The sequence below is a fragment of the Odontesthes bonariensis genome, chromosome 15 (assembly GCF_027942865.1).
Source record: "Odontesthes bonariensis isolate fOdoBon6 chromosome 15, fOdoBon6.hap1, whole genome shotgun sequence".
NCBI lineage: Eukaryota > Metazoa > Chordata > Actinopteri > Atheriniformes > Atherinopsidae > Odontesthes > Odontesthes bonariensis.
In genome coordinates, this window is record NC_134520.1 from 15,561,324 (window position 1) to 15,679,065 (window position 117,742).

At 42.1% G+C, this 117,742-nt stretch overlaps 7 protein-coding genes and 1 long non-coding RNA gene across 9 annotated transcripts; 2 read left to right on the top strand and 6 right to left on the bottom strand.

Moving 5' to 3' along the window:
• Positions 1-5,604: 5,604 nt before the first annotated feature.
• On the bottom strand, positions 5,605-7,442 carry org (oogenesis-related gene). 2 transcript variants are annotated; one of them, XM_075484326.1, is made up of 6 exons: positions 7,160-7,442; positions 6,962-7,033; positions 6,668-6,887; positions 6,054-6,211; positions 5,760-5,864; positions 5,605-5,689 (listed from the first exon to the last, which is right to left on the bottom strand). In XM_075484326.1, the coding sequence occupies exons 1-6, from the start codon at positions 7,226-7,228 to the stop codon at positions 5,642-5,644; spliced, it is 672 nt and encodes a 223-aa protein (XP_075340441.1). In that variant the 5' UTR covers positions 7,229-7,442; the 3' UTR covers positions 5,605-5,641. The 2 variants fall into 2 exon arrangements, with proteins under 2 accessions (XP_075340441.1, XP_075340442.1); XM_075484327.1 differs by having other exon boundaries at positions 6,958-7,033; positions 7,160-7,246.
• Positions 7,443-11,763: 4,321 nt separating this feature from the next.
• Positions 11,764-16,392, top strand: LOC142400343 (inactive tyrosine-protein kinase PEAK1). Its single transcript, XM_075485171.1, has 4 exons — positions 11,764-13,155; positions 13,455-13,588; positions 14,320-14,879; positions 15,199-16,392. The coding sequence occupies exons 1-4, from the start codon at positions 13,091-13,093 to the stop codon at positions 16,294-16,296; spliced, it is 1,857 nt and encodes a 618-aa protein (XP_075341286.1). The 5' UTR covers positions 11,764-13,090; the 3' UTR covers positions 16,297-16,392.
• Positions 16,393-17,586: 1,194 nt separating this feature from the next.
• oaz1a (ornithine decarboxylase antizyme 1a) lies at positions 17,587-30,288 on the bottom strand. The gene is given in 6 exon segments (XM_075485172.1): positions 17,587-18,202; positions 19,359-19,444; positions 19,698-19,873; positions 20,033-20,119; positions 20,121-20,187; positions 30,096-30,288. Coding segments are annotated over 6 exon segments (666 nt in total). The 5' UTR covers positions 30,215-30,288; the 3' UTR covers positions 17,587-18,071.
• A 1,515-nt stretch (positions 30,289-31,803) lies between these two features.
• Positions 31,804-34,778, top strand: LOC142400347 (uncharacterized). The gene is made up of 5 exons (XR_012772926.1): positions 31,804-31,934; positions 32,665-32,740; positions 32,816-32,950; positions 33,178-33,254; positions 34,233-34,778. It is a non-coding gene; the product is annotated as an uncharacterized LOC142400347 (long non-coding RNA).
• amh (anti-Mullerian hormone) lies at positions 34,481-39,132 on the bottom strand. Its single transcript, XM_075485175.1, has 7 exons — positions 37,022-39,132; positions 36,657-36,902; positions 36,398-36,570; positions 36,084-36,195; positions 35,911-36,010; positions 35,418-35,827; positions 34,481-35,286 (listed from the first exon to the last, which is right to left on the bottom strand). Exons 1-7 carry the CDS (start codon positions 37,119-37,121, stop codon positions 34,880-34,882), a joined length of 1,548 nt encoding a protein of 515 aa, XP_075341290.1. The 5' UTR covers positions 37,122-39,132; the 3' UTR covers positions 34,481-34,879.
• A 154-nt stretch (positions 39,133-39,286) lies between these two features.
• Positions 39,287-64,902, bottom strand: dot1l (DOT1-like histone H3K79 methyltransferase). Its single transcript, XM_075485173.1, has 28 exons — positions 64,532-64,902; positions 59,890-59,933; positions 59,705-59,779; positions 58,348-58,411; positions 57,889-58,117; positions 57,600-57,694; positions 56,528-56,590; positions 56,353-56,408; positions 55,753-55,832; positions 54,485-54,553; positions 54,292-54,398; positions 53,663-53,704; positions 53,470-53,565; positions 52,438-52,657; positions 52,215-52,328; positions 51,730-51,821; positions 51,446-51,547; positions 50,253-50,390; positions 49,915-50,040; positions 49,185-49,621; positions 48,983-49,079; positions 47,697-47,843; positions 47,500-47,542; positions 46,702-47,324; positions 46,191-46,396; positions 45,927-46,000; positions 45,175-45,852; positions 39,287-43,508 (listed from the first exon to the last, which is right to left on the bottom strand). Exons 1-28 carry the CDS (start codon positions 64,610-64,612, stop codon positions 43,501-43,503), a joined length of 4,206 nt encoding a protein of 1,401 aa, XP_075341288.1. The 5' UTR covers positions 64,613-64,902; the 3' UTR covers positions 39,287-43,500.
• A 7,116-nt stretch (positions 64,903-72,018) lies between these two features.
• Positions 72,019-103,998, bottom strand: ell (elongation factor RNA polymerase II). Its single transcript, XM_075485176.1, has 12 exons — positions 103,839-103,998; positions 89,861-89,905; positions 82,678-82,799; positions 81,220-81,383; positions 79,766-80,016; positions 79,470-79,594; positions 76,207-76,282; positions 73,908-74,514; positions 73,508-73,574; positions 72,767-72,938; positions 72,628-72,672; positions 72,019-72,519 (listed from the first exon to the last, which is right to left on the bottom strand). Exons 1-12 carry the CDS (start codon positions 103,971-103,973, stop codon positions 72,415-72,417), a joined length of 1,914 nt encoding a protein of 637 aa, XP_075341291.1. The 5' UTR covers positions 103,974-103,998; the 3' UTR covers positions 72,019-72,414.
• An 827-nt stretch (positions 103,999-104,825) lies between these two features.
• On the bottom strand, positions 104,826-114,946 carry fkbp8 (FKBP prolyl isomerase 8). The gene is made up of 9 exons (XM_075485177.1): positions 114,840-114,946; positions 114,011-114,279; positions 113,430-113,599; positions 113,188-113,276; positions 109,905-110,125; positions 109,517-109,689; positions 109,367-109,444; positions 106,427-106,564; positions 104,826-106,219 (listed from the first exon to the last, which is right to left on the bottom strand). Exons 2-9 carry the CDS (start codon positions 114,267-114,269, stop codon positions 106,133-106,135), a joined length of 1,215 nt encoding a protein of 404 aa, XP_075341292.1. The 5' UTR covers positions 114,270-114,279; positions 114,840-114,946; the 3' UTR covers positions 104,826-106,132.
• Positions 114,947-117,742: the final 2,796 nt, after the last annotated feature.

Sequence of the window (117,742 nt, forward strand, 5' to 3'; positions counted from 1 at the left end):
GGTTGTTATTTGATAGACAAACCTTGCCGGCGTCTTTGGAAACTCAAAAATCAAGCCATAAGTGAGGGTCAAAATCATTTGTGTGCACAATACGTGAACAGGTGGGTGCACTGTGGGCAGTGTCAGAGGAATTAGCTGCATCTCATCACCACATGAAGAATACAAATTCTCCTCGTCTGTTTCTCATAAACCAGAGAAATCATGGCTATGGTTGACTGGCTGCAGTGTGCCCAGTTCACAGAGGGACAGCAGTCACACTGCAGATAGCACATGCAAGAGGGTCTTCATTGCCAGCAACACAAAATTAGGTGGTCTATTATTCAGCAGCTTGGTCTCTCACACTGAAACTATAAGAGTGAACTTCAGCTTAAATTGTTTCTTTTGAAAGGCACCTGAGCACAGTTGTTGTCATTGATGGCTTGGACTTCAAACCTGCTGAAGAAGGAATAATTTGAGGCTAAGATGACATGCAGAGGCACAACCTCCGTGGCAGCGGAGGACAGGACAAGGTGGAAGGTGCCAAAGTCTTTATCCCAGAGATATCCCCACTGTCAGTACAGTGCGAGGAGCTGACACAGCTCATTTTAAACAGAGATAGCTTTGACTTTGAGAGACTTTCTTACCCTCAACACGGTTTATTGCATTAACACTTTTAGCAATATGTCCTATTTCAGTTTATGTTATTTGCTTGTACGTAGTGAACAAAAATAACAAAGATGCTGTGGGAATTGTCCAGAAATACACAACTTTGTGAAATAAAGCCTCTGCTCTCTAGAGTAGGTCAATATCATTCAACATATTTGACATTTTCTGCATTTGGCTGATGTTCTCAAGCAAAGCAGCTTAAAGCGCCGCTCACTATTCATGATGAAGAAGCCAACGGTGAACGTGAATCATCCGAGTTGATTCATCTGCTTTTAGGGAAGTAGCTGCTTCAAGAGTTGTGCGCTTGGATAATAAGCTGCAAGAGAGAGCATAGTGTTTCCATTAAGAAGTAGGTTTGATCCCATTTGTTTATTTTTATGTGACAGGCTTGAATCCAGAGCCAAGAATATCATTATCCAGATAGGTGAAGCATAAAACCCAGCAAATCTATGGAGGTAGAACATTTTTTCAACATTACATCGTTAGTCGCATAGCTTCTGTCTCAGTGAGCAGTGCAATAAAGAGTTTTCCAGAGCATTTACTGAACTAGGAGTGCATGCTTAACATGACTGCATTTAGAAATTGAAGTCATCAGGATGACAATTTATGCAAAAAGGTGCTCCTGTTGCGTTTCGTCTCCATCAACTAAACAGCAGGCTTCTGATCACTTTTCCACTAGAGCAACTCCGGGTTAAATGTCAGCTTTAATTATTGCGCAGCTGATTCTGAAAACCAGCAGTTAGTGCACAAATTATCATATTTAAGATTCCAACTTGGGATCTTTGCAGCAAACAGCTTGAGAGTCTGATCTGCCCAGCTCACATCCGGTGAACAGAAAGCGATTGGACTCCTCCACCCGGTGTGAACAGATTGAATGAAAGACAGTCAAAGGTCAGAGAGCTCAGAAGAGGAATCCTCCTGCACCGCAGCTCCTGCTCGTGAATTAGGTTTTTTAAAAGCCGTAAAACTGGGCTCCTGGACCGATGCCATCTTTTTATGTTCACATGTCATGGCTTCACCAGTCATTGCAAATCTCCCTGGCCGAGCTCAGAATAGCATCCTCGATGTGTGAAAGCTGGCATGAGCAGGGGCTAACATCACCCATAGTACACGAGTTGAGGGCCCTGCACAGTTTGCTGGTTGTCTTGGCAATGTAACTCCCCCCTCCTCCCTTCCTTCTTCCCCACATTACAGGTGAGGACAATCACAACACAGATGGTAGCAAAGCCTCTAAATCCATCTGGATTGATCAAAAAGGATACTCATCCAGATGAGATAGTGATGTAATGCTGCCCAGTAACTATTTTATTTATTTTTTTAACTTTGAGCATAAGCCTGCCTGTAATAGTTCAGGGCTCCAGATTATTACATGAAATCATTTGAAAAGGATAAAGGCACCATCGAGGAAATGAAAAACGCTGCCATGTCATGTTATCTTTACAGCAAATTTACTTCATTCTGTCTTTGCTCCAAAATCTTGACTTGCTCGAAGGACAGTGCCCTGAAGCAGCAGCTGCTCGTCCGCCAATGAGCTTTCAAATCCCCAAACAGAGCGTACATCAACATCATTTGCACAAGATCTGCAGTTCCCCTCAACTCCGAAACTTCTTGAGAGCCGTCACTGTCTACAGCATCAAAGTGTGTGACTAACAGAAGCCTGCGTCTGTCTGCTACATTTTTCATGCCTCTCTTCCTGCTCTACTTCTCTGAAGGTGATGGATGCTCTTGAAATCTACGGGGACAGTTGGTTATTAGGCTGGAGGTAAAGTGAATCAGGCTGCAGGACTGTGTCGATGTGGTGCATAAGGGCAGTGAGGGGCCTTTCAGTGGAAAAAGTAAGAGGCAGGAGAGTGAGTTTGAGCCGTTCTGTTGGCCCACAAAGCAGAGTGACATTGTATTACAGAAGATAACAGCCTGCAGGTCAGACTGGGGGCCTGGGGAGCAGCCGGCACCTGCCGCCATTCATTTGAGGTGACAATGAGCCCGTGTCACTGAGTCCTTGTCACGGCTTTGCAGTTTGCCTCTGGGTGTGTGGGCGTGTGCGTCAGGGAGGTTTTATAACCATCTGTGCTGCATCAACACCAGAGCTGCTCTCACAGATCAGGTAATCACTTGGAAAAAAAACCCAGACAAAACCTCTGGCATTATGTGAAAGTGCTTTCTGCCTGGGATATAACCACACTGCATCTAAACTAATCACCTCTACAGATTCCTCAGCGAGCAGCCATCCATTACAGAACAAAATCAGTGCCTCATTCTGTACACGAGGCAAAGTTCCAAAGCATATTTGGAAATATCATTGTCCCCTTCAGCTTGTGTTGTTTTCAGCATGTAGTTGAAAGGCAAAGATAGAGCTTCCCACTTTAAAAACTGGTCTCCAGCTGGCTACAAACACAAAAGACAGGGGTCGATCGTCTCTGCTGAGCGGGCCACCCTTCAAACGTTCAGACAGCCATGAGAACCCCCAGAGACCATCAGTTCCTCTTCTGTATCCAACTTTCGCTGCTGCTGCCCTTCCCCTCAAACACACATTTTCTGTCTCGCAGATCAAGCGTTTAATTCATACCAGCGTGCTCCGAGTAAGGCTGCCTTTGCACCCGAGCAGCTGGAGGTGAAACATATCTCTCTAAGGGAAGTGAAAGAAAAAAAAAAAAAAAAAAGGAAGTGACAAAGATGTCAAAGCAAGCTCGAGTGTTTTCAGGAATTAATTGGAGGCAGTTGGATGTTGATGTTAACAACAAAATTACCACTCATCTTTGCAGGATTTTCAACCAAGAGTAGCATCAGAGGGATCACTGATGTACACGGACAAATTAGTGCAGACCACTGCAGAACAACAGCTGTGCAAACAAATTTAATGAAACCAAAACTATTTGTTTGTCGAGGGCCGGAAGTGTTGTTTTTCATGTTCCTGGCACAGTTTTTGGGAGGCTTGCAATTAAACAGAAGCATCAACTAAAAACGGCAAGTATTTAGCCTTATTTGCATCTCTGTACCACTACTTGCTGAGATGATCAGACCCCTGCTAAAGCCGACACTTATTCATTTGCCCTTGAAGCATTCATCCAAGCTGCGACTTATTCACAGCTGAAGCAAACAGGAAGTTATGCAGATTATTGACCAAAAAAAAAAAACATTAAAAAAAAATCACAAGTACTGTTCACATGCTACAATATGAGACATCAAAATCTGAATTAAGTCTCAATAGCAGATTCAACAAAGGTATCAAGACACTCATTTATCTAATCGATCATATTAATGTACATTTATAAAGATGCTTCACATAGTTCAATGTAGATCTCATAAAACAGATAGGCAGTATGGGTCACAGGTCCTTTAAGTGCTCTGGGGAAATTGTAAATAATTCTACAACTGTCCAAAATCAAGCTACTAAAAAAAGAAAGTGATTTTCCTCAAAGCTTCAGAAAAGTTGCAAATTGAGACTTGTGGTACAGCCACATAGCCTTAAAGAGAGCATTTCGGTGATTTAACATTGCAAGAACAGTCTAATATCACAGTAATAAAAGAAAAGGCAGATGTCCTGATTTGTTGGATTTTTGTATGGGTCAAGCGTTTAAAACTTGAGATTTAAATAGATCTACCGGTCAGTGAAACCCCACATTTCTAATACTGAAAGGCTTTTTAAAACACAGCTCTTCAGCAGACCTTTAAAAAAAATAAAGGGCAGTTTCACCAGGCTGAGCTCTCTCTGACTAATAAACTGACCTTTTCTGCAGAATACAGAGAGTTTCCCTTTAAAGTTTCTCTTGACAGCTCAACAGTGTGACTTTAATGAATGCTTCTTCCAGCCTCGTTTGAATTCAAGCACATACATAAACATACTTAAAAAAGGGAAGTTGAGAAAAAGAAACACTCAAGGAAACTAAAGAAAGCAACACTGGCTCATCTGTAACACTTATCAGTCCTGCTCAATGCGTGGTGAACAAGTACTGGCTCAGTCATTATCAAGAGGCTCTCAACAGTAGCCTGCCACCCACTTCCATAAATACAGCTCACAATCAGTGGTAAAACACACAGACTATAAAAGCTAAAGGGATGCAGAAGGTACGATTCTGTGGGCAGCAGCAAATGTCGGCTTCTTCTGATGTCAGGAGGGCCACACGGCAGCAGCCCCCCCTGCAGTGAAGTACCAATAAGTGTTTTAATAGCACCTATTTTCTGCTTGGAAGAACCAAGAGTCACACGCAAAAAGTGAAAAATAGCTCTGGTTTAACCACTGTTACAAAGGAAATGTATAGTTTTATACCATCCATGTCACAGGTCTTCCATTAAATTCATGACGGTTTCCAGTAAATAGAGATGGGTTAGAGAAAGGCTGTAGTTTGTTTTTCCTCTTGGTGGTGGCAGAGCCAGAGAAATGTTAAATATCTAGGGCAGCATTTCTGGTTTATGGCGAGAACAAAGTCCATAGAATGAACCCCATTTCAGACAGTTCATAAGGATTTCAACAAGATTAGTGAAGCAAGGAGTTTCAACTCCATTCACGTTAAAGCTTATCTAGTCCGATTAGCAGCTTCTTCACAGCCAATGATAAAGAGTGTGTACAGATAAGAGTTCCAACAGTAACTTGTGCAGTTTTGTAAAGAAGGCAAATACTGCTGTGCATTATTGATGCGGAGCTTAGTCAATATTTCACTTTATGTACAGTCAGTGAAACAGTTTCCTTCAAATGCAAGTCACAGCTGAAATGGCCTCATCTCACTTTGTCCAAGTTGTATGGACTACAGATCTTTATCTGAAACAAGCTGGGAAATTCTGCAAACACTGTAAATAAACATTTCATAAAGAGCCGATGTTGCTGCTGGATGAGCTGCATTTGAAGTCTCCACTGTCATCCGCTTGTTTGAAAGAAGATTACTGCCATCTAGTGGCAAATCACGATATATCCAAGGCATAAATTGTAAAGTTTTATTCAATTACCAAATACAAACATACAAAGTCACTAAACACTTAAACATACTGTCAATATGACACATTAAACAGCAGGACCACAGCCTTCAACCAGTGTGAACGGAGCAGCATCCTGCAGACAAAGGAGTCGAGTTAATGCCACGTTCGTCATCATGCTTCAATGAGGCCACCAGTCATCTCACCGTGTTCACGTCTTCAATGACGATGCCTTTCCCTGGAACCTCGAGGTCACTTTCTGTGCTGTTGTGCGAGTCATATTCTTCACTCGCAGTTTCTGCACTACTGGGCTGTCAAATGAAGAGCAGAGAGATTCCTGAGGCTTCCGCTGGAGCAGTCAGATTTTACGGCACGCTAAACATGTCTAGTGTTTATTTCTGAACGTTTGTCAAATGATCACTTTAATGTAAAGGTGCTCCGACAGTCAGTACACCGATGCCAGGCACCACCAACATCTCACTTAAAAGCGTGGCACCAACCTCGTAGTCAGGATCTTCCTCTGGGCCTTCGTCCTCTGCGAGCTCCTGAGAAAGTGCCTCCACCCAAGTCTGATGCTCCTCTTCCTCATCCTTGTCTAGGTCGTCCTGTTTTCGCTTACTGCCCTTTCCGCATGGTTTAGTGGGAGAAACTCTGATTTCTGTTGAAGGAGTTCAAGCAGTAGACGAGTTATGATCCTCCACAGTCAGAGGGCCAACAATGACCCACTTCTACCAGACAGACACTTTGCATTGGATATCATGTTAGAGGCACATGTACTTTTGTCAATATTAGTTGCAAGGTTAAAAACCTTAAAGATCAGCAAATACGTCAACGGGCAGCAGACAAAACAACCCGATATACATAATACAGATGTACTCCCAAAGTTTTATTCAAGGGTGTATTGAAGTAGACTGTATGGGAGCCACATTTACACTAAACACAAGCAAGATCAGAGAAATCAAAACTGAGACCCCAAGCAATGCTTGCAAAAGTACAGCTTTTATAAAAAGGACTCAAGTCTGGGGAATAAAAAGTTTAAGGGGGCAGGGTTTTTTGTTTTGTTTTTTTAAACTGTAAAAGCCAACAGAGAATGAGAGCAGCCCTGTTAGAATACCTGGTGACAGGGAGAGCCCGATGCTGCTGGACACCGGGTAACCCAGGGCGCTCTGCACCCAGCGGGGCAGGATGGACAGCAGCAGCCGGGTGACCCGGCGGAGGCGCTTGCGGCCGGTGAGGCTGTGTCGTGCCGGGCTGGAAACAGCAGGGCTGGGGACGACTCTCTCCTTAGGCTCTCGGAAGCCAAGCACCAACCAGAACCCGCGATAGGCCCGTACCTGCAAATGTGAGCCATGTTAAGCCCGTCTCTCTTACGGTGGTGAACTTCATGCTAGCTGGCTTACTTACGTACCACGATGCTAAAAGGCCAGAGGAGGCCGCGCAGCATGGAGCGAAGCACACCATCTCTCCTCACAACTCTGACCTGCAGGCGGAGACACAAACCGTGAGAACTACAGGAACAAACCGGCCTTTTCGCTCCGTAAGCCAAAGCTTTAAGTAGCTGGGTGGACTGGGATGCTACATAGAAAAGTTGTCCGCCCATCGTTACCTCGGTGTTTTCGTCCTGCTCCTGCTCCAGCTCCTGCTCCACTACATCCGTGTGGGCTTCACAAGTCATTCTGCTGCGGGTTAAACTGGACTGTCTGTGATGAGGAAGAGAAGCAATGTTACTACGGTAGGTCGCCGTTTACGTGAGTGAAATGTACCCTGAAGATGCAACACTGTAGCCAATCAGCAGAGACGAACACACCTGGCGCAATCAACGTCAGCCAATGAACACCGCCTGCTAATTAACTTACAGCAAGCGAACATGGCAGGTGTGTGGAGTCCAGGAAGATTCTGCTGAAGATTCTATAAAGCACTATGCATGCTGGATATTTAGTCATGATCATTTATAAAAGTGTTGCTGTAACGATTATCATTTAAAGCCAGGCAGCATTGGCGAGGGTCCCAATACACTCCTTACAGCAGCATTCATTCACACAGAGGCATGAAAAAAGACATTTAGGGTTGAAAAAAGAAATGAACATTGTAAACATCAATACAAAATCTCTGGATATACCTCAGGAGATTATCATATGCAACACAGGCCAAAATCTCATTGAAACGCCTTTTTTTTTCAGGAAGAATGGGCTAAATTCCCCAGATAGGAACTAAAAGACTGACTCTTGATTGCTGGTCAAGTGTTATCAAGCTGTGCTGCTTACCAAAGAGAGCTTTGGCTTTGGTTCATATTACCTTTTCCTTGTTATCCACTACTCACTTAGAAATAAGCGAACAGATCCTGATTTCCAGTGTTAAACCAACACCACAACAGAAAGTCTTTAGAAACATCTGATCTCTTTAACTCCTTTGAGGCAGCTTTGTCCTGCTTATGTGACGCCGAACCTACTGCACATGAAAAATCATAATAAAAACATTTGATCATATGAAATCAAATTGATTTCATCTGGTTTAAAGGGATAGTTCGCCTCTTTTGACATGAAGCTGTATGACATCCCATACTAGCAATATTATTTATGACCATTTTCTTACCTCCTGCTGCGTCCTGTGAGCCGAGTTCCGGGCCTCGTTTTGGCTTGGCGCTATTTTCTCTCTACCTTCGTATCACTGCGGGCTGTGTAGACCGTGCAGACCGAAGTGCAGACCGAGCAGTCCCCTGCTTCCGAGCAGTAAACACCGTATCGGCAGGTGGCAGCGTGCAGTGATATGAAGGGAGAGAAAATAGCGCCAAGCGATTGTGAGGTCTGACTTTTTCTGGATGAACGATTTTGTGATGCAAATGTATTACTCTTTTGAACGCATATTGTTTTGAGAAGCAAAACGCTTTATTTTTGTGGCCCCAGCCAACTAGCCGGACTACCTTCGTCAACGCCAAAACGAGGCTGGAACTCGGCTCACAGGACGCAGCGGGGGTTAAGAAAATGTTCATAAATAACATTGCTAGTATGGGATGTCATACAGCTTCATGTCAAAAGAGGCGAACTATCCCTTTAACATCAAGCCTACAAATCTGTCATGTTGCCAGAGACCCTGAGAGGCATGGAGACGCTGCTGTTGCGTCGGCTTCTCTTTTGCATATGAAGAGCTTTGCGAGAGAAGCTCTTCATTATACATTCTTATTAGAAAAGCTCCCTAGTTGGTAACCATTTCCGGCTGCACCTTCCGTCACATTTCTATCTCCTTGGATGCATCTGGAGGAGGACAAAACAAACACTTCATACAAAAGTATAAAAGCTGCTTCTCACCGGTCCTCTTGCCCAACTGCAGCCGAGCCTGTGTGCAAAGACAGTGGAAGACATATAAAAATGGATAAGTATGCAATCACCAGAACGATAAGCATCGGGGCAATCTCCAGTGGAACCAAAGCTTCAGAAGACTTCTCCACCGCCCGCAGGCACAGCAGTGCAGGGATCCGAGCACTGTTGTGGGCTACCAGCAGTGCAAAGTCCTTCGGGTGTTCTACTGACTCCCAGACAAGCCGCGAGAACATTTTTCCGAACATTCTGACCCCTGACAGCATCCCACAGTTCACTATACCAAGCCTGTCTGTGCAGACCAGCTTAAGATCACTGGACAAGGAGACAGAAGACAACGATACAGAGCCAGAAGGAGCCTTGAGGAGTGCTGGAAGACAACCTAAGTCATCAGTCTCTCCAGCTTGCTCCGCTGTCTCATCATCTTTATCATCCTCCTGCTCCAGCTTGATTCTGTTAAACCGCAAAGCCGAACGAAGCTTTTCAGACCCTTTAACCAAGAGGAGGTCTCTGCTTCAGAGGGAGGCGCACTATCCCCGCTCCTGCAAAAAAAAACAACTTTGTCTGGATCCCGCAAGTACAGCCGCCCTCTCCCTGCCACACCTCACCAAAGTCACTACCCCGTACGGCTTTGTCACCTTAAGCCAAAGCCCCCAGATGGCGAGCGAGGAGGCACTGCTCTGCCAAACCGGGCGACACCGCGGAAACAGCAAAGAGACTTCAAGCTGTCTTGGTAAAGCTCCAGAAACGAACACAGAAGGCATCGGAAGCAACTGCTCTCACCTGTCAGGAGCCAACAAGAGGCTTTCCAAAGACTCTACAGACTCACAGTCTAAGGGGAGATTAGTGAAGGGAGAGTCCCAGGCTCCCATCAATGGCTCAGCCTCAGTTTCATCCTCCTCTACACCAAGACACCCAGAGAAGCTCAAACGCCGCTTCTATCACATTATAAAGAAACACTTCATATAAAAGCTGTTAGAGCTGAATCTGTGAGACTTGCAATAATGTAACTCCTTTAAATGATGCATTCACTCATCTAAAAGCTGTGTAAAATGTAGTGAATGTCCTTGTGAGATAAACTAGTTTGTTTCTGATGTGTGTCACTGTGTTTAAGCTGTGAAAACTGGCGTAAAATGTAATTCAATGTTGTGTGAATCACGTTTGAGTCTTGTACAATTATATTTCATGGTCTTAAAAGCCCGTCCCTCTCAGGCGTTCTGCTTCTGTACACCTTGTTGTTTCGTGCATGTTTATGGCCACCACAGTAAGCATGAGTGGTGTGTCCAGAGAAACCAGATATGCTCTTTAGCATATGAAGAGGTGCTGTGAGAGGCCCCTTAACGCTGGTCGCCTGATGCATCCTTGTAGCTGTCGTCCTTACCTCGACCCACGCACTGAAATTTAGAGGGTAAACAGGATTGTGACGCAGTGTTTGGCCCTAGGCAGAGGCTTATTGCTTGAACACAAGAATGGATCCATCTAAATTTATAATCACTCACTGTGTGGTTTGTTCGTTTGCATGACGTAAGTAATTCCTCATTAATGCTTTAAGGCCAATAAGGGCTTTCAGCTTCGACTGAATTCAGACTCTCGAGCACCTCTCAAACAGCAAGAACACGCTAACTGAATGAATGGAAGAAAATTTTGTTTGTAATTATGAGAGCACACACAGTTCCAGAAAAAAAAGGGCAATCATAATGTAACAGAACAGCTGAGATGCTCCACATTATTATAACAAATGGCTGCCTTACAGTTCTTTAGAATTTATAACCATGTGAAAAGTACACGCTATTCTAATGTTTTACTAGGTCATAAACTGGGTAAATATAAACTAAGATGAGCAACAACACATGACATATTACACCACATCATTATTTATGGAACAAAATGCAGAAATACTATGTGAAAAATGAATTAGACCTCATCGTTTCATAGTTTGCAGAACCACTTTTTTTATTTCCTGTGTGACTTTAGCAGTCTCTCTTGTTGTGGAAGAGTCGCCCACTCTTCTTTACAAAGTTGCTTCAGTTCATTGAAGTTTGCAGCATTCTAAAGCCCCCCCCCAAAAAAAAGCCCAAACTTGCATGGAGCTAGAATAAAGACTTGTGTCACTGTGTTTGAATGTGTGATAACAAGTACGAGTTCAAATCAAATTTCCATGTTCCGAAAGATATGGGGAGATAGGAATCAATTCTACAACTACAAAACACGCTTTTCACTTGCCTTCCTGAGTAACCAATGACGATGCTCGGTTTAACTCACCAATCAGATTTATGTCATTTCTAACCAATCCTCACCGATCACCTCTTTATTATTACAGAGGTGCTCACACTTGCTAATGATGAATTAAAAAGTGCTTTTGATTAGCAGCTCCAACAAAAGCAGTTGGGGTGAACTTAGTTTGTTTTTCTTTGTACACTGCTTTTACATTTCAGCTTAGGTTTTGATCAATAAATAATGACAAGGTGCAATCTGTCACATGTTTGTCTGAGGTTGTATTGACCAAATTTTAAGTCCTGGAAGGGAAGAAAAGCCTTTTTCTGTGTGTTGCTCGAAAAATGTAAAATCTACGGATCAAAACAGAGCACTTTGTTTTTTCACATTATAGTCATTTAACTGAAGGACAAAGCATAATCTGTCCTCCAGTCGAACCCATGAATCCAAAGGAAATCAGACATTTAGGTTTTCTGATGCAAGAATGTCACTACATTCGCTGTGGGAACAAGAATAGGCCATACTCTGAGGAGTACATGTTCAGCAGGGATGTTGCAGTGTCACACGTGTTGTGTAAAGTCTGTGACTCATTGTGATCCTCTGATGTGTGCGTCCCCCTTCTCTGTTTCTGTTCTCAGATGGCAGTGAAAATTCTGCGGAAGTTTATCTGTTTTTTTTGTTGGTTTTTTTTACATAAGAAAACAGAAATGATTCAACACTTCAGTGCAGCTAGATCCCTGCACTGAGGTGCAAATTGTCTTTGAGAACCCTCGTAGTTTCATAATCAACAACATCACGTTGGCACAGCCGTAGCTAGATTTTCAATGAAATTGCGAATGCTGTTGTTTGAATGCAACCGATCACTACGAGAGGAGCAACAGCCCTTTAAACGGGAGGATATGTGAGTCACGGATGTGTCTTGAATGGGGGGAGCACTTCAGCAGCTCAAGAATACACTCCAAGTGGCACGATAGCTCACATAATGGCTGCATTCATATATTAGACTGTCACGTACCAGACTGTGCGTGTGGGAGTTTTTATGCGACATCACACAGGTGTCAGCACATCTATCAGGAAACCCAAACTTGGTCACAAAACTCACTTATTTACAGTCTTGTGGCTTTTTCACCTATAGCAACATCTATAGATGTCATTAGTACACAAAACATACTAGCTGCAATGCTAGTTGCAATTGATATACAAGATGCTTTGTATAGTGTTCACACAGATCCTCTACACTTACAGAAGCAATTCATCTTTGCCAGCAGAGTGGCATTGTGGGGGAACTTTCTCTCTGGGCTGTTATAAGGCTGATATTAGTGCTTTCGGGGGAAATGGCTCAGAAACAAATCAGTCAGTCAGTGGGAAAACACTCAAGAAGCTTTTGGACTCGACAACAGGCAGAAACTGACTCTCCCGTCTTTTTGTTCTCATCACACACAACAATTCTAAATGGCTTTTTGAGAAGCTGGACAGTTGTCCTCCTATGGCGGCAAATCATTCACGAACAGTCGGTGGGTCTTACACTCGTCTTTATCTCCTTGAATATTGTTAACTTTGCCATGAACCAAAAACTCCCCAAAGCGAGAACTTCATAGCGAGGATGCTAGAGTAGATGAAGTGCACCTGAGAGGAAGAGGCTCAAAATGAGGGGGCTCTGCTGTAACTGCTCTTCCTCATTCTGTCAACTTGTGGTTGGCTCATACAGCAGTTTTGCCCTCAGAACAGACACAACTTTGTTCCGGTGGCAACCTCAAGCTCAGACAGAAAACGATCAGAGAAAGAAACCCGAAAAGAGCTACCCTGAGAAAACTCACGACACAAATCATAGTAAGAGGCAGGGAAAATGTGACAGAGGGTGTGACTGAGATAGACGGGGAAGTGTTTGAGCGAGACACAGAATTAGAATTAGACGTCTAAGCTTAGCATATGCAGTGTGCTCAGTGACGGGAGGGGAGGTGTGAAAAGATGGAGGAGCAGGTTGGGTGTTGAAGCTTTGAAGAGTCCTGATGGCGTCTGGTTCTGGGAGCAGAGCAGAGGAACAGGCACCGGCACTGCCTGTCAAACAGCGCAGGTAAGGCAAACAAACAAAACACTCAGAAATGTTTGAGGAAAGGGCTCTTATTTGCTTTGCATTAGATCATAAAATTCTTTGAAAACATGTTAGGAAAGTGTTGATTCTACAAGTTATTCCACATGTGAATTGAGTATCCTTCAGTGCATGCTGACAGATGTAAGATGCACCACGGAGAAGACGGTCTTCCCCAAAGATTTTGCAGGCACGCACGTTATGCTGGAGAGTGACAGCAGTTTGCTCGTGCTCTGAACATATGTTCATGGTTCAAGGGTCTGCAATTCTGTGCATTCTCTCAGGAGCTCCAGCGTGGAGTCTGACAGTTTTACCTTCAACCCTGCTGGACTTCAGCTTCAAAACTACGCAAACAACGAAGTTTTCTCTGAACCCACTGATTGTCACGCAGCCCAGTGCCCCATTCACCAGCACTACGGTAGGTTTACAGAGGGATGCAGTCCAGGTGTGGGATAATGGCTCAGTGGCAAATCAGTTAGATGACCTGCTAATTTAAGCTGCTGTTCAGAATGATGGGGAAGAAAACAACACGGCATACTACAGCTTGCGGGTCATGCTTCTCAGTTCTTCACTTCATGAGAATCAAAGAGAGGAAGTAAGCCCCTGAAACTTTACTTTCAGTGAGGTGTATGTGATCCTCAAACAGAGCACAATGACTTAGTATATTCAGTCGGACAAACCGCTGTGATGTGGAAGTTAACACATCGGGTTACTCAACAACTCAATTTCCAAAAACGATGCGAATGCTTTGTAATACGTAAATAGAAATAGAAAGCAATTGTTTGTAAATCATCCAAACCTTATTTTCGGTTTAAGATGAGTGCAAAAACAAAATGCTGAAAAGTGGTGAACTGCAGGGCTGCCAGTTTGGCACCTTTAGGACTCTTAAAACGGAGCCGTGCTGACACAAATAAGTGCAGAATGTGGTTTGCCATGATATTGCTATATGTTGCATGGTAGAGTTTGAACTTGTATTTATGGATAAAATGTAAAACTGTTTTCTTTTTTACTTTCTTTTTTTTAGCATCACCTGTTTTTTCATGTCTTTTGTCCCTGTCACAATGTTTTTGGAAACTTTGTGCTGGAGATATTCTATCTGCATTGTTGCTGTTCAGGTCTCACAGAAATCCCTCTCGCTCTGCTCCTCAGATCCTTTCAGACACCAAGTGAGATTTTTCTCCGATGGCCCGCCGCCACCTGTGCCGAGAAAGAGGTCGACTCGCGTCCTTTCCCTCCCCGTCGACAATATGTCTTGCCCCTCTGCCCTGTCTCCCCTCTCTCCTCTGCGAGGATGCCCTCAGAACTTTGACAACCCCCTGTACATGATGGCACCCATACCTGATACTTGTTTCAGTGAGGAGACAGAGGATGCTGCACCAGCCAGAGGGAGTCCTGCCCTCTCACCGTCCTTCTCCCAGCTGTCCTTCGACACCCCAGATCAACATCTGCCCTCACTCTTTGGTTGCTTCGCTGACAAGCGCATTGTTTCTCAGGTGATCCAGCATCGCCACCTACTCTTTCTTAGAAGCATGGCGCAGAGGGTGGAGGCCCGAAGCCTGCTACGGGGAGAGGGCAAAGAGAGGGTTATCAGCTCATATCAGCCCCAGGATTTCCTGCTGTGTGAGGGCAGCGAGCCAAAGCAGATTGGAGACAAGATTTACTACAGCCTGCGCAGCCCAAAGTTCCCAGGGAGGGTGCTTGGTTTAAGAGTAATACCACATCTCTTTTCTTCTTTCTGCACAGTTTAAAGCATGTTCTGAACACGATGCATTCCGATTTGATCTGTTGCACAGATATCACTTACAGCTACGTTGCAGAAGAGTGTGGCATGCGCATTGCACAGCACACTCGGTAACACAAACATGATCTGTATCAACATTTAAAAATGTTCCACTTACTTGTGGTACTAAACACTTCCTTTTAACTGTCATGTTATACGACAGCTGCAACTTGGCATCACTAATAGTGCAGGCAAGTTTACTGGGAATAGTTTTATGAGTTTTTCTTTTCCTTTCTGTTTCTGCGCAGGTACACAAACAGTCAACTGAAGCTTCCTCGGCGTCCACCAAACACCAGCCATCGCATGTCAACTTAAACGATGTCATTGCCCACTTTGAAACGACCGACATGCTGAAAAACAATACCAACACTCCTGACTCCTGTCCTTCAGAGTCAGACTGCACTCCCTGCAAACCACCAGCTGGAAGCAGCACTGAGAAGGCCACGGATTCCCCTGACACCGGTGTTCACACAGTTCAGTCTTTGCTCCAGGCAGGACACTGCGTGAGCATCGAGCGGGACCTGCCACAAGCCACCCTGGAGGACTTTGTTCTGGATAGCCGCTCGCTGCCGAGCAAAGAGTGCTCAGATTATGACAGACAGGTGTGTGTTCTGTTGCTGCAGATCTTAATGGGCTCACACCATCTGTACAACAACAGCGCCGTTGCAGCTGAGCTGAGGCCCCGGGAGATCCTTCTTGTATGGCCCAGCTTGGAGAAGGACAAGGGGGGAAGCACGCAGGGAGGAGATGCTTGTGAGGCGTGGAGAGGTTCCAGGAACAGCTGGCAGGAGGGGGAAATGGAGTGGGGAAAGATTAAGGAAAAAGCGAGGATCCAGGCGTTATGGAAGACTCATGGTTCTCCATGTGTAGTGCTAACATCGCAGTCTTCCACTCTTTCAGCGCCTCAGCTTCTGACCTCCGTTAAAGTCCAGATCGGAGCCTTAATTCAGTTCTGCCTGCCCCCACAAGAGAGCCCAAGATCTCTGAGTTCAGTTCCAACTCAGTCTGAGTCCTCATACCGGAGGGGCCTTCTTCATCTGTCCTCTTTGATTCAGAGTGAGAGCGCGTCGCAGATGCCAGACATGGTGGCCGTGCTTCAGGTGCTCCTCTGGGGCCCACAAGTCCCCCTCTTCAATCACAGAAGCTCTTTAACCACTGCCGTGCATAACTGGCTGACAATCAAACGAGCCCTGCTGGTGATGAAGCTGGCAGAGAGGGGACTGGTTCAGGATCAGTCTGTTCTGGATTGGGAGGACTTCCTGTGTCTGCAATATCTGTCATTTACAGACTCTGAAAAAGTCGTTAGTGTAGCCACTCAGCTGTGGAACACACTGAATGCTGATTGAAGCTTACTGTCAGGATGACTTTGAAGTATAACCTTTTCAATCCTTAAGAGCTATTATGTTGTAACATCAGTCTAATAAAATGATTCACTTCTTAAAAGCCCTAAAAAGTATCGCCTCCATCAGCTTTCTAATATAAGTGAACAAACTTTCCATAAGTTTTAACGTGTTGGCTCTTTTATACACACCTTAGTTTCACTCTGCACCTCTCAATGTGTCTGAAGCTAGAAAATGACAATCTAACATTTCAGAGTGCCAGTTAAGATTTTCAATTTGAATTAGGAACAGTAGGCCTTTCAGTCTTTCAGAGTAGGCCTTATACGCAGTGAAAGGAGGGATGGACAGTCATCCAACTTATTTCATACAACTAGAACAAACTGCTCAACTGTGAAACCAGAACGCTTTACCTCTGGGACTGAAGGGGTGCACCATTTTACAAACATCTTGTTCAGATGAAACCAGGACAGTTGACCTCACCGAGCTAACCGAGACCTTCACACTTTAAAGGGGAACTGCAGTATTTTCAACATTAAGTCTCTTTTCTGAGTCGTCTGCAATGTTTTAGAACCCCCCTCACCGCTTTTTTGATGTTTACTGCTGTCTCCGGTATTTGCCTCATTTTGATTCATCTCAACCTGCTTCAGAACGGCTAGTCATGTGCATGTCTTAAAAGGTCCATAAAAGCACCATAAACGTCCGTTTTCAAAATCATCAACTCACCGGAGTGGTTACTGGTGTGCACTGGTAATCCATCTCAAATTTCGTTGCGAAAAGTTGCTTCTGTCGTGTTTTATTTGGCAGCTCGTTCACGCTCGCACTATTTTCTTAGCCACCTCGCAGCCGTGGATAAACTTCCGCTCAGCAGTTGAATCTGACTTGCTATACTCCACACCACTTGATGGCGGCGTAATATCAACGAACATCCAGTCTTCCATAGAACTCAATGGGATTTACAAAATGTCAAATAAAAGACGACAGAAGCAACTTTTCGCAACGAAATTTGATATGGATTACCAGTGCACAACAGTAACCACTCCGGTGAGTTGATGATTTTGAAAACGGACGTTTAATGTGCTTTTACGGACCTTTTTGGGCATGCACATGACTAGCCGTTCTGAAGCAGGTTGAGAAGAATCAAAATTAGGCAAATACCAGAGACAGCAGTAAACATCAAAAAAGCGATGAGGGGGGTTCTAAAACATTGCAGACGACTCAGAAGAGGCTTAATGTTGAAAATACCGCAGTTCTCATTTAAGGCTGAGCACGTTTATGATTCACAAGAATGGACGCCACTCACTAAGGAGACCACTTTTATTTAGTACAGTTACAACATGCAGATTTCTATTGGGTGGATCCAAACAAAAAAAATCATGCACACGTTTAAAAAAAAAAAAGAAAAAGATATCAACAGGAGAATCGACTGATAATTACTATGAAAACATATCTACTTACATGAGTAGGATTTCAGTTTTATCTTAAATATACTGCAGCGATGATCAGGATTGAGGGAAAGTGAACAAGAAGTCAACACATCATAGAGAGTAATACAGTGGTGAGTTGCCCAGATATTGTGTGGGTGCTTGCTTTACATTCCTGGTTTATTAACATCTAACTGTGGTGCAACTCGCATTGAAACACAGCACGTGGTAGGTGGAAGGAGAAAAACATGACAGGAAACCTCAACCACACTGAATGAGAATATATTCATTTCCAAATTTTTTTAAAGATGCATGGATCAAAATAAGAACAACAAACGTTTGTAACTGCTCAATGTTATTTTAATCGTCGTCAGAAGAGTCTCGCTCGATGCTGTAAGCCATGAAGAAAGCGTCAGGGCGGGAGGGGACGAGGGGATGACCCGGTCTAACAATCTCAAAGCCCAGGAAGCTGAACGTACGCAGCAGGGATGCTGAGGAGAGACAACATGGGAAGAGACGCTCATTAGTACGAATTTATGATCTTAATACAGACACTACACCCCAAAATATGCCCAAAACTACCCATCTCTACACTTAAAACATCTGTAAAATGACCCTGGAGCAAGTCTACACGCACTATATGACAGATTTGAGTATGCTGGTAATATAACTCAACCCGAAAAACACACAGAATTAATTAACATACTGCAGTATGGTAAACACACTTGTATGATAGAGGTACCGTAACTGGCACCTTTCAATCATGTCAATATGAATGAGAAACAAAAGCTTCTTCGTAAAGTGCAGTCGTAAAGTGGCTTGATCATACCGCGTATAAATGCTTATCCAGAACTAGAGTTTGGCTGAACTCTGTATACTTGGTGAGTAAACATGCTCATCGCTTCATAATCAAACAACTGAACAGATTTCTCCATGCACAGTCAGCACTGGTTTGCAGTAAAATACACCGAATCTGATAAAGTAAACCTCAGTGAAGAATAAATTAAAGTCCAAACTACGAGACGAGCTTGTAAACCTGAACAATTAATACAGATAAGTTGAACGACGTAGCCCATTTACCAGCTACAATAGGTATGCATACTACATAACTATACAGACACCATTACATTAGCCAATGGAACTTGATGTTTAAGAAGATGCAGTGAATAAAGGAAGTATTACTACAGAATGTGGCCAGAGTAGCAACAAAAAGTAGAGCTCGACCGACCAATAAGTCAGCTCATATTCTACCCACTTATACACCCATCTGTCTATGTATTTTACACATCTGTGCAGATTCTGACTCTGCAGTCTGACCAAAAAACAGAATGTTTGGGATAAACCATGGCTCATGCTAACCTATATAATTTTTGTTAGTTCACGGCCTAATTTTATTGTTGACAGCAACAAAAAAAAAAAAAAAAAAAGTCTGGTTTCACTCAAACCATGCTGGTGGTAGAGTTGAGTGGCTATGTGGAACACTGCGCCCCAGTTCCAACTCAAAACTAAAGCATGTCATTTAGTGAACTGTGCAGACGCTAGACTGCACGTGGGAATATATCTTTTAGAAAGTACATCGAACGTGTGAGTGAAGCCCATATCGTCAACCATGAGATGTTTGTGAAAACCGGGCCAGAAGAGTCTCACCTCTGTCATCACGGCTCTTGTGAAAGCAGATGAACACGTGATCGGCCTGCAGCTGCTCTTCCGCAAATTCCAGCAAAAGTGCAAAACTGAAAAGAAACCAGTGAAAAACGGTAATGTTTCATCAGAAATTTGTTAATGATTTTGGTGGTCAATCATTAATCACAAAGCTCCAAGTGTGTCTGTACGAAAAAAACAAGTTTATTTTGGTACACCTCATATCAAGCACATGTTAAGGCAGCAGAAGGGTTAGTTTTGACTTTCCCAAAATCATTTCATAAGATAAAACATATCGAAATGTCTTCTTTTAAGTCTGCTGACAAAAAGGTTTCTTCCACTGACCTGTCTTTGCTTCCCTCGGGCAACGCTCCAGGAGGGATTTCTACATAAAGGTTGCCCCCTTTCAGCGCAGCCCTCCAGACGCAAAGTTTTCCTTCAGAACGGCGGGGCTCAAAGAGCAAGAAGCGCACTCTGCTGTTAGCAGGGGGGGGCTCCTCAAGAACCAACAAATGAGCATCCTATGGACACGAGAGGAAAAATGAGAACAATACGCTTTACGAGCAGACTGCACATCAAACCCGGGGGTAAAACACACATATATATATATATATATATATATATATATATATATACACACACACACACACACACACACATGCACAAGTTGCTCAACGTACAGAATAAAATAGCTTAGCTGAAAGATTGCGATCCCGCTGGTCATTCCCTCGCCCACCTGGGATCTTCAGGGGTGGGAGAGGGGCATCAGGAGCACCACAGAGGCCCCGGACACGGGTTACTGCAACAGCGGGAGCACCTCCTGGGACTGGAGATACTGGAGAAGGAAACAAACGCACACAAAGATGGAGCCATCATAAGTGGTGTATTTGCCAGAGGTTCTGCTACTAAAGACAAACCAAACCCCCCGCCCCCATATAAACAGCAGGTTTATTATACATTACACAATGAAGTGATTTATGACCGTTAATCATTCACTGGAGCTCAGTGAATCTAAACACAAAATAGAAGGACGGGGGAACACAGTTCAATCAATAACTACTCTACGGGACAAACGTTCATATGTGTCGACTCATGTGGAACACCCGACAGGAAGCCTTTTACGGTTGATGTTAGACGACCACATCCTCGATGACTTAATAAAAAAAAGTTCTAAAATTGGTGCGTCTCGACATTTCTTTTTTACTATCCACAAACTCTGGAGGCAAATTTTGTTTTTTAAGCCGAAGATGATCTTTGTGTTGGGAGTAAAAGAGATTTCGATCGTATCAGACGTCACAAAACCTATGTTCGTGCATTGTTGTTACTTTACTTTGTGCTGGTTGCTCGGTTCCTTCAGAAAGCCCCTCCGGAGGAGTTAATGTGAGCATTACAGTGTTTCCCCAGACAAGCAGGTCATATTTATAACAAAAGCTGTATGGGGACGATTGGCCTTGTGACTTTCCAATGTTGAAAATAACTGAAAGGACCTTAGAATTACATTGCAAGCGACGGACTGAATAGTCTGTATTTTCTAATCTTTCAGATTCACATCCTTGTTCGCTGGGTTAGGATTAGAGGGTTGAACAGAGTAGTGAGTGGCACTAAACATTCGGCCACAAAATCTATTTGGTCAAATTGGCTGTGGCTAAATTCGGATCATGATCATGGCAGCAATGCGCTTATATAAAGGTCCTCCGTGCCGGTGCTTGAAGCAGACAGGAGTACGACACCAAAGATAAGTCTTTCAGAGAGAAGAAATGTAAAGCTTGTTCATCAGGATGGCTACATATTTTTACTATGTGCTAATACCAGAAAAAGGAGTTGCCAACAGGGCCTGGTGTGTGCGCATTAAAAGGAAATGTAACATACGTGTCTCCCTAAGCATGTCACTGCGATTTTCAAAATGCAGACAAACGCCATTCATGTGCAATCTGAATTCAGACCTCTTTACAAAGCTCTGGTGTCTGTTCCTGCGCAGCTGCGTGCGTTTTACACTGTGGAACCAGACCGTTTTCTGAGCTCCTACTGAGAGCGCAGCCCCATTAACAGCGCCGCTGAAATACAAAAAGGCTCTCTTGCGCAAATGCCACTGCCCTGCCACAAGTAGAGCAGATGTGTGAAAACCAAATGAGAATCTGTGTCATTCTCATAACTAACTGTGTCAATAAGATTTTTTATTTATATATATATATATATATATATATATATATATATAGGAGAGGAAAAAAAAAGGCAACGTGCCATCTTTTAAATAAACGCTCGGTGCTTGCTCTGCCACCTTAACGCATTCATACAAGCGCGGATGTTGAACAGGCTGCATCCGGATTTTCTTGATAGAAATAGCTGTTCTGGTCACATGAGCGATGAGTCTTTTCAGCTCCTGCTTACGCAAGAGAAACCTCGAAGTGTACGAATATCACAAAGGAACACCGTTACGCAAGTATTATTAGGGGAATATTTCTGCAAGGAACCAGTCAAAAGTTAGGACACAGTCACCCACTAAACAGCAAGGCCGAGCGCATTTTGTGGCCGCGGCCACGACCAGCCATGACTTTCCGAGGCCGCGGCCACGACTCGCCATGACTCTCTGGCCGTGGCCACGACCGGCCATGACTCTCTGGCCGCGGCCACGACTCGCCATGACTCTCTGGCCGCGGCCACGACCGGCCATGACTCTCTGGCCGCGGCCACGACCGGCCACGACTCTCTGGCCGCGGCCACGACCGGCCACGACTCTCTGGCCGCGGCCACGACCGGCCACGACCGGCCACGACTCTCTGGCCGCGGCCACGACCGGCCACGACTCTCTGGCCGCGGCCACGACCGGCCACGACTCTCTGGCCGCGGCCACGACCGGCCATGACTCGCCATGACTCTCTGGCCGCGGCCACGACTCGCCATGACTCTCTGGCCGCGGCCACGACCGGCCATGACTCTCTGGCCGCGGCCACGACCGGCCATGACTCTCTGGCCGCGGCCACGACCGGCCATGACTCTCTGGCCGCGGCCACGACCGGCCACGACTCTCTGGCCGCGGCCACGACCGGCCATGACTCGCCATGACTCTCTGGCCGCGGCCACGACTCGCCATGACTCTCTGGCCGCGGCCACGACCGGCCATGACTCTCTGGCCGCGGCCACGACCGGCCATGACTCTCTGGCCGCGGCCACGACCGGCCATGACTCTCTGGCCGCGGCCACGACCGGCCATGACTCTCTGGCCGCGGCCACGACCGGCCATGACTCTCTGGCCGCGGCCACGACCGGCCATGACTCTCTGGCCGCGGCCACGACCGGCCATGACTCTCTGGCCGCGGCCATGACTTTCTGAGGCCGCGGCCATGACCAGCCATGACTCTCTGGCCGCGGCCATGACTCTCTGGCCGCGGCCATGACTCTCTGGCCGCGGCCATGACTCTCTGGCCGCGGCCACGACCAGCCATGACTCTCTGGCCGCGGCCACGACCCGCCATGACTCTCTGGCCGCGGCCACGACCCGCCATGACTCTCTGGCCGCGGCCACGACCAGCCATGACTCTCTGGCCGCGGCCACGACCAGCCATGACTCTCTGGCCGCGGCCATGACCAGCCATGACTTTCTGAGGCCGCGGCCATGACCAGCCATGACTCTCTGGCCGCGGCCATGACTCTCTGGCCGCGGCCATGACTCTCTGGCCGCGGCCATGACTCTCTGGCCGCGGCCATGACTCTCTGGCCGCGGCCATGACTCTCTGGCCGCGGCCATGACTCTCTGGCCGCGGCCATGACCAGCCATGACTTTCCGAGGCCGCGGCCATGACCAGCCATGACTTTCCGAGGCCGCGGCCATGACCAGCCATGACTCTCTGGCCGCGGCCACGACCAGCCATGACTTTCCGAGGCCGCGGCCACGACCAGCCATGACTTTCCGAGGCCGCGGCCATTACTAAGGGAGCAGCCATTAATGACGCTGAGACAGACGTTGCGAACAGGAGTCAGGGGATTACCTTTCACAGGTAGGATTCAACATTATTATTGGTTGTATTTTGTCAATAGAATATTATTGTACTGTATTTGTGTCGAAATCGTAGCCAGCAAACGTTGAACTAGGATATATTTATAGCCGTGTTATGCCGAGAAGTGCACCCCCTGCTGGTCGTACTTTAAAGCGAGTCTGTGATGGAATGATATAACTACATCATAATTTGTTTACCTGATTGAATTAACGGATGCAAATCTCAACAACAGGGCAGGGTGAAATACTTATCCCTGTGTGTGTGTGTATTTTTATATATTTTAATATTATGCTTCTTCATTTTAGCCAGAAAAGGGCAGGACTACATGTTCTTCCAGAAAAGCTGAAGAGAGCCTGTCTGTGGCCACTCAGGATGACCCAGAAGCTTCAACCTCAAACTCACTAACTCAGCCTAATGATGTGAATATTTCTTTTTTAAACATCATAAAAATTACCGTTCTAAATATGTTAAATAGCTACTTCTCAATATTTATACTGGTGGATGTTGTGGACAATGCTCTGGACTACATTGCAGGGTTTGTAGTCCGCCAGATTCTGCAAAAGCTGTCCTGTGGTGTGTGCCATGCAAGCTTGGTCAGAGATGCTGTACCTTCATCATTTCATGATAGCTACCACTTTCTAGCCCTGAAAAACAACGGTGTACTAGTGATTCCATCATGTGGCACAGTGAAGGTGCTGAGAGCTGCAGAGTGGGTGATTCGCCAAGCTTCAGCAAAGCTGTAAAGACGACGACAGTCACGTACATCGTCCTGGAGGAGAACGGAGGATGTTTTTCAGCTTGGGGAACACATTGAGGAGACAAAGTTTGGCATCAACAACCATTATTCCAACTTGTTGTCATTGTTTGTGTCTGTTTCTGAAAATAAGGCTCCACCACATTGGCAAACTGACCTCTCTTGACCTGCATAAAAGGGAGCACGAGACAGAAGCTCTGCAAAACACTCCTCTTTCAGGGCTTTTAGCTCATTTTGTTTTGCTTTAGGTTGATACCATTCAAAATATTAAAACTTGTGTATATACAACTACCTTCTTGTACAGTGTTTTTTATATTTTATTGTAGTATTTCTATTTTTCTAGACTTAACTCAGAGAGATCCCTGAACAAGAAATGCATGTGTCTTGACTGCGGTTCATGCACAATTGGCAATTTAAAAAACATTGCACCTTGAACCTTGATGCTATGGTCATAACAAAGTTATGAAGCCAAAAAAGCAAAAATCAAAGATATTTTCTTACATTGTTTTGGCCTTGTGAAATACTTTATTACAGATTTGATAAAGCTGCTACATAAAAATCTTAACAGCTGGATAGTGTCTTTATTCCTCTTCAATTTTACAAAGCTTGTAGTACATGATTGGAAAATTCGTTTGGTCAACAGCTTGAATGATCTTCAAGCAGTGTGTATACATACGTACTCATTCATTCGTAGGGCACCATAGGCAATCGTCAAATAAATGCACATACAATACAAACATCCTCTACCTTACACTAGAAATATATATACACATACATATGTATATAACAAAGCTGGATTCTCATTATTCCACCCGTTCCAAAGTACAAAATTACGACAAGGCTCGAGCTGCCAAAACAGCGGCAGCTGACAACGAGCATCGGTGTCTTATAAATATAGCTTACTGACAGTCTATCACACACTGTCATTCTGCTGTTAATGTACAGTACCTGTAGGTGGTGTTCTGGCCCTAGACCTCCTGGCTTATCTGGGTCTGAAAAATAATTAATTAATTAATTCAAATACATAAAGGTTTTGACACCTTTACTATAGGTAAAACAGTAGCAGTTGCCATGGCAACTCAATGGCAGCTGTGTGAACACCTGGAGATGTAACCGGCAAGTGCCAAAATACCTCGAAAACATGCAGGGCAGTGGTACTTGAGGACCGGGATTGAGAAACACTAGCACTTGCTGTCATCCTGAGTGGTCACAGACAGGCTCTCTTCATCTTTTCTGGAAGAACATGTAGTCCTGCCCTTTTCTGGCTAAAATGAAGAAGCATAATATTAAAATATATAAAAATACACACACACACACACTCAGACACACAGGGATAAGCATTTCACCCTGCCCTGTTATTGATAATATTTCAATTTATGAATGCTAATAGCCTTATGATGATACACTTACTCTTTGTAGGTGAACCTGTAAGCCCAAGATGGAGGGAATAACACCAACTCTCAGTCGGACAATCTGTGGGGTGGGTATGAGACATGAGGTAAATACTTTTGTTAGGTTGAAAGAATTACATGTGAATAATACAGGCATAATAAACGTCATTAATAAACCTGAAATATGATGGTCAATGTTATAACAGTAATATTTGCATTATTTCAAAAGTAGCATTCTTGTGTTAGTTGTAATCTAAGCCTGTGTTATGGAATATATGATTTATGAAGTTTCCGTTGGCCTAATAGCCGTGTGAACAGAGGTGTTATGCCGAGAAGTGCATTCCCATTCACGGAGCGCGCGTAAACCGTTTCAGGTGTGGATTATTACATTTATCCAAAAAAAATAATATTGAGCTGACAATGGTGTTTCTTTCGTGCATCTTTTTTTCACATCTCTTCATGTAAATTAATAATAATACGTGTACAATTATGATAATCCGAAAATTGTACAGTTTAGAGTATTCCTATTCCTAACTATTGTTATATCATTGGACATATATTCAAAAGTAAGGGCCGTGACTAATACTTTTGTAGTCAACAAGAAAGACGGTTGGATACATTTTCTATTAACAATCTCAACTCATTATAGCCCAGATGAAATTATATAAAAATTAACCTGAAACTATGAAATTTGGTTATTTTAATTTTATATACAAATTTGAACTTGTTGAGATTCGCATCCGTTAATTTAATCAGGTAAACAAATTATGATGTATATCATATCATTCCATCACAGACTCGCTTTAAAGTACGACCAGCAGGGGGTGCACCGGCATAACACCGGCTATAAACATATCCTAGTTTAACGTTTGCTGGCTATGATTTCGGCAGACACAAATACAGTACAATAATATTCTATTGACAAAATACAACCAATAATAATGTTGAATCCTACCTGTGAAAGGTAATCCCCTGACTCCTGTTTGCAACGTCTGTCTCAGCGTCATTAATGGCTGCTCCCTCAGTAATGGCCGCGGCCAGAAAGTCATGGCTGGTCGTGGCCGGCTGGCCGCGGCCAGGAGAGTCATGGCCGGTCGTGGCCGCGGCCTCGGAAAGTCATGGCCGGTCGTGGCCGCGGCCTCGGAAAGTCATGGCCGCGGCCACAAAATGCGCTAGCCCTCTCTCCCACTAAAAGCGAATGGGCAGCTGTGCCCACACTCTTTACTGGTACCGTGTATATCAGGGGTGGGCAATTAATTTCTTCAGGGGGCCGCATGAAAAATCTGAAATGTGTTGGAGGGCCGAACCAGCAATGACTCAAATTTAATATTGACTTATGTTTTCTCATTATATTTCTTTTTATAATAAAATATTTAAATCAGATTATTTTGGTAATAAATAAGAATATTTAAATATTTATAAACATGAACAAATTGTGGTTTAGGTTGAAGTGAGTTGAAGTGGCATGTGAGTGAGAATATTATCTCTGATTTGGCTCGACAGAAGCTGCAACTTCCTACTGAAGGCCTTGACTGCACTGTACATTTCATACACAAAAAGTCCCTTGCTTTGCAGTTTAACATTTAGTTCATCCATCTGAGCAGTCACATCAACAGTAAAAGCGAGATCTGCCAGCCAGTCTGCCTCTGAAAGCTGAGGGATGGCATGTCCCTTCCTCACACAGAACTCCTGAATCTCCTCTCTCAGGTCCCAGAAGCTTTTCAGCACTTTTCCCAGACTCAGCCACCTGACGGCTGTGTGGTAGCTTAGGTCACGGTGGGCAGTCTCAATTTCTTCTAAAAGTGAAACGAACTGTCTATGATTCAGTGCCCTTGATCTGATAAAGTTAACAGTTTTAAGTTACAACATCAACAACGTGATTCACTTGTAACACTGACTTGCATAACACTTCCTGATGTATATACAATGAAAAAAAGTTAATTTCTGCCACTTTGTCCTGGATTCGCTTTAATAGACCAACTTTTTTTCCTGTGAGATTTGGACACCCATCTGTTGTCACGCCCACCAGTTTGTCCCATTTCAGCCCCAAGCTTCCGAGACATGCATTTACCTCAGCTAAGAGATCACTCCCTGTTGTTGTCCCTTTCATTGACCGCATGTCTGCCAGCTCCTCCGTGATTCTGAAGTCTGCATTGATCCCGCGCATGAAGATGAGCAGCTGGGCAGTGCCCCGTATACCACAGCTCTCATCCAAAGCCAGGGAAAAGTACTCAAAGTCATTCACGCTGTCTTTCAGTTGTAGCACCAGTTTTTTCGCGATGTCCTCAATCCTCCTCGTTACGGTGCGGCGGGAGAGGGAGACGTTCTCAAAAGCGTCTTTTTTCTCGGGACATATTAGCGCAGACGAGTCCACCAAACACTCCTTAATGAACTCTCCATCAGAGAAGGGTTTGCTCTTTCTAGCAATCTTGTGCGAAATAACAAAACTTGTCTTGACTGCAGCACCTCTGGATGTCAAACGTTTTGTAAAAACTGTTTGTTGAGATTGCAAATTGGCGAGCAACAGAGACGACTCAGCTGCGCGCTCTTTTTCTGAAAAGTTATTGTATTTCTCCCCGTGTTTAGTCACGTAGTGACGGTGGATATTATACTGCTTTATAACACAGCCACTGACACACCACAAACTAAACACACAGCTTTACCTTTTACTTCTGTAAACAAATATTTCGCTGTCCATGCCTTGTTGAAAACGCGGCATTCTGAATCCACTTTTCTTTTTTTACCGTGAGAAGACATTTTGTGTGGATCAGGGATTTGGATGCTAGCATCACCTGTCACTTGTCACTGTCACTTATGCGTGCATTCATAAACAATGCGTCAGGCCCTTTCAAAATAAAAGACAGCTGCATCGCATGCACACCAAAATCCGTTTTTATTTTTGACTGGAGGGGGCAGGGGAGCGCGGGCCGGACAGGGACGGGCAAAGGGCCGTATCTGGCCCGCGGGCCGTAAAATGCCCAGGTCTGGTGTATATGATGCTTTACATGGAGCAAAAGCCGTTGCATCCGCATCACATCTCACAGGAGTACAGAATCTGCAGCAGTAAGCCAATCCTCCCCCACACAAGGGGAGTCATGGTATTTTTGTAAACATGAACAAATAAATAGGACCAAGTATCTTATTTGTCTCATTTGTTCACTTCGTACCTCTATTCCTCTTAGACGCATGACAGCTCCTTAGACTTTTTACACAATGTCTTTATTGCTGGAATGCTACATAAATTCAACTACTTAACTCAGATATGCCGAAGACGACGAGGGGTGAACCTGTAATCATAAATCATTACTATGTACCTATTTGAAAAGGAATAGTCTCTGTATAGCATGTGTAATCACTGCTCACCAGGCTGCCAATACCACCACCTTCGCAGTGCAGTGGAAATTTCCTCTCGGAGCTTCACAACACAACAGGACTGGACAGACCGCCCCGATTAAATCGTGTCAAGACATGACTGAGTAACAATGCCCTTAAGCTAATAGCTCGCAAATGTATTCACATCTCGAGTTAAATCAAAAGCCATAAAACCAAACGGAGCACACGTTCAACGTTTAAATCAAGAGATGAACTAGCAAACGGGCCATGACGTACGTGACAAAGGTTACTTTCAGTAATTATTAACGAGATTGCCCGATTAGCCAGCTACAAACCAAGCGGGCTTATATAATACCTTTAGAGAAGGTACTCGACGTGCTCGCTAGCACCTTTAGCTAAAATGCTCAATAAAATGCTTAAAACATTTTATATATTTTTTTTTTTCAAAAACAAGGCTGAAATGATCGATTCAGCCATCGTGTAAACGACGTTTATTAGCAACAAGCTAACTTTACTAAATCATATAAAAAATTTAAAAAAAGATGATACCTAAATACTCACAAGAATACAGGTAAACCTTATAATAAATACAAAAAAACAGTAAGGGGATGTTAACCACAATTGACAGGTGAAAAAGACCAATCGTTTTCACTTCAAAGACGATAACATGACAACATCAGTGACATAACGTTACAGTGCTAGCTGTTAGCTAAAGTTGACATCAATATGAAATTAAACCAAATAAATTTAGAAAAAAAAAAATCCACAAATTGAGGAAAATCCGTTGTTCAACCTTTTTACACAAAGCCTTTGTATTCTGCATTTTATTTATTTATTCATTCTAAGTAAGTTAACGCCTAAAGGCTAGCTAGGATCTGCTAGCAAGGACCTCAGCATTTAGCTAACGCATTTCTATGGCGTTTCGTGTACTGGCCTAAGGGTTAGCATTAGCCTAGCTAACAGGGGCATTAATATCAACAGCAGCTAACCGACTGGTCTATTTGCTGGAACAATGTACACCAAAGATTTGCAATTTCGACACAGTGATATACGTTCATGTGTGCAAATTCGCAAAGCGAGCTAGTAAGAAGCAGAAAAGTGGCTGACATCGTGTTTCTACAAACGTTAACTGGTTAAATATTGCGGTTATGTAAACAACACACAGAAATTGTACCAGCCATTCCAGGAAATACACTGTACACATTTGTCAGGCCGCGGATTTTAAACTTTATGCATCAAGTTTTACTTATAACAGCCGACAACGACATACCTGTCACTTTCAGGTTTATTACTGGACTGCTCAATAATAGGCATCTCGGTTAAGTTTCTCTCTTTTTCTCTAACAAAACAATGACTATTCAAAATCGTCTGTAGGTTAGATTTAACCATCCGGCCAGCGTCCGCACCAGCTGCTCTCTCTGTCCTCTCCTCGTCTCCCGATGCCAGGCTGAGAGCTGCGGTATTTGTCAGGGGAGTGGCCTGCTCATAGTGACGTTTACGACTGCATGACGCAGTCACCGAATCCTTGAATTTTACTGTTTTTCTATACTATGTATATCTACATGTGTGCGTGCATAATAACAACCTTGAATTAAAAACCTGTGAAACCTGTGGCTTTGCTATTCCTGAAGACATTGAGCAAGAACATTATGATATGAAATACACTGTTGTCTGCCTGAAGAAAGACAATCACATTTTATGGACCTGAACATGTAATCCATACATCAAGGTCATCAATTTACATTCTAGACTTAAAATAAAACATTCTGTTCAGGGTTGATATGGGGAAGGCGGCAAGAGCTGAAATCAGGACAGGAGTGGGATCTCTGTGAGTGAAGTTGTGGTCAGTGACACAGCGAGAGCATCCCACAGTGTATTCCTACACATTTCAAACCTCAGAACTTCAGTACATCTCTGAATCGTGCCACCTGTGGAAGTTCTCTGATTATTCTGCCGTAGTGGGCCGTATCATAGACAAGCTGGATGACAGGAAACTTTGTGGTGTGGTCCCTTAGGAGTCATGTACTCCCAAATGCCACAAAGGACAAAGGCTGACATAATCAGTCTTGGTACAACACTGAAACAGCACACAACTGAAACATAAACAAAGCATTAAAAACGTGTATCTAAGTAATGCTGCTCCTGGATTGTAAGAAATAGGTGATTTCAGGAAGACAAGAGTGGCCGGAGCCTATGAACACAAGCGTGTGTGGGGATTTCGTAGCTGTGTGGAAACTACATGTATGGGAAGCAACACTGATGATGCGTGCAAGAAAGATAGAAGCAAAGCTGAGGTCCTTCAATGTCACTGCCGGAGATGCCTTGGTGCATGATCAATAAACTCATTCACAAGGCCGGAAGCATCACTGGTCGGAAACTGGAGACTTCCGAGTCGCTGAGGAACAAGATGTTCTCTCGCTTGGACAATCCATCGCTGCCACTGCGTGACACAGCAGAGCGATGGTGAAGCTCCTTCCCCAGCAGACACATTCAGCATCTTGGTGATAAAGAACACTTTAGGGAATCATTACTTCCGTTCACCAGTTCACTGCTATGTGTCAGGTGACTGCACAACTCTGGGTCACATCACTGTTCAAACTCTTAACATGAGGAAAGCGTAGGCTATGCACATTTGATCTTTTTTTCTTTTTCTTTAATGGCCCTGTGCATCCTGTCTGCTACATTTTCACGCACATTATTATTCTATATTTCTTTATTGTTGTTATGCTGCTGCTTTGGATCACTGGATCACCCCCCTGACAACAGGTGTCCAGTTTAGCCTCTGTTATCATTGTTAAAAATGGAATTATTATTATTATTATTATTATTATTATAATCATTATTATCATCATCTCCTCCAGTTTGTCTTGTTTTTCTGATGCCTGGATATAGGCTATAACTCCCAACTGCTGGGAATCATCTGCAGCATTAGTAGACAACTCTTTCCTTTTTTTCCAATACCGTTCATCTGTTCCTGTCAATCAAGGAGCTCGGGAACATGTTCCAGGCTGTGTGGGACACTGTCCGCGGTGTCCACAGAGGAGGAATCAAACAGCAACACATTTTACCAACCAGATCTGTGTGAGGTACAACCGAGGGAGCAAATCAGGCAAGTGCATTTTCCTTTTGCAAAGACTGATATGAAGCTTGGCTTCGAGTTTCTTAGTCAAAGAGCTGCGAGTGTCTATTTAAATCTGCCCCGTTAGTCCCTGACATGGAACCACTGGGCTCACAAGAATGCACCTGCACTTTGCAAATTAAACATGACAAAAAGTGAACGCTTCATTCATGCCACACACTGTAACGGATTGCTGTATATTTACGGTGGATTTACAACAGTATCCGACTGTATTTTACAATTATTGTAAAATACAATCGGATACTTTGTACTGTTGTATTTTACAATGATTGTAAAATACTGTTGAATATTCATCCCTCACATGTAAATTAACAGTTAAATCAGTCATTTAACAATACCAGTAGATAACTTTTAAATTAACAGCATAAAACAGTATTTGTAATGAATTGATGTCCAAATCCAAAACACGTTATTATACTGTTAAAAAAATGACGGTAGATGCGCTGTAAAATGACTAAAACACAGCTATCCTACCGTCATGTACTGTAATCCAAAAAACAGTATTATACTGTTTGATTAATAACAGTAGTTGCACTGTAAAATAACTACAACACCTACCATTATTCTACGGTCATATACTGTAATCCAAAAAATGGTAATATACTGTTAAAATAAATAACAGTAGTTGCTCTGTAAAATAATGGAAAAATACTGGCGTCCCTGCTGCCAGTATTTTACAAGGAAATTCTTTACTGTGCAGCGTCACTTTGGACCCGGATTTCATCTCAAACCTCAGAATTCAGGAGCCAGAGCTGGAACAACTGCAAACATCATAAGTAAGACTAAACCTTCCCCCTAACGACCATATAAGTGTGAGCACTTGTCTCTGACTTGTTTGTGTCTCTCTGTAGTGTCCTACGACCGGATTCTGTCCATTGAACATTTGAGCGATGTTCCAAATCCGTGGAAAGGATTTAGTATGAATCGTTGCTTGGTGCTGGCCCTGGTCATACTACTGGTGAGCTCAGGAGTCCATGAAGTGCACGGTGAGCCCTCGCCATCATTTTCAGTCGCTTAATCAACAGCGACCAAAGCCTCATGAAGTCATGGGAGTTTGTTCTGACTTATTGCAGAAATACTTCCTGCTCTTTTGCTTCTATCTGTGCTTTTTTTTTGCGTGTGTTATTTGATTACCTCGCACCACAGCTGATTTACAGTCAAATTTAAGTCAACAAGGCTTCGGGTTTACTTTTCATCTGATTTTGTTTTCCAGATGCTCTGGATTATTTTGTTGAGGAGACAGGTATCAGGTCCTTCTATGGAAGCCTGCAGGCCGGTTCATTACCTCAGGTATGGTCTGTCTTTTCAACACAGTTCATCTTCACCATAAGATAATTCTGGAAAAGTCTTGCCAAAATATGGACACAGGAAGATCCTAAAAAAAAAAATCCACAGAAACATCATGGAATCTAGAGTGTATTCGTACTTAGTTTTGTTTGTAATTGGCTGGTTTAAACAACAGTACATACAACTCCACTTCCAAAAGGATCGGGATGCTGTGCAAAGTGTGAATGAAATTAGACTGCGATGGCTTGCAAAAAATCATAAGCCATTGTTTCATTCACAATAGAACCATAGAGAAGAGATCAAATATTGAAAGTCGGACATTTTACTATTTCATTGAAAGTGTTGTTGATGGCAGCAACATGTCAAAAAAAGGTTGAAACAGGGCCATTTTCACCAGTGTTGGCCTCCCTCCCTCCGCAACATATTCCTCCAGCTGTTTGTTTTTTTCCCAGCAGTTACTTTCCCGCTCTTTTTTGGTTACCCTTGAACCAACTCGTTTTTCAGACTCATTTGGTCCCGTCATATTCAAGATGATCTTTTAATGAAACAGAAAAACGTCTTACTTTCAACAATGAGTTGTCCATGTTCTGTTGTGCATAAGACTCTGGTTTATGACATTTGTGGATCATCACAATGTGTTTTTGTTTACATTTCACACAGCGCCCCAGCCTTTCATACATAAGGGTTGTAATTAGATTTTTATACTTAAAAACTGGAGTCATTATACTTGAAAACAGATTTCTTTAGACATATGAAGATATCTAGTTTCTTTGTTTGGACTATTTTTTTGGATGATTTATCTCTAGTATAATTACCACTGTATGTCCTTTTGGGTACAAAGAATGTTTGTTTACCAAACATTGAGCAAGTCCTTCTTTTTTGCTATATATTCTCTTTATCTTTCTCAGTTCACAGTGTGTACTTTTGTGGCCTTTACTGTGTGAATTGGACAGCTCGTGGCTGCATGTTTTCTGCCTCCAGATTTCCATGTGGGACACTTTCATGTGGTGGTGGGGGACCGAAGAACTTGGAGCAATAAGAAGAAGAAAAAAGCCGATCGTCAACAAAGCAATCCTGAAGCCAAAAGCTAAAGAGTAACACGGGAAATGCACACGGAAGGTCATCACCTGTTCAAACAGCAGATTCCTGTATGAAGAACACAGACGTTATTATGTATACTTTTCATTTAATCTATAAAGATTGAGAATGCTACATTCAATCAGCTAAAATTTTTCACCATCATTTAATGAATCATACAGAAGACGCTAAGATTTAAATATCTTAGTACACATGATTTGGAAAATTAACAACTAAACTCACTGTAAAATTATCTGACATTGCCATTAGAAATAATCATCTTATATAGTGTGGTCTTAAAACTCTGTTAACATACATTGTACGTGAGCCATATATTGATTGTAATCCCATAACATATTTCAGAACAGATAACACTGTATAAAGTGAAAGCACCTCTGTGTTAACTTGCATGTACTATAACCGTACTGCATAAAACAAACACACAACAAACATTAAGTGACACTTTTTTTTCCCACTAAACATGTGACAGTCAGCGAGGGTTACGGCAAACAAGCAAAATATCTAAAGTGTTCTCCGAGGGGCGAACGGCTTTAGCGACATCCACACTCTTTCACTATCATATCTGGCTTGATGGAGAGAAAAGACTCTTCCGCGTTCCAGTCCACGACCTCCAGGGGGTCGTAGGCCACCGGCACACAGCAGGGGGCCCGCTCGTTCGCATTGCCGCTCTCGACGTGCGAGTTGAGCAGGACGGCGTGGTTGTTGCCGTTGGTCAGTGGGAAAGCACACGAGCCTTGGCAGTTGTTGATGTTGGCCGTCTGTGGGCCCAAAAGAAGCTTTTCGAAGGACACGGTGAGACTCCTCAAGCCACATATGTTGCTCCCCGATGGACTGTCGAGGCCGGCTCTGGTGGGCCGCAGCTTTCTCTGCATGTTATATGCATGGGCCACAGTCTGCAGGGCCTTCAGCAGGAGAAATGCACAGTACTGACTCTCACCTGTTCAAAGCAGAAGAGAAAAGAGGAGCATGAGTTGAAAAGAGATTTATTATGTCTGTGTGTTAACAAAAAGGTCAGATACAAGTCTACAGTGGTCCGTGCCTTACGAAACGGTTATCTCGCCACATCACCTGCTGCTGTTTCCTTCCTTTGAAAAGCACTGAGTTCTTTGAGCCTCCCTAGCCTCTCTGTGGCTCTGGGATCCACGTTTGCCTCACTTATAAACTCCAATATCTGCATCTCACTCTGCTCCAGCCTCTGCCCGAGCTCCTCTAACAGTGCGGGAGACAGGGCCAACTGTCCGTGTTGCACCGGAGATTTTGAGCCCCAGCTAGTGAAGGAGAAGATAGTAGGGGCAGAGGAGTTGATGATGCCTGCCAGCATTGTCTCGCTGGAGGATAAGCCGAGTGCCAGGGGAGGCAGGGACTGTAAGGAATCCATTGGGAGCAGAGGGAGCTTGATGTGGTCCTGAGGCAGGACGTTTTCCAGGAACCGCCTCAGCTCACAGAGGAAGGAGGTCTGTGAAGAACCCTGCGCAGGTCTGGAACAGAGCGTGAGACATGTCACTGAGCACCACTGTGACAACACTTATTTCCAAAGGAGGGATGTGAGAGCAAAAGCAACCTTGTTTCAGGTCCAGTTTCCCCTGAGAAAAGCAGAAGTGGTGTTATGGGGATGTTACTTCCTGATTTTCCACCAATAAGGACGTCTTTAAGGTTTTGCCCTGCAATGAGACGAAGCGTGACGAGGGTGCACACGACATATGACCATGAAAGCAAATGAAAATCACATCTCACTCATATTGGGGGATTTCGCCTCAATAGAAATCGTCCATTTCTGCTCATCACTGTCCCCTGATGGCTTTCCTGTCAGCAGTATGTGTTGGGTTCCTTGTGAAAGGCACACAGACTGGAACAGACAACAGGGAAACTTCTGGTTAGCAGGTGACAGCATTTAAAATCTACAAGTTCGATGCCTTTCGATTTTCTCTTTGGAAGTGTCTCCAACACTGTTTTCCTTAAGCAATGAAATATCGCAAAGCAATTGTCCCATTCTCACATCCGATTTAACAGCATAGTCCATGCAGTGTTCCCGCCTGGCCTTTCGTCACCTGTGTGTGAGGCTGCAGAGTCTGACCAGTGAGCGCGACATCCAGGTCACCGCCTGTGAGGGGACTTTCAAAGGTGAAGAGCAGCACCGGGTTTAGCTTGAGCAAAGGGGACCGAGGGAGGTCAAAGGTTACCGCGATGGCTCCTCGCTCATCGTCCTGCTCCGACACCAGCACTGATGGAGAAAACAAGATGCAATGCGTGATAAAAAAAAAAAAACATTTCAGCAAAAACGACATCGCAGCCAGAAAGAACTACTACCTGCAGCCGGATGCAAAACTTCCAGACCGGCTCTCCTGTTCCGCCTCAGTGCTTCAGCGAGCCGCGACAACAACAAGCGTGATGAGTTATCTGAGGCCCTGCAGACTCCAAACAGAGACAGACTGCTGTCTGCGAGGTCACCATCGTTTCCGGCTGCTTCGCGCAGTGCAGCAACTACGTCATCCACAAAGCAGGGTGCGTTACGAGGTGGCGAGGAAGCTGCGTTTGCTGATGGGAAGGCGTGCTCTGAATTGAAAAAAGTTTAGTATTTAGTTTTGTTTTTTTTGCTCAAAACTACATGAAAACCAACAGAATAAGGCAACGATGCTGCACAAGATTGCATTAATCAACTGACACCGCCTGACCTGATGCTGCGGGGATGGGAGGTGGGCTCAGCTGCTGCCCATGCTGGACCTGCACTGTCACCCCGAGCCAGCTAGAGAATATCACCAGCACGGCCAACATGCTTCACTGTCTGCTCGAAACGCCTGTGTGATCCGACCTCTCTCAGTCGCTTGTTTTGTACGTGTCAAGGTCCGAAGGGTGGGAGTTCCATCCTCCCACCTTCCCCTCTCACTAGCTGAGGGGCAGGTCGCCAAGATAGGAGAATGATGTGTCCCAGGAGGGAAGATGGATGGAGTTTTTTTAGTCCTTTGTAACTGTAAAGCAAACATGTGCATTATTTAGGCTAAATATGGGGAAAGGCCCAGTGGCGGAACAATTGCGGACAGGGCCCAGGGGCAAAACATCCCGACCGGGCCCCCTCGTTCCGGTGCACGCGCACGTACACCCATGCTCATTAAAGCATGTCCATCTCATCCATCGAGTGACGAGAAAAGAAGGCTATTTTCTGACGCCAACCCTCCCCATTAATCCAGGCTTGGGACCGGCACCTGTTTGAGCTGACTGCATCCAAGTGGCTGGGTTAGGCTAAACTATATACATTATTTGCAAAGATTGCAACAAAACATTTCGGAATGTTTAAACATAGAACATTGCGATGCAAGCAAACTGGGAACTATATACACGTGTTTTTTTTTTTGGTTGAGTGGGTGAGGGCCCTGGGCCCAGGGGCAGTTGCCCCCCCGCCTATAGCTCCGCCCCTGGAAAGGCCCTGGTGGGTTTCAGTAACATAATGCGTGAAAAACACAAGGCAGAGTGAAGACCCTGAGGAAGATCAAACCCATGTTGCATTAATAAAAAAAACACACGCTAGAACTTCAAAGCACTGTCGCTTACAGGTAGAGATGCCCCAGCTTAACGGTCTATTTGGGAAAAAAATCCAGAAAACAAAGTGATGATATTCTACTTGAAGATGATGCCTTCAGCAACTGCAAAAATTACATTTAAAGCTCGCAGCCGAGCATCAAATTCCTTTCGATGAAGAACCTCTTTCCTTATCAGAACTCTGTTACAAATTAAGACGCCGAATTCACAACCAGTGGCCATATTTCTCTTCCGTGGGCTCTCATTCGTCTTTAACATGTAACCTTGTCAGATACAAGGCCAAAAAAACATAATAAGGCCATTCATGTTGGTCAGGAAGAAACTGTGGAAGCTTGAGAAATGAAGTAGCATTTGGATGAATCAAAAAGGACGATAAGAGCTGGTTGCAACAGTATCGTTCAGGTTACGAGACATCCTTCGTCCTAACAGAAAAAAACAAATTCCTTTAAAAACTCTGTGACTCCCTTTGCATTTCTCACAGTCTTGTTTTGCAGACAGTCAAGGTCTCTGAGCTGTCGAGCGGCTGTGTATCCCAGGCGATGAAGCCAAACCCTCATTCTTGGACATCACAGGTCTTTTTAGTGAGGAAAGAGCAGGAGCTGTCCATTACTTTTCTACATTATCTTCATGCTTATGGCTCGCAAATACGAGCACAATCCCCCCCAAGAAAAAGTTAAAGAAAAAAAGCAGTTATTCGAGCATCTGGTAAACCAGTGTGAACGCTGTCCAGGATTCTCACTGCTCATGAGAATCAGTTCTTCTTTGTCATTTTTTTGGTTATCATGATGCACCAAATGATTTCAGTTGGTAAAAGGTCTGAAGATGCTTTTTATGATTTTTTTTTAATAAATGTTATACTCAATCAGGTTACTGACCTGTTGCCAGTCACCGTAACTAAGCGCAACACGTTGGTCCAGTCGTTTGGTTTAAGAACCTCTTGTTTTTCATGAACTAGCAAAATGTCTCCCTTTTAAAATGTGATATTTTCTATTGTGAATGAAATATTGGCTTGTGAGATTTGCAGATCATTGCATTTGGTTTCCATTTTACACAGCTTCCTGACTTTTTTGGAACTGGGTTTGTATTTCATCACTGAACTAAATTTGAATGAAATATACTGTACATCTAAAGGCCTGTTAAGTGTCTCACGAGCCTCCATTTTAAACTTTAAAACGTTTGTAATCTTATCTCTGAGATATTACAATAATTCACCAATAACTCAATTTACACCTGCACGGCGGAGACATTTTTTGGGTGGTTTAAATAAATCAGATTATGATCATTTTGACCACGCAGGAGTCTGTTCCCGACATCGTAACACAGGAAATGATACATTTCCCTCTTCTTCCACTGTCTCAAAACAGAACAGACACAGTCAAGCGCATGACAAATGAATTCAATAATACACAAAACATTTTTTTTTATTAATAATCATAAAACACAGAAATAAACATTAATTCCATTTGTTTCATTATAAATTCTTAGGATAAAAGCACCAACATCAAACAGTAACATTGTTTTCCATGAAAAATCCAGGGCCTTTTGGAAAGTAGGTTTGCCATTATTGCGCGTCATACCTGCCCTGGCTTCACCAATCAGAGATCACTATACACAGAACGCAGGCCATCGCTGTCCTTCCCCGTCAGTCCCGTCACCCGCAAACCAGACTTAAGTTAAAGGGATCCTGACAAGGGACAGTGAGCCTCCTTCTTAGTGACACAAATCGAGAAAGAGGCATTTGTGAGATGAGGAAGATGCTGAAAGTCGTTGCCATTTCACAGCTTCTTGAGATCGCGCCCACTCGTAAAGCTGGACTTTCCTGAAGGGGCTGGATGTATGTGCCAGTAGAAGTCGGTTTGTAAAGGCCGCTGACAAATTTGCTGTGAAATATTCTTGCTGAGGGGGGTGGTTCCTGGTCCTGAGTTCAATTTAGGGGACATTTATTTAGGGGACTAAATAAATGTGGGTTTAGCATCGTTTCAAGCACTCTGAGTGGTTCCTGAGTTAAGACCTTTGGCAGGATTTAAAGTAAACAGCCATGACTGCAAAGCTCTCACAGATTATCTACCAATAATGTACCTGGATGCAGCGTTCTGGAAAGCTGCATAGAACCTTTAAATTCAATTCACACTCCAAAAGGACCCTTCGGACACCTACAAAACTGGTTGAAATGTGTAATGAGCGCATTCACCTTTTCCACAAACTACTTTTACTTGCACATACACCGCACTAAACCTCCTCCCCACCCCCTCCAACAGAAAAGACAAAGCTCCAAGGGTTAGACTGGACCACCAGAAAAGCCACCGGGCGAGCTCGTGTTGGATTTCATCAAACCATAAAACCCCGCAGCACAACAGGAGAAGAGTAGTATTTATCAATAGCTGCAATTTCCTTGTTTTAAGTGAAGGAGAGCACCGTGCTGTTTGTCTGAAAAGTAGTATTAAAAACCGGCAGGAGTCCGAGGACACGATATAAAGCAAAACATGGGACTGCAATTGTATTGAACACCAAGAATAAGAAAATCAAAACAGCATCAACAATAATTACAAAATACCTCTCAGTGCTGGTAACAAGTGGACTAGTCTCTAATCACGTTCTAAAATTATTTTTCTTCTTTTCACTTGAACAGTCGCAGCTGGAAAAAAAAACAACCCAAAAACAGTTTTTCTTTTCTTTTTTTTTTCTTTCTTTCTTTTTTAAACAATAAAGCTTTGATTATTTGTCTATTCTTCCCTTGGATATGCATTGGTAGGGAAAGGGGGGGAGGGGAGCACACAACTGAGCTTAAGTGTATTTCCGCTATCAAGAGTGAAAGAAAGCTCGACTGCTCTCACACACGAACACGAAGACAAAGTGTTTCACGTCAGCATCTCTGCGGCATTTACACGCAACGAGGTACGGGGAAGACGCTTCTGTACGCATCAGGAGAGACTTAGTTTGTAAAGACTGAAACTGACATTGTCTGGAGACATGAGCACCATTTTTTTTTTTCCTGCAGAATTTGGATTAGTAGAAAAAAAATAAATAAATAAAAAACTGGTGAAACCCCTGATAAAAAGTTTTAACAGTTCTGGTGCTGGAATCTAGTTTGTGTTCAAGCCACAGCACCTGTGTGTGTGTGTGTGTGTGTGTGTGTGTGTGTGTGTGTGTGTGTGTGTGTGTGTGTGTTTAATAGCTTCAGAGTTTCTAGTTCTGGTTCGAGTACATCACAAGGGTCCAGGTGCTGCCGTGCTGTTATCGATTAAGGTCCTGTGGTGGCAATGCTTTGCTCTGCTTCGAGCCTCCTGTTTAACAGGCTGAATTTAAGATGCAAGCAACCAAACACCCCTTATCGCATATTCTATATAATATCCATATATATTTTCATATACTCATATAGACTGTGTATAGATACATATTTTCATATAACTTTGTTTTTATGATGAAAACGTATGACAACAACAAAACAAACAAACGTATGTACAAAGACAGTGTGTCCTGTTCACTAAGAGATACGCAGCTTTACTTCTGAGAGCAAAGCGGACTGACGTCAGCTGTAAAACATCGAGAGAGGCCCCCCAACACCTATTTCCCCAAGACTCTGAGCATCTGAGCCAGCTCCCGGAGAGCGCGTCTTTGAAAGGGGGCGTCTACAGTCGTACAAGAGGCAAAGAGCGAGACGTAGCATCTTAAATACGAGAAAGAAACAAAACAAACCAAAAAAAAAAATAAATGGCTTTACAAATGTCCCTGTGTACAGCACCAAGTATTCAAATTGATTTTTGATGTTGTCGTTACAGAATAAATAAGATCAGGCACAGTCCAAACTTAGCACCAGGTTTTCAGACTGCGAGTCAAGTACACACGCGCACACTATTTGCATTCTGCCATGTCAACACAACTCAGGATTTCAAAACAAAAGAAAAAAAAGAGGTGAAAAACAAATACCAAGGCAAACGGAGAGACCGACAGCATAAATATAATCATCTAAATTATCCACAACTATACAGTCAGAGAATGAATCACATTCACAGTACAAAACGTCGTTTACAAAAAAACAAAACAAAATTACACACTTATAAAGCAAGCAAACAGGTGTGAAAAGAGTCCAGTAGTTTCTTGTGGTTATGGTTAAGTTACGTTTTGTTTTCCCAGTGTGTGAGGGTGTGACACTGTGTGTGTGTGTGTGTGTGTGTTTGTATCAACTAAATGCAGCAAGATCCACATTTGCGTAAACCTGCATTTCTCAACGGAAACGGTAAATAGGACTTAATTCAGCTCAGGACGAGATTAAAAATCCGACTGGAAGAATGTTTCACATAGTAGTGTGATTTACCAAAGAAAGCCGTAATAAATACAGAAACTAGTTGAATCCTGTTTTGTCAGACACCTGTTTTCAGCCATTCGGTAAACTTGAACAACAATGTAGCCGCAGCTCGTTGATAACACGGGTCTAACAACAGAGCAGCTGACAACGTCACATAGCACCATCTCATTAAGTGAGTTTCATCTGGTCTTATTTTCTGAGATTAAAACTTTATCAACACCGCTAAGTAACGCTGACACCCCTGGAAATGTTACTTCAGACATGAATGTTAAAAAAAAAAAAGATTGCTAAGTGTTGAAAACTGTTCTGTCACATTTTTCATCCTTTGATTCAGTAGAATACTTTCACTGTTATGTTACGGACCCGATACTGTCAGAAAAACACTAAACCACAATCAATTCAAGCATTAGATCAGAGGGTAAACATAACTGGTGTTGTTCCAACTGGTGGCTGAGAAGTTAAGTTTAGATATGTTTTTTTTTTAAATTTCATTTAATGCACAATCACAGCAAATCATGAACATGACAAGGGGTGTCAACTAACCACGCAGGACTTCCGTTACCCGAGTAACTGCATCTTACTATCCAGTGTGAAGTTAAGAGCAAATGTTCCTCATCTTGTTTCAAAGTCAAATATCCTGCAACAAGTGTTGAATTTCACCGAGGGAAGAAAGCAGATAAGAGAGCACGCATGCAGAAAGGCAAAGCTGCATGGCATCTGAGCAGAGTTCAATGAGCTGGCTGTGTGTTATTTGTGTGCTGCAGTATTCACTCACACACTGATGAGGCAAAAACATTGGTGGGAGGGGGTGGGAGTGGCGCCTGATGGCATACAGCTCAGAAAGATGGACTGCGTGCTTCAGTCTGTTTATTGATACATTGTACATTGTTTTCTTTTTAGCCCAGTGATAGTCGTCATTATCGGGATGAAAACAAGACAATGAAACGCTCGTATTCTAGAGCACCTTAAAGTTAAAACATACACAATAATTAAGTTCATTAGGAGCCGATTTTCAGATTGTAAAATTTCCAAACCAATATTCAATACACACACATAAACATAACCAGTACCTATGAATTCTGCTCAAGGTGAACATAGTGGTGATTAGTGTGAGTGTGCGCATATGCGTGCGTGTGCGTGCGTGCGTTCGTGTGTGTGTGTGTGTGTGTGTGCGTTAAATATCCGAGTACAGAGGCCGGTCTTGGGGCGGTTTGGTAGTGCAGACGGTTTGAAGCACCAGTGAAATCAGGAGAGTGCCTTGGTCCACACCTGGACATTTGCATAGTTTATTTAACGTTGAGGTAGTTTTCTTCAGTTACCTGAAACAATCGAAGCAGAAACAGACACTGTCAGAGGTTCTGTAGCTTACAGATTAAACACAGCAACAACCAAGTCAGCAGAAACGGCACAACATTGTCACGGTTCAAAATCTCAACTTTTCATCCAGCCAGGATGCTTTTATAATCGTCTTACCTTGTTCAATCAGAACAACAGCTTGCAGAAGCACAGGGAAAATGGGTATCCTGTGTGTCTCACTTCCCATCTCCCTGTATCCACCCTCTGATTGCCCTTCGCCTTTCCCTCTCCATCCTCCCCCCTTCCCCTCACACCCAAACTCTATCTAGGTCGGGAGCCAGGGAGTTGGGAGGTGGTGTAGGTACCATGCATGCCCTGAGTCCTCCACATGCTCCCGCCACCACCCGAACTGCTTGCTGGTGGTGGAGGGGGCAGCCGAGGTGAGTAATGCACTGCAAATGGACGAGACGAGGAGCTGGTTGACAGAGAGGAAGAGGAGAGGGAGGCAGAAGCAGCAGCAGCAGCAGCGGTAGAGACAGAAGCCGAAGACGTGGACGAGATGGAGTATAAGAGGGATGACTGTGCTCTCTGGTGGTGAAAAGAAGATTGAGACAGACGCAAAGAGTGAAGGGGGTCTGATCGAGAAGATGTCGGTACGTCAGAGTGTGTGGATGTAGAGGAAGATGGCACGCTGTGCAGGGGTGGTGGAGGGGGCAGGGACAGCGTCTGAGGAGAGGGGCTATGCAGGACCGACTGGGTGCGGCTCTGCTGGGCCTGGGACAGTGAGAGGGAGAGAGGTGAGGACACGGAGGTCAAGCGCGTGGAAGCTGGCTGAGGAGTGGTGTGCTGTTGGGTTTGGGAGGAGGCAGAGGGAGAGGAGGAGAGACTGAGCAGAGAGCTGAGGCCTCCAGAGGTGGGCAGCGTTGCCCCAAACTGATGGGAGGACACTGAAGGAACCACGTGGTGAAATATACCTGCAAATCATACAGCAGAAATGGAGGAAGGGGGGAGGGCGCAAGAGTGGAGACAGAGGAAGAGAGAGCAGATAACAGCAGCAAAGAGAGCAAGATGAGAGGGACAAAGAGAAAAGCAAGGACTGAGCCAGGTTGTGCACAGCGCCAAGCGAGTATGAGACAAGCACACAGAAAGCAGACAGAGTCAGTCCACTGTTAACTGGAGGAGGAATTTAAACCTATGTGGCCAATTCAGTGCTGCTTTAAACAAGAAGTTTATCAGAATATAACTGGGTATTTTTGCTTAAAAGTGAAATGACTCTGACACACATCTCTAACAGATACACCCGGAGAAAATGACAAAAAAAAACAGAATGGGACAAAGCTGTCACAAAACTACATCAATCCACGGTCACCCATTGATTTTAAAGCCAAAACTCTCACATTTTTAAGAAATTCTCTTTCAACTCTAGTATTTTCCAAGGGTGTTTCTGACTGCATCACTCAAGCAGCCAAATCCATGTCAGAAGCAAGGCGGCACAGAGAGTTTGTCATTCAGACAAACTGTCAGAGTGGCAGACAGAAAGACGGAAGCACTGGGCCTCCACTTACCTGGCTTATTCCCTCATGCTTATTGTATTCTTTATCATGACCCCAGCGTGAGACTAAAACCTCATTCTGACTGCTCATTAATCTTGAGAGAAACCTTAATTATCAGTCAATCAGTGATGCTCACCTCCGGCTGCTCCCCCAGCCAGCCCAGCACTGGAGAAACTTCCCAGAACAGAGTGTCCGTTGACAAGCCTGGAGGGTCCGCTCACAGTGGAAACACCTGTCTGGGCTCCAAACAAGGACTGTAGGACTGAGGTCCCTCCAAGTGGGAACTGAGAGCCCAGGTACTGTCCCACAGAAGACCCAGAGGTTGAGGAAACTGCTACAGGATTGCCTCCCACCTTCCCACTCAGAATGCCCCCTCCGTTGGTGGCGGCAGCAGAAATAAACAGATTTTGGCTGGCCAAGCCGCTGTTGGTCTTCAGTTCCCATTCACGAGAACTCTTCTGCTTCTGAAGGGCTTGGCGTTGGTCTGAACCGATCCCTGCCTGGACGCAAACGCTGCTGCCTCCACACCGAGTCCCTGCATCCTGACTGAGGAAAGGGTTGGGGGCCATGTAGCTGGATGACTCCCCATCACTCCCTTTCCTCCCTTGCTGCTTGTGGTCCGAATCGGAGTCGGTGCCCCGGCTCGACCCTCCCATGCCGAATGGAGAACCCCCCTGTCGCCCGTCGGAGTTGGGTTGCTTGGGATCGGAAATGGGTGAAAAGGTAGATTTCCACTTGCTGGTAGAGGATAAAGATGACGAGGAGGAAGCCTCACTACCTGTGCTGTTACCACTGCTGCTACCAGATTTCCTGCCTATAGGAAAGGAAAATGAGGGCAGTTGTTGTGAAGAAGGAGCAGTGCAGATTCCAACAGTTTTCTTTCCTTACCTCGTTCACCATCCCCGAGTCGACCAGGTCCATCTCTGCTCTCCAAGGATATTGTGGCTATTTTTCTCTCGATTCTATAAAGATAGAATAATGGTAAGCAACAGAAAAGACATGAGGCCTATCAAATCAGTAACTGAGCCGATACATATAAAAACACAAGGTGGCACATTTTTTTAGGTTTAAACATCTGATTCTTATTTGGAAAAGTAAGACCGGTAAAAATAGTCAGCAGCTGTACTGGAGACCAGTTGACATAAACGTTACCGAGAACTTGAGCTGTCAGCAGGATATCCTGAGTCGTCATCATCAGAGCTCGGTGCTGTTGAATATCGACCAGTGCCATTGAGCTCCAGAGGACGCTCTCTCTTCAAAATGGGGGGCTGGTCCATATCAGGACCATTGGGGCTGCGGCTTGATTGTTCTGGCGAGGAGATGGCAGAGATCTCCAGAGGCTGGTTAATGGTGTTTACCTGTGAAGAGAAAAAGGACGACACCAGTCAATTCAAATATAATGTTGACCTAAAAAGCAGAAAATGTTCATCGTTAATAATCCTAATTAAACCTAAAAAGCAAACTGAGTATTGTGTTTTCTTTCTAGATCGATCCCATTGCAGATTTGAAACTGTACTTTTTAATTTGCACTGTAACCATATTTGGAAGTTTTTCAGTTAAATTTCTGGGTTTGGCTGCACTCTTTTCACTCAGCTGACAGAGAGCTTGTGATTTCACTTCACTGCTGTTGTACAAGGCAAATAAATGAGTCTCAATGACTCACCATGGAGTTGATGTTGAGTGGTGATCCTGAAGAGTGGTTGCTGTAGCTGAGCCCAGGGAAAGACCTCCTCTTTGGGGATCCGTTGGCCATGATAGGCCCTGCAGAACTGCGTTTTCTTCTCCCTCTCTTGCGTCCCTCTTGAGAGCCCAGGCTGTGGGAGGAGTGCGATGATGACGCATGTGTGGGTGTGTGTGTGTGCTGTGGGCCAGGGGATTGGTGGTGGTGATTTCCATGGTTACTGTGGTACTGCTTGGCTGAGTTGCCAGTGTGATGATGGAGGCGTGATCCTCCGGCCATGCTGCCTCCACTGCCTGACGAGGAGGAAGACGAGGATGAGGAGGACGAGGAAGAAAAGAACATCCTCCTCCGTAGTTCACTGTCCTGTGGTTCGGTGTCCGATTCCGCTCCGTGGTGGTCCGGTCCATCTTCTGGAAGAATCCTCGGAGGTCCATCAGCATACTGGAGTACCCCCCCAGTGCTGAGTGAAGGGCTCTGGATGGTACCTCCTCGGCCAATTGGTCCCGTCAAAGGGGTGTTGCTGTGGGGAGGAGGTGATGAAGAAGCACCGTTATGGTCCTCAGGGTGGGGACCTCCATTCATGAGCCCTGAGCTAGATGAATATCCTAAAAATACAGAACAGTTCGGAGTCAGGTAGAGCACAGAGGGACCAAACAAAGATCCCACATAAAAGATTTGTTGCACTCACTAGAATCACATAAGCAGCCGTGGATTGTTTTGGGGTAATAATAGTGAATATCATGCGAGTTCTGAGTGACGTTGTTGTGGGCTAAGTCTTACCATTGATCTGACCTGACTGAGACACGGGGCTTGGAGTACTCCTCTGAAATCATGAAGGTGGAGAATATGTAAGTTACAGAAGAATTAAAATAACACAACGTACACGTCTTATTGTGTGCCAGTTAACAATAATTTATTAAGAGAAGGCTACTGATGTAGAGGTACTGCAATGCTGAAAATGTCATGAGCAAACTCACAAGTCTCTCAGCACGACTGGGCAACACCACGCTGGCCAGTGGGATGCTAACTGGTAATTTACTTGGGTGGACAGTGCTCAGAGGGATGCTGATTGGAAGGCTTGTGATGTTGTCCCCCTGAACAGATGGACTTCTCTCCTTCCCACTCTGTTCAAACAGGAGAAGGGCAAACAATCCATTTCAATTCAGTTTCATTCATGACAACTAAAGCAAAAGAAACAAGGATTCAAAATTCTGCTCTGGATTCTACAGCAAGCCACTGAAGACAGGATAATCTGGGAGAAATATTAAAGTGCCAACCATCCTCTATCGAACTACAATGCTTTCCTATTGGTCTCAACTAGGTCCAGGTGTAATGAGCCAAAATCCATATCGTAGTATTGCTCAGCTGAGTGCTGATGATCGATAGAAACACCGGTATTATATACAAACGAGGCAAAATATTCAGTTTTATCTTAATGCCACAGTAATCCTGTTGACATTCCTTTAAACCATCCAGCCATGGTTTGCCCAACATATTACTTCATGTGAGGCTCGTTGCTTAAAAAAAAACAAAAAAAACAACGGCTAGCTATAAACTGTAAGCCCGTGCAGCTCAGCTTGTTGTCGACAAATAACGCGCCTCCGTGAGGAGGAGAAATACACACAGGTAACTTTACAAGGGAAACAGATGGCAGGAGATTATCTCAGTATAAAGAAGAGTTGTCTGATTTCATACATCGCTTCAAACAATAACGTTATAAATTAAAAAGTCAGAGTACTGTGAGCGCTCGGATTTTGAAGAAGGTGGTTAAGGAGAGTCCCACCAGCTTCTGTAGTGTCAGCAAATTGTCGTACTGCTGTCTAAATATTTCCACACAGCTATTCTTTCTTTTCTATTTTTCCTCATTGCTTCATTTTGCTCCGTGTAGGCGGTGCCTACATGTCACTAAAACTTGAGGTTGGATACAAGTTCGTAAGTAGGTAAAACACCTGGATGAAGTGTATCCTCTTTATGCCTTGAAAGCTCTAATATGGAAGTGTTCAATAATGACACAATTTCCGTGACCAGTACAGTTGTGACTGCATCTAGAGGACGTGATGAAACAATCTGAATTGAACTCATATCTTTAGAAGAGAAGCAGTCTAATCATGTCTTACAGATTCTTCTAAAGCTCCTGTACATCTGATACATAAAACATCCACGAACAATGAAACAGCCAAATATTCCAAACAATGTAGAAACCCTTGAGCTTGCAGACAAATAAACAGCAAACATACAAATACACACACAAAAAGAAATGTACCCTCTCTGAGCTTTTAGGATTATTCTGAGCATCGGATGCAGTCGGAGAGGGGCAGTTTTGTTTGGCTCCAAGTGGAGAGTTAACACTCCCAAGTTCCCTAAAAACACAAACAGGTAAACACAGCGTCATTTAAATATCTTTCTGATCCCTTAGAAACAATTCCGAAAACTGGTGTTAGGGAAAGCATTTAGGAGCAACAAACCTGTGTGTGGCCATCCCTGGACTTCGTAGGTGAGCGGAGGCGGTGGGATCTTGATTAAGGTGCCTTCTCAAGACAATCTTGGCAGGGGAGAAGCGTGTGTAGTCAGGAAGTGCATGAGAGGCGCTTTGCTGCCGCTGTCGTGGATCAGGGATGGCAGGCACAATCTCATGGTCTGGAGAGATGGGCAGATAGCGAGAAAGCTCCCCCTTTGTGTTAGCCCGGTCAAAACCAGGTGAGCTGGTGCCATTGATAGAAAGTTCTGGGCTAACACCATTGACAATTGGTGCTGAGGACAGACCGAGTTTAGAGGAGTCCAAGTCAGTGGAGGTGCGTGACTCCAGGGTCTTTCTATATGGGGAACCCTCACGGGGGCTGTAAGATTTGAGCTGAAGCAGCTCCTGTTGCCTTTGACTTTTTTCAAGCTCCACAATGCTGATCTGCAAATAAACACCAGGGGGAGTAATTACTCAGGATAACAGGGAGACTATATTTCAAATAATTCAAATGATTAAAAAAAATGTTGGTATTATAGCTTATCAGCTCCTCCAACAACAACAGTTGAGGTGAAAAAGCTATTTATTTACTGAGGAGCTAGTGCAAAAATAAAAGAGGGGTGACAAGACAGAAGCAAAAGCTAGAGAATTAAGTACAGGGAGTGTTGTAGAGAAGGAACGTAAACACTGTAACACTTGAAAATGAATGGAACAAACTGAAGAGATAGAATTTATACCTGCAACTCCAGGCAGTGTTTCTGTTTTTCAGAGATCTGTCTACGAAGGGCTTGTTTCTCCTTCAACAAACTCTCCAGGCATAAAGAGCCCCAGTCTAACTTCAGCTCCTCGCATCGAGACTTCAACTGAAAGACAGCAGGCACACTCACTATCTATTGTTTGTCTTCTCACTGGCAAAATAGAGACAGTAGAGTCAGTACAAACATCTTTAATAAGACGAGCCAGTGACTTTAATCACCGTGACACAAACATAAAACAGCAGTAATGTAAGGTTTGAACCTCTGGGGAAGATGCTGTAATAACAGGTTGGAAGTTACAACAGACTAAAAGGTCTCACCAGTAGCAGGCTGTGGTCTCTCAGCAAAGCCATGTCTCTCTCAAGCGCCTTAGTCTGCTCTTTCAGCTGACGATTGTGGGCTGATATCTCCTTCTGGGCCTGAAGAAGGTCTTCAACAGTCAGGGCTTTCACTCCAAGCTGTTCACACACACAGACAAACCACACAAACAGGTATAAGCAGGGTTTTTCATTAGTTTCAAGCCGATAACAGCTCAACACTTTAATAAAAAATAGTATATGACATGATGATACCCTGATTACAGTTTCAGCTCAGTCTGTGTCTGATCACACCTGCCATGAATAACCAGTGCGGTCACAAGTGTAACAGAATTAAACATTTCATCTACATGATTGTCCTGCTAAACCTCAAAGAAAACTGGGAAAAACACACAGGCAACATAAAAGCTGATTTTTGTCATCTTCCTAAAACTGCGTTGATCTGCAATTGGGATTTAAATGTAATAGATTTAAGATGAACAGGTGGCTCATAAACAAAGCTGTATTCAGACACTTGTTACTACACATGCTTTGTATGCATGATGTTAAAATGGTCACATAAGACAAGGAAACAACGTAAAGATTGATATATTTCTGGATATCAAAACAGTATGGTTTAGAGTAACAATGTTGACTGAGTCATGTGGAAGCAAGCCCGCCGCTCCCAGCATCGTGCTAATTAAAAATCACATTAGCTATCGTTAGCCAACTAAAGACTTGATGTTAGCTTCCACCCATGTTCAGACTTCAGTGTTATGTTGCATGTAATGGATGCTAACCAGCTAGCTACTTTACTTTGTGCAGGTGTGGATAACTGAATGCAAGTCAACATGGTCACTGTGCTATTTTTCACTAATCAGCGCATAAGACTAGCAATCCTCATACTTATACTTATCATACTGTATTTCAGAGTGTTTATGTGGTGTTTGTGATGTGTATGATTATTCCAGGATTGTCTAGATGTGTAGTGAGGAGAATAATGCCACAGGTGATACTCTCACAAACAAAATAAGTTGATGATGCGGTAGAATATAAAATGGCTCTTGGTAATATCAACTCTGAAGAAATATCTGATAAGACAGATGCGACATGACAAAATGGATCATTGCCTAAAGTTGGATCGTTGATCAACATCGACATTTATGTGAGGTTCCTCGGCCAAGTTCACAGGAAGTCAATAAACCGTCACTTTGTACCTCATCCAGTTTGGTCTGAAAGAGACCTTTGATCTTGTCCTTGTGAGACTGACAGACCGAATGGAGCTGCTCCGCCTGCCCTGACAAGTCCCTGTGTTTTTGCTGGAGACAGAGAGAAGGGGAGGAAGATAAAAAAAAAAAAAAAGAAGAAGAAAGAAATGAAGTACAGATACTGACACTAAAAGCAAGCATAGTGAAGATTAAATTTCTATGCAGCTTAAATGTGCATAAAATCGTGCACTGTGCCTGTCTCCACAGGCATCGCAGACTTAGTTGTTAATCACCTTTTCTTGCTCTAAAAGTTGCTGCAGGTTGGAGCGATACTGAGGAGTCTTCATGTAGGCCATAAACTGGAGGTACTGGACTTTGATGTTATCTGGAAATTGTGAGTTGGGCAAAAAAAAAAAAAAAAGAGGAAACAAGCTGTTAGTTTGTTTGGGGGGGAGGGACACACACATTCACACGACATCAAGGCCAACAAAGTGGATTCTTAATCTAAAAATCCTCTGAGCATCTAACATGACCTGCGATCATCACAGCTCTTATAACAGTGACATTTTTTTTTATAGAGAGAATGTTGACCAGCACAAAAAATTCAATATTTAAACAAGTTACCACTTTCTGTATGAAGTAACACACAGTGAAAATGTGGCCATAATGTTTCACTGAAATCAGCTGAGTCGACCCGATAAGTCATCTGCATTCTGTGTACAGTTTTAGAAATATCACATGTAGAAAAAAACAATAATCTTTGTCATCGTCAGCTTACCGAGCAGTTGTTGCAGAGCAGGAGGAGTTGGGCTCAGCAGCAGTTGACTAGATGTATAGTGCTGGACCTTGGGAGGTAGCTGGTAGAAGGGACTCTGAGGTGGCCGGTATGAATCTATAACACAAGAAAATAATTAGCCTGGTGACATTTCATTCTTCATTAAAGCTTTTCCAAACAAATCTGAGAAAGAAAAAAAATAGGATAGCATTGCGTGTTCTCTAACCCTGAGGTGGTGCCGCAGAAAGGGTCTTGGCGTGCAGCAAATCCAATGCGCTCTGATTCTTCTTGTTCTTCTCAGAAGCTTGGGTAACTTTCTTGGGTCGACCACGTTTCTTGTTGTTTAGCTTGCGACCTTTGGACAAGAGCCGGGCTCTTCGGGGTTTGGCAGAGGGCTTGACCACTGTCACCAAGCTAGGACGCTCCTCCTCACCACAGGAGTCCTGCTGTAATACATGTAGGCAAAAAACACACAAGCATATTCATATAAAAAGCACAGAGGCATTGTCTTGCTATTTTGACGAGTAACAATAAGGAATGAAGTGTTTAGGGGCAAATGACACGCATTTAATTTAGAAAGGTTAATTTAGAATTACCAAAGGTCCTTGGAACAACGGTCCACATAAGGTCATGTAAAGCCTGGTTTATAGTCGGTAACGCAAGACGCAAAGCAAGACGCAAGAAGAAACGCAAGCCCTTGCGCTGTTGCAAGCCCCCCATTGCGAGCTTGCGTGTGTCACCTCAATTTTCTAAACTTCACGCAAGAAAAGACGCAAGCCTACTACTTGAAAACGACATACTCATCGATCAGACAGTATGCAGAGCGTTTACACACAGTGCACTTCACTCCTGCCCGAGCCCAAATCAGCCAGCCTGAAAAGCTGATTTCGCTTAAGCTATAAACTCTGTAAATATATAACTTTAGCAACATTTGAAACATTTTCAGGCGAGAAAGTAGTCGTTTAGACCCCCAAGGTGTTGAAAATCTGACAAAATACCGGCTATTTACAAGAAGAAGAAGCATGAATCACTCGAAGAGGTCCTGGCGGTGAATTTCCTTTCATCATAGTAGGCTTGTCATTGAAAAAACCCGCTACTCCACCTACTGTCCTGGCGGTGAATCGCCACGCAGCACACGCAAGCGCCGACAAAGCTAAATGAAGTATAAACGTCTCGAGCCATTAACATACGCGCAAGAAGAAAGCGCAAGGGCAGTTAAAAGAAGTATAACTCAGCCTTAAGTTAAACTCTCACATACCTTGTTTTGCTCCTTGGGTTTTGTTGGAGTGGTGTTATTGCTTTTACTGTCCTTTGTATCCTTCTGTTGACGTCGCCTAGCTGCCTCTTGCTCCTCCTAATGTAAGATGAACCAATAACATGGTTTAGTACGGAAAATACAGTAAATAGAGTAACAACGTCAATACTCTCTATTCCAGGAGAGGGTGACTTACCCTGAGTTTAGGATTTTTGAGACTAGCGAAGTAGTTTTCAAGCTGAAAAACAAGACAAGGTAAAGGGGCACGTTGGATTCATATTGACAGAACTTCTACAGTGTTTTGATTCCAGCGATTGCAAAGTATCATAGTAATTAAAATCCCTGTAAAGAACTACAGGCATGCCATATACACACAATGTGTTTTATGTGGCAACAGTAATCATGTCTGATATGAAGTGACAGTGGTAAGTCAAAAAAGAGAAATATCAACACAATGAAACTGTCGTCAGCTTTTTCCTGGCAGCCTGCCAGCTTCATCACAGATTTAACTATTTAGCAGAAGGAGATACATCAGGGTTCTCCAACGGTCTTGCTACTGCTTGTGAAAGCCTCTGTCTCCTCAGCCTGCTTTCTCTCAGGACTAACTACTCATTAAGACAATACAAGCTCTCATCATCATCACAGCATACAACTTACACTTAGTCCAGTGTTTGTCTTCAGTGTATAATTTATTTGTACTGATTTAGTAATCGTAGTGGTTACAATTTCCTCTGCAAGAATTTATAGCGTCTGCAGTTTTGTTTTTAAAGTGTCCTCACTTCAAAAGTTACACCAATAATAACAAAGAAAAAGTTTGGCTCTTACTATGGTGCGGTCTATGGTATGCAAGTAGTAAGAAACCGGCTTTCCAGTCCAGGATACCGAGCCCCTCAATGGAGAAAGCTCCACCACGCGCATTATTGTGCCAATATCTGTAGTGCAGAAATGAATGTCAGACAGCATAAAAGAAACGTTAGTTGTGAAAAAATCTGCTTTTTTTAATCATTTTGGTGCTTACCACTCAAGTTTCGACTGTTGATTCTAAAATTTAAAGGTGCAAAAGGTTTGGAGGACACAATTTTTCCTCCTTGTGAAAAAACAGACAGAAAGAACGCATTATTTTTTAGAGAGTACAGTGTTAAAAACAAGAGCAACAACACTACATGAAGAAAAATAAATCACTTCCCCTACTAGATATTATGACCCTCACACACGTTTTATTTAGTAGTTTGTTATGATTCGAATTTAAAAGGAATCAAGTAGCTTGGGGAAAATCAAAAATCAAGTTAAAGAAATGACCCGTCTGAATTTCTTTCAGTTGGTTGCTGAAATCTACAACTGTGTAAAAAGACGGGATCTGACATGACTTTACACAAGCATTGCTTTGTTTACATTTTTTCCCTTACTGAATAATAAGGTAAAAGAGTCTCTACACTGCACAGTTGTGTCATCTTATGCGTTACATGCGTACGACAGAATTGATGCAGGCTAATTGGAGACCTTAGCAGAAGCAAGTCCAAGTGAGAAGCCGGAGCACTTTGTGAGCTGACCAGAACCTGGCTCATTGTGGAAGCCACTAGCTCCGGAGTGCCAGCACTTCCAGAGCCAGCGGCTTCCACAGCTTCCGATCGGCGGACACAGCTCACCGTGCGACTCGGCTTGTCACTTGGCCTGGCTTCTGCTGTATGCCGCTAATCCCAAATTGGAGAACTGGACTACATTTGGGAGGGCTGGGCCTGCTAGTAGCTCTTAGCCCAAATTGTTGAAAGCATAGAAAATTAACACAATATCATTATGACACTTCCAAGCGCAAACAACATCGTGTAATTCCTTCCAATTTCTTGAGAATTGCTCTTTGCTCAAAGACGTATTGCTTTTTTATTTACTGGGCCTCATTGAACATGCAATCATAACACATTGGGTTCATAAATGTACGTGTGAATTATGCCAATATTCTAATTGGTCATTGCTTAGCAGAGACGGGGAAGGCCGATGTCAGCTGCTGGCGGGTGGGTTTGTGGCAGGACTAGATTTGCATAACATCTCTTTAATTTTATGAGGAGCAGGAAGTAAAGTCCCCCCCGGGGTCATTTTTGTTTAACACAAGTTTTCTTCCTGGCATTAACTTTAACATATATAGTTTGGAAGTACATTGATGAGTTTTAGAGGATTCATAACTACCAGAGCAGGACTTTAATATACTGAGTCTCTCAAGAACAAACTGGCAAGTGATGGTACAAGTAGTGATTACAGCAATAATTCAAGGTTTAGCCAGAAATTACGAACCTTCCTTCATATTAGCAAAGCGCTCCTTCAGCTGGTGATCTACCTCTGGACCAAAGGCAAAGTTATTCACAAAAATAATACTGGAAAACAGACAAAGGAAGACACACTTTAGAACTATGTTAGATTTACAGAGAAAGTTCATTCACAAGGTTTCAGAAAACATTCTTTAAGCAAGATATGATACAAACAATAGTGAGAACAACAATGTTTAGTCTCTGGTAATTCTTTCATGTTTATGCAGCATAACCCCCCCCCCAAACCCAATCAACTGTCTTTGTATAAATCAGTAAAGAAAATTTCGTTTTTACAGCTCTTAAAAAAAACAAAAAACAATCATGTTCAAACAGATCATACACGGAGCAAAAGGGCATTAGTGTGAATATATATATATATATATATATATATACTTTTACATTGAAATTTATTGCAGAGCTGGATTTTTCCTCAGGCAAATGGAGTGGATGAGACTGTGTTAGTGTAAAAGGTGCCTCTGGTTTTTCTAGTTCCCTCAGTGCATCTCTTCATCTTATAAACAGTCCTACTACAATAAATAGAACAGCGTCTTCGAGATAGTCACTATGGCCCGGTTTCAACCCCCACCTTGTGTTGGCAATCCTTTCTTTCCATTCCTCAGACAGGAAATCTCCTCTCTCCAGCTGGGAAAAAAACACGGTTGTAAAAATCCTAAATACTTACAGAATTACAGAAAAAACATATTAGGTGTGTACAGTAAGAAGCATTACTTGGTGGAAGTGTCGCACAGGGGTCAACTTACTGTGTACTCCCCGTGTTTCTTCCCATACCATTTCATCCATTTTTTAAACTCTTTATCCATGCTCTGAAAGAGGAAAAAATGTGAATCTTTATGTCAAAACAAATAACAACAACTCAGGAGAATTAATGCAGTCTTTAGCATGGTATGTCTGTACCTTTTACAGCCGTATCTTTACAACATTACGTAACCATTCGTGCCAACAACTAAAACACTAGTATAAGCCGAGTCACGGATCATGTATTTGAGGATCGATCAAAGCCATGAAATTTAAGCACTTTGAATTGCCCTGTGTATGAATTGTGCTCTATAAATAAAATTGCCTTGCCTTGCCTTACAAAGGCACGAGGAAGAAAAATGGACTTGATACATAAATACAAATAGCCACCCACCAAATCTGTGTGATGAAACAGCAGCGCAGCCATCAACAGTAGCATTTGACAAATTTAGCCACGTTTCCATCAACATTTAAGTTGCGCATGAGAAAAAGTTGGTGGAAATGGCAAAATTTTAAGATTTAAAAAAAAAAAAAGAAGTAAAATACTGCCTAGTTTACCCAAAAAAAGGTCTGATGCCCACTTGTGCTGCTTTTTGCTGCCCTTCTTCCAAAAGAAATAATTTTTTTAAAAAAGGTCCGCATCAGGGCAGAAACGACTTTTGAATCAGTTTCAACATGTTGTCACATGACAGACTACATTAACTATATACGATACAGCATTTTCTGCTTTTAGAGCATAAACAAAACTAATTTTACCTGAAATTAAAGAATAACTCAAATGTACCCAAGTAGAACTAATTCCAACTAAAGAACTAAAGAATTTTCTCGAATTTCTCTTGTATAATGCCAAAAGTACTTTTCTTCTGGTGTAAAAGTGTTTTTAAAACATCCGCTCCTCTGATATCATTATTGCACATGAGCCTATACGGTCACCATCTGATGATGTGCGTCTCTAAAAAGTAGACGAGGGGCAAACGGATGTGCTGACATTAAAGATGATTTTTGACGCAGCCCTGCTCCCTGCAGGAGTTTTTTCCTGGAATATCTTTGAGCCCCTGTGAGATACAGTGCAGTTACCTCTGCATAGGTAGCTGGAATGTCTGCTTTCTCCACGCCATAGTAGTGTTTACAGTTGGTTGCTGCTGCAACCTGCAGCACCACCTGCCCCACTCCTGCAAAAAACAAACAATTTCTGACCTTTATCAAACAGTCAAACAGATAAACCATCAGGTTTGCCATCTACGCAAACATCTAGGCCAATGTTCACAACGTTGTGTCACGTATAACTTTTTTTGAGTAGGAGAAATCATGTTAAAAGAGTTACTGGACTAACACCAAGACCCCCCTGAAAAAAAGGTAAACCAACCACTTCCAAGGTCTACAAAAGTGTCCTCTTCCATCATTTCCATCTCATCAATGATCTGAGCCACAAGGTCGAAAGAAGTCTCTCCATAAACCTCAGGGGAAAAGGGTTCATAGTTGTTCAGCTTCTCTGGGTCAGTCACTGAGTGGTTGTACACTTGCTGCAGGATGTGTCGCAGCAGCCCATTGGAAGGACGCTTGTTTAGCTTCATGGGCTGGGTGGTCCCTTTCCACTGTAATGGGATTTCCAATTAGTATTTCTTTAAAAATAAACTGAGGCCTAATAGAGTAGACTGGCCAATAAAAGAATGCAAAATGGCAAAAAAAGTGATGATACAAAGACAGAGTTGTGTTGTTTTGGTGTTAATTCTGGTGCAGTAGTCTCCACTTAATGTTTGTGACCAATGTGTTCACTTACACCTCACCTTCAGAAAGCTTAAAAACTTCCGACATATGGACTCACCAGTTGGTGGATGCTGTCAATGGCCCTGTTGTACTTGTCACAAAGTCTCTGCATACTCTCAAAACTGTTAAAATACAACACAAACAATTAGAAAAAGAGAAAGATTCCAAATCATGGATACTGTCCAAGCCTACTGGTAACTATGAAGGCCCAAGCATATGATGAATACCCTTTTCATATTCAAAGCATTCAGTGTCACTCCCTTGTTAACAAAGTGTAACACTGCAGAAGTGAAACTGGGGAATCCAAAACAAAACTTTATTGAAAAGAGTAATTGTTCCTTAACAACACTGAATATGATGTTTTGTGTTGTGATGACACTGAAAACAGCATGTGTGTCCGACTGGGACATGCTACTGTTGATTCTGTGATATTGCTGAGTTTACAATAGGACAATACAAGATGTGCTTATATGATCAATGACTTATTGAGTTAAAATAGTTCTGGTATTGTGTGTATATGTTGATATGCTAACCAGCCATGTGTTGATTACTCTAGATAGAATGTTGTTGTTGCCACTGGCCTAAAAACGACAGATTGTAAGTTGAGGCGTAAGCTGTGACCATGATACCAATTCATAAAAAAACACCTTGATCAGGACCCTTACATACACTCGCCGACCACTTTATAAGGTACACCTTGCTAGTAAAAGGTTGGACCCCCTTTTGGCTTCAGAACTGGCATACTTTCAACAAATTGTTGGAAACAATCCTCAGAGATTTTGGTCCATATTGACATGATAGCATCACGAAGTTTCTGCAGATTTGTCAGCTGCACATCTATGATGCGAATCTCAACCACATCCCAAAGGTGCTCTATTGGATTGAGATCTGGTGACTGTGGAGGCCATTGGAGTACAGGGAACTCATTGTCATGTTCAAGAAACCAGTTTGAGATTATATGAGCTTTGTGACATGGTGCATTATCCTCAACTCAACTCAACTCAAACTTTATTTATAGAGCACATTTAAAAAACAACCGAGGTTGACCAAAGTGCTGTACAGGATAAAAGCTGCATTAAAGGTAAAAGTGAATAATGCAACCGTTCCAAGCAGTTAAAATCAATAGACTAAAACACAGTGCAATAAAATAGAATAAGATAAGTTCAAATAAAATACTTTAAAATAAATAAAATAAAGATATAAAACAAATCAAGGTTATCAGCCAAGAGTCTACTTAAATATGATTAAAAGCCAGGGAGGAAAAAGTGGGTTTTTAAGGAGGATTTTTATATATATATATATATATATATATATATATATATATATATATATATATATATACACACACACACACACACACACACACACACACACACACACACACACACACACACACGACACAACCCAACACTCACCTCTTGGTGTCATAGTCAATGAGTACGTAGTTTTCCATTGCCAGTTTGAGGTCTGGGATTTCCTCACACACCCACCTACAAAAAACACATGCCTAAAATCATTACTAAGTCATTCAACTGACGCAGTCATGTGAATGTGGGAGTATAAAAAGGCGGCTGGGTCAGAGGGAGGAAGGTTAACTTACCGAATGGTCTCGATGATTTCATGAGCAGCATCATGGTGTTTATCCTTAGAAGAAGGGAGGCACAAGACATGATTAAACATTTAGCACGATTCATAAAACAGTAGGGCTGTAAAGTCCTAGTCGACTGGTCGACTTATTGGTCGATACGTTCTGGGTTGACCAAAATTCTGAAATTCTGTTAATTTTGTACGGTCTATGGTTAATTTCATCAGGAGGAAAGTACCAAGTGCTAATGGGGGTGTTTTCAGAGCACCCCTGTTTCACAGATAACAGCCTGTCTTCAGAGAACACTCCCCTTGTTTTCATTATTTTGGATTGGCCCAACCCACTAGAGACGGGTAGATTGAAGAACGTCTACGTTATTCAACGTCAGGTGGTTTGCTGAATATTTATTTTTAGCATTTCATTTACAGTGAGTCCTCCTCTACCATCAATGTCAAAGACATCGGCAGTGTGGCAGAATTTTACCAAAACAAATGGCGGGAAAAAAGTCAAGTGCAAAATTTGCAAACAACAGTTTGCATATTACAGCTTGACTACAAACATGGCGTATCATCTAAAAATGGTAATATTTAAATATTATAGGCTATTAATTTCATATTAAACATATTTCAACATTTTAGTCTAATAATCGTTTATTCGTTTTATAACTGCATACGCACCCGCCCGCAACAACGGCAGCATCCCTTAGATACACCCAGACCACCCATTTTTCAGAAATTAACTTCATTTCGTTTGCACTTGTTAGATCATTTTCCCTGAATTGCCTTTTGTGTTTAATTGCCTTCTTGTGGTGATATCAGTATATTTTCGGGAATCATGGGCTATTATATTGCGCAGATGCACGTGATGCAAAACGCTGTCAGAGCCGTCAGTCGAGTTTGCCGTCAGACACGGGTTGCTGTCCCCCCCCACTTCGTGTGCTACGTCCACAACAAGTACTATGTCTGATTCATCCTCTAATTGCACGAACATCTGACAGCCTGCACGACCTCTTGAGCACAAGTGTGACTCAATGCTAAGATTACAAAAACTCTGTGTGTTCAAGGAGCTCATTTACAAAGATAGTTCTACACTTTTTTTCTTCATCAAACTGTCTACAGAGAGCATAAAATGCTCCTCACACTTTAAACACAGCCTTGAGCGTGTCTTTCCTTTATTTTGCAGTACATGCATTCCAACATATTTTGTACTGGACTTTCTCAAACAGACTGACCAACAGCTCAATTTCATGCCTGAATGCCTCTGGTGTATACTCACAGGGAGCACTAGAGCTGCTGCTGTCAGTTCAATTGAATGTCCAAATCATCTCTCAGAGTCACTTTCAGTTAACACAGTTAGGATCAGCTATACCCTCTTGAACAAAACTTAATAAATATGTTTTTTTTGTTTTTAAAACGAGGAATCTATAGCTGGTTATCTTAATGGGAGCCGAACTGCACTCTGGGAATAACAGGGCTCAGGTTTCAGCCAGAGCACAGCTAGCCTGAGCATGATGCCCGAGCTGACCCACTGACCCACTTTCTGTCTCCTGTTCAGCACACTGCCAAGGAGAGGCTGGTTGAGATCAAGAAAAGGAGTAAAAGTGGAAAAAAAGAATAAATCAAAAGGTAAAAGAAAAAGAGTAAAAACAAAAAAAAGTGCAAGTGATAAAAACCACAAACTGTGGAGTGAGCAAAGGGGGCCAGAAAGAGGAGGGAAAGCCTGCTATTTATCAGCTTATTGAGGCCTTGGCACAGCAGCCACAGCTAACAGCTCACAGCCTTGAGCTCCTGGTTTCGCGCTCAATACTGCCCGCCACTACTATGCAGACTTCCGCCAAAGCTAAAACGTACCTCATGCGCACAGAATTCAAATTTGCATGGTGACACAGGAAATCTTCTACTTCTTTCAGCAGTCTTCCACTTACAGCCACATTATCACCCTGTGTGCTAACCTGTGCTTCTAATAAGCTGCACGAGCTACAAATCTTCATGAAAATGCACAAGCTTGACACATTTTGCACACAGAGTCTCACAAAATGCAGAAGCTATACGAGGTATGCAGGCGCAGGAAAGAGACTATGCAAGCAAGAGAGTGAGAAGTAGTGGGGGGAGGTCACCTGCTCACACAAAGACGGCACACAGCAACACCAGCACAGGGCTGCTGCTAAAAATAAACACCGTCTGACAGCGAGAGTCAGACAAAAAGAACAGAAAACCCTCCTTTCTCCGCACTGTAGGTCTGACTGACGCAATGTACAACTCCACCTCTTTAAACCACCTCTTCAGTCAATCTCTCATGACACTAGTTTAACACATTGTGTGTGTAGGAGCTTTACACCACACGTTGCTCTGCTCTGTGTACCTAAGCAGCCCACAAGAAGAAATGACTAAGACAGCCGTTCACTCATTTACTACTCTTGAGTTATCAAATACAGCTAATTCATTTGGTGGCAAACAAACAGTACATCAGTATCTAAAACAAGATAGTCGTGTCAGCTCCTCTATTCTGTACTCAGTGCAGTAGATCACAAGCTTATAACACCAAGGAACTTTGACTTGAAAGCGATGGCTGCCTGACTTGAAATCGCATACTGATTTCAGTAGGCAGCTAAGCAGCAAACCAAATACTGTATATTCGACGGAACTTAAATAGCCGTGTCTTTTTTTTTTTCTTGCGTGGCTTGTTAGTGCCCACACCCACAACCAGATGGACAAAGAACTGCACCACACCAGAGGTGGACTTCATATGGAAGCACTTACAGATATACAGATGTGAGGTTTTAGGGAAAGACAGTGAAAATCTAAAATGAAACAAAGGGTGAAAAAGATCAATAATCCAAGGAAAGCACATTTTTGCTTGCTTTAAACAGCATACCTCACACCCCAACAGTCTGTACGCCACAAGCATACCAACACACAGAGCATGTGTCCGTGCTCTGTGGAAGTGGAAAATGAACCTATGTCTTTTCTTACAAGCAAGCAGTTCAACAAGAGTAAAACTGGAGCATAAACCAAGACTAGAAAAAAATACTTTGAGCTTGAATGAAGGCACATGTATCTGAATTCTAATAATATAGCACAGCTGAGCAGGAAAAGTCTCATATCTTCCTCCCTACAGAGTTGACCATATGGACAAGAGTGAAGGGAAAAAAAATATGATGTCTTTCCTCTTTGAAAGCAAGAGGAGAGCAGCATGTGGACAGGCTCTATATTTGAGAACTCTACATGCATCAGCTGTTTCTAATTCAATACATGACAGCTTGTCCCGCAGCCACTCTGCAGGTCAAGAATGTATTGAATTCCTGACATTCTTCTTCTCTTGCTTATCCTTAAGCTAAAAAAAAAACTGTAGGAGTCAATGATTCAAGGTGGGGGGGGGGACTGTAAGTGACTCAGTGACATATTGTGATATATAAACAGACTGGATGAAAGAACTGAAAGAACAAGATCAACGAGACATGCGACTTTGTGAGTAGAGAGGTGAACAATGACGAGAGAGAACTCAGACATTCTGAGAAATGCAGCGTCTTTCAGTCAGCAGTCTCACCAAAATTACTAAAAATGAGAAACATAGTTTAAGCTAACTATACCCAACTAAAGCGACCACAGAACTTGCAACCACCTTCCTTTCCGTTTCGATTGGATGAGTCAACTGTTATCAGCCACTGACATGCAGGCATTTACATGGACATCGGCCTACAGCTAAGATAAAACAACTCTCTTTCTAAGCAAGCATTACTAGAACTGCATAAGTATGGCCAGACTGGGTATCGAGGAATGCAACACTGCCAATTCAAAGAGATCTTACATACATACAGATGGGTGACAAATGAAAGGAGAGTAAACCCAACATTAAGCACCTTGGCACTGAATATACCATAGTTTGTAACTCTGTTGAAGGGAACGAACTACGTTCATGTTTTGATGATGATGGTCGGAGGTGTTCTAACACATCAGTTCACAATCACCCACAGCTGCTCTGTCCAGTGACATCCTATTTCCTCCCAACATACCAGAGTTACCAGATCCCCAACCGAAAGGTAAATGGTTTAGCTTTCTGAAATATCTCACTCTTCTCAACATCTTGCATGCAGCCTATAAGCTGCTGTGTTCCTTGTAGGATTGTTTAGAAATGCCACATGGTGGATCAGAGCTCAGAGAGACCAATACTAACATCCCCATGGAGGAACACGAAGTACTAACTACACACCTTGATTAAAAACACAGATTTCGGTAGACTGAAGTCGCGTTGTTTAGAAAGGTAGTTTTAGTAACCGTTTCAGTCGTTCTCATTTAAAACATTGTCGTATTATTGTTATTACAGTGTGCCGATGTCAGTATTACTACTACTACTACTGCTGCTGCTGCTGCTGCTACTCTTATCAAATTAACCTGAACGTGTTTAACGGGTCTATATTTTGGTAAATATCTGTAATAGCATGAGGGTGAAATAATCTAAATATCTGGTAAGTCATAGTTGTGGGCTTATACACTGTGGCTGTCACCCGTCAGACCGGTGTGACCCAAGTCCCCGGACGAGTGTGCCGTTGCTGCTTCTGCTAGCCAGCGTTAGCCAAAAGCTAACCTAGCTAACAAAGACAAAAACAAAAGACTAAACCTAAATCTGTCAAAATTTAGTTTTGAAGTTTAACACTCACGTATACTGGTAATGGCCACGGATAGCCAGCGGGTTCTGCTCCAACCGGCGATTTGAGCTTGAGCTCCAGCTTTTCTCCCATCCTACACCTCAAGGCGGCTTGGCTGTGATAGATAGCTAGCTAGTAACTGCTTTCTGTTAGCCAGCTGGTCGGTTAGCGAGCGACTCACAACGTGAACATTTTGTAAGAAAAAAAATCTTGAAACTTATAAAATTTAAAAAAAAAACTCGACGCTTGTTATGTGATAAATACACACACAACACGGTCAAGTCTGTACAAATATCTGACTCGTTTTTATATTTTGAATAAAATGCCTTTTTACGTCCACTGGCAATAATACCTCGTCCGTAGCGCCGCCATCTTGCCCGGCATGAATAAATATGGCAGGGGGCCACCGGCAGTGAACGGGGACACAGACGTCATCGGGAGGACCGTGATTACTGCGCGTGGGCCAGTAGAACAGGGCTAAGCTGAGCAATACACCCGTCCCATGACGCGTGAGATACGTGACATCACGCATCTTTTACACTTAAATGATCGAATAGCCAATTCTACGCATAGTTCGTGGAAGAGAATAATTACAGCACATGTAAGTTTTATTTAATACCGATTACAGTTTTCAATGATTGGTTTAATCAAAACAACAATTTAGAATGACCCGTTTTTACAGAAATTTACTCAGGAAAATTTTCACTTAATTTGAACAAAACAAAATATATTATCTTTGGTAACTGGAAAGTTTGGAATCAAATCGAAATTAAAATGAACAATTTAGAACTTGAAAGAGTGACTGATTACAAATTTCTGGGTATTTATATTGATGAAAATTAAATTGGAAAAAACAAATTAGTGTGTTTCAAACAAAATTAGCTAAAACTATAGCCAAAATGAACAAGATGAAAACTTTATTAAATCAAAAATCACTTTATCTTCTTTATAACACTTTATTCCTTCCATACTTAAACTACTGTGGGGAAATATGGGGAAACACTTATAAAACAAATATAAATAATATCTACTTACTTCAAAAGAAGGCCATCCGAATTGTTAATAAAGTTAATTATACAACACCAACAAATCCTCTTTTTATTAACCAAAACGCACTAAAATTTCCTGATCTTGTTAAATTGACCACTGCCGTAGTGATGTACAAGGCGTATAATCACATGCTCCCATCACCAGTCCAGGAGCTCTTTGAGCAGCGAGAAAGTCAGTATAAACTTAGAGGAACAGGTATATTCAAAAAGATTAAAACTAGAACGAATAAAAAGAGGTTTTGTATTTCTATTCAAGGTGTTAGTGTGTGGAATGAGCTAAATGAGAACTTAAAAAGTTCTAAAACAGTAGAAAATTTAAAAAAAAAGGTATAAATCATTATTAATTGAAAATTATTCAACTATAGTATGATTGATGGACATTGTTTTGCTTTAAATCTTCTGTCATGTTTCAGATGTTTTCTGTTGTGTTGTGTTTGCTAGTCTTGTTTTCTTGGAAACATATATAAAGTGTGTAATAGGGCTAGGCGCAATAAGTTTCTTTTTACTTCAGCCTAGACTCTTTTGGTCATTACATAATCAAAGAAATCAATTGATGTTTATATTTTGTTATGTATTATAATGACCAAATAAAAATTACCTTACTTTAAAAAAACAACAACTTTTTGTTGTTGTTGTTTTTCGTCTTTAATATACCAAACCTTTGGTCACACAGTAATATACTGCAGCTAACACACATTTTTACAACGTCCGTTTCATTACACAAATCTATCATGTATTTATATAGATATATCTATGGTTATAAATCAATCTATATCTATACAGATCTATATCTATAGATATATTGTTTTGTCATTGATATTGATTTTTGAAAAAACGCAACACTGGACAAAGATGATTATAATTATTTTTTTAAATCATTTTCTGCTTTGTTTTTTCAGCAGGGTCACTACTACACTTAGTTCTGAAGAGCCACAAATTGTCATTAATCACAGCATGAAACATCTGCTTTATTTATAAAGAGCTGTGTACAATATTAAACAACTTTTGCCCTATTTAACTGGATCATGATACTTTCAGCTTCTAACTGTTGTGTGCACACAATTTCAACATGTGTGTCATCAACACAATTTAGCACTTCTATTCTGAGACAACGGAAAGTGCTAGATGTGAACAAAATGTTATTTGAATCTTATACTGATTGTTGAGGTTCATCCATTGTCGTCTGGGATCGGCTTGCTTCCTAAACATTACCAGAAAATGAAATGTAGAACTGTTCTTCCCCGATTTATCTCCAAGAAAACAACACCGTCTCTCCTTTTCTGAACTGTAACTGGATATCATTGCACCAAATGGGTTAATGGTAGCCTGCAGCGCATGAATGGCTGCACACTGGTTTTCTAAGAGAAAAAAGATTTAGTCTCATGAAGTTTCTCCAAGTTTTGATTTCCTATATCAATCATGACTTTGTGAAATTAAGATTTGTTTCGTCGTTGGCTGTCAGAGAATTCAGAGTCAAGAGCTCCTACTTTTTATTAAATGTGTAGCAGAGACACGCAGCTGACCTGTGATGGATACACAAATGCAGATTGGATCGATGAGCCTGTTCAAAGTCTTCGTTGAAGAACTGTCACAAACGTATTTACCAAAAGAAAAGTCAAAAGTCACTTTACCTCAAATATGAACTACGAGTCAACCTTTTCAAGTTCCTGCTCCACGTTACTGCAACGTGCTTTTGAACAAACCAACACAAATATATGAACAAATGGATGGGTTTGGAAGGCACAGTTCAGTTTGAATTTGTATGCCTAAGAAAATAAATGCTGTGAAACATCAGTATAAGATGTGTACTTCAGGCACCTTTAATATACTGTAAGCACCAGTAAAAAAAGAAAACCTGCTGCAAACGGTATGAGTGTCATTGGAAATATATGGTGGAGTGCAGGCAAATTACAGCGTATTATATAAATTACTCAAAGAGTTCACAGCACAACTGTAAACTACCTACTTTAAGTGGTGATTTATAATGAACTGCTTGGTTTATCTGCCCAAATGATTCATCTTACTGCAATAGTTTTCTTTTGATGAAGAATTGATTTCATTTTCCATAAGGTTTTTTTATTTATTAAAAAAAACATTAAAAATGAGAATAAGATCAAGAGACAAGGAGAAGTCGAGAGAAGAAGAAAAAAAAAACTCAGCTCATTCACAGAAAAGTTGGCCGATTTTAGCCTGCCAATCCAAAACAAAGCCAGCGTTGTTCACAAGCAGGTTCAGTCATGTGCATTGGCACTATAGTTCCAAACCCATACCAGATCAAATGAAGCACGCAAGTGTGGACGCTGGATGTGACATACACAAACGAGTTTAAAAAAAAAAAAAAGACAAGATCTCTGCATTTAGTTGATGGATGAGTTAAAAATCCGATGTGGTACCTGCTAAATAAGCAACAAGGGGTCCTCCTTTGCTCAATTTCATTCACAAATCACTTGCACAGAGACACAAGACGGATCCATTTACACTGTTGACACGGCAAGCTGTACGCATAGCGTGGAGGCTGCAAAGAGAACAAGAGAGGGCCTGATGATTAACTCAAATGTCAAATAGTATTTAACTGGTGTTGTTAGTGGTGAGACGACAGACAGACAGCATTACACAGTAGACCAGGAGAGAACACCATTTAAGATCCTACACCAAAGCTTGGCCGTAAACGACTGAAAGAAAGGAAGATAAATTAATTCTAGAAGTGCAGCAGGTAAATCAGGCCAGCACCAACTCAACCTGTTAGTTGCACTGCGTGCCCTTACAGGCTGGGAAGAGCATTGTCACCGGCTGTGTCACACTGTGAACAAAATCCATTTGTCATGGTGTACTGGCTTCCTTTTATCCAAGACCACTGGCCTAAACCCTAATGCGTCTCAGAGTTGAGACTTTTTACACCAATAATAGATAGAGGACTAGGTATTTCTCAGCTAACTTCAATCCTCTGCTACGTTTTGCCTAAGAAAATATGAACACATCAAAAGATTTTTGTGTGTGTGTGTGCGATTGACACAAGCTGCAAATGAGGACATGATTCAGGTGCCAGGAGCAGTATTTTTATTTTTTATTTTCCTGCCAGCATTTCAACCTAAATGCATGAGACGTTGACTTTCTTTTTTTTTTGCAGAGAAAGTGACATCCAGCCATTTTACTTGAATCCCTTATGCAACGCCCTTATGTGTAACACACAATTACCACGAATAATTGAGTGACCTTCATTTCAACCATGGCCTAGATTTGCACATTAACGCAGCGACATGCTCGGTTAGCACTGAATCTACATGCAAGGAGATCCTTCTCTTCTTAGTACAGACAAACCCAGACAATTTAAATGCCGTCTGACCAATAAAGCCCTGGAAACACAGCCCTGCCGCTGTGTGTAAACATGTCAGTGCATATGGTGCAGTATGTTGAAGAGAGGGAGAGATGGCAGCTTGCCACAGTGAACTTGCTGACCGGGCCCCCTCCAGCTCCCCAAGCAGCGCTGAGGCCAACTTTGGGACGTGAGCCAGCATAGCAAGGCTCAGGCACAGCAAAGCCCGACCCAGCCAACTAGAACACAGTCACAGTGTAGATTTCTGGGATCTTTCACAGCGTGTCGGATTACAGCGAGCCTCGTCTTCTGCGTTGCCTTGTCCGAGCATCTTTCTGCTCACGCTGCCAAGGCCTTTCTTATTTTTCCTTTTCAGTGCGAAAAATAGACTTGGCAGAAAACAACCTCTGCTTGAGGGCTCTAAAAGGATGCCAATGAGACAACTCATACAGGTGTAGACTACACATAGGCTTAATTGCACATTTAAACACATCTACTGACTTACTTATTTTCCCTACCATTGAACGGGGTCCCTGGAGGGGTCAAAAATACATTTAAGATTTTAACAAGCAAGACAAACAACGCAGTCTGTGGGTGTGGAGGGATTTTAACATTAAAATTGTTGCTTTTCTGAACAAAAACATGTTGTGACAGCACTGTGAGGACCAGCTGTATGAAGCTGCTGCCATCCACAGGGCACCACCGGAACTACAAGCCCGCATCGAGTAATGGTTCACTGTTGGCAAGTTCAAGAGAAATTTGAAAGGGACGAAAAAAAATAAAATAAAATAAAAAAATCTCCAAACACCATCAATTTCTCCTTCAATCTTTCTTTTAGGCAACGGATTCTGAAAAGTCTACAGAGCTTAAAAACGTGTACTTTCTGAAATGTGTGCGTGTATTATGAGGACACAACTTCTCTCAGCATGGGGACCAGTTTTTATTTACATCAATTCTGTCAACTGTAGTAAAAAAATAAAAACATTTGAAATAAAAATCAGATGGAGAATTTTCTTGATAAGGGTTTTAAAGAAGTTTATTGAAACAAAAGATTAATTTCAGTCCCAGTCCCTTATGGTTTTCAAAAAAAAAAAAAAAAAAAAAAAAAAAAAAAAAAAAAAAAAAAAATATTTGGATTTTAGCGCCGACATTTCATGACTAGACTTCAAAGCCCTCTTTGCTTTTACAGTAGCATGTATATACTAAAGACAAAAGGGGAGGAGAAAAAACCAAAAAAAAAAAAAAACCAAAAATACCACTATACGATAGGTCTGTTTGGCACAATCAGTTCACACAGTGGCACCTTTGTGCTGGAGAATCGGTACCGACGGGTTCTCTCCCCACCGGCTCAAAGCGTCCGTCACCGATAAACCTCATTCACAACAGCACTGGACAGTAATAGAAATGTAATACAGCGTTGTCTAACAGTTTTCCAGAAACCCTCCCCTCCCAAATACAGTAATAATGGTGACAAATGTCTTTCTTGCGGGACTGTGCAAAGTTAAGCGGCGACTCTCCACGTCCGTCGTCGAGTTCCCGGATGCAGCCCCCGGCGGCGGTCAGCACCGTTGCGATGAGGAACTTAACATAGTGTTACCAGAAAAACGGAGGCAGTTACAATCCCAGTCTGATGCCAAAGGGGAAAAAAAAAAAAAAAATACTCGGACTTTCCACACAGTTAGAAATCAGGCAGACTTAAGAAATGATATCAGAAAGTAGAGAATACTGCAAAACAAAATCTTCTTTTGCCAACATTTGGTGGAGCATTTGGTGCCCGATGGGCACTTTGGTACACATGCTGGTCAAAGCCATGTTTTAAAATCGATCGCACTAATTGACTTGGACCTTCGATCTTATTTTGATATTCTTGGGCCATTTTCTTTTTTTTTTTTTTTTCCTTTTCAAGTAAAGATACGAAGACTCTTCATTGTAACACATTCATTAAGCATGCACTCTGATGAACAACCCCACCCACCCGGTAACAGCAAGATCAGGAGAAAAAGTGCTGATTTTTCATATTCACATACAAAGATCGATATAAGAAATGCATTCGCTGACGAAAGCCGACTCGCCTTTTTTTTTTTTTGCTTTTTTTTTGCTAATCATCCGCTTCTTGGAGAGGAGAGCCGATCCAGCCAATAGATTTTTAGGGTTCATTGTGAACATGTGACGTCACATTTGAAAAGGCAACAAAAGCCCCCCAAAAACTGGTCCTTCTTCATAAAGGAGGGCGAGCAAAAGACGGCTTTATATTAACAGTCGTCTCAAATTGGACCAACAAGTGGGTGGGACAGCAGACTAAATGTCTTTATAGACGGCAAAACAATGATTTCAGCACGAGGAAATAATGATGATGATGATGATGATGAAGCAAAGTTAGAAAATACAAGATCTGTGGATTGATGTTTTGAATATGTTGGGGGGGGGGGGTAAATAGATAAAAAGACTGAAGATTTGCATCGCGTTCGCTTCGTTATAAAAGAGGAGAATCTTCCATAGTGAAATGAAGAGCAACGCCCACAGTTCACCATCCGGGTAACTTCGAAGCTTTCTGCTGCTACAAATAAGAGCAAATATGTGTGGTTTTATTCAAATCACCGACTACAATAGGATGACCCATAAATGAGGAACACTGCTGTTACAAGCGGTTCGCCGCGGACAGCGAGGAACTGCTTTAAAAAGAAAAGGTTTTACCCCCCCACCCCTCCTCTGTTAAGACATCTACATGATTTCAGAACAGCAGAGCCAAGAAAATCATTTCTTCTCGATTTGCTCAACAGTAATATCCGCATCTCTGTAAAAGAGACTGAACGTGGTCGTCAACAGGTTGACGATCGGATGGGGAAGGCAGCTTCTGAAGAAAATACTGGCTGACATTAAAGACGCGAGGACAGGAAATAAGAGACACTGCTTCTAAGCACTGATAGTGAGGAGTGTAAAATAGATTAATCCCAGTTAAGTGTCAAAAATAAATAACAAAAGCAATAGTTTCTGCTTCACAACCATACCAGTGAGTATGTGGTGAAAACTAATGTATTATTCACATAATTCTTTTTAAACTCAAAACAATTAAGATGCATTTGGTGTTTCAATTTGCCCCCCCATATCTCAGTGTCCCCACCCCCCCACCCCCTTCCTCCAGTTTCAAAAGCAGGAAAGGTTATTTTGGAAAATCTCCAGGTGAAGTAGGAAACTTTTCACAAGTGACTCTTTCAGACCTAAGTGCACTATAAGCAGGCTGGGCTGGACGAAGCCACGCAGATCCAACTCCTCTGACTGCACTTTCACTGCACTGACAGACCTGGTCACAGCAGGCCACATCTTCAACGAAGGGGGGAAAGAAAAAAGAAAAAAAGAAAGGGAAAGGAGGGGAAACAGATCATACGTCCTGCTATGTCCCCACTAGAACCTTTGGCCCCAATGAGGGGAGAACTCCCTTCATTTCATTGCACCCCCCTCCCCCTCCACACACAGTTTTCCTTTATCTGCTTGGTTTCCAGAGATAACAGGGGAACAGTGTCTAATGACTACTTTTAAAGTTGCTGTTGATCGTACTCCGCAATAAGTTTCTTTATATGTGCCAGTTTGTTGTGCAGATATTCACAGCGGTTCTTCTCTTGGCTATAGTTTGGATTAGTCTGCAAGAGAGAAAAAAAATAAAATAAGAAGAAGCAGAGTGTCACCACCTGATAATCTCCTCCGATACGCTCGAAATGAAATTTGGTTTCTGAGTAGAGCCAACTTGCCTTTTTTATTTTATGATACTCTTGAAGTATCTGATTGTGGATTGTCTGTTAAGAAACACAAAGATGTAGAGGACGGTAAATAAAACGCCATCAGCGCAGTAATGACATCAAACGAATTGCTCTGTTTCGGGGCATCTACCTTGTACTTGTCTGTGCCTTGTTGGAGCTGTTTCAGCTCATTGTCGAGCACGGTGAACTGTCGGGTGATGCCCTCTATTCGAGCATGCAGACCCCGGTACTCACTGTACTCCGCGTTGAAATCATTTTTATACCTTTGGCGTTGCTCCGGAGAGCTGATCACCGTGTACTTCCTGAAATCAGAATTCAAGAAAACGTTACTCGACAGCCAAAGTTCCAAAAGAAACTCTTAAGGCATCTTTCAAATTTTGAGTGTCGGGGACTCAATGAAAGCAGGTTACCCGAGACATTTAAAATTAATTTTCTGCTGGTGTCCTCATTAAAAGTCCAGCACCGGTCTTTAACTTGGACCTGGTAACTTCAGCACTGAATCTCATAACCATCATAATGTTCTCAGAAACTGTAACGCACACCGAGACTAGAAACACATGAATCATGCCTGTGTGCTCAGATTTGACCAACTTCTAACTGAGGAAGTGTATCATCTTTGGTGTGTTAGTAAAACGACTGAGTAATCAGAGGGTTTTAAACGTTGGCCAACACCCGTGTTCTTCATCTCAGCGCCGCCCCTCCCTCGCATCTCGTCTCGTCTGCCCCAGTGTCTCACCAGTCTACACATGCCTCAAGATGTGAGAAAAGCTCATTCATTCTAAGTCAGTTTCAGGAGAATTCGAACCATTTGCTTGCAGCTCAGATTCAGGACCTACGTGGAAGTACACAGTTTTTTTTTTTTAATACTCACAATAAATAGTCTGCCACCTCAGGTGATGATGAAGGAATACTGGTACTTTTGCACATTCCATTCAGCTCTGAAAAAAGGCCAAAGTCAGAATTCATGTCATCTTTACAGGCTCTCTACATTCATAGCTATGATGCACAAAGAAGGGCAAAAGCACAAAAAGGTTCATTGACTTTAATTAGCTATAAATACATAAACAACATTGTGAATTTCATTTTTATGTGAGGTTCTCCAAAGGTTTTTAAGCCAAGTCACAGGAGAATATTTGAGTTCATAAAGCTGAACAGCAGGGGTCTCAGTTTAGTCAGTGTGAAACATAGTGGTCACATCATCCATCACCTACTCACCATCAGGACTAACCATCAGTTCACATATCTAGTTGTACTTTTATTGTTGCTCTCACCTGTGCTTTTGAGTGGAATACTGTTGCTTTTGAAGTTCCCTGGGCTCATCTCGCTGGCTCTGTTAGGCTCAGGCTCAGGCCCATGCTCCTCCCGACTCTTCCTCTCCTTCCCTCTTTCTCTCCCCCTCTCCTTGTCTCTGCTCTTCTCCTTGTCTTTATGCTTTTTTGACTTCTTTCTGGACTTGTTGTTTAAAGAGGAAGCTTTCTTGTCCTGTGGGCCTTCCAGGACCGTGTGTCCAGAGGATGACGTGCTGATGCTTTGAGGGGTGGCCGCTGTTGACGCAGACGTGAGCGAAGGCGGTTGACTGAGCCTCTCGGACACCGCCATTTCCTGAGAATCACAGTCGCGGCCATTGTTGCTGGAGTCGTTGCTGACGTCCGACAGTGCTTCAAAGGAACGAGGGATGTCCAGCACGGGAAGTGGCTGCGAGCTGGACGTCATGCCGTACAACATCGCCACTCCGGACTGTGCTCCACTGGCATCTCCTCTCCCATTGGAAGAGCTGATTTTGCCATTTACTGGGGTTGTTGCAGACTTACTGGTGAGGTGCGATATCCTGGGCTTTTTGTTCGCAAGAGGGTCAATGAATTCAGCAGCGGGTCGTTTCTGGCAGAAAGACAGCAATTTTAGTAACACAACCTAAAACAGGGTCAAATATAAACCAATATCATTGAAGAGTGAAACTGTGGTCCAGGTCAGAGCAAACAAAACAACGGTAGCTGGAGGACAAAGGTAGCATGACAGAAAACACGACATAAGGCCTCCTCATACAACTTTCAAGCTGGGACAGACGCGCCTTCACTACGCATCGATGTCATTTGTGAAAATAAAGTGGCAGGAAGGGATTGTCTGAGTTGATCTGCCGCTGATACGTCAGAAGGCATGGGAGGTAATAATAGAGGCAAACGGGCTATGTTTATAAGGGCAAGCCAGCACTGCAGAAACACGCCACTATATCCAATGATTCCGTCATCACTCGGCTGATTACGCAGTGTTGGCTTGATGCGTGCAAGCACACACCGATGCGGGATGAGCGCTTCGCTTTCGTCCGTATGAATTACCAAGGAGCAGCCGCGGGTTCACATGGACATCACCTTTTTGCCGGCAAACTGCAATTGATCCGTGAAAAGGGCTTCTGGTGACTGATCCACCTTTACCTTTGCACACACAATACGAGGGATTACATAACACACTGCCTTTGTTTAAATAGATCAACATTCAAAACTTTGAGAGTGGCAGAACCAATCCCTAAAATGGCTCTCCCAACAAAAGAATGTGAAACAACAGTGGGAACCCGTAAGCAGCTTTAGCTGGACCTGCAACACTCTTTTTACAGAAAGCAGTCATCGCACCCATCTTTCTTTGAGAGTTTTTTTTTTATTATTATCATTTCTTTAAAACCAACTAAACGGTAGGGTATTGGATCTCGTAGAAACAGGTCATTCTAATTTGTAACCTTTGTGTGGCCATCTTGTTTTGCTGGTTAACGTAGCACTCCCTGATTCATCCCTCCCCTATCGGAGGTGCACACACAGGGTCACCTCCCCCTGCATAAACAAAGCTAAGGTACTGTTGTCTTTTGCGTTTGTGTTGCATTTACCGAGGGAGAGAGCGGATACTACGGGGCATACAGCAGGTGTCTGAGGTGAAAAAACAACCTGAGATAGAGGGATGAGATGAGCTGTTGTTCTACCTTATGGGAACTGCAAATAATCTTGTTTGCTGGAGTCTGTGAAGAGATCCTGACAATCATTAGAAAGGAATACAGGTCCCTGGAACCAGTTAAAAAGACATGCACAGCACAAGAAGCCCCTGAAATTCACTGAAGAGGAGACTGAAAGGAAACCCAATAAAGCGAATACCAATCTGAGGAGACATAGTTTTCAACCAGCCTAATGTCTGCAAACTCGCGGAGCACATTTAGCTCGACTAAAGCAGCAAAGAGTTAACAAGGTACAGTTAGCTTTACATTTCCGCTCTGAATGGGAAGCAACTGTGGCAGCACTCATAGTTAAGGCGCCTACAGGAACCTCGGTTTACCCATAGGAGCTGCTCCAATCAGAAACTTCACTTTAGGGAAACAGCTTTACCTGCACTCTAAAGCCCAACAAAAGTCCGGGTTAAGAACTAGTTGAGTCAATCTAGTCGAGCAGCCGAATAAAAGATATTTTTATCAATAAAAAAGTAGCTATGTGAAGTCATACAGCTGTTTGAGGAGATGCAACTAAATAGATCTCGTAAATCTCAAATCCTTCCATGTCCAGGTGCAGGGAAATGTGTAAAAATGATGAGGCTCACCTGAGATGGAGAACTGCTGGCCAGCTCTTTGGGTGGACTCTCGGGCAGTGGTGTGGAGTTGTTCTGGGTTTGTTTCCTAAGAAAGACATAAATACATGCAATAAGCTTCAATACAATGTCTGTAGAAGTTAAAACTATGAGAAACCACGTTAAGGGAACGAAGCATTTCTACTGGCACTATGACGGCAATGGAGGCTTCACACAGACGCGACACAATTCAGTTTAATTGCTTGAAGAGTTATTTGGTGACGGCGCCTCTCACGCTAAAGCCAGCGCTGAATCAGTTCCAAAAATGTATCTGAAGTGATTCACATTCCTAAAGCTTGAAAATGCTCCAGTCCAGGCAAAGGCAGCCTATCACAAACTCTCCCTGCCACCTCTTCAGTGACAGGCAAATTGAATGCTAGAACTTCAAAAACAAGTTGCAGTTTGGTGCTTTGTGAAGCTGAGTGGGTAGCTATGACAACAATGGAGGAGGAGGAACCTGACAGAGCAGCATTTTATCATAACTAAATGAGGGAAAACTTCCATACGTTTTTCACCATCTGAGGTTTTCATTAGAAGGTAAATTCTTAAGTTTTGTAATCACTGTTGAATGTTTCTGTTTTAGTAGGCTGAGAATCATGGCAGCTTGTTCAAGACAAGTGAGACAGTGACATGACACTCTGCAGTGAAGGAGAGGAAGTGAGAGGGAGAGAATATGGTACTGCAGCTCGTTTTAAGGATGGATGCCATTTGGCCAGTTTACTAATATGATTATCCAAATGAAGAGGGCACGCACAACTCTATCCCCCACAAGTAGCTCACGCGGCTGTGCCATTTAAACCAGCACGTTGAGGAGTTCACTTGTGGTCTCATTCAGCCAAGAAGAAGCATTACAGCTGCAGGTATGAACAGAGTGGCTGATTGAGTGCCCAAATAATCTGTCACGGTAGCAGCCAAACAAAGAGCTGTGCCAATATGCAGTGAAGACAAAGTGTGCTAAAGATACAGTGAATTCTTAGCAGCACAGTTAAATTATTGAACCAGTACTTTATTTAAGCATAATATTTAAATATATATACACACAAATGGTTGAAGCTGAATTTAACTCAGCTTGTCAGATCAGTGCAGAGTCCACCGATACAAACAGGAAGGCCACAACAACAAATGCGACACTTTGGTTGGAAAAATAAGAAACATTTCACACATGCTGTGATAATGCTGCCACAAATTGATGACAATATCAGCATGAGGCACTTGGATAAACAAAGCCTTGTCAATGCCCCAGCCTCCTTAAAAGAAGGCGTGTGCGTCCGTGTGTCTGTACAGTGGACTGTCCGGCGCTACAAGTGAGATGGGAGGCAGGCAGATATGGCTGAACCTTGGACTGGGGCCACCTCACACACAGATCAGCATGTGCTGGAACACTGTTGCATCATGTGCGTTCCAGTCATGTTGCTGTGCTGCTGCTGCGTGACTGAGTGCACTGACTCAAAACTCTGGAGGAACTATGGAGGGGGAGCTAGTACGAGGTGGGAGGGTAGGGGTGTTAGTCAGCTGATAAACTCACAAACAGCTCAAAGTACAGTAAAGGAAGAAAGAATGTGTTGACCTGCACTCATTTGCAAACAAAAAACAAGCCCGGGTACGTACAAAACACCAAATAAACCATGTAACCAGAAAACCATTAAGTCCTGAAATAAATCAACTTTTAAATTTTTTTTTTTAAATATTTGCTGAGACATATTTGCTCAGAAAACATTTGTTTTGCCAATTTCTCTGAAGTCGTTTTAATCTACAAACAAGGTCAAGAAATTAGTACATACTGTAGAGCTTTCAAAACAAACCCAATAAAGCGAATACCATGAAATCATGCAGATAGCAGTCGCTACAATAACTGGATATTTTAGGTGCATTGGAAAAACAAACCTTCTGCAGAGCTTCTGCACTGCATTATACCACAGACACACACGCACATTATGCTTCCTCTGGTCATTCAGTGCCAATGTTCTGACTGCCTTTGGAGTTGTGCTGCAGTCAAGTATGACACGATAATAGGAACTATTCTTGCATCCACAACATAAACAAAAGCTAAGTAGGGAACATCACAGACTGCTCTAATTATAGCCCGTTTTCAGAGCTTGCTTTTCCACAGCGTTCCAGATCCCGAGAAACCAGATTTTACCACCGGGAAGAGGGCCAGCAGTTAAAGGCTTCGGCAAATACACACTTCGATTCAATCAAGTGCAATACACAGAAATGGGGGAATATCTGCAGATAGGTCTGCTTCTTAAACAACCACACACCTTGGCCTGTAACATTTAAATCATGCAATCACAATTTTTGAGACAACTGTTGTCAGAGCTACACGGTCATCTTCATTCACCTGTTCGAAAACAACGGGTGAAACTGGGAAATGTCGCATTTTAAAGTTCATGCCGATTTATAACATTTTAACGAGGTCATTGTGTTGAATATGTGTCCTTAATGTGGAGGTGGCATATCTGCCATCATGTGCACGTTTTGCTCAGGAAGGCTGAAAAGGTAAACGGTTCTCATTTTCAGTAAATGGCTGTTAAATGAATCATTACCAGGTTAAAGTGAAATAGTGGTGCAATTAGTTTTATGGCAAACGATCAACATTTAATTGGCTTTGTACCAACACTTCCCAGCGGATACGCAAATGTTTTAGTAAAGGATTATCAAATGAATGCAAGTCAGAAGTGAAAAAAGGAAAGAAAAAAAAACCCATTGTGGTACGCTGGTTCTGAACCCGTCACATGAATGACTGAAAACACTGCATTACTGCAACATCCAACCTTACCTCCGACTTCCTTATGAAAATTCTGTGGCTTCTTAAAGGAAAAGCTTGAGAACAAATACAGCCGTGTTGTGGAAATGCTCCTTTACCACTGCGCTTCATAGGACGCCATTATGAGTCATATTGTCGTATACAAGAGCATGAACAAATGACCTCTGTGACTTGTTGCTGCTGCAGGCATGCGTGAACTACATTCCTTAATATGTTTTCACTTCATTGTTTCAGTGCTCCATCATTCTGTTCGGCTCCACTCCACTAAGTGCTCAGTTTGCATCATCACAGATCTGCACTCAGAAACACCCTCCATCTTTAAACCAAAGAAAGGTCAGCCCAAGTAAAGAGAGTTAGGCATCGACGGATTTCAAACAGTAAACTTAATAACATGGGGTGACAAACACTTGCATCTAAACATTTACATATTAAATGCATACACCTGTTATTGCTCCAATGTTTTACATACCTGAACAAAATTCTTTTGAGGAGCTGCTGGTCTCCTTCTGTGTAGCCTTGCCAATCCTTCTGGATTTCCTTATACAAAAAGTCCTTCAATGTGAAGGTGTTTTCTCTCCCGTTCAGGTTGGCAACCTAGGAAAGAAAAAAACAAACAAACAAAAAAAAAAAAAAAAAAGCCACAGGTGAGTCCACTCATCTCGAATAAATATTATGATCATCATCAGCGATCACATGCATCAAAAAACTATTACAATAATAGGGTCCGAGAGTGTGTGTGTGTGTGTGTGTGTGTGTGTGAGAGACCTGTTGCAGGTGGCTGTCCAGGGAGTCTTTGTCGAGCAGTGAGAGGCCGTCTTTCTGCAATCTCAGGATCAGCTCAGGTTTTTTATAAGGCTTGAGGGCCAGCAGGTGTATGAGGCGCTCTCGGAGAGGTCGGTGCTGAGTCGTGCCTTTTTTTACCGTACTACTAGAGATGAGGACGGGCCGAGATGTCCTCCGAGAGGGGGCGATGTCCGTGAGCGCAGGTGCCGGTTTCCGGATCTGAACTTTCTTACCTGAGAGGCGATATGGAGGCACATTTTTACCTAATATATACTTATTAGCAAGAGGCCAAGAAAAAGTTACAGCGTTTAGCTCACTTCTCCATCAATAACTCCAATGTACACAGAATCTGTGACTCCATGAACAAAGTAAGATTGAAACCGACTCTCACGTAAGCTTTAGAAACCTTAGATTTTCCATTTATGCGACTTTTCATTATGGATGAAATTAAGTGAACTGTACTATAACCTCCCTCTGAAATCTAAGCACAACAATGAAGTGATTCAAGTGACGTATTTTCTTAAGAACTGTAATTCCATTATAAACAGCATTTCTTTCTGTCAACATTTTAAAGTCGGCAGCTGTTAATAGTTGGGAAAACTTTCAGGCGACTCAAGTGACGCACCATGAAGTGATCCTTAGTGTTGCCACATATTTAAACCTACCAATCCAAACACTCGTTTTCATCATCGGTCTCCCACAGACGTCGTCTTTCAGACAACTTCCCAGATTGAAATGCTGGTTCCACAGAGCATGCAAACCTTTTTTTTTTTTTTATAAAATCATTGCTTTACAGTCAATAGGCTTACTGTGGATTTCTTTCTTTGCAAGCAACGAGGCAGAACTGCTGAAGCCCTTAACTACAACTGTAGCATGATGTACTTTTTTTTTTTTTTTTTTTTTTACTGCCAATTTTATCCCAAAACACAAAGTCAGGAAGTTGGCGCTATATGCCAGCGTACAATCTGGCATTTCTTCCTCTGTGCGTTTAAATTACATTCAAGAGATTAGGTACAAAGAGCATCTGTGTGTACGTTTCACATACACATTGAGGACCATTAAGGAACCGAAGCACCATCACATTCAATAAAGTCCTTGTTATGGATGAGGCATGCTGGCAGCGTGCTGGCCCCCGCCATTTAGAACTCGACAAAAACCCCGTCAGGTCCAGGGTGAACCCATTTACCAGCAGAGCACTGCTATACAAACACATGAGCCATTTGGATGTTTGCAGAGGAAAAATTCTTCCAGTCCTTTCCTGCAATTCAATTCCTGACATCTTTATGGTTTTGAAGTGGAATATTTTTCTGGCCACTTTGGTTTCTGTGCTCGAGCGCCTTTACAGGTAGGTGATGAAAAATCTTTAAAAAAATAAAAAATAAATAAAACGACCACATGACTAATGGTATTCGTCTCTTCGTATCACACCTCCTCACCTACATATCTTCCCCCAGGCTTAATGACAATGGCACTCCTACTGCGAGTCTCCTCCTCGACCTGGGCCATGTTTTCTCTGGCCTTCTGGTAGGAGTCGTCGGTGGCTCGTACTGTAATCTTGTCCTGGATCCCGCCCAAACAATCCAACTGAATACTCCCTTCACTGCCAAAACAAAGAAGATTTCGAGAGAGGGAGACAGGAACAGAGTGGAAATTAGATGACCTGGAAAATCTGAAAGGGAATGAATTTGGACAATTGTTTAAAGCAGACAAAAATTTTAGAAAATTGTAACTCAAACAACTACAGATCAATTCTCAGTTTTACTCAAAGTTGTAATGTTATGAATTTAATCATTTAGTATGGGAAATAACCAATCCCTTCACTGTGCATTCCTGCCCAGATGAGATCCAATTAACCCCCTGTGGGCACAACTATTATTTTTTCCAATTTCCACCCGGCTCTGGGTTCCCACAGTACGGCTCGCTGCCACATCAAATCCCATTCTTTCCTGACTTCCCGGCTGTCTTTGATTCCCCTCCACTTTGATGAGGATTTGGCAGAAAATGAAATGGCGCTGGCGCAGTCAGTGGAAGCTGAGCTCTGTCATTTGGGTTTTAAAGACTGCAACTCAAGGCTGATTAGGATCCAGTCAGATTTGAATGACCTCAGCCTGACCCACATGTTAAAAATACTTTCTGAATAATGAGGTCAGGAACCAGAGAGTGAGGGATGACGAAAATTCTTGTTGTCTGTTTTTTTTTTTGGCTTCATTCTTCTTCTTCAGACAAACAGACATCTGTTGGTATTTATTTGATCAAGCCTTTCTTTTTTATTATTCTTTTACATAAGATGGGTTATAAAAAGATGCATAGCATTAGGTTACAGTGTCTATATGGGGTTGAACCCACACCATAAGCAGGTTCTGTATAGTCTGAGCGCCTGCTCGACTATAATAGCCAGAGCAGAAGATCTGAAAGTTAATATATACATTTCAAATCTCAATTACTATATTCACACTTCAAATAGAGCAAAGCTAAAGCCGACACTAAAATTAGCATGCATTTTCTCTGCTTTGAGCAACTTAGTTCTTAATTTTTCTAATAATTAATTTTTTTTTTTATTTTCTTATAAACCGGAGAAGCAAACTTGTTGGGATATTAATCAAACATTGTGCATCACTTGGACTGCGTCTGTGTATCACTCTTGTTGAACTAAAAATTATCAGGGCAGAACAAAATTATTTACCATCCATACAGACCCATAACCTTCAGAGTTGCATCGTTAGTTTTTGGATCGCTCCCTAGGAGCCAGAGCTTCCCTTACATTCATCGTGGATTCATCTGTCAAGAATCTTACAGAGTAGCTTGACGATTCACCTCAGGTGGTGCCTGTTAAACCGAACCCCCCCCCCCCCAAAAAAAAAAAAAACAGAGTGCGATCCTGCGTTTAGCCTCACCTGGTGATGTACTGCTGGATGCAGTCGAAGCTGCCTTGGGGGTTATCTCTGCCCACATTTGACAGGTCGAAAGTAAACGTTTGGAACTCGCTGGAGTTTTCTGACCGTGGTATTGAAATTTTCTGTTGGAGATAAAGAAGGAGGAGAGCATGGACATTTAGTCAAAAATAACACCAAAGAACATAATTGTACCGTGCTGGTAAATCGGTAAAATCTTCTTTTTCTTGCAGACATAAAAACCGCCCCCAAAAACTATCTAATTACTGAAAACTGTTAAATGACCTCAATCTAAACAGGTCATTTTTCCAGTTCTTTCAGCACAACTACGAAAAGGGTTATTTGGTTTTGACACAGCTATGTGCGTCTTATTGGACCCCCATATTGACCTTTTCCAGGGCTGCTTAAGAAGGAAGGAAATAACCACGGCTGACTTGCGAGTTACTCAACTCCGCAAATCTTTACTCATAAACAAGCTGCATCACACTTTGCTGAAATAGAGGAAACGCTTCGCAAAATGACTGATGAAATTGAAACTCTACACGTCAAAGAGCAGTCTGAAAGAAGGAGCGCAGAGAACGCGAGGCGACAGAAACATAGCCCTGAAGCATTCCTGGTTCAGCTCAAAATTTATTTATTAGGCTTCGAGTTCAACGCTTAAGTGGTTTGTAAAATTCCTAAACAAAACAAAAACACTCCAGTAAATATACTGTATCTTTAGACTGAAGTCCGGGCAGGAGATTGAGTTTCCAGGTGCGTCTTTCTGGCTAAACAAATTCATGTCAGAACCAAAGACTGTGCACCACACTGGTCCGATATAACAGATGGCTACAGTTGCCGATAAGATGGTTTTTGGATCCCTTGCACAGGCAGGTCCCCTTGACCAGTGAGCAGTTCATTGCCAACGACCTAACCTGAATAAGAGGCTCAGGATGTGACTCACTGGCTTTCCTCAGTGCTAGAACGGCCATGCAGTCAAACTGTAGGCAGCTCAGCTCTGTGTGAAGATTTCAACACACGAGAGAGCTGCAGGTGTCAACTTTTAAGAAAATAAAACAATACAATTTATTTGCTTCCTAAATTTCCTCCTCCCCACCCTATGCATCAAATAACTAAATCTGTAAATTGGCTTAATGGAACACCACGTTGCTGCAGCTCACTCAATAAAGATAAACCAGAGAGGGATATGTTCTAAGAATAAGCCTTTCCTCATCATTTTCATTGTCAAATATCATCAATTAACACAGGATCCTATGTCACAGTTGAGTAGAGCCAAGGTTACAGCTCAACGCGGTCATTTAATTAGATCACCGTTGTTGTCCCAGAGCACATCTATGGGAGAGAAATCAAGCTATTGACAAGTGTGCCTGTAACTGTGTACCATGTAAAAAAAAAAAAATTAATTAATTAAAAAAAATTTAAAAAAAAGAAGCCCCTTCTAAGTTTTTCCGTGGGAGATCTTTGTGCATGAACGTATAGCTGAATTCACTGCACAGATGTCTTAGAGTTACTTGAATGATTATTTTGTCAAATAACTCTGCTGTTATAAGAGAGGGGAAAAAATAAATTAATTAATAAATAAATGTAGCAACGTTGAAATGCTTGAAGCGACTGCAACTTGCCATAGTCTTAATGGGCCGAATATTTAAAATCGCAAAATCTGAGGTCAGACATAAAATAACAGATAAAGGTGAGAGCAGCTTTATTGGGAACTTGGCTGTGTGAAAATACACTTATGCCATTCTATTCTAATAAAAAAAATAAATAAATAAAAAAAAAAAAAAAAAAAAAAAGATGCAGGGAGTTGGGACGGCTTGGCCCATTTTAGTCGAGTTGAGTCAATAGATGCAGGAGGGATTTGATCTCCACCCACATTACTGGGCTGGTGTTTTAGCCAAGTTTTGTGTAGCTCGATTTTGTTCAAATTTGTCTGAACTACCATGTTTACATGCATTTAAGAAAATAAAATAAAATAATAACAATAATAAGCTTGTGGTCAGATTACCAGTCCCCCCCCCCCCCAAAACAGTGTCACATAAACATACTTAATGCTGAAGACTGACAAAGACTGTGTGCTGGAACGTTTGTCATGACATACGACAAAGAAAGCATGCCGTCTGAGGTATTAAAACATTAAACCTATTTTAGATGACAACCTGAACCCTCTATAACGTGTTGTCATCATTAGAGTACAATAATATCACACAAATCAATCGCAATGTTAACACCAACATGTGACATGGATGACAATGGTACATGTTTGAAACAGGAATAAGGTGAAAATATAAGTACCCAAGCAACTCTGAAAAAGGCCAAACTCAGATGACTGGACAATTGGTGGCTAGTTCGGTAATCCATGGTTTCTTCCATCATGTGTAAAGCCAGGTGTGCAGGTGTACCATGGTTGAGGAGTGTAGTTTGGAAAGATGGTATGCCTGCAGAGGCAGTGTGATCCTCTGGGCAGCGTCCTACTGACAAACCTTCGGTACCGACGTTCAGCACACCACGTAAACATTGTTGTCAGGCCACATACACCCTTTGATGGCAGGAGTATTCTCTGATGACAGTGGCCCCTGTTAAGCAGGATAATGAAACGCAACAGAGTTGTGGCCATTGCAGTCAATGAGAATACAAGGTGCCTAGCAATCTTGCGTTCGTCATTTAAAGCTTTTGAGACGGTAAATGCCCACATAAACCATTCGATAGAAAAACCAAAGCTGTTGTAGTTTGAGAATATGACGTTTACGCCGAATAAAGAAAGCAACAACACAAGCTATATAATACCACAGGTGCAGAAAGCCATCTAAACGTGTGTTCTGTACCAGCTTCCATGTCATTTTAGAGCACAAAGGAAGTGAGGGGATAGGCCGACTGTGTCCAGATATAATCAAGAGGCAGAGGAGAGTGACTAAGTTGGCTCGCAATGTAGAGGATGACACTGTGAGAAGAGGCTCCTCCGCACCAAATGGCTCAGGTTTCAGTTTAACAAATGTTAGTGATTAAGGAACTATGTGCATACATAGACCATGAGAGAGTAGTCTTTAAAGAGGTTGATCCTCTCTAAACCTGGGAGTTTCAGCTTAGATTTTTATAGTTAATGAAAAAGCATTGCTTGTGTAGATGTACTGTGCACCTGAAATAAAGTTTCACTGAAAAAGCTCGGTTGAATCCTTTCACAGTGTCTACGCATTTCCCCTCAGTGAAATGTATTCAGAATCAGTCCAGTAACTACCAGCCTTTAAGCTACAACAGCATGAAGGGATGGCTCTGCACTGCACTGCATCCTACAGGCTGTGTTGGATGACAGTTTCTGATAGGCATGACTTTCAGAGATAATTAGGCTGGTATCATTTGACACAGGACTGAATACTGATCAAACGCTCTCTCGTTGCATTCAAAGGCTAGAATTTAGCAGGCGTTAGCAGTCTTTTTTTAAAACCGGTGTGAAAAGAGCTCCTTCAGTGTGCGTTGCTGACAAATTAACAGCAAAGTTGTATGCACACAGGTTTGCTTGATTACTGATATCATAGTGTGCATTAGTGCGATTTAGCTGAATCAAGATACTTTGATTATACTATTATATGACCTAAATTAATTTCCTGACACGCACAAACAAAAATAACTGTGGCTCCGGTACAACCCCAAATGCTCTTTCCGACGAGAAATAACACAGAAAAGAAAAATTAAGTTAGATATATAAATATTTAAATAGTCAGCGCCCTGATCCCAGAAACATTCTACAGTCCAACTGGTTGTGTTACAGGAATATGAAGCAATGATAAAAAGTTGTATCTCTAAAACTGAGTCCTGTGATGTTCTGAGTCGTGTGATGTTCTGAGTCGTGTGATGTTCCAGAGCAGTGTGGCTGGTCAGCTTTATTCCATCGGGTCTAAATTTCCTACTCAGCCCTCAAGTAAATTATCCGGAACATCGGGTGAGACACGTGTGAGCGTATCAGCAAATATTCTGTAAAATTTACTGCCCATGTGTGGGTTTATGTGTTCCCCGAATTCTCCTTTCTGCTGAACTGTGCGCTGCTTTCCACTCGCTCCTCACGACTGTGGACATGTTCAGATGCATGCAATATTGATAAAACACAACAAGGAGCCTCGTGTAAAGTAAACACAGCAATTTGCACCTCCTCCTTCACATTTCCAGCCGTGAGAGTGCATTTCCAGCAGGAAGTCTGCCTACTGTGACATTTGTGTGCACAGCAATTGCCGAAAAAAAAAAAAAAAATTAGGCCCACCAGCCCCCTGGACATTTCACACACCCCATGGGAAGCTCAAGCATGCACTGTGTACGACAGCCCTGTGGAAGAACTACAAGTATGGACCCAATCATAGCTAAACACCACTAACGCATTGTTGGAAGGAAGCATGTAGCATCTGTGGCATTCACAAATAACTCAAACTGCACTTAAAGATGAAAAACTTAAAAGCCACCACAAAATTTGATGGGAAATCAGAATTCAAGAGCAGAGATTAAAAGGTTAGTGTCCACACTTTGTGAGCTTAGTCCTAGTTGTACCAGGTGAATGAGTCTGAATGAATGAAGAGGGGATCTTATGAGAGGCCAGACCATCTGCTCTGTAATTCAGCCATTTTCACACTTCTGACTAGCATTCTGATTAGTGACTCATTTTCCCCTCAGCGAGCTTGCAGCATCAATGAAATACTTCATTCAGATCGGATGATAAATCGGCTCTACAACACATGTATTGAACGTATTCGGTGCATTTTAAAGAGAAGAAGACCTGAAGCTAATTAATGACCATCTTTCAGGCAGGGTCATACAGACAGCCTAAAGTAGACCAGTTAGTACAGAAAAGAAAGATGCTTAGAAAAATTATGGCTAAAGATAGTAGCACAAAATGTGACTGGGAGGCAGCTGAATACACCGATTGTAATGAGAAAATCCATCCTGCCAGATTTGAGGGCTATGAGTTTGTGGCCATGGCGAGCTGTGTCAGTGCCCTGTCCCTGCAGCTACAGGAGGGGCCGAGGTTTGCCCACAACCAATAATTTGTAAAGAAGAACGCTTCAATACAAAAGATGCATTTGCCCTTCTCCAAACAGGCTTCAAAGGAAAGTTTACTTTAACAACAGATTTGATTGGTGGAAGCAAACTGCTGATAGACAACCGATTCATCCAATCACCTGCCAAGTCATTTACAACCCCCCCCCCCCCTTCTCTTTTTTAAAATTATTTTTCGTGGGTTTGTCATTTTTTTTCAAAAACACTTTTCAACAAAAGGCTTACATGACAGTTTTGTTGTGTGCAACAAACCATCTGTCATATGAAACACCACTTTTCAGCAGACTATTTTCCTTCAGAGGACATTTTTACCCTGCAATTGAGGATTTTAAAAATCAGAGAACCAATATGTAATGACCACATATTAATTCTCTTTTCTGTAGCGTTTCCTTCTTGTATTTTAAAAACTATCAATTGTCACACGTAACATTTTGACAGGGGCGAACCTGGGGACGTGGACCTTAAAAGCCTCAAAGAAGCCTTTTAGGGCAAACACGGCAGCAATTTTCCACAGAACACGAAGAAAGCCACAGGTTTCTACGTTTCTTCGAATGGTGCTAACTTTTGCTGGAGCATCTGTTATGACATTTGAGCACTGATGAACTGATTAAAAAAAAAAAAAAACACGCACCCAATAACAGGCTGGGGGTGCATGCGAGGCTGTGCAATTCAGAGTTTGAGAGGAAAATATAGGAGAGGACAATTAAGATGTATGTATTTAGCACTATTATGTGTGGAGATGTTAGAGTGTTTGCTACTGTAGGCACTGTCACCATGTTGGCATAAAGAGTCAATATTCTGGAAATAGATGCATTGTCATTGCAGTGACTGGACACACCAAATCATGAAGTGAACCAGGTTACTTCATGTCAAACTAACTTGAAACTTCCCCATACAAAAGTGTAAAAAGACCGCCTGTGCATATCAGACTGGGCTCTCACATGTTAACCCTCGTCTTTGCCTCTTTATGGGGACAGCGAATAGCCAATAAAAGCGTACTGGCACCGATGCACGAGTTGCATTATCCTTAGGAAGAGGTGGCCAGCTGCATGAAAAGAGGAAGATCTGCTCAACACACGAGATGAAAAACAAATGTTCAGTGCATTTCATCAGGGCTTTCTACATTCTCACTCAGCCAACTTTGTGCATTCGCCGACTTTCATTTGTTACACAAACATTTAAAAAAAAAAAAAAAAAAAAGTCGGACATTTCTGCTTTTCAGTGTTTCTTTGTTTAGTTTTACCCCTCGCTGTTTGACAACTATATATATATATATACACACACACATACACAACTTTATATTTCTTTGGCTAAAAATGATTAGATCGAATTAATCATATTTTAACTACCGATTTTATCCATTGTTCTTATATCTTTCTTTTTTGTTTAAAATTTAAATCTGGCTTTTTATTTCTACTGTTTTAATGTCTCTTTAAAGCACTTTGAATCACCTTGTTGAATTGTGCTATACAAATAAACATGCCTTGCATTTCCATGAGAAAATGTACAACGTTTCGCAGGATCAAATAGAACAACCCCGGTGTTTGAAAGATCAATCTACAGTACCTTAGCATATCTAGCTAAACCGATGCATTAAGCTCAAATTTCATCACCATGCCAAAGTTCCCTCAGTGGACAGAAACATGAGTATGCTGAGAAAGAATAAAAACACGATCCTTCCTTTAGCTTTCTAAACTATGTCGAACTATATACACCGACTTATGAGAACATTCAACAGGACAAGGCACTGCAGCAAGTTTCAGATGGAAAACATGTGCGATTAAACTGTTGTGTGGAAAATGAGAAATATCATATCAAAGCAAATTGTGTGATAAACAGCATGAGATGACAAATTAGCCACAAAAAAGGTCAAAGAGTCCACAAAAGCTGACAAGACGTCTTTCCTGCTGCTAAACAAACCCCCCCCCCCCCAAAAAAAAAAAAAAAGATCTTGCTTGATGCCAGTTTGTGTTAAAGCATCAAAATGATCTTAAACAGAGTTGCAGGTCATATTAAGAATGTATATTTAATTCCAATTCGAATCATGTGTTAGTTTACCTGAAATACAGCTAGAGCAATGGAATAAAATAAATAAATACTTTCCATCACATTTACATGCATGAGACAGAGTGAGAGAACATGTTCTTACCCCTTGGTTTCCATTAAATCTGATCAACGGCTGTGATGACAGGACCTGCAAAAAAAATTAAAACAACAGAATTAAGGACAATTTTTACTTTAACACATTCAAAATACTCAAGACAGGTATTCCCGGCAAGATCTTAAAGATCCCCAATTACCTCCTTAAGTACTGCAAGATCAGTGCAGAAATGTTGATGGAATGAAATCCACAACGACATTAAGTTTCCAACACAGGCTTATAGAATGATTTACATCTCGGTATTCAACTACAGAGAATCAACAATTTGAGTGGATTATATAATCATAATAATGACTATGAGTTTCTAATTATTATAATTGCTATATTGAAGGTTTCCAACACAACAGACAGGCTGCCCAGGTATATTAATGCCCATCCAGGTGCATTTTGCATCCTGTTCACATATTCATTTTGTAACCCCCTACCCCCAATTGTCCAATATAATTATGCCTTCTTTTTCAGAAACTGTATGCAGCTTCTCTTCTCACCCCCCTTCGTGTCTATCACATTAAAGTTACATTGGCTGCTTCCCTGCACAAACCAAATGAAGGCTCACTGGGTTACCACCACTCTAATCATTACCATAAAGATGAGAATACAGGTATGCTCCAAACTAGACAGCAATCTCTTCAATTAACGGCAGAAATCAGACAGAACGCATGGCAACCGGCACCGAGATGAATGCGAGTCAGACTAAAGACATGAAGACTTACTTTTGCCTCTCATGTAATGGCGTCTGATGAAATATAACCTTTAAATGCACGTATGATTATAGCTGAAACGTATGGCGACATGGTCGAGTTCATCCTTATAATGTGAATGTTTAGTATAAAGTAACGCTTTGATAGGCAGCCCACCTTCAATTTCCTCCGACTTTTAAATGTTCAAACGACACATATCAATAAAATTAGAAAAGGCTGAAGCCATGATCTCATATAACAAACATATCTGTTGCTATGCAGCTGAGACATACAGCTCAGATCCCTTGAGGATAGACCAGAATTCCCTGTAATACCGCTTTGTACCACTGAATGGGATGGGACAGGAGTCAGTGTAATGTCCAGTTTGTAATGGGGCCCAACAGAAGAAGAGGAAGCAGTGACGGGGGAAAAGGGCCAAAACAAATAAATACCGCTGTTGCTTTACTTCCCCGGAGACAGATTTTTGGGCCGTAAAGGACTGAAAACATTGTGGGTGCAGCTTTTGTTGTAGCTGTAACTTTTCTCAACTGATTTTGCAGCGCTGTTGTACTGTTTGTGAGCACACAACGCAGTGCTGAGCAACATCTGTTTGGTATGGTTGAGTTACTAAAGGAGAACAGTGGTGGATTACCAAGGACGCATTTTCTTCCCCAGTAAGGCAGACCCCATGTGTGAGAATGGGTTCAGTGGTCATACATGTGCGAAAAAAAAAAAAAAAAAGCTCATCTCTTGAAGGTGAAGCCTGCACAATATGAACACTGATGATCACAATTATCACTTTGTTTTTTTGTTAGTTGGCCATTTTCTTGTCATGATGACAATTCTTTTTTAAGTTCAAAAGCTCCTGTCATCCATTTCTGAAACAATATGACAAATAGAAACTATGATGGGGATGAGTCCAACACTGTAGGATCTAAGCATACCTAAACATGCAAAAGTCACTTTCCTCCTGCTAGTGCAAAAGCGGATCAAATATAATCAAATGAGATAGTTCCAAGTTCCAGGAAGGGCGAGCTTATTAAAGATAAAACGGATCTTTGTATTCCTGCCAGATCCTGACCCAGTGATAGAAAGAACGCATACAAAGACTAGTAAGCTCGTTTCCTTTGTACGGTTTCACTTACACTTCTTTTGTTTGATGCCTCACATAACACACAATGAACAGAAGCCATTTGGCCCATATTTACGTTTGAGCCGTGTATTCAATCTACAGTACCTTGAGTAAGTACCTCTTTGGTATTACAAGCTCATTCAATTGATGTCTTAGATTTAGGGGTGCGCGATCTGACGATATAAAATCGTGACTGGCGAGGAAGAGTGGAGAATCGCAGGCGATCTACCAAATTAGAGAAACCGTATAGATCGCCTTTGCCAATCAGCGAGCGCAATGATTTTTTTTTTTTTTTTTTTTTTTTTTTAAATGCTGGTGTATGGTGTGTGTCCCCGTTAAAAGACACGGATACAGATGTCCAGTTTGTGGTGGATTTATTTGGCATTTACACACAATAAACCCAGGGTGTACAGGCTAATGTTAGGTGAAAACAGCAAAGGGAAAATTACAAGCTGTTCACTGCTGCCTGCATCGGGAGGAGAAACGAACTACAGCGACATCGTCTCAAGCACAGGTGCGGTACATTCAGGAACATCGGAACGTCTATGGTGCGTTCACGAACATTGGACGTATGAAAATTCACCGTAAAACACTATATAAACTAGAAATGCACTCAGAGAGTGCAGACCTCCGCCAGGTCGCGCCACCTTGTGGCAGGTCGCAAGATTGCAGCACGAACAGACGAACATCCAGACAGACAACCAACACATCGGGCGATCACATAACCTCCTTGGCGGAGGTAATTAATGTATTTAACTGAAAATAACCAAACAACATGGGCTTTCTAACAGGTGGAGTCAAGTCGTCATCAGTGGTTCGTTTTTCTAGTTCCGGTTGCTTCACTCTCACTGTGTCAGATGTCATTAATTTAATCATTATTTTTCATCTTGAATTGGCTTACAGTTGAATTACAATGTGTTGATTGCCAAATTCTTTCTTTTACTCCTTATCTCTTCTGTGGTTCAGCATGTCGACTTAACTCTACTGTAATTGGTCTTTCTTTTTTTTTTTTTGGATGGAAGATCGTGATAAAAAAATCGAAATCGTGATTTTATGCAAAAAAATCGTGATACAACATTTTTTCCATATCGCCCACCCCTACTTAGATTTAACGTAATGGACTAGGACAAAATAGTCCAAACTGGTGGAGCGATATTAAAGGAAAGAAAACTTAAAAAAAACAAAAAAAACCCCAAAACAAACGGAAAAAAAAAAAAAAAAAAAAAAAAAAACTGTAAAGTTAAGTTCTGTCCATGCAGAAGGCAATGGGTTCAGTTAGGCCCCCCTAAGCCAATGTAAATATGTGTTTTTGGAGCAATTTAAGACTAATTCAGAAAAAGAAAAGGACAGAATGTGTGGAATTCATATAAAAGGAAACGCACTAAGGCTGCAGATTGACACAGGATGCTTAGGCCAGATATACTTGCTTTTAATTACACATTTACATGTGTGGGTGATGGCTGCTTAGGTCCCTCTTGGATGAATGTTGCCGGCTTTGGTAATCCTCACATTCCTTCGAGGGATACTATGAGAACTTTTTTGACGGGCTTCTTAAGCATGAAGCACAAGGCACACTAGTGCAGTTTAAAAGGATCTTTATATATGCTCTGACAACCGAGGGCACCATGAACTGAATAGTTGTTATTAATGTCTCCTTGGAGGACTGTGTTCCATTTAAATACATGCTAGTTCTAAACAACTCTGAAATAAGATGGAAACGCATTAGCAGCTGCAGAACTTAAAGGTAGGGTAGGAGATCCTGGATTTTGAGTCCAGCGAAACTGCATTTTGAAAATACACAGGTAAAAAGTCCCAACCCTTTTCTTCACTTTCCCCCCGAAGGCACGCCTCTAGAGTACATGAACGCGCACGAGCACGAAGGTGCACGAGCGCTGTTCTGACAGCAAGCATCGATCGTTGCCGTATTTAGTATTTAGTTTATGCTAACTATACGTTTAATAATGCTAGGTGCTAGCCAAGCTGGCTCTAGTTTAGCTTCCTGCCAAGCTTCGTTCACGGTCCGTTCACAATGATTGGATACTGTTTTTCCTAGATTGTACGTTCTAGAGGCCACTAAAACTTTTCATATTTGTGTCAAAACTTTTAATTAATTGGTTGCAATGAGGGTGTGAAGAGTATTTCAAGCAATATGTAAAAAAATGTTCCAGAAAAAGATCCCCTACCCCGCCTTTAACTCACAGCACCAGCACACCTCAGCACAGCGTCAAAGACTCTGTAAAGTGTAGTCATGTCTGATGTGAAGTCACGACTTGACTACCATTTAGTCTATGGCATCAGAGCCTGGAGAGACAAACTCAGAGACTTGAACAATTGTCTTTTTGTCTGACACTTTTCTTGTCAAAACAGCCCAAATTAAAAAGTGAAAACAGCCACACCATGTTTACAGTAAAAAAAAAAAAAAAAAAAAAAAGATAGTTTCATTTTGTTCTGAACTCCCACAGGCTATCCAGACATTTCATGTAGCTACGCTTCATGGCCCACCCCTGAAATGGTCAACACAGCACCAGTTTTAGCAGTCACACCCAATGCCCTCCTCCCCTCGCAGCACTGCTAACATAGTGCTACCCTCAGCCTGTTCATTTGAATGGGCTGCTGACGGGTCACTATTCTCTGGGACCTGAGCCCAGAATGTTCCACAAAGCTAACCTTAGGGACAGAGAGCAGGGTCCTGACCGTGGATTGATGCTGTGGATGTTCCCACACGGTGCCAACCGGCAACAGAATGGGGGATCAGCTTGACACAGCTTGGACCTGAAGCCAAGTATTCTGTGATAAACTAAACTGATGACACTGTCGTTCAACTGTGTTTCCTACAGCACAAACTCTAGCCCTTCGACTTTTAATTATCCCATTTGTATTAACATCTCACATACATTTTCAAACAATTTTTTGTGCGCAATTAATAATCTTGAACTGGTTCTAATTTAGAAATCTGAAAGTGCTTGAATCACAATTTTATGTCTGTAATAAACAAATGAGGCAGACATTCAGAGATTTAAAATATTTTTATAAATAATGATAATAATGAAAAAAATTTAAATCAGCTCTCTGAACTAATATCTTCACAAAATAGTACACCTTGCTGGTCATTATGCTGGTATTTCACCAGCAAATCCTGCTTAGTTTTATTCAGTTCCTTAAACCATTTTATTGAGTATTAGACTTGTCAGCTAGGCCAGAATGAGAAAAAGTTCATTAAAACGAGCCCAAGCTTCTGCCCTATTAACAAAAACTCACAAGACGCTTTACTGGCACTGCGTATTATGTCTCAGGAGTTTATATGCTGGTAAATTTCTTTAAAAAAAAAAAAAAAAAAACTAAATGTACCAAAAAACGGATGCCATTTATCTTTCTGCTAAACAGAGTCCATTTTAAATGATATGTTCACACAGAAGTGGAACCGCGTTGGTGGGGGTCCGTCTTTCTTTTGTTGGAAATGTGCACAGAAATAGCCGTGTCTAACTCCCCACGGGTATGGCTGCGGAGCCCAAAACTGTGAGGTGTTTAGTTGCATTACGGTCGCCCTGATGAGATGTTCAACCCGTCTAGAATTTCAGAGGTGGAAAGAGCACTTTGTGCCGTGCACTCTGCGAGGGTGAAAAGGTACTGGGTGTATCTACTTTCAGTGCTTAGTGAGCATGCATCATTGTTGATTATGTCCCGTGTGTGAAAACGCGGCGTACCGTTCCACTCCTTTAAAATAGCTGCGAGTGTCAAACGAAGTAGCAGATGTAGGCTTAATTGGGCACACTTATTTGTGCATTTACTGAGACTGGCTCTTCACCACTAGAAAGACACCCTTTGAAGCTTTTGGTGTCTTCAATTTAATGATTGAGGAGCTACTTTTGATCTTGTGCTTCAAGTGGAAGCCTTGGTTTCTCATGTGTAACCCTTTCTTCATTGAAGGGTTTGAATCAGTACATGAAGTGTCCGCTGTTACACACATGAAACAGTGGCAGCGCAAGTATGACAGCCTTGAGATAGACAATATATTCCACTTAGTAAAACCATGCTATGCTTGGTCATATCACACAATGTGTAGGTTGACAGCAGCTATATGGGGCAACTGGCTACCGTGATGTTAAAGAGTGACGAACAGAGAGCTGAGGAAAGTTCCGTTTCTTACAATGTCCTTAGGTGCTACACAACACCTAAGGACATTGTTTTACGGGATATTTCAAGAGCAGAACCTTTTTCGTAATCCTTTAAAAAGCAACGTCTCATCAGAAAAGAGACATTTATGGGAAAACTAAAGTGAGTAAGAACGTTATTTTTTTTAAATAAAGTTCTCAAAAGCAGCTGTTCGCTGGCGATTTGGGTGAAAAGTGATGTGAAAGTGATTAGTCAGCAGGTATTCGTATCAGGGTATAAAAAGGGTACCACTTAGAATTTGATCAGCCCTGTTTTCCTTACAGCTTTAAGCTCTGAAATGGGACATAATCTACAAGTTCCTTGGTTCTATGCATCTATAAGAATCCATCCATTTTCTTTAAAAAGAGTTGCATACAAACGATGAACAGAAGAGGCTTTGTGTGATGTTGAGCTGCTGTTGACCTCCCTACCGAGTTGAGAATAATAATAAAAAAAAAAGTTTCATGCACACATTGTAGTTGCTGAGATTTCACCATCAATTACTACCCACACTGGAGGCATGTGGTATTTATGCAGCGCATGCAACCGACGTGAAACTATTCATGGGCGTCATTTAGTCAATTAATCCAGTTAACTGTATGGATAAACATACATGCGATTGCATTCACAAGTTCATGGTATACTTTGTTGTAACTGGCGGAACAACAGGATTGCATACACTGTCACCCCAGACATGGCAATTATTCCTGATCCAAAAACATGTTACCAGCCTGACAACAATGACAAGAACACCAGTTTGATCTCTGAGGGACAAAGACAAACTTTACATTTGAAAATAATAAAGTGTTTTCAAATTTCAAAATTCAAAGGTGATTCCTTTATGGTTTAGTCTAATCCAGGCTTCTTTCAGATTTACTTAATAAAACATTGTTAAAGTGAAGACTACATGCAAAGAACACACTTTTGCCCGATCTCAAGCAACACGCTGCTCAATTATCGATTAAATAACCGCAAGGCCGAGGCATGTTTGTGGACCAAAGACCAAACTGTGATTTATACACAGACATAGCAGGTCAGGGAGTCTGTCCTGTGTGCAGTGACACCAGGTTGACATGGTCAGTTTGTGGTAACCCTGCCATGGGACAGAAGAACACCATGACATTTAGAGTCATATTTGGCCTTAGTGGTTACGGTCATCTCCTGCAGTGTCCCGTGCTGCTGAAACTGGGGAGTAAGCATTCCTTAAATAACCATAGTGCTCGCAGCAAAATCTCCAGCCAGGCTCCATTACTTCCCGTGCTTTTCTGTGGGGGTTGAGACAGGGCATTGAAGAAAAATGGCAAAGCCTATAAATTCTCAACATGAGAACTTTAAATGAAGTGTTTATCAGAATAAAAATCTTTCAGAAATTAAACTGAAATGCTTTCAAACTATCACACAGAGTTTGACAAAGCTGCATCTACACAAACAGTAATTTCCCTGGTCGAAGAGATTTAAACAATCCCTCATTACTCTTAAAGATGAACTGAAACGAATGTTCATCTATCATTCAAATGAAATTTTTGTCTTTTTCTAAAACTATCAATCCAACTTGAACTAAATTTTCCAGGCATAACTTGTTAAAACGGCCATTTAAAAGTGTGAATTATGTGGCCTTTGGTGCGAAATTGGCCACGTGACCGTGACGTCATAGGGTTGACTCCCTTATTTGCTAGTATGGCTGGCTGCGAAAACAACATACATTTGATGGACCTATATCTCATAAAGGAACCAAAATTCTGATACAAACATCAGCAGGTCGAAAGAACACACCTCTAACATTATGTGGAAAAACTTTCGTTGAATTTAAGCCACACAAATCGATTTAATATCTATATTGTAGAGGCTCTCTGCACCTCCCGTATGGGTAATGGAAATGAAAGAAAGTTACCATTTTCAGCACAGGATCGGCGGGCACAAAATAGCCATCGCTCCTACTACACGCTGATTATTATTAAGATGTTATCAATCAAATGACACAATAGTGTATGTTTGCTGTGGTAAACTGGAAAAGATTTGAACATGCCGGTTTCGCAGATATGGCATTCTGCTGCGCTGTCTTTGACACGTTGAAACCTAACGAAGTGGCACTTTGAAATCCAGCCACTTAAAAAAAAACGTATGTGATAAAAACATGGTTTTAATGTAAGCTTAATAAACAATGGCGTGGATTAACGGGTCGGACGGGTGGAGGGCAAAGCCAGGTGGGCTTTCAGCCGGCATATTACTCCACCTCTCTTTCCACGTCTTCTGCGACGGCTGTTGCTTGGCAACCGACCAGGTAGATGCCATAGGTAAGAGGATACAGACGCCAAAACAGGTGGCGGTGGCTTTGTCTGATCGTTGACGTGATCGATATTATGTCCACAGAATCTCTGATTTTCAATAGACTTAGGCGATCATGCATCAGTAGTGATGAAAACGATAAAAACATGACAAAACACAAAAAAAGCTAGCAGAGGTAGACGGCCAGCCACTCACAACGGCGCCAAATTATAGCTGGATATGTGTGCAGACCGAAGAGCAGACCGAGCAGTCCCCTGCTTCCGAGCAGCAAACACCGTAACAGGTGCAGCTATCGCCAGGCGGCAGCAGGCAGATACGATCCACCGTGCTCTTGTCTTTGCCTTCTCCTTGTCAGCCTGAGTTCCAGTATTTTTTAAGTTTGGGAAACATGTGCAGAGAGATGCCTTCAGTGAAGCTGCTATTTTTGCAACTAACACCATTTGTTCCTCCAGCAACACAATATTTTCCACCGTGCTCTGATGTCTTAGCCATAGACGCCGCCATTACAGTTAGACTACTACAACTTCTATGTCAACCCTATGACGTCACGCATAAAAAAAGTGAATTCGCACAAAAAGACAAAATGTGGCTCCTTTTGAGCCCGTTTTAACATGACTTCCCGGATAAATTATTATCCAGACAATATCTCATTTTAATCGCAAGGCTTGGAACCTTTAGAATCAGCAGCAAAAACTGTGAAATTCCAACAATTAAAATTCGTTTCATAAGTCCTTTAAGGATGGGCCAACAGACAGCGCCATCAAGTGGCCACTAAGTGGCCCACCTAAGCCTCAGTCCCCGCTGACTAAAGGCTCTAGCATGATTGCCGCATCTGCTCGCGCGAGTGGTGTTGATGACGTCACGAGTTCGTGCCCGCCATAGGACCCTATATAGTGGCGCAAGTCGTTGCGCCAGTTGTTGCAATTTTCTCCGTCACAGAGGTGGCGCTGCTACGTGAAGGTTACCGCTACTCTACAACCATGAAAGTGGAGAAGAAAACAATGCCGCTGTCAAGAGCAAGAATACTGTAATTAATGATACTGCTGCAGTTTTCAGATCATTTTAATTTTTTAATTCAGTCAATAGAGATAAAGGTCTGAAGCCCCCGGCATCAACAGAGTCTCTGCCCTCTTCTTTGCCTTCACGTATCTGTCCCGTAGCTTCTTCCACACATTCTAACAGAACTCTCCCTCTTTCCCCAAAGTTCTGCCAATCTCTGTGCAGCAGTTTTGGGAGTTTACGTGCTCCCTGTGCTGTTTCACTGCAGTTTCGTACAGCTGTCTGTACAAACGCACCTCCTCACTGAGCCTGGTCTCACATCGGTCCATCCAGTTCGTTGTGCTCGGCGCCGCCAAGTTACAAAAATCGACTGGTGCACGACACCACGGTGCGCCGTCTTTTCAAGGGAAGCGCCAGGCCTGAAACGGCATTTTGATTTCACGGTGCGACAGGAATTCAGATTCACAAGGTCAAAATTTGATGAAAACGTTTATTCACTGAGGGATCTTCAGTTACAATGTCAATTCTGCATGAATGAGAATTACAATAACCGAGGCTTGAGCAGCAGCGTGGGAAAAATGGTGTCAAAAGCTTCACATACCAATGGGACAAGGCATGCCAGAAGAACATTTTCTTATTTCTATTCATCCCTTTTTGAGACCAATCATTAACCACCATTAACAAACCATTACGCTGCGTGTGTGCACGCTCATACACACACGACTGACAACGGGTGTCAAAATTGTTTTAAAACTCTCGGCGAGAGACAAGTTTGTTGTGTTGACTGAAGACAAGTTTACTGTCAAAACAGCAAAAGGACATGTGTGTATGTGTTTGTGTGTACTTGCATGGGGGCCTCCAAGTGGAAGTTTGTCCTGATGTCCATGGATGCACATCTTCCTAAACTATCCAGTTTACTCATTATGCTCTTAAATGTAGTCTCGCACAGTCGTTCATCATCATTTACTTTGACTCTTAAGCTTTTGTGACGACAACTTGGGCAACTAGGTCTTTTGTAGCGAAGAAAATAAAACCGCTTGAGCACTGCTGAACCACACCACTTCATATAGTTTTCCAATCCTATTCTCTGTCATTCAAAGGCATCATTCCGAACTTATTTTTTCCCCTTGTCACGTTGTGCTCGATGGTGATGTTCAGTACCTTTATTCATTTCCCTGCGGATGTCACAGCTCGTAAAAATAAAACTGAGTCTCAGGCTACTGGTCCCGCAGCACAAGCTCCAGCTAACGCTGTCCTCAGATGTACCACGAAGGAACCCGGCCGACAGTCACGTCTCTGCAGCCAATACAGCGAGCCACTGCTGCTCAATGGCTGTTGCATAATGTACAGCCAGACAACCAGAAATACTGTTCCTAATAAGTTACACCGACTTCTGCACAAAAACTGAATTAGCCTTGCACCTGAGCCAACTTTACTGCATTTGGTTAGTTTGCACTAGAACGAGGCTATAAGAAACTCTTCCTCTTCCACAGATGCAGACATATTTAGGGACTTTACAGCGAGACAATTAAGAGTTCTCCTCTCTTCCCCTTCCTTTTCCAACTCACTGCTGCAGCTGGGTGACAGCCAGTGTTAAAATAATTATGAGGAAGCTGAAGGCAACAAAACAAAACCCAAGTCACACTGAAAGCAATGTTCGCTGTTCCAAAATGCAAAGCTTTAGCCTGCTTTTGTGTCTAATTATGTAGATTTGTGTATATGTGTCGTGTACAAGTGAAACATTAACACACATAAATATGCTCAAGTTTCATAATGATGTTGGTCTGACTTGCAACATACTCGACTACAAATATGTCATTTTAAAAAGGTACTGCTTGTAGGAATGTGGTCTGTTTGCTGAAGGGCTTAATACGATTGCGTTGCTCTCTGGTAATATTGTCTGGTTCTCATTGGTGCAGCCGACTAAGAATCTATGACTAAATAACAATATTGCAACATATGCACACAAACAATAGCTATTATTTAGACCAGCAGCACACACTCACACCTGCATGGTTACTGCGCATCGGGGGGGGGGGGGTGTTGTTGTATGTTCATCTATCATCACGGCGGGAGGCTACTCGAGAAACGACAAGACAGCTCTTTTTGCAACTCGATTCTTGTGCAACTCTAATAAAAAGAGAAAGCATGCTGTGCTGTCACGTAGAAACTATAGCAAGTCCAAAAAGTATGCACGAGCCTAGATCCCAAAAGCTATAAAAGAAAAGCCTCCACATAAAAAGCCAAAAAGTGATCTGAACATTCCTGCCGGCCAAGACGTAATGCCGCCCACATGATGGTGCGGATGCTAATGTCACTCCATTTCTTTGAGTACTCGCCACAAACCAAGCACTCACTTCTCCATCATGCACAAATTTGATCACTCAGTGGCCGCGATCTGGTCAAACAGGGAGCAAAGGCTTTAACTCGAACACTGCAACTGTAGCAGCAAAGTCTGTCGTTACCAATTAGCGATGGTAATCGAGAACCGACTCCTGATCGTCAGGTTCATCCAAACTGACTGGCTCGTCAGTTCCCTTCATTCCTCTGACAGCTGAGAAAAACAACGATGCCAAACTTGTGCGTCTGCGCTTCAGGAAGCTTGCAACAACAACAACAAAAAAAAAAAAAAAAAAAAAAAAAAAAAAACAAGAGCCGTGCCAGATAAGGACGGCTCCACGTGTAGTTTCGTTTCCTGAAGAAAGACGCTCGTTTTAATATCTGTAAAAGAAATTCTGGCAAGAGCAGAAACACCAGAATGATGCACAATCAGCGGACAACACGAGCTTTCTGCACATTCCCGGAATGCCACGCATTTCACTTTCTACCCGTGAGAGAGTTTCCGAGGAGCCCTTTTTCCAGGGATAATGATGGTTACATCAATGTTGTATTGGTTAAGCTGTAGGCTTACTTTCAAACAGACACACCATACAACAACAACAACAACAACAAAAAAAAAAATCCCCAGAAAATTTATGAATGAATCAATATGGGAACTGGTAAAGAGCTGCACTGATAAGCAGTACCGATAACGGCAATGTTTTCAGTAAAATCTAATCAATTTCCACACCTATTCGTCTATTCAAGAGGCACTTCTAGAAAAGTCCACCTTTACTGTAAAACCAACTTCCCCTCTTCTGCTGTCCGTGCTTTATTGGCCAGGCACACCAAGGCATACCCTAGTAAACCAAATTCCTGTCTTTAATGCATTTTTCAATCATTAAACTGCATGTTAAAGACTTTGAAAATAAACCTTCATGGGAACGCACATTTAATGGTACTTCGCAGGACTTTAAAGACGTATACTAGAGGATTCTCCGCTCAAGAAGAGCTCTGGAAGTAAACTCCATAAAGCCCAAGATCCCCAACACATTCCTAAGTTTACTGTCTTGTTTCCTTTGGGAAAAACAGCATGTGTACATGACCAGCTCGTGGATCCAGGTAGGAGCCAGGAACAGCCTTGAATTAAATGTTAGTTTTTTAGTACTGGGCAAAGATTGAAATAGTTACCTAAATATTTTCTTGTTATTCAAAATATGCAAAACACCTCAAACAATTGCCCTTTTTGTTGTGTTAAAAATCTCATAATCTTGGAAAAGTTTATGTCTAAAAAAAAAAAAGTCTTTAAAAAAAGGGAAGATTAAAACTAAAGATTAATATTCATTTCCCACACAACTTTTGACAATGTAAAGGGCAGACAAGCTGGTCGTCATCCAGTTATCGGTTACAGTTTTATACTTGTGGTTTATCAGCTGCAGTCCTGCTGCACACAGCCACTGAATCTGGGGATATGGCCCTTTCCTCCTGGCCTGCCAGGTTTACCCTGTCAAATATTTATAGAAGCTGAAACGTTAGATGGCCACCAGCAGACTTAAAGCTCTCAGGGAAAAAAAGACACCAAGCAGGCAAGAGGCTGAAGCAGAGCCATTTCGAGAGACCGGACCATGGATTTTTGCCTTTAGAAAACCACTGCTGACAAAAGACGCGTTGAATCTACTTATAAATAACTTTGACGCATTTCTAAAGCTGTTAAGCTTTACTGGCAGCGAGGAGGCTGGGAAATCAAATAGCCATCTCTCGCGTGAATGCTGGGTGTTTTTTTCCCCAAAATTATTTCACAGCGTCGTCATGAAAACACTCAAGGCTTTCGTTGACTTTACAACTTCAGAGTCAGGGAGAGAGTAGCATTTAAATGGCCAACAGTTTTCTGAGCAGTCACAGGCTAGTTTAGCTAGCAGGGTCTGCCAAACATTTTGACAGCTTCACAAAGTTTCTGGAAACATCTGCAGACACGACGCAAACTGGCCCAATGTCTTCGGTTTGATTTCCTACGGGTCGCTAATACGTTTCGGTTTGACACATTAAGTTCAGATTCTTGCGAGAACTGAAACAAAACAGCCTAATGCAATGAAACAACTAACCAGCACAATTTCTGAGTACACAGCCAAATAATCGGTGTGGAGTGATTCCGACTTTGGCTAGAAAACGCCATAAAGCAACAACAACAAAAAAACACAACAACAGTCAGCTCGGCCACTCAAAACCCGGTGGCCGCTGAACTACACAGTTTACAGTCCTACTAGCCAGCCTGCTGTGAATCGCAGCTTGAAGGCAGCAACAGACAGAGCGGTGACTGACCTCACTATGCCTGTCACAGCCGCCAGGACAGACTTCCGACGCCAACCGAAATGAGACGGTAATGTAAAGGGCCGTTTACCTTACTGCTCTGATAGCCTTCAAACGCCCTCAGCGCGCTGTCAGTGAGTTTAACGTGAAAGACGGTGACATTGCTGCCGTTGCTCACTCTTCCACAGGACAGTCCGTAGCACTGCTCCTCCTTCAGCGCCGCCATCTTGCCACCGTTCCCACCACGCGCACGGACGCACTCTGTCGTAAACCGAGAACTCTCGTTGCTTTTCAATGAATATTCAGCGACTGGTCACTGATGATGAAGTCACCGGGCAGTGATGGAGCCCAATACGGTCATGTTTGACAGAAGAAATGAAGTGACATTAACACATGTGTGTCATTGTCCAACATGACAGCAATATATATAATCCGCCCGTATTATAACAGTTTATCAGAGTTGCTGATTTGTAATCATTCTTTCTTTTTTCTCCCCACAACAGTTGAGTTAGAAAACTTCTCTGACAGTTCTGTTATTTTATATATTTTTTTAATTGTTGACTATTATTTTGTCTACTATAATAAATATTTTAAATAACAATTATTTTTCGGTGGGGGGGTGGTCGAAAACAGATTCTTAGCTCCGTGCAGACACCATCACCATTGAGTAGGAAGAGGGAAAAGATAGGTCATTTAATTACGTCAGCGAAACGTCAATGTCCGGAGGAAAAGGGGGAAAAACGCACTCACTGTCAGCGGATATCCAGACAACTTCGGAACGTCCAGCTGTAATGGGAAATCACTTCATAACTACAAGCTTAGTTGTCTTTGTTTAGCGAAGAGGACCGTTGAGATCGGTAATCATGCAAATATGACTTATTGTATTTGAATGGAGGATTTACCAAATACAGACACTGATAAGCAGTCACGTCTCTGCCTCCTCCATCATAAAGGCATAGATACAGAACAGCATGTTTTACACGGTGCTGAACAGGGAAAGCCGTGTAAAGTCCGTTCACAACAGTCTGTAACTACAAAAAAAATAAAGATTTTTTTAAAACACACAAAGGAAACAAGGTTGTTTAATAATTTTTTATTGTGATAAATACATTTTTTTATTTTTTTTTGTAGCTAATCTAAGGAATGCCAGGAACTTTTCTGACCAGTTAAGTGTCAGCAAATATTTGGAAATTACGCAACATTTGGCTCTAGTGGACTATCGCCTACTCTGAGGAAACCACAGCTCCAGTTGAGCTCAACATCTGTGTTGTGAAAATTATTTAAAAACAGGAAAATAAATAAAACAAGTAGGAGAACACAATTTCAGGGAAACCTCCCAAGCAGGATTACAGTGTATGCAACACATCGTTCAACATTTGGTCTTAATCATCAAAAATAAAGACATACAATTGACTAGAAATCAAACGGTAAAAATTAACTCTCGTTCCACTTCAATGCTTACAAGCTGCGCCATGACTTGACAGTGTGTATATATATATATATATATATATGAGTAATTATGATGAAGAAATCCCTCAGCTGTAAATTGCAGCCCAAAAACACCAATCAAGAATATGTGCCACCTGTTCTGTGTCACCGACAGTCTCAGAGAGGTGTTGATTCAATTAGATACAACTTACTGAGGTTGCAGTTTGTTAGGTTTTATTCAACTAAAATACATACGCGTTCTCATAAATTTTTGCGCTTCCATCTCTCTAATGAGGCGGACATGACTTTAAAAAGTTATTTCAGTGTAAAACCGCCTCCATCTTCCAACATTTACAACGGGGATCTACCTTGATACAAAACACATGAAGGAATGGGTCAGGTGCAGTGTTCGTCATATTGTGGACCTCGGACAAGAGAGAGCAATTTGATTAGGAACATTGTACCATAACAAAGTGAAATCACATCTCTTGGATAATATTACTTAACAAGCACAATCTAATGCTTTGAAACTATAGCCGAGTTAAAAGGACCATACCACAAAAGCAATTTGTTTATATATGAGAAAGAATCAAAACGGCTTCTATCTGAATCCGTCCTCAACTAATTTTCATTTGAAATAATCAGCTCCAAACACAGACGACAAAAACAATGGTAGCAACAGAAAACGGCGTCTGGCAATATGACAGAAAGACATAAACCTACGCATTAACAAGGCTGGAAAGACATTTTCCATATGCAATTACTGATGATTTATTATTTGTCACAAATGGTTCTCAAACATAGTAGAGAAAAAGAGAGTGACTATAAAGAGGCAATTGACCAACTGACATTTCCTCCCCCTCTGACGAAAAGGTCAGAGGAAGCTGCCCAATGTGCCTCAGCGTTTAGGGCTCCTCCGCTGCTTTTGACTCGTCGTGTCACTGCTGCAGGCTCGCTTCAATTTCTGGCAGCTATTACAACAGATAAAGCTACGCCGCCAATGGCCACTGCGGTGGCACCAAAAAGCCACTTCCAGCTGAGACCCTGCGGAAAGAAAAAAGGGAGTTTAGTTTGAGAAGGCTGATGACACATTGAGACGGTGAAGATCGAATTAAATACACATCACAAATGCTTCCTGTTTTTAAAATCAGCGATTACATGTCACTCCAAGAGAACTTGTGTAAGTCCAGAAGGATCTTAACTGACGATATTGTGACCCTAAAGTTTTAACACGTTGTTTTTCCTTCTCACCCATGAAGACTTGGCTCGGGGTTTCTGTACGTTGCTACTGCTCGAGGGGTTACCCAGCATCTTCTTATACATGGCCTGCTCTGCTCCCCTTTGCTCCGAGTGCTTCTTCACCAGCTTGGAGAGCTCCGCATGGATCGTCTGTACAAGAGGGATAAGACAAATAGGTGTAGCAGGCTCGAGTTCAAATTTCAAGCCCCTCTGGTCCCCATCGAAGGTGTTATCCTGATTTGCTGGAAACAAAGTCCTGCTGCTGCATAACAAACAAACCAAAGACTGATCTTCCTGGTAACAATAACGTGTCAGGGTGACATTGGCTTTACATCAGCAGACACAAGCGGTCACCATGTGGCCTGGAAATCCCAGGAAATAGCATTTACAAGAGGAGTATGACCAATCTTTTTTTTTTTTCTTTCTTTTCTTTCCTATCATATTGTAGATTAAAGAGTCAGTGACAGATATAAACTTAACATAATTAAATGGAGGAAAAATGTTTATGCCGCTCCTTCCAAGAAATCACAGGCTTGTATCACAAAATTAGCCTGTAGTTTAGCCCACATGTCCACACATTTATTCCAGGATATGGGCTCAGTTATTGTTCCAGCATGGGCTCAGATGTGAGTCACTGCACTGCTCTTAAAGCTGGTGAGTGACTAAGCAAAGCAATGTTATCAGAGACAAAAAAAAAAAAAAAAATTCTTTATCTTTAGTAAAAGCAGTTCAAAAAGGCAGAGCCAATACAGTTTAGGAAAATGTCTGTTTAATACTGATTTAATGCTTTGAGCATAGTTTAACTGCACAGATCTGTAAGAGTAAAGAGTCAGAGTCTGTCTGTAATACGATAATACACGCACGCACACAATATGAAAATTGTCAATGATGTTGTTAAAACAACTGCCCACCAAACAGACAAAAATCATAAAACACTTGCTTGTGCCACGGAGAGAGGATGAAGTAGGATAAACATGTTATATACGGCCTTAAGTGTATCTGTTTGTCAAAAGTCTGCATAGAGACAATCTAAACTGGGAATGTCAAGTCCACATGCAATTTCAATAAGTAAACAACCCAGACAAATAAATCTTCTCTTGTCCATCTGCGTTTGTGATTGAGGATGTAACTGGCGGACAGATGTGTCTAAAATGCAGACGGTTTATCTGTCAGCGTTTGGACGGTGATAGTGCATCTAGTTACCTCCTGGGCCAGTTTAAGACTGCCTCTCCGATTATAATGAGCGTCTTTTCATTATTAGAGCAATGATACAGACGCATACCTTTTAGCAGAGGTGGGTAGTAACGAGTTACATTTACTCCGTTACATTTACTTGAGTATGTTTGAGAAAGAATTTTACTTCTAGGAGTAGTTTTAAATCCCTATACTTTTTACTTTTACTTGAGTAGATTTGTGCAGAAGAAACTGTACTCTTACTCCGCTACATTAGGCTACAATGAGCTCGTTACTTTTCTTTTTACCTCTGGTATTCTACGCGTCATTATTTTTATCCCCCCGCGTACGCCTCATTTTAAAGTTTTATTCTGACAGAGAGAGAGACTTCCGCCAAAGGCTCTACCACCTGACTGTGTTTCACCAATCAAACGTAGCCGTGCAGTCTCGTCACGCAACCATACTCAATCTCAGCGGCGGGACGGGTTAGCTTTACAATTTACAGTCGTAGCAAACAAAAAAAAAAAAAATAGATGAAAAATTTCAGAATCAACGGTCGGAAATGAAGACGCAGACGAGGCCTCATATTGAAAGCATGTTTACCTTACAAAAAGTGCGAACCACTGTGTCAACCAAAACAAACGGACATTTCAGCATTCCAAAACTCAACATCTAACTTGAGGAAACATGTAACGGTAAGTTTCCTAAATTCGTTTTTTTTTCCCCCATGGATAGGCGAATGTTTGTTTTTTAGGTTACATATGGGTTGCATATGTTTTAAACATTCCCCAAGTCTCTTTTATTTTTTATTGAAGTTCTTGAATATACCTGGATTATTTTAATTTAAACTATTTTGTAATTAATTAATTTTAATTTATTTTATCAATTGGATGAACTCTAATTTGCCTAAAGATGATTATTTTGTATTTTTGTCTGTCTGATTGAATGCTTGTGTTAACAAATAAATCAGACGTTACTCAACAGTTACTCAGTGCTTGAGTAGTTTTTTCACCAAGCACTTCTTTACTCTTACTCAAGTAATTATTTGGATGACTACTTTTTACTTTTACTTGAGTCATATTATTCTGAAGTAACAGTACTTATACTCGAGTACAATTTTTGGCTACTCTACCCACCTCTGCCTTTTAGCATTTGAGAATAAATCAAGGCGCCCTCCACACACGCCAATATAAACAGACACAAAAGGTGCCGCTTATTACCTGGTTCAACTCTGCCATGCAAAAGAGCTCTTTAGTACTTCGGGTTCCCAGCTACACACGGGAACATATATTAAGCAATTCATCGACGACATGCTATTTTAAAATGTTATGGTGCATTACGTTTGCACTGCATGTGTTGGCTGAAATGTGGTGTACAGGCCATGTGCTGTTTGACAGATTGGTGTAGGACTGAAGATGGGAATTCTGGGCATGAGTACCATGCTGCTGCAGCTGATCCAAGAAACCCACACACTTCAATATGCTCTGTCAAGTGGCCTTGTATAGCCAAAGAGCTGCTTATACCCAGCTGTATAAGCGGGAGAACAGAGGCAGTGGCTCGGCATTAGATATGGCTGGGGTGCAGGCCGGACCTATTTACAGCAACAACATGAAAACAGATCCTTTGAAATGATGAATCAGCAGTCTACCTGACCTTGTGCTACAATCCAACTAGTAATTTACCCTTTAGCGCCATCTACTGGTCATCAAGGTACACTGAGATTTCTACATTCTAAAAGATGGATTTCACCAATTAATAAAACAAAGAGGCTAAAACTACCTTGTTGCTTGGTTCCAGCTTCAGTGCTCTCCTCAAGGTTTGAATGGCTTCTGTGTATTCACCTTGCAAAGCCAGCACCTAAAGCAAAAATCATGCAGCAGTTAAGGGAGGGCAACAAAGAGAAACGGAAAGAACAAGAGTAGGGTGTACCTTGCCCATGCGGAAAAGTGCTTTTATGTTGTCCGGCTGGTGAGCAAGCGCTGAGACGCAAGACTTGAGAGCCGCGTCATAGTGGTCGAGTTTCAACTGAGAGGCAGCCATGTTGTTCAGACACTTCACTTTAACGTCCAGCAGCTCGTTCTCCTCCTCGGGGCTAATGTCAACTGGCCCAAAAAATAAATAAATAAATAAATAAATAAACAAACAAACACACAAAGAAGTAAAATGGGATGTCGCTAAAAGTGAGTTTCACATTTTTAATCTGGGAAAAAAGGTTCTTACGGGGAGGGGTGTAACTTTAAATCTTAATGAAATGCCTAATCAATGTTGTCAGAACGACAATAAATCTCACTATCACCAGACTCCGTGTTCATCTCACCTTTGGAGCTGGACTCTGTTATCTGCAGGGCATTGCTATACGAGTTGACTGCAAAAGCATAGTCCCCACGCTGGTAGTGGACATTGCCCCTTTCTCTCTTATGGCCGGCCAGGGCAATCTTTTCTACAGGGGGTAGAAGCTCCAGGTCTGGAGCATCAGTGGCTTCCAAAAGTTCCACCTCCAACGACAGCTCAGCATTTGGGGGTACCTCAGGTTCAAGACTGGAGAGGGAAGGACACATGAGCAGGGATTAAAATAATCTGAGAAGTATATTACAGCAACCATCCAAGAACTGGTTGGCTTTTGCATCATCCGAGAGCCACGGAAATACATCAATGCAACTGGCTGTTCGAAGAAGAGCCCTACCAATAGAAAACTTAAAGTAGGAAAGAGGGAGCGACGCAAGAGATTCTCCTTCAGTACACGTTTATTTAGAAAAGAAAAGAAAGAAGAGTATACCATTGTTTGTAAAGCCACATTATTGTAGGCTGACTGACGGAAGTCAAAGACAGCCTGGAGTCTCTAATCAGAAGGAGTCATGACACCAATGGTACACCTATGGGACGCGATTACGCTCGCCACAATTACCCAAAGCTGAAGATTTTTTTTTTTTTTTTGCACTAAGGCCCAACACATGTGTGAAGACGCTAGAGTCGCTGATGAATTTCACACTTCAGATTATCAACAGGTCTGCTTTACCAATATGTGTTGTTGCTGGTTGCTGGTTCCTGAAATGAGCCGGTTGCTCCTTTGTTTATAGATCATTGGTTTGAGGATGCTACCTGCAGAACTGGACACTGCCATAGCTGCCATTTATAATTCACAGCCACATGCAAATGTACCCATCCCAATAAAAGGTGGAAGATTACATCATAGTCATCAAAATGCAGGCATGTTTACTTGGCTTAGTGTTAAGTGTAAATAGCATGCATGGAAATGGAAATGGAAAAATGGCATTTTCCAAATAACATCAAGGTACCTATGCAATAAAAAGCTAATTATCCACGGGTCTGATTTTTTTAAATATAAAAAGTAGAGCTGGGCGAGTTAACTCGTTATTATCGGGTTAACTCGTTAAATATGAAACGCCGATAAATATTATATTGCGCATTAACGAAGGTTTTATTATTGATTTTATTATTGTAAAAGTCTGTTGCTCACAGGCTTTTATTTTGTAAAAGTCTGTTGCGGAACCGGAAAAGAAAGTAATCGGCGGATCCACCAAACATGGAGAAGGGTATGGAAAATTTACTTGGCCATTTTCATTTTAAAGTTCTTTCAGACGGCGGAGTCGACAGAACCAAAGTCATCTGTAAACACTGCCAAGTTGAATTGTCTTATCACCGTAGTAGTTCCAGGCTAAAATATCACTTCAAGGCAAAACACACAACTGATAGCAGCAAGTCATTCAAGGAAACAGACAGTGGAGCGAGGCTTCTACATAAAAACTACAGAAAGATGCTGATGTTAAAAGTGTGTTTGCACAACAAATGTTATGGCACTTTCATTCATATGGCAGCACATTTTTAAAACTAAATGCTAAAAGCTATACACTACTTTTGAATTTATTTTTGGATTTTGCGTACAAATGCGATTAATCAGGGAAATCATGTGATTAATTGCCCAGCACTAACAAAAAGCTTGCCATCCGAGACACGTGTCTAAGCTGCAAAGCCAAGATTGAACTGAAATGCCACATACCAGGAGTACCTTGATCCTAAAAAACTGTAACATGCAATCATGCGTTAACAGTTGTGATAGTGGTGGCTGCTCAGCTAACAACAGTTTGTAAAACGTCCTATTAGTGTCAGTTAATTAGCCAAATCGATCGGTCAACCTCTACTTCCAACACCAACTGTATAACATTTTAATCTGCATCTAGATTATTCTAAATTTCTAGAGAGAGGCATATAGCCGGGAAACAGTTTGGCTTCTCTTTCTTTCACACTGTTTGTCTCAATTTACCTGCAATCTCAGCGTCTAAAGCTGCGATCCATTATAACTGGGAACTCGAGAACTGGGAAGAAAAATCTAAGGAAAAGCAACAAGAGATCTGATGTCCTCGTCTGGAACTTGGGCTAGATCGACCCCAGCTTGCCGGGTAAAGTAAAATCTTTCTTCCATTGTCCTTAACCTCATATCAGTAGTTATTAGATTTAGAATCATACGCTATGTTATCGCTTTTAAAGATTTTTTTTTTTCTTCAGTTGAACGAACTATGTAACTAATGATAAGCATCTGTTGTTTATAGCAAAGCGGCAAAGAGGAGGCGGCCATGTTTTTTCTCTGCTTTGAACAGTAAATGTGTGGAGGTTGAAAATGCCGAGATTCTGAAATCATAGACTTCGTTCAGACTGCAGGCCTTAATGTTAAATTCCAATTTACTGCTCGGATCATATTCTTTGTTGGCCTGTTCCCGTTATTCTTGTTAATGTGGCTAACAACAGTTCACCACACTGAACCGAACTGCGTGCACAAAAAACCAACAACGATGCGATGACGCACAAAAGCAAAACACAAAGACGTCACGAGATAAGTGTGAATTCCAATTTGAATTCCTGTAAACAATCCAATCCAAATTTATGACCACATAATGAAGTGGACCAAATCACTGTTCTGAGTCACATATGAGCGGATAAAAAAAAAAAAATTATAAAAAATTCGGATTTGGGCCAGATTTAACATGCAGTCTGATGCAGCATGAGTTCCTAATTCCAAGCAAATGAACACATAACATTAATATATTAAGTTTGCATTTACAAACTTTGTAAAACTGACAATTTTTTTTTTTTTTTTTTTAAAAACACTCTGTTTGAAGAGCAGCATTTATAAAACACTGGTGGAAAATTAAATGACTGATGACCTTACACTGCTGCTTTGACATCATAATCATGTTGAAAGTGAGTTTTTAAACTGTTCTCCTTTGGATCAAGGACATGCATCAGTATAACATACTTGTTTGTTTTTTCTTTTTAAACACAAAAGGTTTTTTCTTGCAGTGGTTACTCAACATAATCCTGCCCTCTTGCATTGGCACGAGCACTTCTCTGATCCAGACCAGCAACGACTTGATGCTGCTCTGAAACAAGCTTTCCTGAAATGCAAAGCACGGTTTAAACAAGGCTACGGACTCCAAACAAAAAACTGGAACAGGGTTAGCCGAAAAAAGACGTTTGTGATTCATTAAAAAAAAAAAAAAAAAAGAAATTTCAAGTGAATTTTTGTACGTTACAAGATCAGTTCTCGCGGCTGTCATACCAAGCACTTTCATACGCTTGCCTACCTTCCCCTGGCACCGTATGCATATTTTGCATCAGTCCGGATGAGAGCCTTCTCTCCCATTTCCATGAGCTGCACCGTCAGATCCAGCGCCTAGTAGGAGAATGCAGTATTAAAAACTCTTATGTTGTGATACTAAATGCTCTCATTAGTGTAGAGCAATGTATACATAGCTGGACATAAAAATGCATAATTTCTGCCAACACTACACACCGTTACTCAAAAGAAAAGTAAAAAAGTGTTTACCTGAATAACATCCCCATCTCCCAGAGTAAAAGACACATTTGGTTGATCCTCCACTTGTGTCCCATCCATCAGGTATGTTTTAAGGTGAATCTTTACGTTTTGTCCTTTCTGAGGCCGACTGTCTCGCCCCTTTCCATCGTCCAAGATCTTTTTCTTCAGTTGGTCATTACCTGCAGAGGGACTCGCGTTAAATAAATCAGTAACAGAACGGATAGCTTTTGTAGAGCAAATTCATGTCAAGTCACAATCGCCTTGATTTCAGTGTTGACAAGTGTGATGATTTGGTTGTGTAAAAGCTGTGCTTATACACTAGAAAATTAACGTAAAGGATGAAAAGCTGTTTGTTGTGGCTTTCAAAAGACGACAGAGGTAAGTCACTTTATTCCTTTAATATGAGTATTAATAATAAGTGACAGAGGGGCCTCCCATTAGCTTTGACTAATTTCTCTCAAATCCAGAGGTTAATATCGTCCTCACTTTCTCTGCCAGCTCCACATCCTAATATTTACCACTACCTTCTAAGCTCATGCGGAAAGATACTCCACAACAATCTGTCGTGTTACGGTATATTTTTTGCATACCTAAAACGTCTAGCCATTCATCGACTTGACCAGGTGGTTCTGGATCTTCATCTGCAGTTTTCGTTTCTGTGTCATCAGCGTTTTTCCCCTTCCCACCACCGGCATCTTCGAGAGGAGGAGGCTCGTCGTCAATATCTTCTTCATCTAAAACCTCAAAGTCTTCCCCGCTGTCCAGCAGCGACGTTTGGCCACTCTTCTTATCAGATGGAGCGTTAACGTGACCCTCCGAAGCGTCCATACTGTCCATTTGTTCAGTCATTACAACATCACTGAGAAGAAAGATCAGGAAACGTAAATAAATGATGCACCCTCATTGCAGTTTCAAAGTGTGTGCTGAGTCCTCGTTCGATAAAAATCTAAAATCACCGGGAAGACACTCATCCGGTGCAATAAGCCAAAACATATCAGCATCAACCGCATAAGTGTCTCCCAAGACCGTCAATAAACTCCCGGATATTGTCATCTATCATCTATTTGAACATAAGAAATACTGACATATTAAACATTTTACCATAATCTTGCCCGTTATCTTTTGTACTCCAACAATTAAGACAGTCGTGTTTCCAGAAGTTTCTTGCAAGTTATCCTGCTGCTAAGTCCTTAAGCGGCTAGCAGGCTAATGCTAATAGAGTGACAAAATACTGTAGCATTAGCCGTACTCTTGCTAGGTACGTACCGTAGCTAACAATCTAGTACTACAAGTGAAAAGCAAAGGAATATTTACGTCTCGTCTAACTACGATGCATTGTATTTATCGATTCAGGATAACGTGGACAAATATAAATGTTGTGAGCACTAAATTTATGAATCAAAATAAGCTAAAGCATACCTCCAAATAGCGTTGTTTTGGTCACAAGCAGTGTCCCCTTCCTGCAGCTTACCGTAGTGAAGTCAGGTTGCAGTTCATACATACGAGAATGGGGGAAGGAATGCGTAACGATGCGTAAACAACGTCAAACGTACTTCGTATGTACTAACTCAACAGGCAGTTAACCTTGAGCTCATGCACGTCGTGTGCGTTTACGTGATTATTTATGTTTTACGTTGGAGTCATTCAGAGGGCAGCGGTTTTAATGCCTCAATACATGAAAATATGTATTTTCCTTAATGGAAAGCAGTTAAAGTAAAACCATTACCAGAATAATAAGTATATTCGATAATATTTAACTGAGCAGAAAGCCTTTATTTATTAATTCAAACTGTAAACCACGGCTGTTAAAACTGATTTCAGATAGTATGACCCTTAAACTCTTAAATAAGTAAATTCACTATTGGATATATGCTTTGGGTGCCTCCAACCAAACCTTGTTTGTGTGGATTCTTTTTTTCCTTATTCTGTTTGGGGAATTAATTAAAATTAATCAAAAATTGTACCAATGCTGAATAAAAACATGTTTATTTTCATTTATATATGTACACCACTTATATTCAAAGCTTAGGCAGCTCAAAATTCAAACTATATATAAAACTTATGTTAAAAATAACCATTGTCCTGCCACTATGTGTCTTTGCCAAAACACATAAAGATACTGTGGGAAATGTGTTTTTCAAAGTTTAACATGGTTCAATGAACATCAGTTCCTGAAGTGAATACAGTATCTCTAGGTGTGCGGCTTGAAATAAGGGTTATAACATTGAGATAAGGGTTATAACATTAAAGAGATTCAAACAACAGGGAAAAATCAAATGACATTTATTGTTGATGCATTGTTTCTTTTTTGATAAGCAAATTATCTGTTTTTCTTTCAGTCTAAAAGAAACTTTACAATGTAAAGAAACATACAAAGAACATCTTTATTACCTACACAAGACACCTAAAGTCCCTAAGACAAGATTCTCAACTATCCTACCATGAAATACAAAGCAAACCCAAGAGACAGACTGCTTCATATTGAATACTGCCGTGTCATCAGAGAGGACCATGAATGGTACAGGAGAATCATTTATATCCCCCTCCCTTGAATCCCCAACCCTCCCCAAGTCAATAATACCACCCCACCCGACCAGCCAATCTTTCTAATGGTACAGTATTATACATCACAATAGAAGTACAGAGATGGCCAACAATCAATATACACAGAGGACTGAGAGAGGATCAGTGAGAGCGCTTCAAACTATACAACGCTATTACAGGAGTGAATAGCAAAGGACACAGTTTTTCCCCATAAGTATTACTTTTTGATCTATACTTAATTTAAAATGAGGTTTAGTCACGTATTTTTTCCATTTTAAAAGTTTTCTTAAATTGATAAAAATCCTTCATATTAAAAACAGTAATGTGAGGTCACGTGTTTTTCGTGAGAAGATGCCCTTTGGAAAAACGTATTCACACGATTTTTCTTTATTTAAATTCTATTTTCAAAACCAACAGAAACGTCATGACTGTCATCAAAGGAGTCAAGGGCAGAGCAAGGACGCCACGACTTGTCTGCTTCTCTCTCTGTCCTGTCCTCTCACCGTCACATCCTCCCCTCCGCCTGTCTCTAGCATACAATCTGCATTCAGTGTTACAGTAATCTATACATTTAGCCACATTACTGTATTCTACAAATTTAGCCACACGAGCCAAATGGTTAGCACATCCTTTCTCTATGAAAAACATGGACAGTCTTATTTATAATTTACTTTCAGCTGTATTCATTGGTAGTGACTGACATATCAAAACATGTCAATGATATCAAAATGCATTATACAGTATTTACAAAAAAGAAAGGAAATGAAAGGGTGTGTGTTTGTGTGTTGGGGGGCGGGGTTAGGGGTGGGACAGGAGGAAAGAGGGGAGGTGTGTGTCACTACACCGAAAAAACACTGGAGAAAGTGATCCCAAGGCCACTGAGAGCCAAATCCTGGAGATATCCCTGTTGACGTCTGGGTGCAATCTGTTCACATTGATATCAGGAAACTGACAGGTGCATTGCCATCACCCAGAGAGGCTACAACGGTTGTTTAGTTATCGCTTGTTTGCACACAAATGTGACGTGATGTGAGTGCTGCAATGTGGTGCCATGTGGGATGGTTTATCCCTTTGAAAGAGCGACAGTGAGTGCTGATAAGGCCAAGGGTACAGAACATACAGAAAGAAACAAATTAAATAGTGTTACATGTAACTGCGCTTTTCTTTGTGTGCAGATTCTACGGGCTTTAATTTCAGCTGAATACATTTGAGACAAAAACAATCTGCAGAAAACAATCCACAGTATAGAAATGTATCCGTTCCAAAAGCTTCCTATTATCATTCCCCTTTCTTCGACCAATGTTGCTGCATGGTCTGTGAACCCCAAGGTGCATCACTCTGCTCCCATCACCCGCACCCCTGAGTTCAGTAACCCATGCGTTAGGGACTCTCCGAGGGAACCGGCTGACATGAACTCCACAGCGACAGTAATTCAGTCCGCTCTGTCTGAAAGTGGATCAAAGAGTTAAACTCTAACTCAGAGCAAGAGCGGCTTTGCGACTGCGTCATGAGGTCCCACAAGCGCTCCCAGCCCCAAAGGAGACAATGGCCAGAGACCAGAATGGATCCCGGGAGGAAAAGCGGTTGCACTTGGAGTCATGAAGGGTAAGGAACCACATTTCAGGATTCACAGACAACTTGTAAATAACAAATAATAAAACAAGAACAATACAAGCTAAATATGCTGTATTTACAGACAAAAATAAATCTGTATAAGAGACAAGAGGACCCACAAAATATACTCAGTTTCTGTAAGTTACTGAATCAGAAAAAGCTTC

What these genes read in the sequence shown, in the direction of transcription:
- fkbp8 (XM_075485177.1), bottom strand. Translation starts at nt 114,269, where the DNA reads ATGACTGAACAAATGGACAGTATGGACGCTTCGGAGGGTCACGTTAAC. An exon ending in TGAATGGCTAGACGTTTTAG is followed by an intron (nt 113,600 to 114,010) that starts GTATGCAAAAAA and finishes GTCCCTCTGCAG; the next exon opens with GTAATGACCAACTGAAGAAA. An exon ending in GCATACGGTGCCAGGGGAAG is followed by an intron (nt 110,126 to 113,187) that starts GTAGGCAAGCGT and finishes TTCCCTCTCCAG; the next exon opens with TCTTGAACCTGAGGTACCCC.
- org (XM_075484326.1), bottom strand. Translation starts at nt 7,228, where the DNA reads ATGACTTGTGAAGCCCACACGGATGTAGTGGAGCAGGAGCTGGAGCAG. An exon ending in TCTGGCCTTTTAGCATCGTG is followed by an intron (nt 6,888 to 6,961) that starts GTACGTAAGTAA and finishes TCACATTTGCAG; the next exon opens with GTACGGGCCTATCGCGGGTT. An exon ending in TCATTGAAGACGTGAACACG is followed by an intron (nt 5,690 to 5,759) that starts GTGAGATGACTG and finishes CTTTGTCTGCAG; the next exon opens with GATGCTGCTCCGTTCACACT.
- amh (XM_075485175.1), bottom strand. Translation starts at nt 37,121, where the DNA reads ATGTTGGCCGTGCTGGTGATATTCTCTAGCTGGCTCGGGGTGACAGTG. An exon ending in AGTTTTGCATCCGGCTGCAG is followed by an intron (nt 36,571 to 36,656) that starts GTAGTAGTTCTT and finishes TTTCTCCATCAG; the next exon opens with TGCTGGTGTCGGAGCAGGAC. An exon ending in AAGGAAGGAAACAGCAGCAG is followed by an intron (nt 35,287 to 35,417) that starts GTGATGTGGCGA and finishes TGCTTTGAACAG; the next exon opens with GTGAGAGTCAGTACTGTGCA.
- dot1l (XM_075485173.1), bottom strand. Translation starts at nt 64,612, where the DNA reads ATGGGAGAAAAGCTGGAGCTCAAGCTCAAATCGCCGGTTGGAGCAGAA. An exon ending in TTTTGTAGACCTTGGAAGTG is followed by an intron (nt 57,695 to 57,888) that starts GTTGGTTTACCT and finishes TGTTTTTTGCAG; the next exon opens with GAGTGGGGCAGGTGGTGCTG. An exon ending in TCAGTCAGGTCAGATCAATG is followed by an intron (nt 47,325 to 47,499) that starts GTAAGACTTAGC and finishes CTGTATTTTTAG; the next exon opens with GATATTCATCTAGCTCAGGG.
- ell (XM_075485176.1), bottom strand. Translation starts at nt 103,973, where the DNA reads ATGGCGGCGCTGAAGGAGGAGCAGTGCTACGGACTGTCCTGTGGAAGA. An exon ending in CCAGCAGTTCTCCATCTCAG is followed by an intron (nt 74,515 to 76,206) that starts GTGAGCCTCATC and finishes TCTTTCTGCCAG; the next exon opens with AAACGACCCGCTGCTGAATT. An exon ending in AAGGCACAGACAAGTACAAG is followed by an intron (nt 72,673 to 72,766) that starts GTAGATGCCCCG and finishes GTTTCTTAACAG; the next exon opens with ACAATCCACAATCAGATACT.
- LOC142400343 (XM_075485171.1), top strand. Translation starts at nt 13,091, where the DNA reads ATGGCGTCTGGTTCTGGGAGCAGAGCAGAGGAACAGGCACCGGCACTG. An exon ending in CTGCCTGTCAAACAGCGCAG is followed by an intron (nt 13,156 to 13,454) that starts GTAAGGCAAACA and finishes GCATTCTCTCAG; the next exon opens with GAGCTCCAGCGTGGAGTCTG. An exon ending in GGAGGGTGCTTGGTTTAAGA is followed by an intron (nt 14,880 to 15,198) that starts GTAATACCACAT and finishes GTTTCTGCGCAG; the next exon opens with GTACACAAACAGTCAACTGA.